Genomic DNA, 144,179 nt, shown 5'->3' on the forward strand with positions numbered 1-144,179 from the left:
ATTTGGTGATATTAAAATGTGTCTTATAGAAGTCCTATAATAAGTCGCAGATTTGTGTTCTCAATGAAGTCTAGAAGCAATCCTTTTACAGTCTCTAAAACTGAGCCCTTTTATGTAAGACTAGATTTAGTCTCAAAGGAGTCCAATATGAAACCATTATATTTTTTAACAATTTTTGAGACAAGTTTGGTACCCAAATATCCTTGTTCCTTATTTTAGACTTACTTTATACTAAAATAAGACTCTCATTTTGGTAAGGGAAGCAAAGAAAAATTCTCAAGAATGGCTCCCGCAAATTTAAAAGGTCTATTTTCATTTAATCTGATTAGATTTAAAATATATATTTTTGAAATTTTTGGTCTGACTGTTATCTATACCTAGACGGTTTTCAGTGAAACAAACAAGGAGCATAAACACAAGAGTGGAAGCTTCAGTCTTATTTAAAACATGTAAAACAATTATCATCTCTGCAAATAGCTTACACATGTCTTTTTTACCAATGCCTAACCGTTTGGATTTTTCTAAAGCAATCTCAGTACCAAAAAATATTTTTTTATACAAATAAATGTTTTATATTCTTATTAAGAATAAAACAAGAGCATAAAAAAGGTCTGTCCTCTCGTAATTTTTTAAGCTTTTATCGTAATTACTCTATACAACAGTAACAAGGAGTATAAACCCATTAGTGGAAGCAGTATTTTTTTTTTCGAAACAATCTCGCTTATGTTTATCCTCTCTAGACTTCGCTAAAAACGTATTACTTCTACGTAAAATATTAATAGACAGGCAAGGATTCATACCATTAAAGAAGGAGCACAATATTATCCATATTTTCATTTCATATACAGAGAAAAGAAATTATTATGTTTCTGAGATGAGCTTCCCATTTTTGTTGTTGTTTTGAAAAATATATCGCAATGCACGGGCCTTGATAGATATAGGAGACAATTAATGAAATATATCACAACGCACGGGCCTTGATAGATATAGGAGGCAATGAAGGGAATATATCGCATGCACGGGCCTTGGTAGATATAGGAGGCAATGATAATCTCTCTCTTTGCACGAGAGGTTTATCATTAATATTTAAATAAATATAATTTAGTTATTTTAATCTTCAATAATTGACATTAATGATAGTTAAATCGTTTAAAATAGAGTTATACCTATTATCATCTCAAACTTTGCTAATATTGACGTTTAAAGTGAAGGGTACCCCTCTTGCTCGCTTTCTTCAAATTTTGGGGTATATATACGATTCGTTTCCATTAAAATAGTAAGGAAAAAGCGCAATTGCGAAAACCTTTGGTGGCCGATCCCACCTTAGGGAGACTAGACTTTTCTCGTAACCCTAGCTGATCGCCGCGTATATCCTAAAACCAAACGATGATAATGGAGTAGAAGCCAATGGTACAGATTGGTGTCTATGTGGAATAGACGGAAGACCAGTGGATGGTGGTGTTAGAAGCCAATGATACAGATTGGTGTCTATGTGGAATAGACGGAAGACCAGTGGATGGTGGTGTTAGAAGCCAGTGTAAGTGCAGACTGGTGTCAATGTGGGATTGACAAAGAACAGAAGATGGTGGTGTTGGAAGCCAGAAAAGTACCAGACTGGTATTCATGTGGATTGGACGAAGACCAAACATGGTGGTGTGAGAACTCAAGTATAGAGTAGCCAAAGGAGAGAAATACAATTTTCCAAATTTCTGTGAACTGTCAATGCGGTCCGAAAATTGGGAACACGTTTGCTCCGATACGCAAACTGCGAACGCGGTCACGTGGGTGTAACCACGGACAGACAGACACACACACACGGCCGTTACAGAACCTCTCTTGGACTACGTCACACGGAGAGGTAAAAACAACAGCTGAACATATTTACAAGAGTTTATTTTATCAGAAATAGATGTAATTTTAGAAGTAGGAGTAGGGAACGGTTCGTATTTACTTCAATCCGACTCATAGACCACCCAGTATAGTGACCCTCCCTCCAACACGTAATGAAAGTTTTAAATTATTTTATTGGCTAACTTAAACTACGTTTTGATGACGTTGCTTACGGGTACGGCGGCGAAAAATTCGTAATTCCTTTTTAGCTCTGTCGCTATGACCCGCCTATTCTTTCATGCCTCCCCCCCGTCCCGTGGAAGGGGTTCCGGGACTTTGACGCGCGCCCAGATTTCTCCATTCCTGCTTCTAAAATTACATCTATCCTTGATTTTATCCAAATTTCGAAATCTTTGTTTGTTTATCATTCATATTAATTTAGGTTTGATAAATGCTTAATTATTCTGTTTATAATCTGCAAGCATAGTATTAAGTAAAGGGACATGGCATTGCTTTTCAGGACATTTTTAGTTACTTTACTAGCCGCCATTTTTAAAATATTGAAGCGGAGGTTGTGTTAATTTACCTCAGAAGTTAATTTACTTTATTATTATGAAGTCGAGCTGACAGACTGATAATCATGGCCTTGCCCAAACCAAAGAGAATAGAAAGAGGGGGAGTAGAAGGCTTGGCTTAAGTGTTCTCGCTTTGAAAGTTTTCCCTCTACGCTTCCGGTGTGCGCACGCATCTTTCTCTGCCCTCATATTGGTCAAAATACGGTGAACTGACGAAAATATAACAAATAAATAAAAAAGAAAAGCGAGAACTCAAAAAAAAAATGCCTTGCCAAGCTACAGTGCTAGCTTCCACTCCCCCACTTCATACCCTCTTTGGCTGAACCTATTTTTGCAAGGACGCCATTACTCTAAATAAATTTTAATTTAGACAATCAAACAAATTTTAAATTCAATTTTATTAATGAGATTAACAATCCATTTAATTATCTTTAATTATTAATGGGAATTAGATTTCTTCTGCCCTTCTTTGTCACTATTATCCGGTGTGGGTGGGTTAGGAGCTTTAACGTGTTGCTGCAAAATTACATCATTAATTTTTTAGTAATACCATCTTCATTTAGATATTTAATTCAACCAGGATTCAGGAATACATACAGCAAATTAGAATCATTGTGTAACCAGCCATTTTCACTCAACGTATCTAGGTAGCTTTTTTTGTGGGAGGAGTTAGCTAGACTAATCATTATCTATGACGAATCTTACCAGGCGAATTTATAATCAATCTCGCTGCCTGTTGCACCTTGCGCATACGCCCCTTGGAACTCGCGTTGCTACCCAACCAACCAATGAAAATATCACAGTAAAAAGACGCCATCAGAATTATGAGAGACGGAGGTGATACTTAGTTCTCAAGCCCGGTATACCCACAAAACCCGAATTCATAGAAATTAACAAGGGATATATTTATGGGAGAACACAATGGTTGCTATTTTGCTTTATGTGTTCCTGGTTTAATAACTTTAAAAAAGTAAAATAAAAGTAATTGCGTTAGTTTTTAAGTATATACTTTAATTATATTTAATAAATTATAATTATAATAATTAATTAAATAATTAATTAATTTTAATTAAAAGTGCTATTCATACCGGCCCTTGAAGAGGTCCTCCTTTTAGTAGAATTTTAACTAAAATAAATGAAATTCATGTAAAATTATTAATCCACTGTCGAAATTAACTGACCAAATTAATTTAGTAATATAAATTGAATTTGTTGACCATGGTGGGAGTAAATTTACAAATGTTTAATAACGTGACCATGAAGTATCCGTCACGTTAATAAACATTTGTAAACCAAATTAATTTACCTTCAGGTTTGCGGTCCATCGCGCTTTGTTTCGATTGCTATACTTAGTTCGAGTGTAAGACAGAGTCTAGACGTTTACCATATACCAATACCCACGACCAGACAGACAGACGCTCTTGGCAAGTTTGTTAACTTGAAAATGTACCACCCTTTTTTTTCACGCCAAAATGAAAGCTCATAATGGTTGCTTTTTTAGGGGGGGGGGGTGGGAGCAATCAACCAGTTTACCTTTAAAGGGACTGTAAAGTTGTTGACTTTTTTTTTGGAAAAAGGTGCTCCCCCCATTATTGACGTCAGCAGCTGATGTAAAACGCGTCAAAGAGGAAATATTTCGTGGTTGTAAAGCGGTTCCTCCGTCAGGGTTAATATCTCTTGTGATTGGCTGTGAGCCGCCCCGCTCCGGTGTTTCCCTAGTCACCACTCCCGAGGGTCCGAGACCCCGCTGCTTTTGCTAGAACCGTTGACCGTAGCAATAGCAAAGGCGCTTTGATTGGTCCTATTAAAATAAATCAACTTTCCGCCGAGACTTTACAGACACTTTTAAAGTATTATTTCCTCTTGCGCAATATCTACGCAATATCGGATAAGTTCCTGGTTTTATCCTCAGGGTTTCGAGACTAACTGAAGTTACCAATATAAAGGATGACTTGCTTTTCTCCAGTTCAACTATAGAACCTATTTTAGTTTACTTATACCGTTAACTTTTATCTCTTTTTATATAATAATTAATAACTAAATACCCTCGAACGGCGGACGGCGACACAGTAGTCCTCGATCGGTTTTAATACTAATTAAATGTTCTAATTTGTAATAACAGATAATTTATTTTTGCTCTTATATTTAGAAAAAGGCGTTCTTTTAATGTTATGTTACCTGAGTTTTCCTTTAACGTTATGTATAATTAGTGACGTCATGTTGATACCTCGTTCTCAATTAATAGAAATTAACTACATTAATTGCGGATGAAGAATTTGGATTGAAAGTGCCAAGTCACGTGAGCGATAACTTTTCTTTACTAACTACGAAATTCTATGATCTTTTAATTTTATTCAAAGTTTAGTTTTCAATGTAAATTGCATATATTTTTTGTAGTGTAAATTTATTACATAATCTCGATCTGGTTGAATTTCGAGTTTATGAGTAAAACTAAGTAGTAATTCTACAATGGCAGGGCCAGGTAGGATTGTCTTATAATAAGCTTCGAATTTAGTTTCATAGTCCTTTAAGCTAGACGGTCATCATCAGAAACAGAGAGGGCGTTGTTATTTTTTTATTTCACGTTGCTTAAAATATTAAAAAGTATTTTCCCGCCAAAAAGTAATATTCCAATAGCTCAAAAATATTGAACATTTACTGGAAAAATTCTCAATTTTACCCAAATTTGGTTAAAAAAACATTGGTCGGACTTCTTAGCAAAAAGCATTTGTTGCAACCCTCGGTTGCAACTTAAGTTAAATTGTCATATCAGTATTTTTTCCGAATTTCTAGACAGGATCCAATTTGCAAAATATGACATTGTAAGGAGTTGTCTATCCTCTAGCTTGAAAACAAATTTCCTCACGCGTTACGATTGCAAAGATCGGAAAATACAAAGCACCGTATAAAAGCACACTATGCATGGATCCGCGGGAAACTGACAATTACCAGAGACAATTATAATAATTCTCCAAGTATTTAATTGTTATAATCTTACTTTAGGCAAGGCATAAATTGGGCTCAAAAGGTTTTTTTGGAAAATCAGGAGACCCTAATTTGAGAACCGAAATGGTGAAATGGAGCACCAAGTTCGAATTGAAAATCTTAATTAAATTAAAAAGTAAATATTGCGAAGACTTTACAAATTTGTCAATTTAAATCCACGCTATGAGAATTGAGTTACTATAACTTTTGAGCCTTTACTAGTGCTATGAAGTTAGTGTGTCGGAAAATATTTGGTCTAGCTAGCAAAAAAAAAAAAACAAAAAACAATGACCTCCGTAGATTTAGATGAAATTTCGAACTAAGTATAAACAAGAAGGAATGTACTAAAGAAGGCCTAAAAAGGCGTCCGGTGCGCGCTGTGATAGTCGACAATCCCCCCTGGACTGGAAACCAAGGCGGGACTTAATATTTTTTCTTACTCTATGTTTGTTTTCCACCATCTATCGTTAGGCCTTGGTTTGGTTTTTGGAACTCGCGAAATCATAAGTATAGTACACTTGATTCGTTTTAGAAACAATTATAGAACGAACGATTTTCACGAAGAGACACGTATTCTAAATCCATTAAGTTAGGTTCAAAACCTTTAACTAACTTGTTAATGGCAATTAAAAACCATTTCCTAACCGTTTCAGCACCGCTGGCAGCCTCCATTTTCCGTTTACTTTACTCGAGGTTTTTTTTCTCTATTCAGAATACGTCAATCGCGACTGTATGACCTATCCCCACGGTATCCAATAGGAAAGCGCAGAGCCATGACGGACATGAAAGGGGTGGGGCTTATTTGTCCACTAATACCGGCGTAAGAGTAGAAGCGTAAAATCTAGTGACTTAGGCATTCTTATAGTAAATTAATTCTTGGTATAAATTGAAAAGTTTCTTAGAAGGCCAAGTCTAATCTCTAAAATTTCGAGCTACCGGAAGTTCACGTTAGTTCCCTCCTGTTGGCGTAGAAAGTGAAATGTATAGAAGAAGTAAGGCTTAGGCCTAATATTATTCGTAATGTTATTGCTAAGCCTAGTTTAAACTGCGTAATTATGACGCGCAAGAGGAAAGGCAACAATAAAATTATTTCAAAAATTTGTATCCCGGTGAAATAGTTACCGATTTTAAGGAAACTTGTCTTATTTTAAAGAGAAAAATCCACCTGTCTTATTTTAAAGAGAAAAATCCACCTACCTTATTAAATTGGATTTAGAAACTACATTTTAAATAACACTTGCACTTTAAACAAAATGAGACACCCCCCGTCTGTGGATCATATCAAAGAGGGAATAAACATGTAAGTAGAAAGCTAGGCTAGAAAGTTCTCGTTTTGCATGTTTTCAATTTAAGCTTCCGGTAAGCGTGCATTCCTACGAAGTCTAATTCGTTCGAATAATGGTGAATCGGATATTTGGAAGAAAATTATAGAAATAAAAGAAAAATAATAGCAAGAACTCCTAAAATATTTTACCAAACCCCTTCTTCGGTTACAGCTGACCCCTCCGCTGTGGTAGCTAATATTTGGGGTTGACTTGCCCCTTTCTAAAATCTTCGCGGCCTTGTCTCAGGGTCGAAAATAAGCGCAGGACACTGGACATTGTCCAACTTTTAAGATGCCCCATAATTGTTTTTGAAAACAAAGGGGGTAACTGGACAATTTGACCAATAGATTTTTCCGAAGACTTGATAGCGCGACTATGAAGTTGCGAAAATATTTTTGCACACTCGAGTGGACAATGTCCTATAAATGTTCCAGTTAAGGGGGATATTTAACTGGACACATGTCCTATAAGAATTTTTTCTTATTTCCGGCCCTGAACGGTCATCTTTCCTTCAAGACGTAAAATAGGGGGCAATTTCATTTTCATATTAATAAAAACCATCAGATTCTGGAACCAAATTAGAGTGTATTCTTCACTACGAAAGAGGGAATTGCATTTTCATCGAATTTTTCCCTGTTGATTCTTCTTGCTATGACCGTCTAGATTAAATGACCTTGGTTTTATTTTAATACATTGAATATTGAATCTGGTTTCTATAACAGGGACAGTTTCAAACGCGGAAAGTGCAATTGAAAATTTAAGATTTAAAGAGGACTCGGACAAATTAACTGTCGAGGATAGCTTAGAATTCAGCAACAAAAATTTTCTGAACGACCTCAAAACTAAAACGCCAAAAGAAACAAGGACCAAAGAAGAACAGCTGGAGACCGTATTGCCTTTCTTGGATCGTTGTACGCTTGGACAATTCGCCAATAGTGCTTACAAAGACCGAAGGAAAGAGGATACTGATGAGGACTACGAGAAAAGTTTGCAACTACATCAAGGTTGGGAACTTCTTACAACCGCTAGAAGTCGAGCTTTCTGGGATTTAAGATGGGGATATTTTGGTGCTGCATTTTGGCATCCAGAGCATCGCAGAATTGTCATAGCGCATAGAGGAACCAAATTCACCAACTTAGACGCGCTAAGAGCCGATATTAATGGAATCGTTAGGAATCAGTATGTTAGACAGATGAACGCCGCTTGCACGTTTACGCACAAAGTTTACGAAGCTGTCAATTCAGTTGAGGAAGGATACAACGTCCAATTCGAAATATATTTCACAGGACATTCCTTGGGTGGTTGGGTAGCCCAAGTTACTACATTTTCTCTCAGGTACTTGAAGTTGCAAAATGGAATTTTCATCAACATTCGAAACCAAGAGGATGCGGGCGCGACTTACAAAGGTTACCACGCGCACACTGAAGTTTTTGATAGCCCAGGTTGCAAGAATATGCTGGCAAAGATGGAAGACGATTTTGACGTTCGATATGCTGATAGAAAGATCCAACTGCATCGCCTGGACGTAACCAATCATATCTCCTCACCGAATATCGTCAACTGTTGCAATAAACATGTTGGAAAATTGTACCGAATTTTTCCAGAAATTAATATCGCCGAAGATGTTATTGAATACACAAAACAGTCTCACGCACTCGAAGGTCTTTTAGCAAAATTGAAAACTCCATCATCGGCTGAGATTGAAGTAGTCGACTGGCCCGAAATTGAACCCACTTTGTGGACTGGTATGAAAGTTATTGGAAGAAAAGTACTGGGGACAAGGCAAAACAAATCTTTCGGTAAAGAATTTTCCAATTTTTGGCAATTTGCCGAAGCAGTGAATAAAATTGAACCGCAAGATACGACGGCATATTTAACATACACCGATGGACCTAACTCAAAAGCGCAAAAAGATTTGAAAGTTCGGTATCAAGCGAAACTCGTTCGGAAAGATCAATGCCACGTCAGCGTTTTCACCGATTCGCAATTAAAGTTTTTGCAACTTTTCCAGTAATTGAAAATAGTCCCGAATAGAATTTTTGACTACAATCAAACTTTTTATCGATTACAAGAGGTGATAAAACGAAAATTGCTACAAATATGCCCTCGAGGTGATATCGTTACCTGCGACTTTGATTCGGATATCCGACAGCTTGTGCCATACGTTAAATGCTTGCTTCGACTTTATCCTGAATTAAACAAGAAAACCGAAGATGCCTTAACCGATTTTGAAGTCAGGAAAACGATTTACAACGACATCTCACAAACATACCGAAAACAAATCAACGATTTAATCAAATTAAATGTCGAAGACTCCAAAGATCCTTGGCGTGCTTTGATAAACTTTCTCGAAAATAAGCCTGATAAAGTTTGTGAAATTCAGGCTCAGTATGGAACCGATATCGCTATGGCAAAGGCTCTGACGACAATTCCAAGTTCACAGGGAAATAATTTAGTTTTGGCCTTTGAATTGCAAAGTTTATTAACAACGGAAACTTTCTTCACTTTGAAGGAATTTTTAAAGCACGAAAATTTGGGAGAAATGATAATATTAATCGAATGCGCTGGCGAACTCGGCTCGAATACCGAACGTAGGAAATTTCTTCAAGATTTGCGAGACGAAATTAAATCTACTAAAACTAATATCAAACTAGTTTTAATAACGGATGGGAATAACCAGGATTTAAAGATAGAGCACGTGATAAAACATGACGGAATCACTTGGGACGAGTTGACCATTGAAGCTCAAGAAGATCTTATGAAGAGAAAAATAATCAAATTTCAAGGAAATGAAAACTCGAGTTTAAAAGATCACTTTTTCGAAGAGGATTTTATTCAATTTGAAGAAGTTCTGAAAGAGGAAATTCTAGTTAATTTGATTAAAAATAAAGTCATAACTGTCGGAAAGGAGCTCGAGAGTCTGGGTGACGTCGAGGATTATTATATTCCACGAGAATTCCAACTGAAAGAAGTTTTTGATGTAAAATGTTTAAACAAAATAGAATCTTCCGAATTAATAGCTATAAACGATCCGCGTTTCTCAAATCAAGAAAACTGCGTTCAAATAACGAAAGATGAGGATTTTCAACTGTTATGCGAACAAAATCCAAAGAAGAACATTCATTGGTTAAAGTATGACTCGAATTCAAAGTTAATTTGGTACAAGTCACGTGGAAAACTCGATTACTTACGAAAGTTCTTGGTCGAAGATCAGAGCATTTTAGATTCTTTAGAAATCCGTTATTACAAGTTTTTGAGAAGAATATTTTTCCAAAATAGCTCTTTCTATTCTGAAAAAACCTTGATTGAAAAATCTGGCAAATCATTGATTATTTCCGACACTCCTGGGATGGGAAAATCAACCGTGCTTTCTGTATTGGGACAAAAAATCAAAAATATATATCCGGATTATTGGGTAATTAGAGTCAACTTAAACGAGTGCACCAAGACTTTAAAAACGCTATTAGAAGAGGAAATTTCCAACGAAAATCCAAAAGAGTTATCGGATTTTATGGTGAAATATATCTTACCTTGCAGCGAAAACACGAAATTGAAAAATACATTTGAAGAAAAGTTGTTTCAAAATTCGTTAACCAGTTACGGGAGATTGGTGTTACTTTTCGACGGATTTGACGAAATTAGTCCAACTTATGATAGCCAAGTCATAAAAATTCTAGACGCGTTGATGAAAACTCGTGTCGAGAAAATTATAATATCAACTAGGCCATACACCATGCAACAGTTAGAAAATTGTTTCAGCTGGTGGGCCCTTACTATGGTACCATTTTCGAAAAAAGATCAAGTGGAGTTCATTGTTAAATATTTGCAAAAACAATTTAATATTGTGAATATAAAATTCCCGGGAACGCTTGAAGATTTGAACAAATACGTCTCGACATCAATTGACAATTTAGCGAACTCTATAAAAGATAACGAAAGACAGTTCATGGGAATCCCATTACAATGCAGATTATTGGCGTCATATATGCTTCGTAACATTTCAAATGGACAATTCGCAATGATTGACAACGTATCGTTAATGGATTTATACGAAGATTTTATCAAAAGTAAAATAGAAATTTACTATACCGAAAAAGGATCCTCGACGGAGGGTAACATACCTTTGACCAATGCACTAAAAATTGTAGAAAAACTTATATTTCAGAAACACAGACAATACGCTCTTCAACTTTTACTCTCTGAAAGCGTATACGAAGAATTGAAGTACCCCGAACCTGAGGACGAAGAAGATCTACTTGAGGATTCACTTTTAAAGGCGGGAGTTTATATCGGAAATCTGACGTTTATACATCGTACCTTTGCTGAATATTTCGTTGTGGATTACCTTTTGAACCTAGCTAAAAATACGAAAAGAAACGCTGGCGCCTGGAATAAATTGTCAATTTTGACTCGAGAAATAATGTTAAAAGCGGGATTTACAGTGATTCGAACCTTCCTCGATGTACTCATTCGAAATGGCAAAAATTCTGAGGGAACTGAGAAGATTTTACGAAGTTACGTCAAGTTCTTACACAAGAATTATCCCCAAAAAGAGTGCTACAATGCCTCGGAAGAAACCGTTCTACACTTACTAATCCGCGAAGGTCAACTTGATACACTGAGCAAATTGATCGACATTTTATCCAAAGATAACCAAAGTCTGTTAGAGTCTTTAGTTCAGTATCGGGAAAGACAAAACGAAAAAGTTAAACGGTGGAATTCTGATGGCTCCGCTGGATTCTTTTCGCCTTTGAACTTGGCTTGCCGGTTTGGTTATACCGAAATCGTCGAGAAGCTATTAAAAGCCGGAAGTGACGTAAATCCACTAAAGTGTGACAGATTTAGTCCATTGTATGTAGCTTGCAAATTTAGTCTTATGCAGAATGGTGCAGATGTTGAAACAAGTCTTGATATAGGTAAGTTCCAATGTTTTTATATGATTCTGCATTCATTAAAATGCATTGTTTTTTTTCATCGGTAATTTTTTTCTTGCCAAAATTAATAATACAGAAATTCTCTCTTACATAGTTGGTCATAAGACTAAACTATTCTATCTACTGATTGTTTTTACTGAATTTTATATCCTTATATTTAAAGACACTAATATTTTATTAGGCATATCAAAAACAGCCTGATTTAACCGAAATCTGTTTGTCAAATCTGGAGCACCGCCTTTTTCGACTTTTAATTCTTTGATTAAAATCGAATCGGTTTTTTTTTTGAGTTTATAAAATTGAAAAAAGCCCGTTTTCCGTTGTTCTCTAGCATCACTATTCACGTTTCAGTCACTTGAATTTTATGCCCAGCACTTTGTAGTGACGCAGTGAGTAAGCGCCGTCAGTTTATTTGCATGATTTCTGAACGGTAAAAAAAGCTGCAGTGTTTCGTTACTCCTCACACTGCTAAGTGCTTCTGTTTTTGTCAATTTATTTCTTTTTTTTTTGGATCGTGTAAACCGGCCTTTTTAGCCACATCGTTTGATGTAAATCTAACGATAGGGGTATTAGTTTGACTTAGTCTGAAGAAGATGTAGATGTAAAAGAAGAAGAAGAAGAAGAAGTAGTATCGTTCGTCCTTTTAAAGGGAGAATGGAAAGAGGGATTGGTGATTTTAAAAGGGAGAGGATTATTATTTGTCTATAACAGAGCATTGCGAACGTACTCTGCACATAAAAATTAACACGCTTAGAGTGAAAAGGGACAAATTGTGTTCAGGTGATATTTTTCATTCATTGGTGATTTTAAAGGAGAAAGGATTATGATTTATCTATGACAGTACAATACGGATGCTCTGTGAGAATATAAATGAACAAACACTTGTATCTGTATGTCTTTTGTGAACACACAAATTTGTCATATTGTCCTACATAAAATATCAGATTTCATACTCTCTTTAAAATTTCTCAACTTTTAAGTCATAAATATTATAATAACCCGAACAACTTTCTATAAAATAAAAACTTTGGAATTTACACAAAGAAAGAACTCAAGTTGGGTGTTTTACCGAATTTTTTCTCTTTCAAACGCTCCTGGACATAAGTCAATGTTAAACATTTATAAATATGCGTGGGTATAAGTCTATGTTGCAAACTTAAACTTTCAAAGCGTGTATTAATTGAGCGTTTTTGGAGATAATCACTGAAACTTTGTTCTTCTATTAAGGTTCACTTAGATGTAGGGCTCGGGGATCGGTTAACTATTATTCAAATAAATTAACATAGCAAAATTTGTTGAACGAAGATTATATAAAAGTATTTCCTCTCGATTTGTTTTGAAAAAAGGTAGAGTGATGCAATTATTAATCGTAAGTATTTTTTCCGAAAAACTAAAATTTACAACATAATCAGCACAATTTTGCTTAAAAACGTTTTTTGCAATACGTTTTATTCGATTTCGAATAAAAAATTATGATCCATACGTCTCTTGATACAAATATGGTTTTGGTTTCTTTTATCGATTAGTATTTGGACGAGTAACCGGCACCATTACTTTTTTACGATAAACTTTGATCTTTTTTAAAATTTTTTAGGTCTATATTAACGAAAAAACGCAAAGTTTTAATCATTGACAAATAATTGTATTTAAAAATCTGATAATGGTATGAACTATCAATAAAAACATTGTGATTGTCAATACTATCAGAAGTATATAATACTTCTCTTTGAGAGAAATGTACCACAAAGCGTGATAACGTGAGAACATGAAAAACAAACTAAACCGAATCACATACGCGATAAATAGTACCCTCATCACTTCTCTATTAGCACTTGACTATTTCCTAATGCGTATCACTGTTAAAAAATATTGTCCAAAATAGGATGTAAATGGATCCAAACGGCTAACTCTGAGACAGCACAGTTTTTTATCTATTTTTGGATTACGTAACTAGTGTCCAAAAAAGAGAGGGTCGAACGATAAGCCAGATTTGAAGTCTCATTCAAACTTGGATCCAAAATCATCTATTAAGGGATCTATTATTACCCACAAATGGCCAGGATATTATCCACACATCAATCAAACCCACATTGGACAAATTTCTAACCAATATAGGACTAAAATCAAACCCTCATTACACAATTTCTTACCGATATTGGACTGATATCGAGTCCATATTGGTGTAATATCTAACCGACATTGGACAAATGTCGAACAATTTTGGACTCATATGAAGCTAATGTAGAGGCTAGATTTTTTATTTCACCGAGTGATGATTGTTTTGGAAACGTTCTGTTCTCGACGTATTCATCTGTCTGTGTGTTTGTTGGTCTGTCTGCCTGTTTTTACACCCCATCTGAAAAACTGTACTGACCACTATTCTATTAACTGTCATCAAAATCAAACTACAGCATTTTAAGGTCATTATAAAAAAAAATCCGGGCGCTGTCTCTCTGTAGTGAACTTTAACACCGGGCGCTCGTTTGGCACCACAAAGCCACGTGTACTTAATTACCTCGAATTTGTCGGGAGTGTTACGCGCTCCTGTAAGCCAAACTTCTGAGCGACAAAGTTTGGAGGGAATACGACACATGGTGGCAGTGTCTGTCCCTCCTGGTGGTGACTTGACCCCATACAACCCCCCTCTGTCACCACCCAAGTAATCCTCCTTTTTCCTTCAATGACTAGTTACGCTTAATTGCACAACAATGTCAGTTGGCATTTAGTGCACTTAAAGAATAAAGAATAAAGAATATCTTGAAGATAAACTTGCAGCCGCTCTCGGTATAATTAATTTTTACGATGTGGGTAATAGTTTGAACTGCCCTGTTGTTGGCGTCGCCGTGAAAGAGTGACGCCTTTGGCAGTATGAAATTTTTCGTTCGTCATTGAAGGGACAGTGAATGGGAGAGGATTGTGGCGAGGTGGTGATATTTTTCGTTCGTGTATTTTAAAAGGATATGGATTATAATAGAAAGATTAAGCATTGCATTTAATTGTACTAGTAAGGTTAAGCATTGTGAATTGTGTTTTACTTTTGCTGGATGTATTTCATTATTAACGTTAGAATTAAACGCGGGAAATCCCATCCCATTCCACCACCCTAAAATGACAGGTTAATTTTAGACAAAGTCTTAGTGTTAAGAAACTTCGTTTTTCTCGAAAACCTTAAATCTCGAAGGATTAAAGAATAATAATAATAATAATAATAATAATAAATGGCTTTTATTGAGGAGAACCTTTCAGCAAAGCTGATTTACAAAGGCATCCCGAATACATAATAAATTATCTAAACAGATTCTATATATTTTTTGGTTTCAACTTTAAATGTTTTGTAGCTATTTGCAGTCTTTATGTGGGACGGAAGCTCATTCCATAAGGAGGTACCACGATGCTTGACGCTTTTGATTCTTAGTGAAGTTTGCAAAGTTTCAACGAAGAAATTGTGGCAACTGCCTCGAGTCGAGTGTTTGTGCTGCTCGGATGACTTTGTAAAAAAAGGCATTAAGTATTCTGGGCCTGAATTTCGGGATATTTTGTACATTAGATTCAGTAAGCTACACTTGTACAATTGGGTCAAGCGAAGCCAACCAAGTTGCTTGAGAGTTCCTTTGGCTGATGTGCGTTTACTCTTTTTTGCGACAAATCTGCTGCCGTTGTTGTGTGCCACCTGCAATCTTTATAGATATTTTGCGCTGGAGCTATTGTAGAAAATGTCGCCGTATCGGAAGATGGGCTGGATTAGTGCTTCATATAGTAGACTCAGAACGTCCGTGTCCAAAGAGTCGTAGAGAGGTCTTAGTACCCCCATTCGAGCATTTTTTTTCTTTATCAGATGATCGATATGAATCCTCCACGATAAGGTATCATCTAGAAGGACTCCAAGGTACTTAAACGATGAAACTCTTTTGATAGAGGTATTAGGCAGGTAAGTAAAAGACTCAGGATCCAAGGATTTTCCGTTATGGCAGAAGATCATAAATTCTGTCTTATCTTCGTTGAGAATTAATTTCCTGGCATTGATAGTGCTTCTCAGAATAGTTGCTTCCGAACTCATGATTGCCATGAGGTCAGCAAGATTAGCAGAAGAGTTTATGAGAGCAACATCATCAGCGTACTCTTTAGAAATGCTTGTTAACAGGAATTCGTGTACGTCACTTGTATACGTATTAAAGAACGTTGGACCAAGGATGCTCCCTTGGGGGACACCCTTGACCACTTTTAGAGGTGGGGATGTTATACCATTAATAGCAGATACTTGTGTCCTATTTGATAGATAAGAGCGAAACCAGCCCAGTGATGCTGTGGTTAGGTTTTTTGTTTGTAGAATACTTAATAAGATCTCGTGGTCAACGGTGTCGAAAGCCTTGCTGAGATCTGCAAAAAGAACGCCGACATAGCGTCCTTGGCTCAGACGAGTAATAATAGTTTCAAGTAGGAAGAAAATGCTTGTCGTTGTTGAATGGCCAGTACGAAAACCTGACTGCAGTTTATGTAGATGATCATTTTTGGCATAAAACTCATTTAGTTGACTCAGTGCAAAGTGTTCCAGTGGTTTAGAAAGGCCAGGGAGAATCGACACTGGTCTGTAGTTGGCCATGACCGTTTTGTCGCCTTTCTTGTAGATTGGAACCACCTTGGCTTCCTTCCATGCAGCTGGGTATCGACTTGTTAAGAAGGAGATGTTTATGATTTTTGCTACAAAAGGCGAGATTAGGCCTGCCAGAGGCTTAATGAGCTTTATCGGTATAAAGTCTAGACCGGTGGCTTTATTCGAGGATAAATTTTTCAGATACCGGAAAACACTGATCTCGTCAACTTCCTGGAAGTTGAACATGGCATTATCCGTAGCTTGCTTTGATTATCGAGGGTTGAAGGTGTTCGAAAACAGCGTTTCAGAAGCGGTATAAAATTCGTTGAAATTTGAGGCTATTTCCAGGCTATCGATGACGGTTTTTCCTTTAGATTTGATAGCATTGATGGATTTCTTCTTGGAATTCAGGAATGGCTTGAGGACGCGCCAAGCCTGGCTGGTTCTTTTCGTCCCTAATTTTATATTTTTATGAAAATAGTTCCGTCTTTCGGACCTTAACATGTCGGTCGCTGTGTTTCTATACTTTCTATAGAGATCATTGAAGAATCTAAAGCCGAATTTCCGACTTTTCCGATGGTATACGTCACGAAGGTGCATGGTATGCTTTACCTCTTGGGTAAGCCTCGGAGGATCGTTAGTACTGATTCTTCTAGTGACCAGAGGAGCGTGTTTATTTAGAGTGCTAATTATAGTGGAGCGAAGAATCTCAACTCCGGTATCAACATCGTTAAAAGTGGTTAGTTCAATATCAAGTCTATTTTTGACATCTTTGATAAATAAGTCCGAATTCATCAGCCTGTAGCTTCTAACCTTTGTAAGTGTTTTCTGGACCTTTAGTCATTTTCGTTTGTGGACACATAGAATCATGTCATGGTCTGAGATTCCAAGAGGGATGTTTGTTGCCAAGGAGATACGGGTCACGTCGTTTGAATAGATATGGTCTATTAAGGTACTTGAGGTTAGCGTTACTCTCGTTGGTTTCTTAATCATTTGCTCAAAGCCGAAGGTAGCCGATTTTAGACTCTGGATATTGGCATTAGCAGAGGCAAGCAGGTTTGTATTGAAGTCGCCCAGAATTATTATTTCGCGATTGTGCTCGTCAGCATTCAGAGATTCCACTTGGGCTTTAAGATCTTCGAAGCAGTTGCCATAATTCCCGTTAGGGGGGAGGTAGCATATACCGATTATATAAAAAGGACTTGGTTTGCCCAAGCCTAAAAAACAAAACGATAAGAGTTTTTTCCAGTTGACTGAAGCGCGGATATTTTATTTTTCTATATAATTTTAAAGACAATCCGTATTTTACTACTCTTTAGAATTTAATTCAATCTCCTGATTTTACTGGTAATGGATTTATTTCCTATAAATTAATTGAAATAAAAAATTTCTTATCTCAGATTTTTCATGATAAAATTTTACGAAAATTGAATTGTTGTTGAAAAATCTGAGATAAGTAATTTTTTATTTCAATTAATTTATAGGAAATAAATCCATTACCAGTAAAATCAGGAGATTGAATTAAATTCTAAAGAGTAGTAAAATACGATTGTCTACCATTGGGTCGAATCCCATTGGATCGAATGTCTCGTTCGACCGAATCCCATTAGACCGAATACCGCAATTTGGGCGGTTTTCCAATCATGAATTTTCCTTTCAATCCTATTTTTCTATTGATTTTCCTATTAAACTTCTTGTTATTGCAGAAAATACTAAACCAAACGTAACCTAATATAACAGTAATGTTTTGGAAAAGGCATATTTTTGGAGAAGTCAATGAAGCTAAATTTCAATATTTTGGAAAAGACGTAACATTGTTAAATGATTTATAAATTATTACTAACCTAATTTAACCAAACCTAACCTAACATAGAAGTAATGTTTTGGAAAAGGCATATTATTTGAGAAGTCAATCAAGCTAAACATCAATCTTTTGGAAAAGGCGTAACATTGTTAAATGAATTATAAAATATTACTAGCCTAACCTAACCTAACCAAACCAAACCAAACCTAACCTAACATAACAGTAATGTTTTGGAAAAGGCATATTATTTGAGAAGTCAATGAAGCTAAATTTCAATATTTTGGAAAAGGCGTAACATTGTTAAATGATTTATAAAATATTACTAACCTATCCTAACCAAACCTAACCAAACCTAACCTAACCTAACCAAACCTAACCTAACCTAACCTAACCTAACCTAACCTAACCTAACCAAACCTAACCTAACCTAACCAAACCAACCTAACCAAACCAAACCAAACCAAACCAAACCTGACCTAACCTAACCAAACCTAACCTAACCTAACCAAACCTAACCTAACCTAACCTAACCAAACCTAACCTAACCAAACCAAACCTAACCTAACCTAACCTAACCTAACCTAACCTAACCTAACCTAACCTAACCTAACCAAACCTAACCAAACCTAACCTAACCTAACCTAACCAAACCTAACCTAACCTAAACTAAACTAACCTAACCTAACCTAACCTAACCTAACCTAACCTGACCAAACCTAACCTAACCTAAAAATAAAATTGATTTTCTTATTAAACTTCTTGATACTGCAGCAAATAATATGTGTTCACCAATAACATTCTTCAATAAATTTCAGAAAATAACTTCCATCTTTGGAAATTGTCTAACCCTAACCTAACCATACCTAACGTAATCTAACCTTACCATTAAGAGATCTCCCTCCCAAGTACTGACGGCGCTCGATGCTGCTTAACTTCTTCGATCATCCAAATCACTATATCCATTGCGCTACTGGAGCCCGGCAACTCAAGGAAAACGCTATGATTTTATATGTGTAAACCCATCCCATTCAGTCGAAAGCTCTTCCATTTAAATATTCCCATTCAGTAGAAAATCGCTCTTTGGGCTATAAATTGTTTTAAATTTGGCTACAATTTTAGAAATTTGAATTCGATCCAACGGGATTCTATCCAATAGGATATTACCGTAAAATACGGATTGTCTTTAAAATTATATAGAAAAATAAAATATCCGCGCTTCAGTCAACTGGAAAAAACTCTTATCGTTTTGTTTTTTAGGCTTGGGCAAACCAAGTCCTTTTTATATAATATATGTTCCTTCAGTCTGCATTTGTATTAATCTATTTTAAAACAATTTTTTGCCTGAAATGCGAAATTTTTCACTTCTAGGACGAGGTTAAAAATGGTTCTACACTTCTACTAATTCTTATAAGATACGGCTCACAATTCGTTTTAGAACCCGACCTTTATAGTCAACTTCAAAACCAACATCCTGCCACGATTTTTAAACTACCAAAGCCGTATCTTTTACAGTCCACTTTACGATTGCAATTATCCATGACATTGCGTTCACTGCTCTTGTACGTTTACAGTGAGTGGCACCGTGGCCAGTTATTTTAATTAAAATACCTAGGCCACAGGTCCAGTTTTAAAAAAATCCTTATTTCCAACACTGATCCATCTATCCTTCAAGCTTTTACAATCACCCATTGCATAGACTCACTCAAGTCTGCCTAAGCATGGATTTATAATAGAAGCTTACGCTTCCTTGATATTTCACTCACCTTAAAACGCGCACAACATTTATTCCTCGTCTGAAATAGTACCAGCCTGGCACGCGCGTTTGTGACGTAGAATTTGAGGCAAATTCAGAGGGGGGTTGAAGTTTTTCACGTGATCGAGTTCTAATTTTTAATAGCGCGCGCGAAATAATTTTTAAAAAAGCGCGCGCGCACGTCATCAGCCCCCCCCCAGTACCCACCCGCGCGAATTTTTATGACCTAAATGTGATTAAAATCAAAATGCCTTACTGAAGGCTACAGTGAAATATCCATGAAGCGTAAGCTTCCATTATAAATCCATGGCCTAAGTAAGGCAACTTAAGCCTTGGTCGAAACTAACATCTAAAATATAAATTAAAAAGGTATCTTAAGTATAGAATTTCAACCGAGACACATAATTAAACGAAAATTAGACCCGCCAGAGAAATTTTTAATAAATATAGTGTTATATTTATTGAAAAATATCAAGTTAAAGTTTCAAGGCGGTGAAATGGCAAATTAGCGTCGTCTACTGTAGAGTAATGAACAATTTGCGTCGTCTGCTGTAGAATAATCTTTTGAGGTACTTATATTTTTAATTAAATTAACATACTTAGACTTAATTAATTTTGATGAAACTTGAAAAAGGCACACCTTGAATAGTTACTTGTTAATTTGAAAGTATTCCGAAACGTAACTTCGCTTTAGTTTTTAAATGATTCGATGTGCAGGAGCACCAAAAACCCCATGTTATTCCTATGGGAAAATCGGCGAAAATCTGTGAATTTTCATTTAACATTACGGGAGGGTGTGGGATCTTATCTAGAAGGGCCTACCGGCCCTCTAGAATAACTAAGCGTTTACAATTCTTCTCAGGAATAGCAAACCATACGGATTCTAGGTGGGAATCGACCGTATCCGATCCTGTATTCGTGGTTAACGGGATGGTTATTATTTCTTCCCGAGTGTATACACAAATACCGCCCCCCCTGTTTTTGTCGTTTTCTGTCCAGCCTTTGTAAGGTATATCCAGGAATTTCTATAGTGGAGTCTGTCAACCATGTCTCTGTAAGGCCGAGAATGTCTATCGAGTATTTCCCTAGGATGTACTGAACATCGGTAATGTGGCGAGGAAGGCTCCGAATGTTTAAATGAGCCACCTTAAGGCCTTTTGGGAAGATAGGTTCCAGGCTGTTCGTTAGTCAAGCCGAATGATTTTGAGTCGTTTGGAATCTTCCACCAGTATTTTTCCCTGCGGCTTTATGTAAACGGGAAATGAACCTTGCTACTCCAATTGGCTTTGGCCAGTTTAATAGGTCCAAGATTATATGATCGTATTTCCTATTGCTTTCAAAGTTGAAGGTGCTATACCTTGATGGGTTTGTTTCGTTGAGCGGTTTTATGTCAAGACCCTCCACTCCGAGATCCGTTAAATGGTTCCTTAGGTCGTCCTCTGTCTGGGATTTGTGACATCTAGATATAACAAATTTCGAATTTGGCGCGAAAGAAAGTTCAATGGCAGAAGGGTGGTCATTCGTACCCCAGGTCTTCTTTTTGTCGGTAGACCCTAGCCTCATACACGATACACCATGTAGCGTCTTTTCGGATACGATGGTTAGGTCGGGGTGAAGAATTAAGTCGAGAACTTATGTTTAATTTAATTGCCGTGATAGCATTTATTAATGTTAGAAAATCAACTTAAAACTCATTAAGAGTCGCGTACATTCCTTAAAACTAAGTAACATTTAAATGATAAAAGGCTAAGAGCGCGAGACCTGAGACTACAACTGTTTCATTATCTGACTGACTGGATCTACTGAAATTTACAACTTTACACTGGTTTTTATACAAAATTCTAGAAGCTAAAAAACATTATCATTAGGTCAAAATAATACTTTAAAGTCTAATATTCGTCTACAGTTTTTTAGCTGCAACATCCTCCGCCCGATGAACAGGAAAACTGTTCATCCCTTGTCGACTTCCAGGTTGTATAGTGATTGAACCGCTCTTCTGACTTCTACGCCTCCAGGTAGTCTTAGGCTGCAGGCTCTTATTTTACCGTCCCGGCCGGGATACGTCTGGGTGATTCGTCCCATCCGCCAGATTTGTCGTGGTAGCTTTGAATCGTCGAGGAGTACGATGTCGTTGACTTTGAATGTAGTTGGATTGGGCACTGCTCTGCTGCTGTGAGCTGATCGTAGTTCTAGCAAGTAGTGGTTCCGCCATCGCTTCCAAAACTGATTGATGACGACTTGTCGATTTCTGAGTCTTCTTGTCAGCTGGTCCTTTTTGGCATCTGAGGGAGTGCCTTGGAAGATCTGATCCGGAACTGTGGTAACTCGTTGACCAATTAGGAAGTGTGATGGGGTCAGTGGTGATAACTCCTCTGGATCAGTCTCGTTGTTCGTCAAGGGCCTTGAATTAATCACGGCTTCGATCTCCGTCAAACTCGTCGTGAGTTCCTCATAGGATAGGCTATTTTTACCCAAGGTTTTCTTAAGGCACATCTTTACGGAACGGACTAGTCTTTCCCAAAATCCGCCCCACCAGGCGGCTCGTTCTACGATGTATTTCCATCGTATTTGTTGATTTCCCAGGTACTCCTGGAAGGGCTTGTCTTCTATATTTTGATATAGTCTTTTGAGGTCTTGATCTGTTCGCTTGAAAGTCTTCGCGTTGTCGGAATATATCGTGCAGCAGACTCCCCTTCGAGCCACGAATCTTCGGAATGCCAGCATGAATTTTTCTGCGCTGAGGTCGGTGACTAACTCTAGGTGGATGGCTCTTGTAACTCCACACGTAAAAAGTGCTATATACACCTTCGTGGTACCCTTTCCTACTCGTGCGTATAAAGGCCCGGCAAAGTCGATCCCTGTCACGGTGAATGGAGGCGATTCTCTGATTCGGTCCAGTGGCAAGGGTGCGGTGACTTGGTCCCCTTTTTTGACTTTGAAACGCCGACAAACGATACATTTGCCAATGACTCTTTTCACCATTTGGCGTCCTTGCAGTACCCAAACTTCCTCCCTGAGTTGAGTTAGCGTGTTGTTTAGGCCTCCATGCATCGTGGTGTAGTGACTTTCCATCGCCATTAGTTCCGCCAACTTGTGCTTCGATGGTAGAAGATAAGGGTGTTTGACTTGAAACTCGAACGTTGAGTTTTGAAGCCGACCTCCCACTCGGAGGAGTCCTTCTTGCAGGAAAGGATTGTATTGAAGAATCTTCGATGTCCTTGATAATGGAAGCTTTTCGGTTAATCGTGCGATTTCTTCCGGAAAGGATTGACTCTGGACTTGGCGAATCCATAATTTTCGAGCGTGGTCCATCTCTTGGGCGTTCAATGGTCCTTCGAAAGACGGGGCATGTTTTCTGATATTATTCGTGAAACGAACAACCCAAGCGGTCACTCGAAGAACTCTTCTTAGTGAACTGTAGTCTTCAAGCTTAATGATTGGCTCCATCTCTTGGACGTGACTTGCTAATTGACAAGTGGTCCGTCTCTCAACGTCTGCTTCTTGGGTGTCAGCGGCTGTTTTCATCCATCCTCTTGGCCATGAGGATTTATCTTGTGTCAACCAAGGCGAACCTTGCCACCAAACCTTATTGACTAGTAGATCTTCGATGGTAGTTCCACGTGAGGGATAGTCAGCAGGGTTGGTTTTTCCTGCGCAGTGACCCCACGATGACGGCTCCGTTAGTTTGTGGATCTCTGCCACCCGGTTGGCTACGAACGGTTTCCATTCTCGCGCTATTGTTTGAATCCATTGTATGACTATAGTGGAGTCAGACCAGCAATAATACGTGGTGATCTCTCCTTCGAATACGTCCAAGGTATACTTTAGCAGGCGGGATCCTATGACTGCGGCCATGAGTTCAAGACGTGGTATCTTCACCTCTTTAATTGGCGAAACTCTAGTCTTTGAGGTTATTAGGCTGACTCCAACTTCTCCATTTTTTGTCTGGTATCTCAGGTAAGTGACTGCTCCATAGGCATGTTTACTGGCATCGCAGAAGACGTGTATCTCCTTCGAGGTGATTTCTTCTCCTGACGCTTCGTAGTACCAACGGGGAATTGCGACATTTCTTAGGTTCGACAGCTCCGAACACCATTGCCTCCATTCTTGACTAAGGCTCAATGGTAACTCTGTGTCCCAGTCTACGCCTTCAATCCATAGCTTCTGGAAAAGACACTTGGCTCGTATCAGAAACGGTGATAAGAAACCGATGGGATCAAATATCCTTGCGGTCGCTTGTAGCACACTTCTTTTTGTATTCTTTCTTGTCTCCAAGAATTCCAGCAAGGGCGACACGTTGAAGGTCAGCTGATCGGTATGTGGGTTCCAAGAGATTCCCAAGACCCTCAATGATAATGGTGAGGTTTCCGCCGTTAACGATAGAGATTTCTCTTCAGGGATGGCTTGATTATTCCAATACTCTGACAGTTCCTTAGAATTGGATATCCACTTGCGTAGGTTCATACCGGCTTTGTTGAGTAGTTCGGTTGATTGAGAATAGAGTGTTTTAGCTTCCTCTATGCTTGTTACGCTGCATACGAGATCATCGACGTAGAGACTCTTAGTTAGTTCTAAGCAGGCTTCTGGGTACTGATCTTGATATAAGGCAAAGTGGTATTTCAAGGTGGCTGCCAACAAGAACGGACTTGAACTGACGCCGAATAATACTCTGGCCATCCTGAAGTGGACATATTCGACAGGTTCGGCTCCATTCGGCATCGATTTTATCCATAGGAATCTACAGAATTCTCGGTCCTCTGACGCCAAGGATATCATCAGGAAGGCTTTTTCTATATCGGCCATGACAGCGATTTGTCCCATACGGAATCTCATCAGTATGAGAAGCAGGTCTGGATTCAGGTTGGGGCCCGGACTTAGTAGCGAGTTCAGTGAAGGCTGACCCTTTTCATGAGCTGCAGCATCGTAGACGATTCTGAATTTCGTCGTCTTCTTATCTTCTCTAATCACCGGAAAATGAGGAATGTAGTACTTCGGTCCGTCCGAATGGATCAGCTCTGGAGCTACTTCTTCGATAATGCCTTGTCGTAAATACTCTTCAAACGTATCTTGATACCTCTGGTACAGAGCCGGACTTCGTTGAAACTTCTTGACCAATCCTTGCATCCTTCTGCTGGATAATGCGAAATTGCTCCTCAACATATCCGGACGTTCGTTCCATGGCAGCTGGACTTCATAGCGCCCTTCTCTGAATTGGATAGTTGAATTGTGCTTGGCTATGATCTCTTCGTCGCTTCTTGACATGGATTTTTCTTCTAGGATTCCCAAGGCTTCGAGCTCCCAGAACGCCTTTAAGTTCTTATTGACTTCTTCAACTTCAATAGCTGCATGCATTACAACTACGGCTTGAGCGAAGACATTCGAAGACATCGGTGCTGGTCCTTGTACGGCCCATCCTAACTTGCTCTCCAATGCAACGAATGAGTCGTTTAGTCGATGGATGAGGCCTGTGACAATGGTCCAATAATAATCCGCAGCAATCAGCATGGATATCTCCTTATTCACCGGCTGGCCTTGAATTTCTCCTACATCGGCTAGTTGAACACCTCTTTGGGACATCATCTTCCGTATATCTTCTCCAGGTATACTGATTGCGGTTCCTATTATCTTTGGGCTTTCGAGGACTGTCAATTCAATTTGATATGCCGGATTGTTCACAGAGCTCAGCGTGACCTTGACTTTTCTTCGGACAGATGTGCTGGATTTCTCGCTTTCAAAACTCCCAACGGCGATGGTTCCTTGACCTACGATCGGCAAGTTCAGTTGCTCTACTACATCTCGAGTTATGAACGATTTATGAGCTCCATTATCCAGTAAACATCTGATAGGTTGCCTTTTGCCTTTCTCTTCCGCATACACAACTATGGTTTGCAGCAGGACTTGTCCTTCGTTAGAGCACCTCTTTGGACAGACTGCCGTCATGGATACTGTTGTTGTGTTTCCTTCAGGCTGTACTTCGGCGTCTGATTTCCTTGTCGTTTCTTCGTGAATCTCCCGACAAATTGATACGTGGTGTCGCCTCTGGCATTGACTGCATTTCTTCTTTGATTTGCAGCGACGAGCGGTATGTCTAGGCTTTAGACATAAAAAACATCTTTCTTGGCGACCTAGCAGCTCCATTTTTCTTGGCAATGTTACTGCTGTGCAGTCTTCTGGCTTGTGGGTGGCGCTGTTGCAATAGCAGCATTCTTCAGGGTTCGCTATTCCCACGTTCAGGACTGCCGTTGATGGAACTCTGCTCTTGTATGGAAACCCACTGGGTCTTGAGTTGTTGGTCTCCGATTTATAATAACTTCTTGACTTGGAGGTTTGGTTATGAGTCTGCTCTTCCTGTACGTCTCTGGTTGGCCTGTTCAGGATTACTGCTCTTTCTCGGCACTCGACTTCCTTTTCCAAGTGATCTAGTAGGATGTTAACATCGTACTCGTCGAGGCTCTCCAGCTTTCGTGAATATTCCAAAGCTATGTCCGGTGGTAAGAGCTTGATTACCATGTGACAGAACATGTAGCCATAATTCTCCTTGGGGACTCCTAATACTTCCAGACATTTAACTTGTACATCGCAAGTATCATAGAGATGTCTTAATGCTGCGATGTCCGACGATCTTTTAACTGGGTTTAAGCTGGATATCTTGCTGAGATGGCTATTGATGGCAACTCCCTTTCGTCCAAATTTCTTTCTTAGTTTTTCCACGGCCTTCTCGTAATTTTCCTCCGTAAGCGTGAAACCGGATAAGGTATTTAGAGCTGCTCCTTCCATGTAGGACTTTAAGTAGACGAATTTGTTGACTTTACTGATGGTCGTATTTTCGTGAACCGCTACTCGAAATTGATCCCAAAAACTTCTCCATTGGGTCGGCTCACCATTAAACTTTGGAATGGTGACACGAGGTAACTTGACCATGATTTCATCTGCTCGGCTGCCAATTAAACTTTGGCTTTGATCCTGTCTTTCTCTTGCAATACGTAGCCATTCCTCAATTTTGGCTTTTCTGTCCAGGATCTTCTCTCGGAATTCCTCAACTTCATCAGTTTCTCCTTGGATTTGGTCGATCGGTATGAGTTCCTCCAGCTTTTCGTCTTTGGCCAGTAGTTTGGTTTCTTTCTCTGCCAGCTGCTTAAGTAGCCCTAACAGTTTCTCTTGGTCCATAAGGGTTCTCAGTCCTTCCGCGTCAATGCTGTCCATGATCGCACATGTTCTCGTTCTTAAAGCCTCTCTCTGCTTTTGTATTCTCTCCATATTTACCCAACTGTCGTATCAACTTCACTTTGGCTTGATGACTATAAGCGTCTTCTTTGTAGCTTGCCGTCGTACTTGTTGAAATGACGTTACCCTTCTTATTTGAGCTTGTTAACTTTGGTTTTGCTCCTCCCGGGTTTCGGCACCAATAACGTGTAGCGTCTTTTCGGATACGATGGTTAGGTCGGGGTGAAGAATTAAGTCGAGAACTTATGTTTAATTTAATTGCCGTGATAGCATTTATTAATGTTAGAAAATCAACTTAAAACTCATTAAGAGTCGCGTACATTCCTTAAAACTAAGTAACATTTAAATGATAAAAGGCTAAGAGCGCGAGACCTGAGACTACAACTGTTTCATTATCTGACTGACTGGATCTACTGAAATTTACAACTTTACACTGGTTTTTATACAAAATTCTAGAAGCTAAAAAACATTATCATTAGGTCAAAATAATACTTTAAAGTCTAATATTCGTCTACAGTTTTTTAGCTGCAACACACCAGCAGGCCATAGTTGGGGATCACTTATGGTCGGGGTGCTAGATGGGTAGCTAAGTATAAAGGCCTTCCTGTTGGGGTCGAAGCTTCTCGCTTGTCGAATGGACTCTGGTTCTTTCTTGAGTTCTTGTAAGTAGTCCTTTAAATTATCTTCAGTAGCTTTAGTGGATAGCTTTGCGATAAGATATTCATCAAGTTGTTCGACTGGTCTCAGTCTACACCCTTGGGCCACCGCATCAGGCATCTGTCCGTGAGGACCGCTCTTTTTCGTTGATGGCTGGTTCAGTTTTTCCTTCCTACGATTACGAGTGTTGCGGTTTCGTTGGTGGTTTCTTCGAGGGGTTAGTCATTCTCCAAAATTTTGTACACCCGATTTCTGATTTCTGAATTTTTATGTGAATTCCGTTGATTACTGAATGAATTTCTTGATTTCCGTGATTACGATTATTTTAGGTGATTTCCATAATCTTTACAATGATTTCCCGTTATTGCCGCAGATTACTCGAGATTACTACTTGAATTCCACTGATTACTCGTGATTACTTTTTGAATTCCACTGATTACTCGTGATTACTATTTGAATTCCACTGATTACTCGTGATTACTATTTGAATTCCACTGATTACTCGTGATTACTATTTGAATTCCACTGATTACTCGTGATTACTATTTGAATTCCACTGATTACTCGTGATTACTATTTGAATTCCACTGATTACTCGTGATTACTATTTGAATTCCACTGATTACTCGTGATTACTATTTGAATTCCACTGATTACTCCATTTCAACTGATTACGATTTTTATTTTGGATTTTCGAATTCCTCGATTGATTATGCGTGATTATTTGACGAAATATGTGATTACCGAGATGATTACAAAAGATTACTAGGAAATCATGTGATTATTTCTGATTCTCTCAATATTCCATGTGATTTCCAGTGATTATCGGAGATTTCTGATTACTCACAAAATTGATTATGATTACTTATGATTTTCTTAGAATTCTAGAAATCAAGTAATCGATTTCGGCGGTTTTGTACACCTGATTACTCAAGTGACTAGCCCCTCGGGTTTCTTCTAACTTCAGTCCAAGCATTATTTTTGGGGATTGGGTTCTCGTTTATAGTTAATGGGATTATGGATGCGTACGATTCAGAAAGTTCTTCATCGTTGGTGCCTCTGTCAGGGTTGATCGATGGTATGGGCAAAGAGTTAGTTTCTGCTTGGTTGTCTAAATCCGAAGGCTTGTTGTGATAGTTTAGCTTGTCCTCAAGTATCACAATACTTTCCTTAAAGGCTGATTGCACTGCTTCAACCTTGCTGTTTAATTCATCAATTAGATTTTGTTTCACTTTCTCAATACAGTCACCCAGTGTGGTTTTCTTGAAGAGCGTTGAGTTTGTTTGCCACATATTTAAAATCCGGAACTAATTTTAGATCTTGTAGAATGTTAGAGATATCATTTTTGGTTTCCTGTCGAAGGGTTTTTAATTCCTCCGATATTGAGGCGATCGCTTGATCTAGTTCTCCTAGTTTATCTGCTAGGCCTTTGCACTGGCAAGACGTAGGGTTATTTACTCTATAACGGCAGCTTTTGCATAGAAAGAACCGCTTCGCTTCCGCCGCCTTGATTTCGATACAGGACACATGGAAACATCGTGAACAGTGGTCACAGGTTACCAGAGATATCCGGTTTGATTTTTCCTCCCTTCTGTCGTATTTACAGCCAGGGCCGGAAATAAGCACAGGACACTGGACAATGTCCAATAAAATTTTGAAATGTCCCATAATTTTTTAAAAAAATAAGGGGGTAACTGGACAGTTTGACCAATAAATTTTGTGAAGTTTTGATAGCTTGACTATGCAGGTGCGACACTATTTTGCACACTCCAGTGGACCATGTCCTATAAATTTTCCAGTCAAATAGGGGGTCACTGGACATATGTCCTATAAGAAATTTTTCTTATTTCCGGCCCTGTTTACAGCCAGATGTCAAGCAAATTTTTGCTTCACTTGGAGTAGTCGACCGTCGTCCGCTCGAAGTACTGCTTTCATTCATAGTTAGTCGTAACGGCTTTAAATGTTAAACATTTACGCGTCATCAGAATTAAAATTTTAGTAAAATAAAAGGTTTAAACTACGTTAAAATTTAAAATGTTTAGACTTCGTTAAAATTCAAAAATTAAAACTGCGTTGAAAAAGAAATAAAATACCTAATCTATGACTAAGGCTTAACACGGAGTAAAAATCAATGCGACTTGATTCAGCGAAAGGCAAACTATGGTTATTCAAGGAATAACGTAGAACAGTTGGACAATGGACTGGATGCGTACACACTCGTGCAACTCGCTGAAAAGGTTTTGGAAGACGAGGAACTCAACTGAATTAGAATACCAAGAACCATTGCAAGTCTTATAAAACCGCCAGAAACAGGGCCTTAATAAATACAACGTGGCAACCTGTGGATATTTTGGCGCAAAATCGTCATATCCCATAAGGGAATTTCAATATAACCAACTTTACCGTACTACCATCCGATTTAAAGGGCATCGCCGCCAATATGTCAAATTGGAATAAGTTGTTTATTTCTATAATAAACTATCTCTTTATACGACGTATCTTTTACTACATCCATGCCACTCTACTCTTAATTATCCTTCATTTTATGTTTCATGATATCTTATTCCCGCTCCATACTTAACCATCCTTGTATCTGTTCAACGGGGTAGCATTAACGATCCATTGTACTACATTTAAATTGTAAATAAATAATATTGATTGTCTACCATTGGGTCGAATCCCATTGGATCGAATGTCTTGTTCGACCGAATCCCATTAGACCGAGTTATCCAATCATGAATTTTCCTTTCATTCCTATTTTTCTATTGATTTTCTTATTGCAGCAAATAATATTTATGTTCACCAATAACATTCTTCAATAAATTTCAGTAAACAATTTTTATTGTTGGAAATTGTCTAACCTAACCAAACCTAACCTAACCTAACCTAACCTAACCTAACCTAACCAAACCTAACCTAACCTAACCTAACCTAACCTAACCTAACCTAACCTTACCTAACCTAACCTAACCTAACCTAACCTAACCTAACCTAACCTAACCTAACCTAACCTAACCTGACCTAACCTAACCTGACCTAATCTAACCTTACCTAACCTAACCTGACCTAATCTAACCTTACCTTACCTTACCTTACCTAATCTAACCTTACCTAACCTAACCTAACCTAACCTAACCTAACCTAACCTGACCTAATCTAACCTTACCTTACCTTACCTTACCTAATTTAACCTTACCTAACCTAACCTAACCTAACCTGAGCTGAGCTAACCTTACCTGACCTAAGCTAACCTTACCTGACCTAAGCTAACCTTACCTGACCTAACCTTACCTAACCAAACCAAACCTAACCTAACCAAACCAAACCTAACCTAACCCAAAAGTAAAATTCATTTTCTTATTAACCTTCTTGATATTGCAGCAAATAATATGTTCACCAATAACATTCCTCAATAAATTTCAGAAAAAAGCTTTAATTTTAGGAAATTGTCTAACCCTAACCTAACCTTACCTTTAAGAGATCTCCCTCCCAAGTACTGACGGCGCTCGATGCTGCTTAACTTCTTCGATCATCCAAATCACTTCATCCATTGCGCTACTGGATCTCGGCAATTGAAGGAAAACGCTATGATTATGTATGTGTAAACCCATCCATTCAGTCGAAAGCTCTTCCATATAATATTCCCATTCAGCAGAAAATCGCTCTTTGGGCTATAAATTGTTTTAAATTTGGCTACAATTGTAGAAATCTGAATTCAGTCCAACTGGATTCTATCCAATAGGAGTATACCTAGGGTTCTAAATCGGTAAATTACCATGGTAATTTACACGGTAATTTACCAGGGTAACTGTAATTTACGGTTTTCTCGGGTAAATTACGAAAACGGTAATTACCCTGGTAATTACCGTGGTAATTTACGCTGGTAAATTACCACGATGGTAATTTACCACCGAATTTTCATTTCCTTCACTTGGAAAATGGTCTAAAAGCTCCATATTTTGCTCTACCCGTGCATGCACACTTATTTCTTCCCATGAGACATGAGTTAGTCATAAAAGGTCGAACGGCAAGAGTGGGAAAAATTTGATTAAGGAAATGAAATTTGATTTTCTCGTCTATTCTTGTTGTCAAGTTCGATGCTTCAGCTGGAAAGCTGTAGTTGTTAGAAATTTCTAGAGACGGGCCCATACCGATACCAATATCGGCAACGAAATTTGACTAAACCGATATATCGGTGTCGGTTTAAACTGGTATCGGCCCTCCTCTAGAATTTGGTTCTAAAAACGTGAAATAGCAATAATTCGCAAAATTGGTAAGAAGAAGAAAGTGGATGTTGCTGTTCAAAAGTATTTTGAGCTGCAAACAGCTGCAAACATCAAAACTCGGTGTTTAAATAATGTAAGATACTATGCTATAAAAAGAATAGCTGTGTTCAAGTGATATTTTTCATTATTTAGCTTAAAAACTATCAATATAATTAATTTTCGAATTTTCGTAAATTACCATGAACGGTAATTTACGCGGTAAATTACGGCGTAATTTACCATTTTCCAAAATTACCGTAATTTTCGAACCCTAAGTATACCATAATGATTAATACTATATTTATTGCAATATTTTTATTATTATAAGAAACATGACAACAATAAGTGTAACACTGAAGTTTGCGTTCTTTTGCTTTTCTTGTGAATTGCTAGCATCTTGAGTCTTAATTCTTTTTCAAATCTCAAAGACAATTCTTTTATTTTGCCTTAGTAACAAGAAATTTCTCGTTGAAACTCTTTTTAGCCATATCGTAGTATACGATAGGCTCTTAGTTTGACCCGAGCCGTAATAGTAGTAGTAGTAGTAGTAGTTGTTGTAGTTGTGGCCGGAGTTTTCGCTTCGTTATCGTCAGATTTTAGCTTAAAAGGAACTTTATATTATCACGACCCACCCATAGGGGTTACTGGGCTCGGTTAGAGATTTAATTTAAATTAAAATTTTTTCAGGTCAGATCCGGGAATCGAACCCGGGTCGCTGGAGCAATGGGCAGATATTCTACCAACTGAACCATAGAGACTTGATAGAAACTCCGAGTTTTTTATTATTTATTCTTATCTCTAAAATGTCGGGGTGATGTGGGGTGGGGTACCTCTTAATCTGTGGGGTCGGATACTTTTGAATTTTTATCTGTGGGGTCGGATACTTATGAATTTGTATGTTTGGGGTTTTTATATTTATTTTCTTTTTATGTATGTGATAATTAAATAGATAACGATTTTCCCCGTTTCGTTCTCGTTCGGTAGCTATCGTCATTTATGTTATGTTTGACTAGAACGTTTTGGCGGTTAATTCAAATGTGGGTTTAGATAGAGCTAACATAGTGTTAAATGAGCGTTATGCGTTTGATCATTTTAGCATTGCTAAAGGTAATTCGAGGGGATAATCACTAAAATGCGTAATCACTATAACTAAACTTTCTCTTTCAAAAGTTTCTGGGCATAAGTCCTTGTTAGAAATTTATAAGATGCGATAAGTTTGCATCGGCATAAGTCTATGTTGTAAACTCATCGAGGGGATTATCACTAAAAACTATCTGTTCTTCGATTCGCCGGAATATTAGAATTACAGCATAAGTAAATTTATACGGTTATAATTTAATCACTGTTTAAAGTACTGAATCGAGGGGCTTTTCACTCTGATTTTATGCACGGTAAATCATTTAAGCATTGAAAAAGATAGCGCTGTTCACTCATTAGGGTAAGGTATAGAGGGGTTATCCACTCATTAGGGTAGGGTATTGAGGGGCTATTCACTCGTACGATATGGCTACTATTACGAGCCCTTGGGCCGTCTTGTTTTAATTGGATTATGCCGTTGAAATCTCACTATGATAAAACCAAGCTCTGCGTTTTATAGTCTTATCTTATTTTAATCAGTTTTAAGGTAAGTTTCACCGCGTTATTAATCTCGGCTGATGTTATTACACAATGAAGTGAAATTTTGCAAGCTGATAAGGACTTTGAAAGATTAAATTACTTCAGTCGTTTCCATAGCCTTATTAACGGAAATTAACGCTAAATTCGGAATATTTAGTTTAATTGCTTAAAATTAGTTGAAATAGATGTAGATCGTTCAGTAAGAATATTGTAATGATAGTTAAAATAAAAATGGAATCTACCACAAAAAAAATGTTTTTAAAAAATGCCAAAACCCATCATTTGTGTGGTTAGAGAAACAAGCTACTGGCATCTAAGGTTCATTTAGGTATTGGTTTAGTAGTTAATTTAAATGAAGTAGGGTATTATTAGAGTTAATATTTATTAATTTAAACTAAAGTTCTTGTTAAAATGCGGCTAACAGTTCCTAAACAAGCCTTTTCAACAGTCGAGGGTAAAATAATTTGTCGTGTTGAGCACCTTTTTTTGCAAATAGAGATATTGCTTCACAAACAACAAGGACTATACTTTGGTGCAGGACTGGTAACCTTCAATCTTTATCTAATAGAGAGTTTTTAGTTAGCTGAGTAATACGTCACAGCTTTGTAAGTCTTACCACAGTTCTGGCGGCCATATTAGTGGTGAATTTCGGCTTTCCTCCTCCATTCAACCCACCAATATGGTCGTTAAAATCATAGCTCTCCCCCAACAGTAAGCTCTCTATTAATGTGCTTCTTGTCTACATACCGTCATCTTAACCCCTATATTCATTAAACATGAATATGAATGATAAGCTAAAAAAACCCTTCTTCTAAAGGCATCGCCTGTCGTCGCGCCTAGCGGTCAAGTCCTGAAACCTTTCGACTCATAGATCATATTATGGCTATGGTTTGAGTCGTAATAGTTTCAATATTGGTCTCCAATCATTAAAGTCCATCTGTGTTTAATGGTCTCAGAACAACCATACATCTCCAACAATGGTTTCAATTAACCCTGCAATTTCAGAATGTAAGAGTCGTGTATTGATTAGTCAGGATCATTAGTGTAATAAAAGAGTTTCATCAATGAAATAAAACAAAGTAAATCAGGTACGTTACATAGCGTTAATACTACCGTCCTCTCTCTACGAGAGCCGCGCGTTAAGAGACCGTATTCCTCCTCTTTCCTACCTAAGCGTGTGAGAGGCGAGGGAATAGGGTTATTGATCGAGTATTGGCAGGACTCTGGCGCCATCTATTCGTAAGGGGGTTTGGGCGCTAACAAGAAGTTGTCTATGGCTACGTTCAGTAACTGCTAGCGTACGCAGCGCTGCGCGCATCGGAGACCGATTTTTTTACTGTACGGTTTTTCGCACTTCCGTTTTCTACGTCACGCTACGCATCGATGGGACACCGATCGTAGCGGCTGGAAGAGCAGGTTTTTTCGATGCGAATCGTATTTATGACGTCATTAATTGAAGTTCGCCATGGCGAACAATCCAGTCCAAAGCCACTAGCGAAACAATAACACATTTTTCTTTTTAGATCTTTTCAAATCAACTGGAATTAAAGTTAATTCCGTTTCATCGTCGTTAGATAGTTCGTTTAATAACAAAAATAACAGTTAAGTTTTCGTTTTCGACTCAATCCAAGATCAGTAGCAGACGCCATCATGGAAACTATCATCAAACGCAACAGAGAGAGGAAAAACGTTCAGTGACGTCTGACGTCACTCTGACGTAGCGCTCGGATAAAATCACATCGGTAGCGGTAACGGCTTTTTCCGATTTCCAGTTACTGAACGTAGCCTATATCACTGAGAGAAATGCTTTTTTCGCACGCGCCATTAAAAGGCGCGAAACTCCCGGACGTCTTAGGTCTAGTCTCGTTCCCGTCAGTATAGTTTCCATGCCAACCGTAAACGGCGCAATAATAAGAGGGCCCCTGGCTTGATTTCTGATCTACAACATACACACACACACACCCACACAGACAGACACACACGATCGTTACAGAACCTCTCCGTGACATACGTCAATCGGAGAGGTAAAAACAAGATTTTTTTAATTCAAAATATAATTTTTTTAAAAGTAGGAACTAGATTTCATTTATTTTTCCCTTTTCTCTTTTTGTTAACTCTGTTCAATTTTACGCAGTCTGGGCAATACCATTTGCCTCGTGGTATTTTGTCAATTTTAAGGCAATCAATATGAAACCACTGGAAGCGACAGTTTTCCCCATCACACCCAATCATTGATCCTTCGTCTGGCCCCTTGCAGTAGCACCAAGTTTGTACTTTTTTCTTTGACTTTCTATTTGTAATTGAAGAGACTACCATTTTAGTACCAGAAAAGCTGGGTTTTGTGGTCGATGGAATGCACAAGTCGGGAATACTATTTTCATCTCTTGTTCCCTTATCATCACCAGTAACTATGTCGATATAATCACATGTAGCTTTGACACTAACATCACAATTAGCTTTTACTTTATTATCACAAGTAGCTTTGGCGATATATTCTCTGCAGTAGCTTTGGCGTTATCATCTGCAGTAGCTTTGGCGTTATCATCTGCAGTAGCTTTGGCGTTATCATCTGCAGTAGTTTTGGCGTTTTCATCTGCAGTAGCTTTGGCGTTTTCATCTGCAGTAGCTTTGGCGTTTTCATCTGCAGTAAATTTAGCGTTATCATCTGCAGTAGCTTTGGCGTTATCATCTGCAGTAGCTTTGACGTTATCATCTGCAGTAGCTTTGGCGTTATCATCTGCAGTAGTTTTGGCGTTTTCATCTGCAGTAGCTTTGGCGTTTTCATCTGCAGTAGCTTTGGCGTTTTCATCTGCAGTAAATTTAGCGTTATCATCTGCAGTAGCTTTGGCGTTATCATCTGCAGTAGCTTTGGCGTTATCATCTGCAGTAGCTTTGGCGTTATCATCTGCAGTAGCTTTGGCGTTATCATCTGCAGTGGCTTTGGCGTTATCATCTGCAGTGGCTTTGGCGTTATCATCTGCAGTGGCTTTGGCGTTATCATCTGCAGTGGCTTTGGCGTTAACATCTGCAAAAGCTTTGGCGTTTTCATCTGCAGTAGCTTTGGCGTTATCATCTGCAGTAGCTTTGGCGTTATCATCTGCAGTAGCTTTAGCGTTATCACATGTGGCTTATCCTTGTCTAGTGTAGGTTCATCCACTCCTTTACTATACAATTTTCCAACAAGTTCAGGTAAAATTGCACACCTAAATATTTTTTTAGCTTTTTCTACATTCTTCTTCCAAAACTCCATATCAGGTTTAATTCGTTATACATGCATATCTACATTGGTCCAAATGCAAAAGTCATCATAACGCGACTCTGTTACAAATAGCTGAACTTGTATTTGATAGTAGTAAGCTGGGTTTTGTGGTCGATGGAATGCACAAGTCGGGAATACCATTTTCATCTCTTGTTCCCTTATCATCACCAGTAACTATGTCGATATAATCACATGTAGCTTTGACACTAACATCACAATTAGCTTTTACTTTATTATCACAAGTAGCTTTGGCGATATATTCTCTGCAGTAGCTTTGGCGTTATCATCTGCAGTAGCTTTGGCGTTATCATCTGCAGTAGTTTTGGCGTTTTCATCTGCAGTAGCTTTGGCGTTTTCATCTGCAGTAGCTTTGGCGTTTTCATCTGCAGTAAATTTAGCGTTATCATCTGCAGTAGCTTTAGCGTTATCATCTGCAGTAGCTTTGGCGTTTTCATCTGCAGTAAATTTAGCGTTATCATCTGCAGTAGCTTTGGCGTTATCATCTGCAGTAGCTTTGGCGTTATCATCTGCAGTAGCTTTGGCGTTATCATCTGCAGTAGCTTTGGCGTTATCATCTGCAGTAGCTTTGGCGTTATCATCTGCAGTAGCTTTGGCGTTATCATCTGCAGTAGCTTTGGCGTTATCATCTGCAGTGGCTTTGGCGTTATCATCTGCAGTGGCTTTGGCGTTAACATCTGCAGTAGCTTTGGCGTTAACATCTGCAGTAGCTTTGGCGTTTTCATCTGCAGTAGCTTTGGCGTTATCATCTGCAGTAGCTTTGGCGTTATCATCTGCAGTAGCTTTAGCGTTATCACATGTGGCTTATCCTTGTCTAGTGTAGGTTCATCCACTCCTTTACTATACAATTTTCCAACAAGTTCAGGTAAAATTGCACACCTAAATATTTTTTTCTACATTCTTCTTCCAAAACTTCATATCAGGTTTAATTCGTTATACATGCATATCTACATTGGTCCAAATGCAAAAGTCATCATAACGCGACTCTGTTACAAATAGCTGAACTTGTATTTGATAGTAGTAAGAGTGCTTTTTATCTAGAACGTAACCAGACTCGCTGTTTCTTAGACAGGAATTTCTATGTTCCTCATGTGCAGATTTGTCTTTCATAGTAAAGGGGCATTTTATTTCCAGTATCCCTTTACCACAGCAGGTGCAATCCAGCAAACCATCAGAGAAAGCTCCCAGAAAGGGATAGGCGCTCTTTAATCATAATCCTGAATTTGTAGCTCTAAAGTTCTGCTGTTTACCCATCATATAATCTTTGTAATTAATTCTAGCAGTGTTTTCCATATTTGATCCCCATTTTGTAGCTTCAGTTCGAAAATTGTGAGAGTTAGGGTAACAAATTAAGTTGACAAGCGATATGGAAGGCATTGCAGGATCTGTACTTACAGCATTCTTGAACGTTGAAGCAGTTATTCTACCGGCCCTGAGCTGCTGCCATAGCTTGTTCTTTGACTGAAGCTTTGTATCTTTCTCTGCTACATTCACTTGATCTTGTGAAAAGTCAAAATTTATAGTTTGGCAGTAAGCGAGAAGATCATTAAATGCAAAGTTCAATTTTTCTTCCTCAAATAACTCAGACAACACTGGAGGATATTTTGAATTTAAACACTTCGGGATAAATCCACTTTGAAAGTAATATACTAAAAAGACCACTCTCTGGGCTGGCTTCAAAAACTTCTGCGCACCAAACTTCAAATTCATCATCAGTAATAGAAGGTACATCTTTTTGCTTTCGAATATCTGATTTTAAGTTTTTTGGTGGTATCGTTTCATCTTTAAGACTTTCATTCAACTGTTTCTTTTTAGTTTCTGCTGTTGAAATGTCAGCTTGCCAATCAGGATAGTATGAAACTGTCTTTGTAATGGGTACAACCCATTTTGCTTTAACGCCAGTACAACCAACGGTTTCTCTAAACCTCACAGCATATTCAATATAAATAAAAGGGCCCCAACATGTGTACAACACTCGTTAAGGCCAGCGATGCATGTGCAATGACCACAAAGTACGGTGCCACCCTTATCTGCGATGATCAAGTACGGGCTGAATAATATACAACGTTAAATACCGAAATGTACATTTAAACTTGACCTTCACCGCTTAACCGATGACTTAAAAAAAACCGTTGTTATTTCCTAATTAATATAAACATTTCGATTCAGTTGATGTGATGCACTATAATAACAATTAAGTTTCTCGCCAATTATTTTATAGTGGGAAAAACACTAAATGATAGTAGAATAATACTACAAGCCCCTTGCACTGCGTAAACTGATGTATATAATAATGGGCATTATGCATTTTCTTAATTATAATAATATTGTTTATATCTTTGTAAATTCATGTATCTTCCTAAGTAATAAACTGTAACTTGGTAAAAATCATGCTTTAAATTTTTTTCTGGTAAACAATGCCATTCAAGTAGTATAATGTATTGAAATACAATGCCTTAAAGATGACGTCATTCGTGGTTGTGCTAGGAGTCCGAGTCGGGTTGGTACGTGGCTCACTACAAATGTAGTTATTAGTCGAAATTAAGGACAAACCGAGCTTGGTCGCTTGAGTGATATAACCGAAGTACGCGCGGAATAATGCGCAATGTTAAATTGTCCTTTGGATGGTCAGCCTCAATATTGGACACTCCCAGATCAGACAAAAAGCACTCAATCTTCTAGACATTAAAACTTGTGCCACGTCGTCGCATTCGCAAAAAAGATTCGAATTATTTTACAAAAACAACCTCGTAAAATATAATGGAAGAATAATATAATATTTCAAATAATTCTTTATGATCTGTCTACACTTAATAGTTATTGAAGTTCACGCCAAAGGCATATACTTACAAGAGTCGTTCAAGTGATGGTGAAAGAGTTTCGAGTTATTTATCGACAAGAGATTTTAGGAGATATTACGTGTTTAAGTATGGAGTTTCCAAGATTAAATTTAATTAAATTATTGTTCCGAAGAAAGCCAATTTAAAATGACTGTGCTAAATATAGTTAGACTTAGAGATCACTTTCATTAATAGTTAAGGGCAGGCAAGTGAATATGTACTTAATCCAATATCCCTTTACATTTAACTGCACTGTCTTGTCATCTTGTCAAATATATTCTCTGGCCTCGTTATTTAAATCAAAAAGTATCATATAAATTCTTATGTCGGCAGAGCCATTGCCAACTGTACAAGTTCTTCGTCAACTGACCAACGACAAACTCTCGCCGAAACTGTTCATCGTCATCGCTTCTCTTTACGGGTAAGGGGAACTCATATCTTAAAAGTGGGTTGGAAAAATATTTGCAAATATCTTTTTAACTTCAATGTCTCGAGAGCTATTACTGAATTGTCTCTAAAACTTCGCAATACGATCGCTTTTAAGAAAATCAGGGCTACAAGCTCGTGATGTTTCGCTAACTTTTCTTTTCGAGACATCGTTGAACAATGGGGATGTAGTAGTCGGTTGTCCGATTAAGCTGGGAAAGAAAAATAAATGGGGATTGAAGTGGATTTTAATCTTCAAATAGACTACATTGTTTTATACCTCTTGAGCGTTTGGGCAATTATTTTTTTGTTTTTGATTATTGGTTTTAGTTTGCAGACTTACAATTATTCAATCTTTTACACAAGATACAAAATGCTGTTCAAGTGGGCAAGCTTAGCTACTGCTATGATGGCTATATGGCCTATCCAAACGGTAAGTATATATAACCATAATTCGTTTAATGATCACTCATTTTGGCAAAACATTAGGTTTTTGTACTCGAATTTAAAATTTACAATTATTGAAAAAGCAGGCTTAACTAACTTTCTCCTAGTAGTACAGGCACTTTAGAGTTTAATCCCAACAATTTTAGGTACAAGCTGAAATTTGGCACACAAGTAGTATTTGACGTAACAAAAAATATATTAAAAGTCCCCAAGTCTAGGATGCTTGCGTCGTCGCCATTTTCTAAAATGGCCGCCAAAAAGGAAAAAAATCCAAAAATTAAAAAAAAAATTATTTTTAAAACGGAAGTACCTGAAAATAAATTTCCAGAGGCAAATTTATTAATGATTTCGACGTCTAAAATATTATGAACGAAAAACAAATATAGGACACCATCTTGAAATATGGCTGGCAATTCACAAAAAGTCTTACAACTACTCTTATCATCGGTTTAGAGTTTAAAATACATTACAGCTATATAAAGCATATCAAAATAAGGTTTAATGGGCATTTAAGTAAAATTTTGTGAAAATGATTTACAGAAAATTTTAAGTACTAAAAATTTGCTTCGATATACAGTATATAAAATAAAACAAATCCACCTAAAAACTTTAAAACCATCTCTTCATCCTCTTCATTTAAAGTGATTGAATCACCGTTATCACAACTGTTTCCCCGACAGTGTGCGCACATGGCTGAACACACAAGTCCCGCCTTTTTGCATCACATTTCCTTTTGCAAGATACTTTGCACGCACAAGTTACCAGTTTTAAGAGATTATCTGGAGCTGGTGGAAGTGTTGATACAATTGGTCTTAAACCACCATTTGAGTTTCGTTGCCACCCCATTCTTCGGGATTTAAATCAATTCCTAACCATTGCTGTACTTGTAAGTACACCCTGTAGGAATGCTGTCTTGCTGCCGCACATGTTGGGGGTAATTTTGCCAACTCGAACGCTGATTTGACTGATAGACGTGCCACAAACCGATTATACATATAATATCGGCACTGGTCGAGCGTGTCTGACTTTTTACCGCCGTAAAATGTAACCAAAAATCTTTCTCCGGCTTTTGCTACTTCTTCGTGTGACTGACTAGCATGATTAAATACAGACATAAGATTTCTTAATTCTGCATTTACTTCCAGAAGTTTCATCGCAGCTTTCTTGCCCTTTCCATAAAGTGCTGATGGGGTATCACAACCAGTTACGGCGTGAGCAAAAAGAATATGATCTTTAAGTTCTCCCAATCGTTTCTGAAGGCAAGGCAGTTACACCAATGTAGAGGAAGTGTTTTTAGATCCCGGCTTCAAGAAAAACACTCAAATCTGTACTAGCGAGTGATATGAAAAGTACAAGCACATCAGTATCTTCTGCAGCAACGGTGATAGGAATACTAAGTGTTTGTGCTTCTGTAATTGCAGTTGTGGCAATTAGTCTATCAGCGTCCGCTTCTGCTTGATAGCTTTTAATTCCTGATTTAGATAGTTTTCCACGCGACAGTACTATTAATTGACCATTATTGTGCGAATTGCTTAAAAAAGCGGCTTGCGTAGTGGATACAAAAGTTGTTTCTTTTACTTCTAAGTTTGCTGAAATATTTTTGGAAGTTCTTCTCATCTGTTCTACTTCTTTGGTAGAATTACTGCTACTATAACCATCAAATACTACTACAACTTGGGAGCCGTAGTGAGAAAGCAAGTAAGATTTGAATATGTCAAGGACATCCTTGTATGTGGCTGGCTTTGGCCAAACCACCTTATGCAGTAGGTGGCCACCATCAACTATGTAAAGAGTCCCTTCATTTCTTGCTGGAGAATCTTTATTCGCAACATCCAACAAAAGCTTTTCCAGAGAAGCCTTGTTTCCTTTCCTCAAAGAAACATCGCCAAACAGAGACGGTGCTCGAGGAGCGAGCTCATAAGTCAAATAATCTTTGATTTCATCACTAGAGTCAATCACACACGTAATTCTATTAAAAAGCAGTTGAGAATTTACATCCTTAATCTCGTCCCTTATTTTAACTCCATTCATCATAGAAGCTAAAGTCTTTACTTTGTTGGTGCGTTTCAACTTTAGCTCCGCAAAGTTAACTCCAACCATGAAAGTCATTGCTCTCATTCCAACCTGCTTAGCATGATGGCAGTTTATAGTTTCATCAGCCACCATTCCACTGAATAAAGACACAAGATTTTTAGACTGCTTGAAAGGATCGTGATCTTTTAGCCAATTCTTAAGCCTTTTGGTGTCAGCTTTGTCACGTGACTGTCTACTGTCACGAAGCTCGACGTGTTGCTCAGAGGTGTTACTTGAAACCCCACTTAAATCCTCAACCGCATCAGTAATTTGAATACAAGCTGGCATGGCCTGTACCCATGTTGCTAATGTACTTTCTGTTAAACCTCTTCCTTGAGTAAGGCCGCCCGTGACTTTCATGGATCGCATTAAAACCTGCTCTATGGTCATATCTGTCCAAACACCACTCCAAAAGCGATTCGAGCGCCGAACAGTGAAGAAACCGTCTCTAGTGAAGTTTTGAAATTCAGGAGAAGGCATGATGGCTTTTTGGTTTTCCATCTGCTGAAGATATATTTGAGCAGCTTTGGCGTATGGTAAATGAGCTGCTGCATGAAAAAAGGGTAGCATTTGACGTACAGAATGAAGGTGAAGCTCCCAATCTCCAGTTCTTTCGGCTCGCACAAACATTCTCATCAATAAAACTTGTTCGTAATACTGAAGCCAGAGCATAGGCGTTTCGCTTTTTCTTTTAAGCACCGTAATCAAGTTCGCTAGCTGATCTTGAATGTGGCAAAATGAGGTTGAATTTTCAACATTCACAACTAACTCATCATTTTGAAGAACCTATCTGTATAGTTCACAAACGTCTTTAAGCTCATCTTCACTATTTTCAATATCCTCTAAAAGGATCGATGTGAGTGCAAGTTGGGGGAGGTAGTGTGCTCGCAGGGCCCGAGCATAAGCGTGTCCTGTAAGCATACGTTCCACGGAAGACTTGGAATAAATTATGGACCATAGTTCTAGTAAGCCACTACCGGCCATGATGTTTCCTACAGCTCCCATGAAAGACATCAGCAAATGAAATCCTCCCAGTCGTGGAATAATCACGGAGAGTGGGCTCTCTTTTTCCGCTGCCATAACGATCTCTACTAATTTCATGTATAATGGCTGATCGAATGCGACGAGACAACACGTTTGACCACGACTTCGCGCTACTTTAGCAGCAAACATTAGAGCAGTGTAAATGGTCGTTGGATTGCTAGGATCCATCGTAATGAATGGTACAGGAATGACCTTCGATATCCTGTAAGGTGTTTCATTTGTTGAAAACGACTTTTGCATATATCCATTCCAGCCTGGAGTGTTATTTTCTTCCTGCGTGGATCCGATAGCCCATAAAATATCAAGTAGAGTTTTAGAAGTAACAACTTCTGCACTTGGTTCCTCATCAGTGAATTGGGCTTTCGCTACAATCTTCGTTAGACCTTTGACTTTCGGGGGCTTGTAGGCTATGGGAGTTATCTTTTCTGCCTCGTTCAACATTATGTCTGTGGTTTCTGTCAGAATTCTTGGTACTGGTGTAGAAACACTGACAGCAGTTGAAGGTGTAACACACTTGATCCCGAACATGCAATGAAAAGTACCATGTCCATCGAGTGTACGAATGTTAAAATCCGCGTTGTCAAATACGAATTGCAAGTAGGCATTTTCGTCAACTATTGTGGAACCAGGGTTTCGTACCACTGCCCTTTCAAATCGAAGAACCTCTTTGTAGGATGAGCACAATCCAAGATTTGATGAAATATCTATGACATGTCTAGATCCATAATTGCGGTGAAGGTGAACCCCCAGACCAATTTGTACAGAAGAAACAAATTCTTTTCAGCAATTTTTGTGTAAAGTCACTTTTTCCAAATTAGCTATCTTCTGGTCGAGTCCATCTTGTCTTTTAACGCTGGCTTCTATGATCGTACTTAAGCCTCGAGTGACGCAAACTGTTTCGCCGATATCCAAGCTTGAGCCACAAATTAGGCAGTCCATTGCAGCTGGGCGGACTAGCCAAGTTAGTAGGTTGGCAAAATCCCCGGGGCCGTTAGCAAATCAAACTTTCGGGGTCGCAAGCCACGGAGAAAGTGACCGGTCGCAAAATATTTCTTAAAAATAGATCTGAGACACTAAAGTGGTGAAACTAGTACATAGCAATAAAACTAGGCATAAACGTTGAATTTCGGGCTTTATATTTCTTCTCTAGTGCTTAACAAAACCGTTTGTTCCCACGCTATGCAATAAACCCATTATTAAATTCCTCCAGGGAAGCAAACGCAGGAAGGGAAGGTTTTTTATCTCGTTCCAAGAGGCAACGCCAGACGGAACCCAAGTTCACTACATGCGGGAGGCTATAGCCAACTCGCACTGCCTCTAACGGTGTAGTAATAAAAACGGTTTATAGGCACAATAAATCAATTCAAACTAAAATCCTAATACAAAGAATACAAAGAAACGTCGAACACGCATGCATTGAAGTTTCGATGCCAATTTGCAAATGGAATCTGTAGCTTCATTTAATTTTTTACACGTCAAAATCATTAATAAATTGTATTTGCCTCTGGAAATTTATTTTTAGGAACTTCCGTTTTAAAAATATATATTTTTAAAATTTTTGGATTTTTTTACCTTTTGACAGCCATTTTAGAAAATGGTGACGACGCAAGTATCCTAGAGGTGGTGACTTTTAATATATTTTTGGTTACGTCAAATACTACCTGTGTGCCAAATTTCAGCTTGTACCTAAAATTGTTGGGGTTCGGGCCATTTTTGATTTATCGGTCCTGAGCTATAGTGAGGTGTGTGAGGGAGAGATATACTAATCTGGACGTTTTTGATCATGTGTCCGTTAGTCATCGCCAACCCGCTTTAAAATTAAATTCCCGGCTTGAGAACTTTATCTATTATTATTATTATTTATTTATTTATTTTGAGGACTTAAGTCTCAGAAATTTCGAAAGCTGTTTCCATAAAAATCCCTGATTTTTCTTATTAAAGTCTCAACAACTTAGGAAGCTGTTTATCACGCTTTGTGCAATCAAATTTAATCGAAAAAAGTGGTTAGGTTAAGAGATTCTGCGCTATTAATTTTAAATTTGAAACTCTCGGCCCGCGACGTAGTTCGAATGGCCCTTTAGACCAAAAGAGTGGCCACTCCTGTGTTACGACTTTTAAGTCAGTCGTCCAGAGTCGGAGAAGTATTTTTTGGCTTTCCCAACTTGTTTCGTTTGTGATTTACGCTAATGCAGTTTGTAAGGACGGGTCGAAGAGATGTAAAGAGACAATGAAATGCCCGAAGGACACGACGTTTTATTGCGAAGAGGAAGAACCATATCGTAGAGTTAATTACCGTCCAAAAAAAGAGGAACTAAAAAAAACCCGGTGAGGATCAATTGTTATTGTAGATGCACAGCAGGTGATCAGTGCAAAGGGATGCCTTGCCCCAAGGAGCTTGATTATACCTACTGCGCTTTTGGTGACCAATGCGGGTGTAGAAATAGACCATATTAGCCAAAAACCCTTTCTCTACCTTCCGAAACCTGTATTTAATCTTGACCTTTCCCGATTAACCGATTATTTAAATAAAACGTTTTCTTGAAAAAAAAAATCCAAAATAAAATTTATTCATATTTAATATTAATCTTTTGATTTTGTTAATTTAATACACTATAATAACAATTATGTTTCTCCCTAATTATTTTATAGTGGGAAAAACACTAAATGATAGTAGGATAATACTGCAAGCCCCTTACACTGTGTAAATTGAAGTATATAATAATATTAATTATGCATTTTCTTAATTATAATAATATGTATTATCTCTTTGTAAATTCATGTATCCATCTATATAATAAACTGTCACTTGGTAAAAATCATGCTTTTATTTTTGTTGTAGATAATGCCGTTCAAGTAGTATAATGTGTTGAAAGTTAATGCCTTAAAGATAACGTCATTCGTGGTTGTGCTAGGAGTCGGGTTGGTACGTTGCTCACTACAAATGTAGGGGACACTCAAATAACCTTATTGGTCCAGTGCAGAGTTGCCATGGAAGAGACAAATGGTGCCCACTAAAGCACCAGGGTGTTAATGATTTCAATAGAATATTCCTATAATTAGTAAATTATAGAAGAGTAGTAAACACCTACTAGCCGAATTCCTGGGTTATTTTCCTGGCGCTAAGAAGCACCACTAGAGACATGTCAGAACATTTGATTAGGCGCTGCACCTAGCTGGGGGGCCCCCAATTTTCGTTAATCATATTCCCAATGATACCTGCGGAACCCACCGTCAAGGCACACAGGTTCGGCCAGCGGGCCCGACAAAACCCCTTGAGCAGGTGACTGAAGCGGGACACCGTCAGCGGTGAGCCCAGCCAGGAGGTGGTCGCTGACAGGGACGGACTAAGGCAGCAGAAGGCTCAAGGGACGGAGGACTTCCCTCAGAGCACAGCAGTGCCATACGGTCCAGACGTGTATCCGTTAACCCCAGAGAGTTGCCAAGAGCAACATACGGGGAAAACGTTCGCGGAACGCGGCAGGGAAAGGCCTGAACCAAGGGCGAACCCAAGGAACTCCCTAACCGGCACACCGAACTCGGGCCCCCTCCGCAACCACAAGGTCTTTTGCACTGCTCCACCAGGGTGACCACCCAATGGAGCGGAGAGTCATCTGCGTGCAGTGAACTCGGGCTCCGTCTGACGTTACCTCTTGACGACAGGAAAATAACCCACGATGGCGACCTCCCTCCAGTGTGTTGGTTTCTCAGTAAACTTAATTTCAAGAATGATTAGGACTGGAGTCTGATTGGTCAAGGGAACTTATTAAAGATTGCAAAAAAAACCATGACTTACAAGAGTCGTTCAAGTGATGGTGAAAGAGTTTCGAGTTTTTTATCGACAAAAGATGTCAGGAGATATTACGTGTTTCCCAGGTTATATTTAATTCATTTATAGTTCCGAAGAAAGCCAATTTAAGATGACAGTGCTAAATATAGTTAGACTTGGAGATCACTTTCATTAATAGTTAAGGCAAGTGAATATGCACTTAACCCAATATCCCTTTAAACTTAACTGCACTGTCTTGTCATCTTGTCAAATATATACACTGACCTCGTTATTTAAATCAGAAAGGATCCTATAAATTCTTATGACGGCGGAGCCATTGCCAACTGTACAAGTTCCTCGTCATCTAACCAACGACAAACGTTCGCAGAAACTGTTCATCGTCATCGCTTCTCTAGGCTGGTAAGTACAACCATAAGACTCGGCTTGAAGCGGAATTCTTATTTTAAAGGAATATGCCCAAAACCATGTAATTATCTTCGATGTCTCGAGAATTAATACTGAATTGCCTGTAAAACTTCACAAGCCGATAGCTTTAAAAACATTCAGAGCTATAGGCTCGTGACGTCTCGCTAACATTTCTTTTCGAGACATTGTTGAACAATGGGGATTTAGTCGGTAGTCCGATTCAGATGGGAAAATAAACGGGGTTCGATGTGGATGCCCATCTTTTAATAGCCAGCATTTTTCAGAACCTCTAAAACGTTCGTGCAATTAAGATTTTGTTTCTGAAACGCTTTACGAGTCCTTGATTATTTTATTTAGTTTGCAGACTTATAATTAAAACCTTTCAATCAGATAGAGACTATTAGAGACGTTACAAAATATTATGAAAGAACATGATGTTTAATTGTGAAGTTTAACATTTGCAGGATTAAATTAGTTTCAATTATAGTTCCGTTGTAATTTTAAAATGGCGGGTGTTAAAATATAGACTTTCATTAGTAGTTAAGAAAAGTCAATAAGTACTTAGTTCAATATCCCTTTAAACTTGACTGCAATATCTTGTCATATATATTTCCTATCGCCGTTATTTAAATCAAAAAGTATCCTTTATAAACGCATGTCGGTGGCGCTATTGCCACCTTCATTGTCAACTAACCAACGACAAACTCGCCGAAATTGTTCATCGTCATTGTTTCTCTATTCTGGTAAGTAAATTAGTAAAACCATAAGACTCGGCTTGAAGCGCAATTCGTATTTTAAAAGTGTATTGCAAAACACTTTTTAAATATCTTTTTAACTTCGATTTCTCGAGAGTTGAAACTAAAGGATCTGTAAACGTTTTGGAAAAGGGTTACGTGATTTAGAAATCCAACTTGATTTCTTCGGATTTCGTTTGATTTCGTCGGATTTCATCGGATTTGGTTTGATTTCGTTGCATTTTGTTTGATTTCAGAATTCCATAAAATTTCGTCGAATTTTGAGATTTTCCCCGTGATTCCGTCGGATTTTGAGATTTTCCCCGTGATTCCGTCGGATTTTGCTATTTTTACCGTGATTTCGACGGATTTTGCGATATTTCACTTTATTTCGTTGGATTTTGAGGTTTTTCGCGTGATTTCCTCGGATTTTGAGATTTTCCCCGTGATTTCGTCGGATTTTGTTATTTCTTTGGATTTCGTGAATTTTGTAATGGATATCATGATTTCTTTACTTATTTTGTGATTTCGCTTCTGATTTCGTGATTTCTTTGTTGATTTCGTGATTTCTTTCTTGATTTTGTGATTTTTTAGTGATTTTTTGATTTCTTTACTGATTTTGTGATTTCGGATTTTTTATTTGATTTCGAAATCAGCCTTGATTTCGGATTTCTTAAGTTGGATTTCACGGGTAGCGTACGGGATTTCATGAATGACCGACCCCTCGTATTCAGGGCTACAAGCTCTGGACGTTCCTCTAGCCTTTTGTTTTCGGGACATCGTTGAACAATGGGGATGTAGTTGTCGGTGGTCCGTTTAAGTTTGGAAAGAGAAACAAATGGGGATCGAAGTGCCCCCAGTAGCACATGGGCTCCACAGTACAATCTTTTAACAGTCCGTGTGTTCGCTAGGTGTCCTAAAAACTCGGGACTGATAATACATGTAAGCAAAAGCCGAAAAGCAATAATGTAAAGTCCATTATTATTACTAATTTTATAGGTCGGTTAACAGTCTTCCGAATGCTCTAAACTTAGCCTGTTTTTCTTGCTCTAGATTATATTAAATCAGGCGCGACCAAGTTTTAGTCTTGTTTTGAAACATTCCGCCCGTTTGACTATATTTAGCCTCGGATTTTCAGTTTTAGTCTGGTTATGAGACAGTCCGCTGGCTTCTCCATTTTAACTCTAGCACGATCAAGTTATAATCTTGTTATGGGACAATCCGCCGGTTTGACTATATTAAGTCTCGCATTTTCAGGTTTCGATTCACGGGGTGCACAGCACCCCGTGTTAATCACGTAAGGTGCACACCCCGACGGCTTTTTCAGGAGCATTTTATGCCGCGAGTCGGAGGTCTAAGTACGGGTAGGGGTATATTGTCTTCCGTCGAATTTCGATAGATGGGGTGAACGGGGTATAGAAATCCCTTAGAAATAATGGACTTTTTACGGCGATACTCTCGAACCCCAAACCGTGCTTTTATATATGGAAAATCAAAAATTTCAACGCCGTGATAATTCTTCGCAAATACCGATAGCATTTTATCAGTCAACAACATAAAATCACCCCAATTCGAACGAGGAACCCATGAGAGCGAAAATTTTCCCGGGAATTTGGTGTATCCATAGGCGGTAGCGTGAAAAGTTTATTTCTCGAGATTATTTATAAATCGATTGTTTATCTATTGAAATGGAACAAATACAGTAAAGGGTGGAAGTATGGTTTTCAGATATTGCGATGGGGCTCTGTAAAATTGCAGACTTATGCGAAAAATCTTATTGACCCTTTTGGGTGTAAAGTAAACAAACGGGCTTATAAAAGAGAAGAGAAATGCGGTAGGACGGTATCAGGGATCAAGTTGGTCTGCCGATGTAAGTAACATCTTTGAAACATTCCGCCCGTTTGACTATATTTAGCCTCGGATTTTCAGTTTTAGTCTGGTTATGAGACAGTCCGCTGGCTTCTCCATTTTAACTCTAGCACGATCAAGTTACAATCTTGTTATGGGACAATCCGCCGGTTTGACTATATTAAGTCTCGCATTTTCAGGTTTCCATTCACGAGGTGCACAGCACCCCGTGTTAATCACGTAAGGTGCACACTCCGACGGCTTTTTCAGGAGCATTTTATGCCGCGAGTCGGAGGTCTAAGTACGGGTAGGGGTATATTGTCTTCCGTCGAATTTCGATAGATGGGGTGAACGGGGTATAGAAATCCCTTAGAAATAATGGACTTTTTACGGCGATACTCTCGAACCCCAAACCGTGCTTTTATATATGGAAAATCAAAAATTTCAACGCCGTGATAATTCTTCGCAAATACCGATAGCATTTTATCAGTCAACAACATAAAATCACCCCCAATTCGAACGAGGAACCCAAGAGAGCGAAAATTTTCCCGGGATTTTGGTGTATCCATAGGCGGTAGCGTGAAAAGTTTATTTCTCGAGATTATTTATAAATCGATTGTTTATCTATTGAAATGGAACAAATACAGTAAAGGGTGGAAGTATGGTTTTCAGATATTGCGATGGGGCTCTGTAAAATTGCAGACTTATGCGAAAAATCTTATTGACCCCTTTGGGTGTAAAGTAAACAAACGGGCTTATAAAAGAGAAGAGAAATGCGGTAGGACGGTATCAGGGATCAAGTTGGCCTGCCGATGTAAGTAACATCTTATAACAGCAAAATCATTAGAACTGTTATTGATACTTTACACTAATAGAACTTAAAATGATGAACTGTACGGAAAAGACATGCATTCTTGAGGTCAGCTTCCTACGGGCAAAGAACGGATATATCATAAAGGAATTGGCGTACTACGTCGATGGAACTAATGAAAATGGGGTGTTCGTTTTTAAACCGCCGTTTCCATACAACCAACTGACTCCCCGAGAAAAACGGACAAATTCCTGGATTTCTAGGAATATTTGCGCCCTGGAGTGGGATGACGGAGACTATGAGTATAGCGACATTCCCCATATTTTTAAGGAGATTAAGGGTCTAGCCAGCGTTTATTGGACGAAGGGACTTGAAAAGTCGACTATACTCTCGAAATACCTCGGGGTTGACGTGGAAAACGCCGAGTCTTTGCTTTGTCCCAAATTAAATAATTGCACAAAAAGCCCCAATTTAAATTGTAAATACCACGGAGATCACGTCCATTGTTGTTTATTTAAAGCATATAAGTTACACTTATGGATAAAAAATAATTGAAGTGTTTGTACACCAATTGAAAATAAAATTCATATCTGGAAGTAATTCCCTTAAGTTCACTATTATTTGGTATAAATAGCTGTTTCAAATTTCTTAAAAGCACCATTCCTTCTAACAACTACGTAAAGTAAAAGAAAAACTAAAATGGAGACCAAACCAATCCGCCCTACTTTATGTAGTATCGTATATACGGCAACGTTCGGTTTAATAGCTCCGAACCTTTTATTCACTTTTCAAGTTTTAAAAGTAATTGTTTCCAAGTACCACGGGACGTGGCATAACGGTATTTTCCCCGATGAAAGCAAGCGTCAAATTCGGGTAAATCTCCCGTATCACGCCAACTTGGAGAATATAAGGACGAACGGACTTAAAAAAAGTCAGCAGTTTATAAAGGTATGTTATTATTATCAATATTATATTTAGACTGTCTTTATAATTTGATTTTCTAAACTAGATGGAGAAAGTCCATCTTCCTGTAGACGGAGAATCTGAGGTGGTGGATGTCCTTAGGTTCTTTGACATCGATGTTGCCACAATTATACCCGTCATCAACCAAGATGTTCCTACTAACCCCCAGCTGGATGAAGCATCACCCCTGTCTCTACCAGTACCCGAACCCATCCTGTCCCGAATTGAAGCTCCACCATCATCATCGACACCACCGCCTACCCCAGAGGGTAGTTCCACCACACCTGCTCGTAAAAGAACCAAAGCCTCAAACCCCACTGACGGAGAACCAAAAAAGCGAGTGAGGAGAATGAAGCCAGTCATTGAAACCGATGAACTCCAACGTCAAATCGACCTTCAGCAAATCATGCAGCAAATCCTGGATGACCCCGAAGACGATTTGGATGTAAAAAATCAATAACATAAATATAATAATAAAAACATTTGAATTTAAATAAAACAAGAGTGTGTGAATCCATGCTTACTTTACTGGCAGTCATAAATTTCCCCATATAGATAACAAAATTTCGAGTGTTGTTCGGTGGGGTATAAAAGGCTCGATAAATTTTATTTCATTTTATTTCAATTCCAAAGTATTCCGAAAAATCTTTCCTAGAATCGAGTTTCTGTGAACTGATGATAAGTAATATTGTTTGTACAGCGAAGAAAATGCTATTAGGAAAATAAATATAACTTGACACGTTTGAAATGTTTCATTCTTGAAATGAAATCTACGCAACAAAACACAACTAAATTACAACAAAATACAATTAAACTACAATGAAGCACACTAAAATACACTAAAACTACAATAAAACACACTAAAACTGCAATAAAACACACTAACACTACAATAAAACAGGTAGAACATCGCGATAAGTCATCTTAAAAAACGTCGTGTTAACGTGATTTGAATCCGATCGTCTCGCGATAAGATCCTATAAAAGACGAGGTAGTTTAAAAGATAAGTCATTTTACGACTCTTCAAGCTTTTCACCCCAGCTAACGATATCCACGTGTCATCACTTCGAAATGGACTCAGTCAAATTGTAAGTATACTCTTAACAATACAGTTAACCTTGCATATGCATTTGTATCCAGACTTATAATCAGAGTATCCGGTTAATTTTTTACACCAACAGGAACGAATCAATAGCGTTCTCCGAAACTGACAATACGTCGGACACGCCTTCCTGCCCAATCTGCTGTAGTGAGGGTGGTAGATTGAATTCACCCATTACTTTAGAAGCCGTCGTTAGACGAAACAACTTAAGACGAATTGAAAAATTTGCTGCTATCGGATGGGATAAAGATTACGGAAAATCTGAAAGGACTACAGATCCCGAAACGGGGGATTTACTAATAAACCCCACACCAAATGAAGTCTATAATGTAGCCGATGGTGAAGGCTATATATGGAAATACGTTAATGGCCCTAATATAAATTTTGGTTTGAAACACTTAGCAATGTACAGATTACTAACTTCTACAGTGCAATTACCCGCAGGACCATTAATTGACATGTTTGCTAGACACTTTCCATGTATCATAAATAAGAAGGTTCATCAATTCAAATTGGAAGAATTTGCGGGGGATACTATCCTCGTATTTCCCGTACACCTCACACCACACAAAATGTACGGAATGCCAACCCCAAATATTTGTCAGTTAGGGAGTTGCCATCCTCGCAATGAGGAGGATAGATGTAAATTTCGTACCTTTTATTACGGAGGATACGAATGCCATTGTCCATACCAGTACTTAAGAGTTCTGAACTTAGCTCTTCATATGTGTATGTTTATGGTATATAAAACTAACAAAACCGTAACGAAAAATTATAGTGATGAAAACGACACAGCTACGCATTATATATTCAAGGCCCTACAGATTTGCAGGTTAGCCGAGTTTCTGTGTGATAACACTCACAGTTTAATGTTTCACGAAGTTCATTATCACATGAGATCCAATGACGCGAATAATTATTTCGCGAATAAGTATTTCGCAGACTTTCTTTAATTAATAAAACGTTTGTAAGTTCTACTTTTTGTATGTGAGGGATAGTGTTAAATGCTAAACAATATTTGTAGAGTCTCGAATAGAAAGAAAATGTTTAAATGATATGTGTTTCTAATTATTTTTCGGTTTAATGTAATTAATATTTTAAACCCATTTTAAAACCTTATCTTTTGACCATTTAAACAACCACCTTATCTGCAAGTTCATATCTATATATAAATAACTATTTTGTTATAGATTTATGTGGATGTTGATCTGGAGGTTCATATCTATATATAAATATTTTGTTATAGATTTATATGGTTTTGGAAACCCCGCCAATTACGTCAATAAATCTAATATATATATAAATTAGCCATATTTAAAGGAGGTAGGAGATGGAATATATGTAAATAATGAATCTAGTTTCTCTCTTTAAATAATTTTTTATTTCATTTTATTTATTTACATAAACTTTTTACTATCTTTTTAACAATTTTTGGGATACCAATCCCCGGCACCAGAGCACATGAAAACTACATCATTTTTGATGTAGTAAATGCTACCCCGATAGTAATAACATCTACTATTCATAGAGTAGAAAACTATCGAGGTAACATCACACGTGCTCTGGTACCCTCGACTCCGTAAAGCGTTACCCTCGCAATACAGGCAGTGTGGGGCGCAGTATGCCTCTGGGAGCTGGGCATATCCCTCAACCCAAAGTTGGTCGATATCCCATCCCCTAGGAGTAGAGAAAAATAAAAAATAAGTAACCAAAATTCAAAAAGTTTTAGAAGGCAGGTGATGATAATAAAATTAATATTAAATATTACCTCGTCTTTTATAGGATCTTATCGCGAGACGATCGGATTCAAATCACGTTAACACGACGTTTTTTAAGATGACTTATCGCGATGTTCTACCTGTTTTATTGTAGTGTTAGTGTGTTTTATTGCAGTTTTAGTGTGTTTTATTGTAGTTTTAGTGTATTTTAGTGTGCTTCATTGTAGTTTAATTGTATTTTGTTGTATTTTAGTTGTGTTTTGTTGCGTAGATTTCATTTCAAGAATGAAACATTTCAAACGGGTCAAGTTATATTTATTTTCCTAATAGCATTTTCTTCGCTGTACAAACAATATTACTTATCATCAGTTCACAGAAACTCAATTCTAGGAAAGAGTTTTCGGAATACTTTGGATTTGAAATAAAATGAAATAAAATTTATCGAGCCTTTTATACCCCACCGAACAACACTCGAAATTTTGTTATCTATATGGGGAAATTTATGACTGCCAGTAAAGTAAGCATGGATTCACACACTCTTGTTTTATTTAAATTCAAATGTTTTTATTATTATATTTATGTTATTGATTTTGTACATCCAAATCGTCTTCGGGGTCATCCAGGATTTGCTGCATGATTTGCTGAAGGTCGATTTGACGTTGGAGTTCATCGGTTTCTATGACTGGCTTCATTCTCCTCACTCGCTTTTTTGGTTCTCCGTCAGTGGGGTTTGAGGCCTTGGTTCTTTTACGTGCAGGTGTGGTGGAACTACCCTCGGGGGTAGGCGGTGGTGTCGATGATGATGGTGGAGCTTCAATTCGGGACAGGATGGGTTCGGGTACTGGTAGAGACAGGGGTGATGCTTCATCCAGCTGGGGGTTAGTAGGAACATCTTGGTTGATGACGGGTATAATTGTGGCAACATCGATGTCAAAGAACCTAAGGACATCCTCCACCTCAGATTCTCCGTCTACAGGAAGATGGACTTTCTCCATCTAGTTTAGAAAATCAAATTATAAAGACAGTCTAAATATAATATTGATAATAACATACCTTTATAAACTGCTGACTTTTTTTAAGTCCGTTCGTCCTTATATTCTCCAAGTTGGCGTGATACGGGAGATTTACCCGAATTTGACGCTTGCTTTCATCGGGGAAAATACCGTTATGCCACGTCCCGTGGTACTTGGAAACAATTACTTTTAAAACTTGAAAAGTGAATAAAAGGTTCGGAGCTATTAAACCGAACGTTGCCGTATATACGATACTACATAAAGTAGGGCGGATTGGTTTGGTCTCCATTTTAGTTTTTCTTTTACTTTACGTAGTTGTTAGAAGGAATGGTGCTTTTAAGAAATTTGAAACAGCTATTTATACTAGGGTTGTAAGTCGGAAAATTTTCCGCGGAAAATTTTCCGCTCGGAAAATTTTCCGGAAAATGACCGAGCTATATTTTTCCGGAAAATTTTCCGTATTTTTCCGCTACCGGTTTTTCAATTAAAAAGTTAAAACTTTAAAATTTTTCAATTGCCTTTCTTTTCAAAACATTCATTATTTGGTTTTAGGTGAATTCGGAGGGGTAAAAAATTGTCCAAGGGAACAGAGTCTAGTGACCCCTATTCTCTATAGGAAAAGCTCACTCATATGCTATCGCTTGCATGCATTGGGTTACTTTTTGCTCTAATGACGGTATAAGGCGTTAGAGAGTCGAGACCTAACCGTTAAAAGACCTAAGTGAAACTAAAATTATCAGGCGTAAAGGATAGTGATGGTCTGCGTCATTGTAAGGGAAACGAGGTGTTATGTTGTTAATGAAGTTTGTTAACCCTGTTTAAAGTCACAAATTATGGGAAAATCAACCACTAATATTTGGTGACACTTTAATAAATCTACTAAAGATGGCAAAATAACTGGAGAATGTTTTAAATCTTTAAAAGTTGGATAAATTGACTCAAAGCTCACATAATTGCTAGTTTTATATTTTTCCGATTAGCGGAAAATTTTCCTCTTCGCGGAAAATTTTCCGTAAAAGTTTCCGGAAAATTTTCCGCGTTTTATTTTTCCGGAAAATTTACAACCCTAATTTATACCAAATAATAGTGAACTTAAGGGAATTACTTCCAGATATGAATTTTATTTTCAATTGGTGTACAAACACTTCAATTATTTTTTATCCATAAGTGTAACTTATATGCTTTAAATAAACAACAATGGACGTGATCTCCGTGGTATTTACAATTTAAATTGGGGCTTTTTGTGCAATTCTTTAATTTGGGACAAAGCAAAGACTCGGCGTTTTCCACGTCAACCCCGAGGTATTTCGAGAGTATAGTCGACTTTTTAAGTCCCTTCGTCCAATAAACGTTGGCTAGACCCTTAATCTCCTTAAAAATATGGGGAATGTCGCTATACTCATAGTCTCCGTCATCCCACTCCAGGGCGCAAATATTCCTAGAAATCCAGGAATTTGTCCGTTTTTCTCGGGGAGTCAGTTGGTTGTATGGAAACGGCGGTTTAAAAACGAACACCCCATTTTCATTAGTTCCATCGACGTAGTACGCCAATTCCTTTATGATATATCCGTTCTTTGCCCGTAGGAAGCTGACCTCAAGAATGCATGTCTTTTCCGTACAGTTCATCATTTTAAGTTCTATTAGTGTAAAGTATCAATAACAGTTCTAATGATTTTGCTGTTATAAGATGTTACTTACATCGGCAGGCCAACTTGATCCCTGATACCGTCCTACCGCATTTCTCTTCTCTTTTATAAGCCCGTTTGTTTACTTTACACCCAAAGGGGTCAATAAGATTTTTCGCATAAGTCTGCAATTTTACAGAGCCCCATCGCAATATCTGAAAACCATACTTCCACCCTTTACTGTATTTGTTCCATTTCAATAGATAAACAATCGATTTATAAATAATCTCGAGAAATAAACTTTTCACGCTACCGCCTATGGATACACCAAATTCCCGGGAAAATTTTCGCTCTCTTGGGTTCCTCGTTCGAATTGGGGGTGATTTTATGTTGTTGACTGATAAAATGCTATCGGTATTTGCGAAGAATTATCACGGCGTTGAAATTTTTGATTTTCCATATATAAAGCACGGTTTGGGGTTCGAGAGTATCGCCGTAAAAAGTCCATTATTTCTAAGGGATTTCTACACCCCGTTCACCCCATCTATCGAAATTCGACGGAAGACAATATACCCCTACCCGTACTTAGACCTCCGACTCGCGGCATAAAATGCTCCTGAAAAAGCCGTCGGGGTGTGCACCTTACGTGATTAACACGGGGTGCTGTGCACCCCGTGAATCGAAACTGTCATTATTACATTACTGGCGCTGTGCTAAAAATCCTTCGAAATTGTTTTACTCTTTTGTCAAATTGGAAACCTTGAAAGTTAGTCAATCTATACATGTTAGCATGAGGAAAACTAAAAGAACAGATGGGTCGAATTATACTGCTGGACTTTTAGCCTCTACAGGTTCTCTTGATGCTTTAATTAAGCAGGATGATGGTTTTAGGGTTCTAGAAAGACTACAGAGCTCGCCTTCTTATTGGCAACACAGACAAAAGGAATTGATGGGTTTGATTAGACAGCTTGGTACGGCTGCCTTTTTCATAATGTTTTCGGCTGCCGAAAGTAAATGGCCTGAGCTACTGAATATTTTGAGACTAACCTCTGGGCAGGAGAGTTTACCTAACGATGATATTAACAATTTAAGTTTTTCTGAAAGGGCAAAACTGATTCAGGATGATCCTGTTACTTGTGCTAGATATTTTGACCACCGTTTTCGGGCTTTGCTTAAGACTCTACAGAAATTAAGCTAGATTCCCACTCGACGGAAAACACGACGGAAACCCGGCAGAAAAGGGCTCGACCGAAAAATCTTTAAGCTAGATTCCCACTCGACTGAAAAAACCCGGCGGAAATCACGCAGCCGACGGAAGAAATTTTAACTTACGCCGGAATCCGGCAGTAGACCGTTCACACTACGACTGAATTTTGAGTTTGGCGGTATATATTTTTGGGTCACGTGATAGATTTGAGTGCTTTCCACAACATCTCTTTCGCACTCTAAATTGATATATTTGCCCCCTTGTCGCTTAGATCATAGTACAAGAAGGGATATTTTCTAACCTCCTCAATAAAGTCTTCCTTATTAACATCAAATCTCTTTTTACTTCCATTAGTTTCATTTTTCTTTCTTGGTGGCATGTTTCCGATAAGCCTTGGTCAGATACTAAAAAAATGGGGGCCATCAATCTATCTCGCGTATGCGTGCGCTCTTAAAATTTATGACGTAGTCAGTATGATAATTTCATTGGCTGAGACACCGGCGTAACGCCGAACACGACCGAAAAAATAGAACACAACTTACGCCCGGCCGAACGGTAATTCCGTCGGGCTCAGCGTAAAGCTAGATTCCCACTCGACGGAAAACACGACGGAAACCCGGCAGAAAGGGGCTCGACTTAAAAATGATCTCTCAAATGTTAAGGAAGTAGAGGAATTTATTGATAATGTTATTTCTTGTGCTGCTGAGCACAATGACGAATATTTAGATTTGTTAACACGATTACATATTCACAAACACACAACGACTTGTAGCAAGAAGGTCGATAATAATTCCGTTTGTCGTTTTGGAATCCCGTTTCCACCTATGCCCAGAACCATAATTTACGACCCTGGTTTAAGAGAGCCTGGTAGCGTACAGGAAGAACTCAGATGTAAGGAAAGGTCAAAGAGATTTTATGAGATGTTGCAATCGAATGAAAAAGAGTTTTTGGGTAGATAGTTTTGAGGAGTTGCTAGCTAAGTTGGGTTGGTCAGAAGTGGAATATATTTCTGCCGTTACTTATGACCTTAAAAGGAAAACAGTTTTGTTGAAAAGACACCCTAAAGATACTAGAGTTAATCCTTACAATCCGTGCGCTTTGCGTTTTTGGCAGGCGAATATGGACATTCAATTCGTTCTTGATGCTTACGCACTGGTTATGTATATTGTATCATATATAGGAAAGTCTCAGAGAGGGATGTCTTTGCTTCTGCGCGAAGCTTCTAAACAGGCAAAAAATGATAAATGTACAGTAAAACAGAAGTTGAAACTAATTGTTAATCAGTTCTTGAATGCCCACGAGGTAAGCGCTCAGGAAGCGGCTTACTGTGGTTTACAAATTCCTGTGTCCAGGTGCAGTCGCGCCTGTGTTTTTATAAACACTATTGCCCCTGAAAATCGTGTACACATTCTTAAGAGTCAATCTGAACTTGAAGAACTACCAGCAGACAGTAATGATGTTTTTGCCTCTGGGATGCTAGAACATTATGTTCAAAGGCCAGAGGAACTAGAGGCAATAACATTAGCTCAATTTGGTGCCTGGTACGAATATTCCAAAGCCCGTAGAGTGACTAAAGCCGCCCACGATCATGTTGATGAGGGAGAGAGCAATGAAGTTGAAGCTTGTGGTAAATGGCTGAAACTTAAAGATGAATCAGGGTTTATTAGGAAACGTGGCCATGCTAAAATTATTAGGTACAGAAGATTCAATTTAGAAAAAGATCCCGATAACTTTTATCGTGAACAATTAATGTTGTTTAAGCCTTGGCGCGATTAAAGTAATGATATTTTGACAAAGGATATGAAATTAGAATATGAGCTTTGTCGCGAAACTATTAATGAAGTTAGGAAAGAATTTCACAATGAAATTGACGAAGAAGCCGCGGAACAGGCTGTAGCAGATTTTGAAAATGGAGAAATTCAAGTGGATGTTACTAATATCCAGCCTGAATTAGAACATAGAAATGAAGTTGATAGATCTTTGGCTATGGATGATTCCGATTTTTTAATTAATACGGTTCAAGAACCCGTAGGAAATATTAATAGAGAAATTATTGATGGCCATGCTGAAAATACTGTTGCTCCGTCAATTACCTTAATTAATGACTCGGAGTACAACGCCCTTCTTAGAAAATTGAATTCAAAACAAAGAGAGATATATTACCATGTTTTGTATCATGTAAAAAGCAAAGAAACTCCGTTGCGCCTCTTTGTTACAGGGGGCGCTGGTGTGGGGAAAAGTCTTTTGATTAGTGCTATATTTGAATCTGTGTCAAGGTTTTACAACAAACAACCTGGGAGTAATCCATCGGAAGCGAAAGTAATCCGTTGCGCACCTACTGGCAAGGCTGCCTTTAACATAGGTGGGGCAACTTTGCACAGTACTTTTAGTTTACCCTTTAGCCAATTTGGTGGAAATATATCGAGATTGGAAAGTGAAACACTTCATAAATGCAGGTTACTCTATGGTCAAGTAAAACTAGTAATAACTGACGAAATTTCAATGGTTGGAGCGAAAGTGTTTAATCGGGTAAACGCTAGGTTACAAGAGATTATGGGTTGTTCTGATTATTTTGGTGGTGTCTGTCGTTCTAGTTGGAGACTTTAACCAATTGAGACTAGTTTGCGATTATTTCGCATTTCAAGGTCAAAGTGAGAAAGATAATCCTTAAGCTAGATTCCCACTCGACCGAAAAAACCCGGCGGAAATCACCCAGCCAACGGTAGAAATTTTAACTTACGCCGGCGTCCGGCGGTAGACCGTTCACACTACGACTGAATTTTCAGTTTGGCGGTAGATATTTTTGGGTCACGTGACAGATTTGAGTTGTTTCCACAACATCTATTTCACACTCTGAATTGGTATCTTTGTCCCCTTGTAGCTTAGATCGTACAAGAAGGGATATTTTCTATTTCTCAGTAATGTCTTCCTTATTAAAATCTTATCTCTTTTTTCTTCCGTTAGTTTAATTTTTCTTTCTTGGTGGTATGTTTCCAATAAGCCTTGGTCAACCACAAAAAAATGGCGGCTATCAATCGATCTCGCGTGTGCCTGCGCTCTCGAAATTTATGACGTTGTCAGTGGGATAATTTCATTGGCTGAGACACCGGCGTAACGCCGAACACGACCGAAAAAATAGAACACAACTTACGCCCGACAGAACGGTAATTCCGTCGGACTCGGCGTAAAGATTTTTCGGTCTAACCCCTTTCTGCCGGGTTTCCGTCGTGTTTTCCGTCGAGTGGGAATCTATCTTTACGCGTCGTTAATTGGTAACCCAATATGGGAGCAATTTGAATTTGCCGAACTTGAGGAAATTATGAGACAGAGAGATGATAAAATATTTGCTGAAGCTTTAAATAGAATGGCTGTGGGAAGTATGACTCAAAATGATATTGATTTCTTTTGTAGTCTGGAGGTAACGCCAGAGCGTGTACCCCCAAAAGAAGCGATACATCTTTTCGCCACTAAAGCTAGATTCCCACTCGACCGAAAAAACCCGGCGGAAATCACACAGCCAACGGTAGAAATTTTAACTTACGCCGGCGTCCGGCGGTAGACCGTTCACACTACGACTGAATTTTCAGTTTGGCGGTAGATATTTTTGGGTCACGTGACAGATTTGAGTTGTTTCCACAACATCTATTTCACACTCTGAATTGCTATCTTTGTCCCCTTGTCGCTTAGATCGTAAAATAAGGGATATTTTCTAACCTCCTCAGTAAAGTCTTCCTTATCTTATCTCTTTTTACTTTCGTAAGTTTAATTTTTCTTTCTTGGTGGTATGTTTCCAATAAGCCTTGGTCAACCACAAAAAAATGGCGGCTAACAATCGATCTCGCGTGTGCGTGCGGTCTTGAAATTTATGACGTTGTCAGTGGGATAATTTCATTGGCTGACACACCGGCGTAACGCCGAACACGACCGAAAAAATAGAACACAACTTACGCCCGACAGAACGGTAATTCCGTCGGACTCGGCGTAAAGATTTTTCGGTCGAACCCCTTTCTGCCGGGTTTCCGTCGTGTTTTCCGTCGAGTGGGAATCTAGCTTAACGCGGAAGTAAACCAATTCAATCAAAATAAGCTTTTAAACATGAATACGGAAAAGGCTGTTTCGGTTTCAGTAGATGTTGTCAATGGTGATCTTAGTAGTGAAGTTAAAAATAACATACTTTCCCAAGTTGAAAAGTTAGCAACGTCTGATACGTATGGTCTGCCCAAACAATTGACTCTTGCGTGTGGCGCGAGATATATGATGACCAACAATGTTGACACCTCTGACGGACTAACTAATGGCGCGACCGGTTGGTTAAGAAAGATAGAGTACGGCACAAATAGGCTCGGGGATAAAACCCCGTTCAGGGTATGGATGGAGTTTGACGATCCCAAAGTTGGGAAAATGTTGAGGCAAAAATGTCATGGTTTATATTTGAATAGTAATATTAACGCCTCGTGGACGCCTGTTGAAAAGGTCATCAAGTCGTTTAATAGAAAATGGAGACAAAATAATGCCTCAGTTTCTAGGAAACTGTTGTAACAACGTAATTACGCCTACAGATTACGCCTACAGATTACACCTACTACTGATAAGACTTAGTTCACGAGTTGACCGATAGGGGCGTGTTAGGGATCTCTAGAAAGAACCGTTAGAGATCACTCTGGAAAATGACGCGGAACTAGTTAGTTCTATTGTAATGCTTTAATGGATTTTAGCTAATAAAATAATTTATAATATTGGTATAACTTGAATACATATGTTCTATTATTCAACCGACATACACAATAGAAACAATTGCCTTTGGTTGTTTCTGAGGCCATTACGATACATAAAAGTCAGGGTGATACTTACTCGTCGGTAGTGGTTCATTGTAAGGCTACAAAAAATTTGAAAGAGCGCATTTATATGTGGCTTGTAGTAGAGCAAAAACCGCTTCCGGTTTATATATTGATGGAAAATTTAAAGTTCCTAATTCACCCAAAAACAACCTAGTAGAATTGGAACTTAAGAGGTTGCGAGACACAAAAAGCATCGAACTACCTTTCTTGCATGATCCCGTTTACATTTATGTACATAACGTGCAGTCTTTAAATGCTCATTTAGAAGATGTTTTAGCAGACAATGTAATAATGAAAAGTCAAATGTTATGTTTTGTTGAAACGTGGAAAAAAGAGACGGACGATTTTAGAGTGCCATCTTTTAAGGAAGTAGGTGGTATTTACTTGCCAAGTACGGCACGCAGGGTTGCTTTTGGTTCGTCCATATATTTAAGAGAGACGCCTGAAAACGAAGTTAAAGAGATAGATACTAGAGTTTTACGAAGCGACAGTCCTGTTAGAAATTCTCACGTGGAACGTTGCTGGTTAGATGTTTACATAGAAGGAGAACTTATATCTGTGGTATTGTTGTACAAATCTCCCTTAGCAAGTTTGAGAACTGTGTTTGAGGACTTTAACCCTTTGTTTGACATGAAATATGATTCTTCTATTCCAACCGTTGTGGTTGGAGATTTCAATATTAACTTTTTAAAGAGCCAAACGGCAGTGAGAATGTTCTTTGATTCATCTGGAATATCTCTTTTGCCGGGTCTAGAACAAAAGTATTCCACTGACTATCATTGTCAATTGGATTTGGCGTTTGGTAACCAACTTTTTCGAGACCGATACGAAGCATGTTATAGAGAGTCTTATTATTCTTACCACAAGGGTATTTGCATTTTTAAAAGAACATAGTTTGAAATGGAAAAATTTATTTAAAGCAAGGTGGAGCTCCAGTGCGCCCCTTATTGACGACCTTTCTATTGTACATTGGGTTTAGCTTGTTAGGGTAATTTTCAGATCCTCCCTAATGCATTAAGTCTCATTGTTACCTACCTACGGCAAGGTAAAATGATTATGTATATACAAGGTTAGGCATCATGGTAGGGGCGCCAATGGAGCCGCCTGTTGCTCTAAAGGGACACTATTGGCAAAAATTAAGTATTTTTATTCTGATTCCTTATGTTAAAATATGCCGCCTTGAATTTTTTCTGATTTTTGGAAGCGCTATTTATAGTATTATACAATATTTGAAGTTTTGTATCCAAAACATGCATTTGAATTCTGATAAAGCGACCTACACGCCAATCAGCGCCCGCGATTTATAAGAGTCAACCCCCAAACGTTTTCTCGGGCGAGTCTCATTTGCGTCGTCTGCATTAGGTTCAGAAATATGTATTCTACTTTTTGCACTCGAAAGAAAGACTCGTTTTCGATCGTCTAACGATAAGCGGATTAGGAACTTTAGTAATTAGCAGGTTTATGCTTTTATACGTTTCACTTAAACTCAAATTACTCTCCTAATCTTATTATATTAAAAATGTGGCGGGTCGTGTTTTGTTGTATATCTTGGAATGGGAAGATCTGTGTTCTTAGGTTATTGTTACTATTATTTTTTGTGATCTTCGAGATGGAAAAAATTAAAAACCCATCTTTTACACCTCAGCAGAGTCAAGCTGCAACACAATTACTGTCCTCCTCAAACTCTAGCAGACTACGGGCACCGCGGAGTCACTGGTAACGAGCCCACTCTAAAAAATACTTATTTCCCGCCCTTGGGAACTCAGCTTTTCCTGTTTGAAGCAGACAACATACCACTTAATATTTTCTAACCCTCACGGGATTGGCTGATTTGGCTCTATCCCTAAAGAGGTTTTTATTGGCCGGTAGGTAAGTGCGCTAAAATCGAGACCCATTGCTAAGCCTAACAAATTTTAAAAAATTTAATTTTCATTGAAAAAATTGTTTGAAAAATCAGAAAAAATTTGAGACTTCATATTTAATTAAAACGAACCAGGAAAAAATAAAACATGGCACTAAGATTTTCAGCTGAGAGTCTCCCTTTAAGGGTCTAAACTACGAGAAATAGGCTTGGGACCCTTGGCTAAGAAACCCACATATGGCTTGGGATCCTGTACTAAGAAACCTAGTTAAGGCTTGGGATCCTGTACTAAGAAACCTACTTAAGGCTTGGGATCCTGTACTAAGAGACCCACTTAAGGCTTGGGATCCTTGACTAAGAGACCCACTTAAGGCTTGGGATCCTTGACTATGAGACCCACTTAAGGCTTAGGATCCTTGACTAAAGAACCCACATCTGACTTCAAGATTTGAAAAAATAATGGTAAGTATCATTATTGGAATTGATGGTCATATAAGTTTGGTATTAATCCATTTAAAAATATGGTATATTTTATGAGCAACCTGGAGGATTGGCGTAGTTCATGAGTAGCCTAGAGGATTTGTGTAGTTAATGAATACCCTAGAGGTTATGCGTAGTTCATGAATACCCTAGAGGATATGCGTAGTTCATGAATACCCTAGAGGATTGGAGTGATTCATGAGTAACCCTACAGCATTGGTTTAGTTCATGGGTAACCATGGAGGACAAGGTCAACGAAATTCTAAACAAGGTATGTAATAGTGATAATTAGTTAATGAGGAGAATCGTTGAGGTGATTTATTGTGGTTTTTCAGAAAATACGTCGGCAAATATATCTCAAGGCTTATCCTTAGGCATAATAAAGGTGAAATACAACTCTGAAAACGTTAAAATGGTTGCGTGAGATGACTGAGATCTGGAGCGGCAACTGTGGGTTCATGTAAAGGCGAACCACTGAACAAAGTGTAAGTGTTGCATCAAGTTTCATAGGTTTGGTGAAGAATGGAGCAATTTTGTATAGCGTACTTTAAAAATGTTTTAGGTATGGCGAAGCGGAAATGGCTGAATAATCGGCGACAATTCAATAGTCCTAGTCGAAAATCCCCTCTTTTCGGCAAAACGCCGCCGAGGTGATTTTGAAAATGTTCCTGGCCGCGTTATCTGTCGTTGGTAACACTGCAGCGTCCTCAAAAGTTGGCCAACGCTCAAATCGGAAGTTGGAATTCACCGCAATTTATCGACTAGAACTATAGTTCTAGCACGTTCAATGTTATGGGAGCGGCAAGTAGAGCAATACAAGGGCGGGCTGCATAGCGGTCTAGCAGTGGAAATACAGAAAGGAGAAAAACTTCACGCCAAGAGGCAGAGTTTTCCTATTTTGTGGAACTGGAGTCGTCTTGGTCTGAAACGTACAGCGCCAATACACTTATGTAATAGTTTCGAAAAAACGAAACTTTATGAACTACGCCTCATCTACTAGGTTATTGCTTTCTTTCGGACGCTATCCACCAAACATTCATCCTTAAACAGTCTGAAGAAGTTTTTAATATTAATAGTCCTAATTTGATTGTGGTTTTTGCCCAAATGGGTTTTCCCAGATCCTTTTTTCCCACATGCGCTGTGGGTTTTTATGGTTCGAATTAGCTTGTATTATGACATGAATATTTGACATCCATTGCATCGTTCGATAATGCTATTAATAAATTTATTCGTGGATAGTTCAGACGTCCGAGTGAAAAATCAACTAATAATTTAAAAATACGTGTTTTAATATTAATAATTCAACTGTGATTATGGTTTTTTCCCAAATGGGTTTTCCCAGAACCTTTTTTCCCATATGCGCTGTGGGTTTTTATGGTTCGAACTAGCTTGTATTATGAAATGAATATTTGACATCCATTGCATCGATTGTTAATGCTATTAATAAATTTATTCGTGGATTCGTGGATAGCTCAGACGTCAGAGTGGAAAATCAATAATTTAAAAATAAGTGTTTTAATATTAATAATTCAACTGTGATTATGGTTTTTTCCCAAATGGGTTTTCCCAGAGCCTTTTTTCCCATATGCGCTGTGGGGTTTTATGGTTCGAATTTGCTTAATGTTAAATTATACTGAATGTTCCAATATATAATGTTAAATAACTATTCAATGTTGTATATAGATAGAAACGATGAAGTATTATAAATACTGTTCTGTTAATGGTTTTTCAAGAACCTTTTGTTCCCATATGTATTGTGGGTTTTATGGTTTTAATTAGGTTATATTTAACTTTTACTGTACAGTTTAATGTATTATGTTATTTATTGCTTTGTATATATTGAAGTATTGTTGAAGTGTTATAAATACTGTCTTCTGAGCCTAATGTAATATAATAAATACCGTCTTCTGAGCCTAATGTACTTTCAGAATGTTATGGTCTTGAATTAAATGAAAAGTAAATATAGTGAACGTTAAAATATATGACATCGTCCCTATATTATGTAAGATGAACCTCGTTCAGCCGTCGAAGGTAATTTAAGACAAGTAATGATGATAATATACATGTATGAAGTCGATAAGTTTTATAATAAAGGGATAATTAAGATGTTATCCCAATACATAGCAAATTCTGGAATTATTCGGCATTACGATTCTTTCAGTAGTTGTGTAGCTATAAAGCTCTGTTTCATATCAATATTCCAAGAAGATCTTTTGATATTAATATTTCAAATTTGGTGTTTACTTTTTAATTCAGCTTTACTTCATTTATATATAGTGTAAACGTAACTTTTAGCTTCGTTAGATAATATGGATGTTAATACTTCATCTCTCCATAAGGGTTGAAACGATTGGGTCTATGAGATAAGGTACCCTAGATTGTAACCAGAATTGACCTTGTTTCGTGTCCTCTTATAGGCGGTCTTAACGGTTCAATGTGAGCCGAAAGTTAAATACACATTTAAGTGATAGATATTAGGTCCTGATTAGAATAGACCTGTTCACATTAAGGGCCGCACATGAGAAGTTGCAATGTTTGGGGGCATGAGTTATAGCGCTTCTATGGAGTTAAACGTGTAAACTAAACTACGATGGACGTATGGGAGACCTTTTGAAATTTAATATTAAAATAAAATGCCTAGTATTTAAAACCGAGATAGTACAATTAAAATCATGTTAAGAAATAAAGTGTTTAAGTTCTAATGGAAACGGTGCATTGATATTAGTAGGCCGCTATAACTCACTAAGCCTTGGCGACGGTACGGGATCATCGCTTCATCGGCGGACATCGCCAATGCCGTGCCGTGCCCGGCCCCGAAAGCGCCGCGTATAACGCGCTCGTAAGCCTAAGCGCCCAATTTGGTCTGTAGAATATTATAAACTACCCCAATTTTACGTCTATCAATTGAATTCGATAAAATTTCACCTCGGAAGTTCAATTAATACTATTACAACAAGTAATACAACACTGTTTTATAAAAATAAACTCGAATGCGTAGCAAATAAGGCAAAAGGAATGGTTAAAAGTACTGCACTGCCCCCAAACATTCTTTCTACGCATGCTCACCTCTCGAAATTTTTCCCCCCTTTTCACCCCCGCTCTACCGGTGAAAAGGTCTATTATTGAGGATACGCAGGAAATTATTAAACCTTTACAAATGACCTTGGCAATTTCTCGCCAATTTGAACTATGTATTTCCGGTTTTTCTCATTGGCTGGTTGACCCATGGACGAAGTAATACTGGAGGACCAATGGCAGCCCAGTACTGCCCCATACAAAGCGACTTAACAACCAATGTTAAGCTTATTTCCCCCTTTCAGCCCCAAAATGGAGGGGGTTATGAAAAATACCGAGTCAAATCCCGGAAAAGGCTAGTGCCATCTAGACAAAATAAGACGTAAGATGCTTCCCTCTTTAGAACGTTGATTCCCCCACTATCCGGTTTGCTACTATCTGCCGGTAGAAGGCGAATTAACAAGTATTTTTCAACTTTCTCCCTCTGCCATCCGTTCTTCATTATTGGTTCGTCCATGGTGGACCTGTGTTTGGAAAGTAAATTCGTCTCGACTCGGAGAGGTTTATTTTGGTTTCCCAACTTGTAACTCTAGCACGATTGTTATGGGACAATCCGCCGGCTTGACTATATTAAGTCTCGCATTTTCAGGTTTATTCTAGTTATGAGACAGTCCGCTGGCTTCTCTGTATTAAGTGTCGCATTTTCAGTTTTAGTCTGGTTATGAGACAGTCCGCTGGTTTTACTATATCAAATCTCGCCTTTTCAGTTTGAGTTTGGTTATGAGACAGTCCGCCGGCTTGACTATATTAAGCCTCGCATTTTCAGTTTTAGTCTGTTTATGAGACTCCGCTGGTTTTACTATATCAAGTCTCGCATTTTCAGTTTTAGTATGATTATGAGACAGTCCGCTGGCTTCACTGTATTAAGTGTGGCGCGTTCAAGTTATACTCATGTTTTGAGACAGTGCGCCAGCTTTTCTATATTAAGTGTCGCTCATTCAAGTATTAGTCTTGTTATGAGTCAGTCCGCCGGCTTCTCTAAGTCTCGCACGTTTAACTAAACAAGAGTATAACTTGAACGCGCCACACTTAATACAAAGTAGCCGGCGGACTGTCTCAAAACCAGACTATAAGTGAAAATGCGAGACTTAATATAGTCAAGCCGGCGGACTGTCTCATAACCAGACAGAAACTGAAAATACGAGACTTAAAATAGAGAAACCGGCGGACTGTCTCATAACCAGACAGAAACTGAAAATACGAGACTTAAAATAGAGAAACCGGCGGACTGTCTCATAACCAGACTGAAACTGAAAATGCGAGACTTAATATAGAGAAGCCGGCGGACTGTCTCATAACCAGACTGAAACTGAAAATACGAGACTTAAAATAGAGAAACCGGCGGACTGTCTCATAACCAGACTGAAACTGAAAATGCGAGACTTAATATAGAGAAGCCGGCGGACTGTCTCATAACCAGACTGAAACTGAAAATACGAGACTTAAAATAGAGAAACCGGCGGACTGTCTCATAACCAGACTGAAACTGAAAATGCGAGACTTAATATAGAGAGGCCGGCGGACTGTCTCATAACCAGACAGAAACTGAAAATACGAGACTTAAAATAGAGAAACCGGCGGACTGTCTCATAACCAGACTGAAACTGAAAATGCGAGATTTAATATATCGTCATGAGACAGTCCGCCGGCTTCTCTACATTTCAGTATCTGATATCCATTATTAGTATTGTTATTAGATGTTGGTGTCATTTGTTTTTATTTTATTCCTTACTAGCTGTTGCCCGCGGCGTCGCTCGCGTGTAATAAGAACTTCCATCAAAATTACATAAAGAATGGGTAGATTTTACTGATGAGTAATATTTTTGTAGCACCCTAGGAGCGAAGGCACTCGGCCTTGCCCGTCAGCCCGTCGGGACATTTTTTATTACTTTTCACGCGGGCATTATTCCATAAAAAAAGGTTTTTTGTTAATTTCTGGCCGCCATTTAAAAAGATGGCAACAAAAAGAACCCGAAAGACCATTCAGCCCGTCTATAGGTTAAAGGAAACCTGTACTAAAATTTGCGAAATCGGTTGAAACGCGCGGACTTTGCTGCATAGAGAAGATTTTTTACATTTTTGGGCGCCATTTTTAAGATGGCGGCGGATTGGAAAAATCTTTCTTAGTACGCGCCTACTACTTATGAGTAACGTTCCTGCAAATTTTCAGCCTTCTAGGGCAAGCGGTCAGTCTGTCAGTCAGTCAGGACTTTGATTTATATAGATATAGATCTTAGTCCCTGACTTCCTTGGTTTTATATTGTAATGAGACATTCCCCTGGCTCTCCCAAAATAAGTCTATGACTTCCTTATTTCAGAACTATAATCAGACAGTCCAATAGTTATAATATATAAAGCTTCGCGCGTGCTAAATTTAGTCTTGTAATGGAACAATCTGTCGGCTGCTCTATTTTTGAGTTCCCAACGTCGTCGAGCTTGTTGGAATTTATCTGAATTTTATCTATATCATGTCAACGTTTGACTTCTTCAATTTGTCCCGTTTTTCATTCTAAATTTCTGTTATTTTATTTTAATGATAAAATTTTATGGAAATTTGTGGTTTCCTTTAATTCTCCATGGTGACAGATTACTAGCAGTCGATGGATAGCGCCATGCTCGTAAAGTGATCACGACTCCCACACTCTTCGTGAACGGCCCAAAGTGTAGGATTTCGGATGAAATAAAGGTTAAGAAAATCCAAATAATAACGAAAGTTATTCTCCACTAAAGTTCCACGATTCTGCTGATGTAAATTTGAACTACAAGCAAAACTTTCTTTAAAAATCCATTATATCTCAACAACTAACTGTAACATGTTAGTTTACCCAGATTTAAATATAAATTTAACTTTATAAGCATGATTTTACAATAATATCAAAGAAAATGTTAGGGATTATGGCTAATTTCATCTTTCCCTTATATTTAGATAAGCCTTCAAATCGTTTGAAAATATAACTCTTTGCATAGATAATAAACACAAGGATCGGAAGGTATGCCTTCCGTAGTGTATCTCTCTTTGCCGCGCTTGTGCGGGGGGGGGGGGTCGCACGCCAAACTTCTGCAGTTGACTTCCGCTTCTGCGCAGACGAGGTATGCCTGCTCGTTTTTCGCTCCGCCCCGTGGCACCCGTGTGGCCCTTAATCTAAACCGAGGCTTAGGAAGTTTTTCAATAATTACTGAAAACACAACATTATAAATTAACCTGACCTTTAAGGGGTATCCTTCTTTTGTTTCTAGTAAGTAGTTTATAGTCAGTTAAAGCCATAGTGCCAAGATATGCTCATATGATACTATAAGATGATAACCGATAGGCCTAAAAACTTTAAAGAATGCACGTGGGGAAATTTGTTTTTCAACACGTGCATTATTTATCCATGATTCTACGCTGTACGCATGCGCTGGTTTCCGGAAGTAGAACCTACCCAGTTTGTACAAAGCGCGGCAAGCTCTGCCCCGACCTTCTGATCCTGGTGTTTATTATCTATGCTCTTTGCTAGTGCTACTCTATATTATCGGAGATTAAATAGCAATAAACACTTTCGCTAAGTGCAGTCATTTGAAGCTATTTACCACTTTTCGAAAGTCGCCAAAAGTGCGGGAGTTCGGTCGAATGGGGCCTCAGAATTAACTTTTCGATCGAATGGTTTGGAACCAACCATTTACCAGTCACTATCGTGTCTATTCGACAGCCGATATCGTGTCCATTCCCCAGCCGATATCGTGTCCGTTCCCCAGCCGAGCGATATCATGTCCATTTCGCCAGCCAATATCGTGTCCATTCGCCAGCCGATATCGTGCCCATTTTCCCAGCCGATATCGTGTCCATTTTCCCAGCCAATATCGTGTCCATTTTCCCAGCCAATATCGTGTCCGTTCCCCAGCCGATATCGTTTCCGTTCCCCAGCCAATATCGTGTCCATTTTGTCAGCCGATATCGTGCCCATTTAGCCAGCTGATATCGTGTCCATTTTGCCAGCCGATATCGTGTCCATTCGCCAGCCGATATCCTGTCCATTTTGCCAGCCGATATCGTGTCCATTTCGCCAGCCAATATCGTGTCCATTCGCAAGCCGATTTTGCGTCTATTCACCTTGCGATTTCATAACCGTTTACCAGTTGATTTCGTGTCCATCCGATTGCCGATTTTCTGACCGTTTGCTTGCAAATTTCGTGTCCTCTAGACTACCAATTTCGTGTCCACTAGACTATCAATTTTGAGTCCATTCGCCTGCTGATTTTCTGACCGTTTGATTGAAAATTTCTTATCCATTCGCTTACCGATTTTGTATCCATTAAGTGTATTTTGCAATCAACCGTAGTAAACGTTGGGATAGCAAGACACTTATCTGGGCGGACATTTCGCACTGTAGGGTAGGGTCTAAAGTCACAAATCAGGCGATCCAAAAAACCGTTCAGCTAGTTAAAATTCGTACTGTCCCCGCGGTTGATTTTTGTTGCAGGGGAGGGGGTTCATCTTTTAATAGCCAGCATTGCTTTATAATCTCTAAAGCGTTAATTTTTTTATCTTAAATGCTTCAACTGTCTTTGATTATTAACTTTAGCTTGCAGACTTATAATTATTCAATCTTTTACATCAGATAGAAAATGCTGTTCAATTGGGCCTTTCTCATTCTGATGCTGGTCATGCTTAGCTACTGCGATGCAAAGGAGTACAGTAAGAAAATCGAACTAGAACTCGTTAGACAATCATTGATTTTGGCAAAACATAAATTTTTGTAGTCGATTACCATTAATTTCACAAGCAGGATTAATAAACTCTCCGAGTGATCTACGTTGTTCTGAACGTTTCTGTCCATGTGTCTGTCTGTTTTAACAATAGTCACAGTTTTCGTATTAATCTAACTAGTACGACTCGGCATAAACTCTCCTCAAACCAGTGATTAGCCGATTATTTATAGAAAAAAGTTGTGGGTACAATAAATTTTAGCACATAACTTCAGTGGATAATTCTGGAATACATATAAAGATAAAATAACGTGGATAATACCGATCTTTACTTGCTAGCAATAGTTTTTTTAAGTTCCAACGTTCTGACAGGATAGGGTAGGTCTTTGGAGACCTAAATGCAAACTCTCGACTCGGAGAGGTATTATTTTGGCTTACTCAACTTGTTTTTCTATTATTTTATCTAACGCAGAGTGTGAAGAAGACGAGAATAAACTCTGTAAACAGAAGATGAAATGTCCGGGGGTAACTAAGCCGGATTGCATCAATAATGTCTTTGGGAAGCCCAAGTGCATTTGTGTGTGCTTAGAACGTGATGAATGCTAGGGGTTCAAGTGCAGAAAGAAAGGTCTAATTTACCCCTATTGTTTTAAATGGCCCTCGAGTGATGTGAAATTTATAGGTTACTCTTCATCTCATGGAAATTGCTTATGTATAGACCACAAAATAACTTATGGGAAATAACTAAATGATAACTCTTGCACTGTATGATACGAATTATATGCTAACAGACAGAGTGCACATTATTTGTAATAATAATATTGTTTTTGACTTGATTGAAGTTTGGTTAACTCGCACTCTTTGTATAATTCATGTATCTTCCTATATAATAAAATGTCACCTGGTTAAAATCATCCACTGAATCTTCTAGAAATTATAACTTGCGCCACGTCGTCGCATTCGTATAAACCTCGAAATTCGAATTGTTTTACAAAAATAGTCTCGTAAAAAATAATGGAAGAATAATATAATATTTCAAATAATTCTTTATGATCTGTTAACATTTAAGAGCTATTGCAGTCGACGAATCAAAGACATAAACTTTAAAAAAACCCATGACTTACAAGAGTCGTTAAAGGGATGGTGAAACAGTATCTAATTATTTATCAAGAAGACATTTTAGAAGATATTATCAAAATATCATAATGTTTAATTATGTAGTTTCCAAGATTAAATTCGTTTCAATTACTGTTCCGAAGAAAGCCATTTTAAGATGACAGTGTTAAATAGAGTTTAGATCACTTTCATTGATAGTTAAGGCAAAATAATAATTACTTTCTTCAATATCCTTTTAAACTTGACAGTCTTGACTGCACTGTCTTGTCATCTTGTCAAATATATTTTCTCTGGCCCCGGTATTTAAATCAAAAAGGATCCTTTAAAAACGTACGTCGACATAAACATTGCCAACACTATAAGTTCCTCCTACTAACCAACGACAAACTCTCGCCGAAACTGTTCATTGTCATCGCTTCTCTTGGCTGGTAAGTACAACCACAAGACTCGGCTTGAGGCGCAATTCGTATTTTAAAAGTGTATTGCAAAAATCTCTGTTTATATCATTTTAACTTCGATGTCTGAGAGTTATAACTTATTTCTCTACAAGTCATAAAACTTTGATTATTGGCTTTAGTTTGTAAACTTACAATTATTCAATTTCTTACATCAGTGGTGGTAAAAATCATGACTTCAATCTTGTTTTTGTAAATAACGCTTTTCAACTTGACAATAAAAGGCCGAGAAGCGATAAATACATGATATATGCTTTGCAAACCATTGCCTTTATGATGACGTCATTATTGGTGGGTAACTGGTTCACTACAAACAGCAGAGAGATTTAACAGCCTCATTGGTACCTTACATTACACCCTGAGTAACCATGGAATTGACAAATGGCGCAATGTTCACCAGGCTGTTTATGATTTCGATACACTATTCCATCAACTTCAGATGAGAGTTTGACTCCGTTTTTCTGTTGGCCTATTTTTGATCTACTGTAACACACTACAGAGCGAGGGGAAGATGCCAGACATTGGTTATTTCTGGACAAATCTCGACCCTATTTGATATTATTTTATTTTCAACATCTCAATCACCTCCATAACGAACACAAATCTAGATTAGATTAAAATTAATAATTAAATATGATTTTTCCACCGCCGAAGAGAAAAGCTCATCGAGTTTAGTGACTCCAGAGTCTGATTGGTCTAAAGAAGTTATTCAAGAGTGTCCCAAAAATCAAGAACAAATCTCACTTGGGCTCTTATAAGAAATAACTGGCGAAATAATATACCAACACTACACCCCTCATTGTCTGGACAACTACAGTCTAAGGGGAGTATAGTTCACGTACTGAAAGTGATTGATGTTCCAGACGGAGCCTCCGAAATGAACTAGGCCCATGCATGTCAAATTTTATGTGGGAATAAATATCCAGTTTGTTAAGGAAAATATTTTCACCATATATGTGTACGAGATGGCGCTTATACTACCGTTGTGACAGGGGTCTTCCTTAAATTATCGTTGATATTTTAGGGGTCAGTCATAAAATTTTCGCAATATAGAAAAGTTTCATCCTAAAATTGCTTGTGTCCCATTCGATCGAATCCCAATCGACCGAACGCGTTTCACATTCAACCGAAAACAGCCCAAATGTGCGGTTTGGGGAAAATATATATCAAAATTTAAAAAGCAAACGTTTTCACTTTTTTTAAGTCTTTTTTTTTTCCCTACAGTTTTCGTTGTATATATATATTGATGTTTGAAATGTAAAATTTAACTTTAAGAGTGACTGATAACTGAGAGAATTGCTAATAAAGGCGGCTTTCTTTATATTAATAATGGCTACTTGTTTCAATTGAATAAGAAAAAGGATAAAACTAGTTACTATAATTGTAGAAATCCCTCCTGTAAGGTTCGAATAATAGAAGTAACCTAACCTAACCAAACCTAACCTAAACCTAAACCTAAACCTAACCCTAACCTAACCTAACCAAACCTGACCAAACCAAACCAAACCTAACCTAACCTAACCTAACCAAACCTGATCAAACCAAACCAAAACCTAACCAAACCTAACCTAACCAAACCTGACCAAACCAAACCTAACCTAATCTAACCTGACCAAACCAAACCTAAACCTAACCAAACCAAACCAAACCAAACCTAACCTAACCTAACCTAACCTAACCTATCCTAACCTAACCTAACCTAACATAACCAAACCTGACCAAACCAAACCTAACCTAAACCTAACCTAACCTAACCAATCCTAACCAAACCTAACCTAACCTAAACTTAATCTAACCTAACCAAACCTGACCAAACCAAACCTAACCTAACCTAACCTAACCTAACCTAAACCTAACCTAACCTAACCAAACCTGACCAAACCAAACCTAACCTAAACCTAACCAAACCTAACCTAACCTAACCTAACCTAACCTAATCAAACCTAACCTAACCTAACCAAACCTAACCTAACCTAACCTAACCTAACCTAACCTAACCTAACCTAACCTACCCTAACCTAACCTAACCTGACCAAACCAAACCAAACCTAACCTAAACCTAACCAAACCTAACCAAACCTGACCAAACCAAACCTAAACCTAACCAAACCAAACCAAACCTAACCTAACCTAACCTAACCTAAACCTAACCTTACCTAACCAAACCTGACCAAACCTGACCAAACCAAACCTAACCTAACCTAAACCTAACCTAACCAAACCTGACCAAACCAAACCAAACCAAACCTAACCTAACCAAACCTAACATAACAGTAATGTTTTGGAAAAGGCATATTATTTGAGAAGTCAATGAAGCTAAACATGAACATTTCGGAAAAGACGTACCATAGTAAAATGATTTGTAAAATATTACTAACCTAACATAACGAACCCAAACCTAACCTAACATAACAGTAAAGTTTTGAAAAAGGCATAATATTTGAGAAGTCAATGAAGGTATAAAACATCAATATTTTGAAAAAGGCGTAACATTGTTAAATGATTTATAAAATATTACTAACCTAACTTAACCAAACCAAACCTAACCAAATATAACAGTAATGTTTTGGAAAAGGCATATTATTTGAGAAGTCAATGAAGCTAAACATAAATATTTTAGAAAAGGCGTAGAATAGTTAAATGATTTATAAAATATTATTAGCCTAACCTAACCTAACCTAACTTACAATTTCCTTCTCTGGGTTTGAACCCGAGCCTCTGAATTAAAAGCCTGATATTCTACCATGCTGCTGCGGTGATTCGAAATCCTCACAGACATTTAATTAACTAATTCTTTCAAATAAATTCCCATTCAGCAGAAACCCGCCATTGGGCTGGAAATTTAAATATATTCTCCATAAAAAACCAAAAAGCGGTTTCGGTCGAATGGGATTCGGTCCAATGGGATAATACCCTAAAATTAACGTAAATTTCTTTGGGGACTATTCACTTTTTATTGAATCTTTCGGTTAGATTGTATTGATGACAACAAAATAAATTATTTCAATTAAAATATAATTCAGTAAGAGTAATAAAAACGCATACTTACAATCCGCGACCTTGGCTCAAATACCCAAGCAGTCGACAGGGTCACGGGGTTGAACTTTGTTTATTTTACGGTAATATAAGCGCCCCCAAGCGTAAAACCACGGCGAACTAAATTGGTTAAAAAAATATTCTCGCTACGCGACACGCATGGGCCTAGTTCATCTCGGAGGCTCCGTTCCAAACATTTCCATAAATTTCGTATAAATTCAAAAAATTCATCTCGTAAACAATACATCAAGAATGAAATAAAATGAAATATCAGGTATTATGTTTTGATGTTCACTTGACATTTCTTTTCGATCTACCTAGGTTTTACGTACAAACAAAAACCAGAACTCACTTCCTACAAGACTCCTTAAAGGTACCGTGAATGACTTTTAAATTATTATTCAATGCTGTTCCATCATTCCGTGAAAAAACTAATTGTGTGGGAAAACTGGGTGATTCTTGCGTTTTCGTTTTTATTCAAAATGACCGCAGTCTTAAAAATGAAGTTATTCCTAGCCATGACTTGGAATCATAAACGTGTGGAGAAATTTCAGGTCAGTTCTGAATTTAGTTTTCGAATATTTAAATTCGTCACTGTTCCTTTAAACCGTACTTCTCACTGTCTAGTGATGTCTATCCCCTCCCCCTTTTTTAATTGAAAATGAATCACGTAAAAACGCGAGACGGCGAAGCCATTGCCAACTGTACAAGATCCTCAACTGATTAACGATAAATTTTCTTGTCATTGTCTAGTGATGTATACAAAAGTAGTAGGGACTATCCAAATACGCATGGATCCAAGATGGCCGCCACCCCAAGATGGCTGCCCTCTCCCCATCCACCAAACTTCCACCCAAAGATTAAGCTAAACTCCTACCTGACCAGCCCTACCTTCCAGCATGCTATGACTCTTTAGAGGGGTTTTACCCATTTTTCCCCCAAAACAAGCTCGGCTTAACCCTCGGAGGCTGTAGTTCTTTAAATAAACCGGTCTAGTTATTTTGTAAGATTCTTGTTTGAATTTCCCGCCATAAACCTTTAAAGTATGTCTGAGAAACAAAGACAAATATATAAATAAAGATTTTTTAATAACAAATACCAAATAATATATACAATAAAATAGAGAATAACAAGAATATAAATAGAGAATAACAAGAATATAAATAGAGAATAACAAGAATATTAATATAAACAAAGATTAAATTAAAACCAGAAATATTTACCGCCACTTTTACCGCTAATAAAAACCACTCTTTAAATCGTAATTTTGAAGGTAGTTGTTTTTATCTCTGACGTAAAAAGCATCTTGTTCAAAGGGACATTTTGATTTTCAAAACTTAATATTTTGGTCGAAATCTTAACGGGTCGACCATCTTTGTAATCGCCACGGAGAAGACACAAAAAAAACACGAACTTCTTGCTGGATGTGTTACATACTGAATTCTAAATTAAAAAACAAAAATATTTACCGCCACTTTTACCGCTAATGAAAGCCACTCTTTAAATCGTAATTTTGAAGGTAATTGTTCTTGTCTCTAGCGTAATGTTGATTTTCAAAACTTGATATTTTAGTTGAAATCTTAATTAGCGCCGCGTTTTATTAACAATTTCGCGACATCAACGCGGCCTTCACTCCAGCGGGGCGTCGGCTATCAGCTTGATTTAGGAAGATCTTGGGCATTTCGGCTCCGAATCGTATCCACGTTGATCGAGCGAACAGCTGTTAAGTTTGAGAAGGACATCGAAGTCAAGGCCTCACTGAAAAGAACGTGCTCCATTTGGTGCAGGGTACGCAGAACCTTATGCGCTGGCAGGGCTTGTCGGGTTGTACGGGCCGATAAAATTCTTCGTTGACCCTTTACCTCCCGAAGGAAGTTACATCCGAGCCACTGCGAGGCCTGGTCTTCTTGTTCTGGTCTGGTTGTTTGGGCCAGAACTTCTCCTTCATTGCAGCGTCAGCCCGACATTGCGAATGAAATCGAACCACAACCAAAAGGCTTTGCTCGTGCATCCTGATGGCTGAGGCGACTTTACACAAATTTTACGCAACTTTCAAGAGACCAATGGAAAACACGTCAAATTAAGTCTTGCCGCGGAAGAAGTAGCAGGACTTAACTTAAATTAGATTTTCCTTCATTGCAATAGTCCGTTGTATGGACGCAAATGACGCTGCAATGAAGGTCGATTCATGAACTTCCTCAACATTATTCCACCTGGTTTCTTAGTCCGTGACCAAATTCTCTGGATTTTTGACATTAATCTCCTGCATTTGGTCACGAACTATGGTCGATGTTGAGTGGTGGGCCAAAAAAATGCGACTTTACACAAATTTACGCAGCTTTTCGGTGCGACCAAATGATTGTACTGAAAAGCTACGTAAATCTAGCCCATGAATCGAAATTGGTCCCTTTTCAGGCGATGCCCGAGAAGAGACAGCTAGAGAAATCGAAATTGGTCCCTTTTCCGTTGGAAAATTGAGTTTGGTCTTTACTCACCCAGCAAAACCGGCACGAGTTAAAGCAAGACATCGTTAGCTGGACTTTTAAGAGCATAGCTGAGCAACTGATAACTTTCTTTACGAAACACGGAGCTTATATCCGAAAATACGAAGGGCAAATTTAATATTAAAAGAGGTTTAGAGTAAGGTTTCCCACAGTTCAGTTCAAACAGTTCAGTTTTCGGTTCAGTTCAGTTATTTTCGGTTTCAGTTTAGGGACTAAACTGATTTGATTGCTTCAGTTCAGTTTCAGTTTGCACATCTCCAAACTGATCAGTTTTCAGTTCGGTTCGGTTTATTTCTTAAACTGAACTGATAAAAACTGAACTGAAGAGATAGTTAAGTACTCTTTCGATCTATCGCGAGAAACGATATCAATACGTTCCCGCAAACATTAGTAGAACAATAGAAAACTGGCGTCGTTTAGTATTGCATGCTGTATGATATTTTGGGGGATGTGTCGCGTAAAGTTACCTTATTAGAGTCGCGTATATTTCATCATTTATGTCGCGTATATTTAATTATGCATAAAAATAAGCTATTAATTTAAGTCCCGTGATTAGCTGGGACCCTCTGCAGAGAGACACAGGCTAAAAGAATACCAATAATTAGTAACTAAAAAGGGTATCATATCGTAGATATTGAATTTCTGATCCATGGTATTTTAATATTTCTAATGTTGTTAATCTCAATAAGAACTGCTACGCAGTTCTTATTTAAATTAGCAACATTAGAAAAAGGGTATCATAATTAGTTATATAGTCAAAGTTAAATTGTTCAATGTTAATAATTAGTAGTTTGTGAAATAAACATAACTCATAAGGTATGGCTTTTAACGATTCCAAAATATTTAGTAGTAGTAGAAAAAGTTAGCGGTTAATAGTCACAATCTGGGGTTTTCGGTTCAGTTCAGTTATAACTGAAAACTGAACTGATCAGTTCGGTTTCTTGGCTCAACCGAACTGATAATTTCAGTTCAGTTTCAGTTCTTGAAAATCCTAACTGAAAAGTTTCAGTTCAGTTTCAGTTTTACTCCAAAACCGATTTGAACCGAACTGTGGGAAACCTTAGTTTAGAGGCAATGCTTTCAAGAAATTTATTTTTTTATTGGCCACACCCTGAAACGTACTATTAAAGCCGCGTGTCTTATATAATAACCGCTTAAAAACAGGTTGAAACCGGCTCAATCTAACCAGGGCGTTGTCTTTTTTATCGGAATCGGGTAAGGTCAATTACCTAGCTACGTAGATTTTTCAAGGGTAACGACTTTAAAAGTTTAAGAATTTTTAAAGTTTTTTGATGAAGATAAACGGCGTGTATTTTAAGATCGTCCATAGCTCAGTGGTTAAAGGCAGGGTCTACTAATGTAATACCCAAAAAGGTGGCGAGTTCAAATCCCGGCCAGTCTACCGAGCTATGGCCGATCTTTTTATGAAATTTATGTATAAAATAAGGTTTGTTTAAGAAGTTGGGGTTAGTTGATAAACAGGCGTTAGTCATGAATGACGACATTTTTTTAACTTTAGCGTCTAATACGTGTTTAGATATATACCCAAACAATACCCAATCAAGTTTTAAAAATTATTTGCATCAACCTCTTAACTTGAGTAGCGATTATGAAGTTGGGCTGGCAGAAATCATATTTCCAAATCATTGGGTGAATATAAGCGAAGAGTTTAACAAGTTTGAAATTCAGGTTGTAAGTGACCCAAACCATGGCAACTATGCAGCTGTTAGAGAGCCTGTTGAATATCAAAAAATAGAGATACCTGTCAATCGTTATACCAAGACCAAAGAGTACGAACTGCCCCAAAATTTTGTCGAGCTGTTAAATGATGATGTAAACAGTCATCCGTATTTAAAAGGCAAATTATCTTTTAAATTAGTGAATAATTATAAGGACGGGGCCCTAGGCAAACAGTTAGATACAAACTTTCCCGTTTACCTGCAAGTTTTAGGAGAGGAAAACATACGGTTCAAAATACCAGCTGATTCCCCCTTGGCCACGCTATATGAATTTAAAGAGAATAATTACGAGGATGTTCCATATATATCAAAATATCCTGTATCAAAGCATGCTAAAAATATAAGTTTAAATTACACTAATAATTACGTGGAAATCGAAATTGATAATGTTGGAGATAGTTTTAAAAAAAAATTTGATTACAAGTACATTCCCAAAGCCGCCATTAAACGTAAAACAAGCCACGAAGTTCCGTCGATAAGAAAAAAACCTCAACCGGAATATAAGCCTGTAGCCCCATCTATGCCTATTTTACCGCGAACTACTCCCTTTCTTCCAATTCCTATTACTGCAGCTAAGCCCGTAGTACCTGTACAACCACAGCCACCCAAAATAACCCCTCCTCCAAAACGAAAACCTTCACCACCACCCAAAATAACCCCTCCTCCACCACCCCCGAGACGCTCCTCTCCTCCACCACCCCCGAAACCTCCCTCTCCTCCACCGGCACCAGCACCACCAGCCCCGAAACAAACCCTACCACCGCCCCCGAAAACCTCTTCTCCGCCACCACCCCCAAAACCTCCCTCTCCTCCACCGGCACCAGCACCACCAGCCCCGAAACAAACCCTACCACCGCCCCCGAAAACCTCTTCTCCGCCACCACCCCCAAAACCTCCCTCTCCTCCACCGGCACCAGCACCACCAGCCCCGAAACAAACCCTACCACCGCCCCCGAAAACCTCTTCTCCGCCACCACCCCCGAAACCTCCCTCTCCTCCACCGGCACCAGCACCACCAGCCCCGAAACAAACCCTACCACCGCCCCCGAAAACCTCTTCTCCGCCACCACCCCCAAAACCTCCCTCTCCTCCACCGGCACCAGCACCACCAGCCCCGAAACAAACCCTACCACCGCCCCCGAAAACCTCTTCTCCGCCACCACCCCCGAAACCTCCCTCTCCTCCACCGGCACCAGCACCACCAGCCCCGAAAGCCTCTTCTCCGCCACCACCCCCAAAACCCTCCACTCCACCACCGCCCCCACGGTCAAGACCCCTCGCCCCCTTTGAACCATTAACACCCACACCTTCGCCCACACCCCCCTCATCTCCAGAGCTACCCGTATTACCGACCCCCTCCCCACCAGCGATTGATGAAAAACCCTTGTTTCCGCAGCCGGTTGATCCGCCAAAGAAAAAACCCGAGCCAACTATTTCTGAAAAGCCTAAGCAAATTAACCCCGAAGATTATGATAACTATAAGATATTGTTCTTACCGCAAACTTTTAGAGCCAGTAAAACGCCAGAGAAAAACGCCGAAGGGCTTTATCGAGCTGTAACGCGTACTTTAGAAAAATTAGTATTTAAAAAAATTGAAGTAACATATCACATTATAGATAATCGGGGTGATGCTATCATGTATAATTTTAAAACACCGGAATGGGTGGAAATTAAATTTTCTCCCCAACTAGCTAAATTGCTCGATCTTGACCCAAATAAATACTACACAGGACGCAATCAATCTGGTCCTTTGAGGATGACGGTACAAGAATATACCATAAACGAAAACAATGCGTATCTAGAATATCGAGTTAATAGAACCATAAAGCGCTATACCCCTTGGGAAGAACCCTGGCTTTATTTCTTTTTTAAAGTGTCAGGCGAGTTTAGATCGACAGATGATTATAAGATTTACGAAGATATTGCCGAAAACCTCCAAATAACGGCGCGCAATTTTGACCCTTTAAGATTGCACAATGCTGAATTTAGCGTTATTAAGCAAGGAGCGGAGCATTATTTTAGAGTCCATTGTCCGGCAAAAATTGAAATGCTCTTGCCAAAAGAATTGCGTGATATATTAAATTTAGAAGCTGAATACGTTGGTGGGACGTTTTTATCCACTAAACCTTTAGAGCGTAATTTTACGCATTTCAAAACAACTAATGACACATTTATCAATTATCGCGTTCATGACTCGCTAATGTATGTATTTACTAGGACTAATTTTACAAAAATTAAAATACCCGCGGGCGAATATACCTGCGATTTGACGGCGACCGGGGCCGTAATTCCCTTCTCTTTACATTTAAAAATTATAAATCAGTTATTGGGTGTTCAAGAATATATGCCTCGCCAGTATTTTAAAATGTACATTCTCAAAACGGAAACGGAAAATAGATACTATGTTCGTCTCGAAATAGAGCCAGGTGTTCGCGTGTCGGTAGCTGGACCAATGGCCAAGTTATTTAACATTCCCGAAGAGGGGGAATTTTTTAAACACAGTCACTCGGGAGTAGCTTTGGTAAATCCCCGATTAAGATCAATGACATTGACGGATAATAATAATTTTTGGACTAGCGAATACGATGTGGATAGATTTCCAGAAGATCCCGACTATGCTGACCAACCGTATTTACCCGGGTCTCAAGCCAGACGAGTTGATAATTTCGCGTGCGAGATACCTCCCGGGGTTTATTATCATATTAGCGATGTTTTAAGTGCTATGAGCGAAGCCATGTCGCCGATGCATAGAAAAAGTCTAAAATTTACGCAGAATGTAGACGGAACCGTGACGGTTTCAAAACTGAACGATACGGTCTCAATTTTGTTTCCCAAAACAACACCCGGGAGGGGGCTGGGGAGACTGCTAGGCTTTAGTGCCAATCAATTAGATCGGTATCTTAATAACGAGACTTCGGATTACCCCGCGGATATCATGAGAGGCGTCGATGCCATGTTTGTCTATACCAATATTATTCGGCAACAGGTAGTAGGTGGTGGTCAAGCCCCTCTGCTACGTTTCATAAAAATGCCGGCTTTTTCGCTGCTAGACGAGGAGAACCAGGAAATATTTAATAATATCGACTTTTATCCAATTTCAACCAGCGATATACAAGAAATTGAAATTGAATTGAAATCCGATTACGGGGAAAATATTCCGTTTAATTTGGGCAAAGTATATATTAAACTGTTTTTTAGGCGTCGACGTCAATAGCCCAGAAGCAATGGTACCTAATAGATACACTCTGTATTTCCAAAGAGGATCCTCCCTTCCGGCTTTACACGCAAACGTTTTCCAATCCGGAGGTCGCTTCAGTGTGGGCGGTATCTTTAATTCTTTATTGCGCAAAATTACGCCCTTTATTAGGCCGGCCATTAGTACTTTAGCGTCCGAAGCTGTTGGGTTAACGAGTAGAGTAATTAGCGATGCCCAAAACCCCGGAATATCACCTCGAGAATCGATTAAAAGAAATGTCAAACAATCTATAAATTCCCTACTACATAAAGGCGTGGACCGGTTCGTCAACACTCAAAGCGGGACGGGCCGAAAACGAAAGAGGACTGCTAAAACAAGCCGGAGCAAACGTGTTAAGCAACGCACTAAACGCGATTTTCTAGACTAATCATGTCGACCTACGAAAGTGTTCTTTCCGACTTTGAAGTATTTGAAAAGCCAGTGGTGAATAATAATATTGTGGGGACTAAAATGACTGCTCATTATCCCATTGCTCCCCTAACTAATGCTAAATATGTAGAATTTATCATTCCTCCCTCTAACAATTATCATGATTTGACTAAAACTCTTTTGAGATTAAAATTTCGCGTTTTGCACGAGGACGGCACGGTCGTTCCAGATGCGGAAAAGAAAGTCTCGGTGACAAATTTAATAATTGCCTCGCTATTTTGTCAAGTAGAATTATTTCTTAATGGCGTCGCTGTCCAGCAACCAAATAATATGTACCCATACATGGCCTATTTTAAAATACTTTTAAATTATGGACAAACGGCGGCCAATTCCTGGTTAACTTCTATGTTATATTATTTGGATACCATTATTGATCCGGCGACGGCTTTAGGATATTTACGCTTATTTTGTCAACAGTTTTGCCGATTTAAAGAATGCCTTGATTTATGGCTATTAAGATAAATGTATTGATATATCGTATTTGTTTAACTGATATTGTTTTTATAAAATACCTTTGCGTGTATTAAATAAAGTTGTTTATTGGGAAACCATTTAGTCGTTATTTATACTTGTCAAGACATGGATGCTAAAATTAGAAAAATTTATTACGACGTGGCAAATCCGGCCGCTTATGGGTCGCTAGCCAGATTACAAAAGGCCTTACCGGACGTGCCAAAAGCAAAATTAATCGCCTTTCTCGAGAAACAGCCCGCCTATACGAAACATCGATTTCGACGTTTCCGATTCAAAACTAACCAAGTGTACGCCTCGACTATCGATGACGTTTTTCAAGCTGATTTGTTGGATCTACCGAAATTAAAACGTTTTAATAAAAATGTTCGCTATGTTTTGTGCGTCATTGACGTCTTAAGCCGCTACGGATGGACAGTACCTCTTAGAAACAAAACATCTGGCGAGGTTATCGAAGCTTTTAAAAAAATATTTCGAGAGAGGATCCCTTTAAAAATATACACGGACTACGGTGGGGAATTTAGTTCGCGCAACTTTGCCTCCTTCTTGAAACGAAACAATGTGCAAATACATTTTGCCAGGAGTCAGCATAAGGCTAGTTTAGCGGAACGCTTTATTAGAACAATTAAGGAACAAATTGCCCGGGTTATTACGGCCACGGGGAATAAAAATTACGTTAAATATTTACCTTTAATTACTCAAGCCTATAATGAACGGGTTCATTCAACTACTGGAATTGCACCGGTTCATGTTAATATAGATAACGAATCAATCATTTGGAATAAACTGTACGGGAAATCAAACGGAATTAATCGATACGCACCGAGGCTTAAAGTTGGCGATCACGTGCGTCTTTCTATAGCTAGTAGAGTATTTAGAAAAACCAGCTCGGGAGGCACCTTTACTGACGAAATATTTCGAGTTGTTGACGTCATACCCAGGTCACCGCCCGTCTATCGCGTAGCGGATTTAAAGGGGGAGCAAATTTTGGGTGTTTTTTACGGCGCCGAACTACAAAAAGTCTCGTTATCCGAGACTAAATTATGAACACTTCGCAAATAAACGCTCTCTTAACTTGCGACAAAAGAACGCGACCCTACTATTTAGGATGCTTCCCAGTAAACAGACTCCCAGAACGGCCAAAAAGGTCCAAATTTTGCTTTATATTCAATAATGAAGCAGCTGGAGAGGCTGGAGAACATTGGATAGCGTGCTTTTCTAACAATGACACGGTGGAAATGTTTTGCACTTACGGAAATTCGCCGCGATACTATAAAGTTAATTTAAAACGATACGGGAAACGAGTTGTTTACAATAAACAACAAATTCAACATCCATTTTTTCAACTGTGTGGCGTCCATTGTTGTCTGTACCTATCACTCCGCTGTAAGGGCGTAGCTAGAAAGACGATATTAGACGCCATCTATGACCAGAATCTTAAACTTAACGACTATGTCGCTTTATTATATTTATCTTTACATTTAAAAAAACATGTACACAGATATTGTTCGCAATAAAACAATTTTTTATTTGTCTAAATATTACATTTTTTTTTTATTAATCAATATCGCGCCATTTATTATGCCTCTTTCTCCTCTCGTTAGATGGAACCAGCGGTCCTAAGTTTTGGAGTTCGTCTTTCTTCTTCCGAGGTTTTTTCTTTTTTTTCTTGTTTTTCTGTTTAGCGGAGGCCGTCTCAAACAAGTTTTCCAAGTCCGTTAAATTGTCCCCGTTTTCCTCCGCTAAATTCTCTTGTTCATCGACAATTTCCTCTTGTAAATCGTCGTCACGATTTGCATAACCGACAGCTCCTTCTTCTAGCTCTCTTTTTGGCGTGAAAAATGTGTTTTGGAAATGATTTGCAAGAACTTCGGCTTGCCGTTTCACCATATCTCCAACATAGGTCGGCCCAAATTGTTGGTAAAAATCTTCGGGCGTTGGTGTCCCCGCAGCCGTTTCGCTTTTGAAAACCTTTTGCCGAGGCTCGGTTCGTTTAGGCGTAGTAAAAGAACTGCCCGAAGCGCTTGTTGTCGGTGATGACGTGGCATAGCTCGGCCATGACAATTGTTTTTTTCGCGCGGGCATTTTAGGGGTGACCGGTAATGGCGGCGTGGGGACATTAGACATTGCCTGTGTTACGACCTCAAATTTAGGTAAAGGAATTTGTTTCTCGATACTTAAATATTTCTTAAAAGCGTCTAAATATTTATATAATTTATCGTAGGCATTCAATGGCGATTTTAAAATATCCTCAATCTCTCGGTCCAAAGCAGAGTGCTCTTGGGCAGCTGTTGAAGTTACTGCGCTAGCGGGCACGAGAACCATTTGTTTCATAGTTTAGCAGCTATGGCTTGGACAATCGAAGGCAAGATTGCGGCAAGCAACGTCGTAAGAAAACCACCTGATTGCTGCAACAACAGCTTTTTTTTGCTTTTCTGCGACAAGGTACTTGATCCGAGTTGTCTAATAATTTTCTTGTACTTTGCTAGCTTTTTCTTACGGTCTTTACTCAAATAAATACCCCCGCCCTTTAAATTCTTACAAATTGTCTGAATGCTCTTTAATTGAGGCGCGCTACTATTGTTTAAGAGGGTTCGCCGTTGTTTACAGCTAGTTTGACGCAAACTCTGTAAATAAGGGACAAATTTGGCAAACTTGGTCGAGGGACGCGCTACGACGAGCCGGGAGCGTTTTGCTGATCGACGTTTAACGCGTGGGGCCATTATTCAAATGACAATTAAATTTAATCGACATAGACATACATAGGTGATTCGTGAGGTAGAACACGCGACCTTAATCGTAAATTTTCCGGAGTTTCTTGTTTTAAATCAATTAACAAGTAGCTATAGGGTTCTTTAGTGGCTAGTCTGTACGCCTCCGTAATACGCTTCGGGTTATCTGGACTTATTTGTTGCGCTAAATATCTAATAGAGGCGACATCTCGAGGATTTTTCATTATTATAAAATAGGAAGAGTTTTGAGAAATTATCCGCGATTGGCTACCCTTGGGAAACAGTTGTTGAGTAATAATAATAACCGTATACCCTAAATGATGCGACGTCACGCACACTAAATCGGCAATATGAGCTTGTTTAAATAATTGGCTAGCTAAGTCGTCTAGTATCAAGTAGGAGTCGCGATGAGTCTCCCAAAAATCCGGATCCGCCGTTGGCAAGCCTTGAATAAATTGAATTCCCGGAATCAATTGTTTCAATTTTTCATAGTTTGGCTGCCAGGCGGCGTAGCAATAAATAACCTTTTTATGCGGCGGGTCAAACATAAGCTGATGATTTTGCAATAAGTTACTTAAAAGAAAACTCTTCCCCGCTTGCGTTGGCCCCACGATTAGAAACTGAGCGGGTGTTTGGAACTTTAAAGAATGCGAGACTGACTCGGTTGGATTCATCTTGATTAATAAACATTTTTATTTTAATTGACAGTTTATATATATATATAATCAAAAATACAATTAACCCAAAACCCAAAGACCCTTAATAAACACAAATTAAAAAATATTTAAACAATATAAACGAAACCTTTTTACCCAAAAAAAAAAAAAAAATCCCCTATGAAGTAATTGTTTTTTTAAAAAGTTTCTCTTCTAATTCCAGACAACGCTGGCGGAAGCGTTGCACGTTGAGGAGGTTAAAGTTGACGCGAGACTCGGAGGGTAGTTGGTACACACGCACTACAGAAGAAAACACGACGGATTTATGCGCACGCGCACTTTTTCGTTTCCCGACCGCTCGTTGTTGGTGGCTGGGCATGTTTGGATTAGAGGCTCGCAAACATCCTCGCCCTCGCTGGTCGGGAAGTCGGGAAACCCCTGACGCAGTGGTTTGTTGTTGCACGGTTTTTTGGAAACCATCGGACACGATGGGCTGTGTTTCCGATGTTCCCTCGATGGATGGTCCGTGCAACGCCACTGGTACAAGGCGATGCCGCAAAAGGCGCAGCGCGTCGTCTGTGTTTCTACATCTGCAAGATAGAAACCGTCTTTGGCCAGGGCTTCGATGGGAACGCAAGATTCCCACAAGCCCTCAAAAGTATGTCTTCGCCTAGCCTCGTAATTCATGCGAGAGAGATGTTGAAGCGGGTGTTGCCTCTTTGAAACCGTAGGGTCGACTGGTTGTCAAATCGGCGTTCAACAATCTCTTATTCGAGGTTTGGCGAAATCTTTTGGTGATTTTAACGGCCTCTAGCTGCAGCTTGTATTTATCCCGTTTAAAATTAAAAGGGACATTGACTGTAACTTCCTTTTCCGGATTCATCGCTACACTTTCAAAGGTTTCAAAGTCAAGTTTTTCAAGATTTTCTCGATTTAACGTTAACCCTTTAATTTTCTTGACTTCTTTTCCTTTGCTAGTGCGAAACGAGTAACTTTTGGCACCGGTACTACAAAAGGAAGTTATATAATCACCGCCGAGTTCGTCCGCCCAGCAACCAATATGATTGCCAGTTGGAATGTCAAACTTTCCCGGTAGATGGCGGTAGATTATCGAGTCGGTGTCACAATACAAGGCTGCGCGGTCTAATCGAAGCAGCATCTTGTTCAATTCGAGTCGCCCGTAGCAAGAAACAAAGCTCCCCACAATGGCCGACCCCAGTTTGTAGTCCGAAACGTAATCGCTTTTGGCTTTGTACGATAAAAGAGCGATCGACTCCGTAACTGGCCGTAAGTCGACTAATTCCAGAGTGTAATCGCTCGCGTATCGTATCAATTCGTAATAATTGTTGATAAAGATGCTGCGAATCTTTCCCGTATTCAGAGCCATGCGACCCCAAAGAGAATTTAAATTAATTTTAGCGATATTACGCAGTGAAGGATTTGATTGAATATCCGCCACGGTCAGAGAAAGCTTTTCATTCTTGTTTATATCAGCGATATACGCCTCTTTTTGCAGAGGCGTTTGCGCGTGAGCGGGAAATCCGGAATTCTTCACTTTTAGGGCGATAAAATCAGTCATGTACTGGGCAAAGAAATATTCCGTTTTTGGATAATGGTACACCTCGAATATATCGAGGAGTTTATATCCATGCTCCATAGCGGCATAGACTTCAACCGTTGGCCAGACTGATTCGAAAGCCCTTTCGTTGACAGTGTGATCGCAGATTTCCGCTCGCAATTCTAGACACGTGCGACAGAGGGCGTAGGCTAATTTACCACCGCTGCGGAAGGGAATTAAGGGGATGTGGAGATCTTGAGGGGGAAGCAGACGACAACTCATAACGCCAAAATACCACCCTGGCGATTTGTCAAAATCTCTGCTATAGATTATGGGGTGGCCGCTAGGGTACGGACAATCGCGACAAACTTTCGGGTACAAAGAAATAATATCCTTGTAGAAAATTTTCTCCTCACCTTGCACGTGGCAGTTAAGAACAAAATTTTCCGTCCGTCCCCCATAGAGAGCGCTACGGGCTGATATTTGAGGTCGAAAAGTTAAACTTTTGCAGAAAGCCTTTGCTTCGGCGTTTTCTTTTAAAAGCTTAGCAAATTGACACTCAAAGATCGAGGTATATTCATACCCGACCATCTTCTCTTTAATAAACAGCTCTCTATCTAGGGTCCGCTCGTACAGAAATCTGTTGCTGGCTTTGAGTTGGGTATTGTAGGCATTAAGTTTTTGGCATGGACAACCGTGAAAGTAGCAACCGTGGAAATCGTAGATTTTGGGAGGAGTTTCGCTATAGCCGTCGACTAAATAGCGACCCACGCGGTACTCGCCCCCGTAGCTTAAAGCAGTGCGCAATTTTATATTTTCAGTTTTCTCCACCCAAGCGAGATATTTTAAGCTAATTTGACTGTGATTAAATTTTGCGTTATAGCCGTTAGAAGGAACAATACCCATGCTGTAAGGTTTATAGTAATTGTTAAGATAAATAGTGGTTAGAGCACCCGCCAAAGTAATATTTTTTAAGCAGAAAGGGTCTAATTTGGTTAGATCTACGTAAATTTTTCTAAAAGCTTCGACGCCTTGTCTCAGGACTTTGACGTCTTGAATGCAATATTTAATAAGCTCCTCTTTGATGTTGTAAATAGATCCTTCCATTGACGCGTACCAAGTTTGAAAATCTCGATAATCATTGGCTTTCATTTGAGCTACGTTAAAGTACGAAGCTTCAGGGATGACGCCAATGTAATTAAGATTTTCTTCGGTATGAAAATCAAATGGAAAGAATCCTTTCGCCACATCGCCGAGGCTAAACATGCTGGTGAAATTACGCAGAGGTTGACTAATGTAATTAAAGCTATCGAGGAATCTAATTTGCGGTCCCTCGAGATGAATCATGAGAATTTTACTGCCGTCAAAAATAACGGCAGGGGTGACGTGTCTATGGACTAAAGCGTTAAGAATTAAGAAGTTATCAAAAGCTTTCGCGTAATGAGCTACGACTTGAGTGTTAGTAAAGCGCGGTTGGTACGTTTTACGCTTCTGTCCAGTCAAAACTACCTGCTCGACGCTAAATAAATAATTTAAAAATTGCTCGACGCAATTGGCGCCGTAAAAAATTTTAGTTTCAAAGCCAGCTTCAGTCTCTACGTCGCAAACTAGTAAAATGGGGACGTGGATATTATTTCTAAGAATAGTCTCAATGTCGTAATAAATAAACCGCGAGGCTTTCATTTTGGTTTCCAAAGGCATAACAAAATGTTCACCTGGCGGATGAACTATTTTACACTGAGAGCATTCGGGATTGCAGTCGTGATCGTCACCCATCAGTCGCCCACACTCTAAACATCGTTTTTGGCTCGCGCAGGTGCCATTAAGTAAATGAGTTTCGTAGCACGGGCCCGGGAAAAAGTAGCGGTGGCATTCGTCGCAACGTTTTAAAACATCCTCGTTGGTTAAATGAAAAGCTTCTCCTTGACACCGAAAACATATATAGGGTTTTGTATCCTCGGGGCATTTATGCTCTTTTAACAATTCACGTTTGTAAAACGATTTCAAGCATAAATCGCAAGAGGTACAACCGCCCATCATACCGTGCCAAGTTTTTGCGGGGTGGATATGGTCGCCAATTTTTAATAAATAAATAAATTTAGGAGCTTGGGGGCCTTTGAAAAATATGGTAAAATTATTCGCAGCATCAACGATTACGATTCGATAATGGGGAGCTAAATAATTTTGAAATTTTTGAATATCTTCTAGAGTAACGAAACCCTCGGGGACGCCGGCTTTCCTGTGCAAGATTTTCGCAATATTACCTTGAAGGTCGCTATTGCGTCTCAGTTTGTCAAAATTGTTTCGGTTAAATGGCTGACCTTGCTTTTTTTGACGATAAAAATTGCGATCGGCCAGCTCTTTACCCAAAACTAAACTTCGAGCAAAGCAGAGGTTATCATTGTTCTCCATAAAAATAAATTGGTTATTTTGTTTAACGAAATAATCCAAATTAACCAAAGTTCTATTTTTTATGGACTTATAATAAACTCCTATATTTGCATCGAGGTTTAAAAAAATAATGTCAAACTGAAAATCTTCCCCATTAAAGACAAAGTCCCGACTAGATTGCGTTACTCTATAGATGGTTCGCATGATTCGCTTACTGGTGAATTTGTCAATTTTTATAAATTTAATATTAACAGGGGTCGTCAATCCGGGGGAGCTTAAAACAAATCGAACCCGATTATACCCGGGATTCTCGGTTACTAATTTGCGTATAACTTCGTCGAGAATTTTTCGAAAAATTCGAAAAAAATCTCGCGTTGGAATGTCATTCAAATTTTTAAAAGCTATACGCAAATCGATTTGTTTACAATGCCACTTGCGACTCGTTTTGTCAATCTGTCGCTCAATTGTGTAGTACCGGTTTACCTGTGCGTGTTCCTCTCCGCCACTACCCTCCGAGTCACTCCCGCTGCTGCCGCTGCTCGAACTCATTTTTTGAATCTCTATCAGAAATAATAAAAATTGGAACAAAATTTTTGGTTTGTAAATTTATTGTTAATAAGATACTTACTTTGCTTGGCGGCTGCTGAGCGGCTTCTGCGTCGTTCTTCACGTCGTCCACCAAGCGATGGAAAGCGTTTAGAAGTTTGATGGCGTCTTTGTTTTTAGCGTCAACGACTCTTTTTAGCCGCTTATGTCTACACTCCCACAGTTTGTCCGCCTGGGCGTCTTTTATATCTTTAAATTTATATATACTGATATCTATGTAGAAATCCCCCTTTCGCGGGGGGATTTTAGTTTCAAAATATTGCCCGTCGCTTCTCAAGCGATAGGACCCCTCAACCCCGTTGACGCCGACAACGTGTTTCTGCAACACGTCCTGGACAAACTCCTCGTCGTCAGAATCGAGGAGGATCTCAACGGGGTCGGGTTTTACAAATTGACTCAGCGTTCGTTGACCGTTGCTGGATCCTTGTCGATTATTAGGAGAAGACGGTGGAGATTCAAACATAGATTGAGACTCTTGGTACTTGTTCATGGCTGGATCGATTGTGAGAATCCAATACCCATGCTCAAGCTTTTATACCCAAAATCTCAGGGCCATTTTTTTTAGAATACAGGCTTAGACATGGTTTTTTTTATTAAGAATTTAAAAAATATAATTATGTCTGATACGCTATTTTTAATTTGACCTAAAAAACATTTTTTTATTGTGGAGTTGGTACTAAAGATTATAGAAGACATTAGGATATCTATCTATATAAAAAATAACCTCTATAGTTTAATATTAATATACATTTATTTAGATTTAAATCATGTCAAAAAAACAATTTCCGTCCCTCCCAAAGTAATTAGTTTTAACCTTCACTAATAAATTGTTTTTCTTATATAAAGCGATCTCGTGAGAATTATTCAAATTATTCGAAACACGCCTAAACAAGCTTTTGCATACGAATAATATTTGTCCCCTTAGGCATTTATCAAAGTAACTTCTTTTTAACCTTCGCTAAAGGGTTTTTTATATAACACGATCTCGTTTGAATTATTTAAAACACACCTAGACAACTTTTTTGCATACGAAAAAAAAACTTAGACCTCGGAGAGATTTTGTAATTTTATACCTATATATCTAATTAACTTTTTGGCTATTTATTGAATTTTAAGAATCTTGAAAGTATTGCCTAGACACTATTAGATTTGACCTCGCTAATTTTGTATATAAGCCCCGTGTTTCAAAATGAAAGTTATCAGTTGTTTAACTTCTGTTTCTGAAACACCAGTCCCAAAAACTTTAAGATGTCTTTCTCTACTGCTCCTCGTTTGCCCTGCCTGCCCGTGATTAAAATCCATCCGGCAGCGCTTACTCCCCGTCGCGCCACCCCCCAGTCGGCCGGACTGGACTTATATTGTCCAGTGGATACCGTAATCGACCCTCACGGTATCAAAATCGTGTCGACTGGGTTAGGCGTGATGCTGCCCGAGAACAGCTACGGCCGCCTTGTTGGCCGTAGCAGCTTAACAGCCCAAGGGCTGTTTGTCGCCGAGGGGACGATAGGTATGTTTATTAGTTATTTTATAATGCTTAAAAGTATAATAATTCTTAACAATAATAGACGCCGACTATCGGGGACCCATAAAAGTCGTCATAGCCAACGTCGGGGACACCGCCTACAATATTCGGCGGGGCAATAGGCTTGCCCAATTGATAGTGACCCCGGTTATATTGCTAAGACCGGTGGAAACGGCGGTAAATATTTTCAAGTTTTTTTAATTTAGGTTTCAGCACGTAACACATTTTTATGTTGTTTCTAGACTTTGACCCCGACGGCACGCGGCAGTGGGGGGTTTGGGTCGACCGGTGTTTAATCTTTTTAAATGGTGGTGGGTTTTTCATATAAATATTTGTTATTGTATATATTATATTGTTTGTTATTAAAAAATCTTTATTTCTATATTTGTTATTCTTGTCAGACTTATAATTATAGGCTTATTTTCTAACTCCACCTTAATTAACCTATCCAATGATATTATCTCTTTACTTACGCTCCGCCTAATGTGACAAATAGGATCCAATTAAAACTGCCGCTTAACTCTCTAGTATGTTACATATAGCATGTACTAGCTATTTAAATATCATTTGCTATCATAGCCCTCGCAATATGTTGTGCCTCATTTTCTTTTTTGTTTACGGGTTAATAGTCAACGTTTTGTTAACTCTTTACGAAATTGAACGGCGAAGCAGAAAACAATTAGAAAATAAACCCAAACGTCCCTCCGCCGATTGCACTTCCGAGTCAAATAACGATACAGGGTCAACGTGAAAAATGAACTCTTTAAAACATGTTTGTTTATCCTTGTTGGTTGTTGATTATTTTGTAATATATATTCTGTATTTATTTATCACCCATATCTGTACATCTTATAAAAAGTAAATATTTGATGTCTTAAAATCTGTGTTTTTATTAACTTTAGGCTTACAGAAAGCTGGAGTGGTTAAAGGGCAACACCCAATGTTAGCAAGCCAGGGAATGACGTCAAGGTTGACTATAGGTTTAGTTTTGGTTTAAGTTAAGAAGATGATGTCATGGGGGTTGAAACTAACAGCTCGGGCTAGTCCAGACTTGTCTGAAAAGTTTTGGTTTGAGTCTGGTGGATGGGGAGAGGGCGGCCATCTTGGGGTGGCGGCCATCTTGGATCCATGCGTATTTGGATAGTCCCTACTACTTACAAATACCCCGTGTTTTAATTCAAAACGAATCATATAAAAACGCAAGACGGCGGAGCCATTGCCAACTGTACAAGTTCCTCGTCAACTAACCAACGACAAACATTCGCCAAAACTGTTCATCGCCATCGCTTCTCTTGGCTGGTAAGTACAACCATAAGACTCGTCGGCTTAAAGCGGAATTCTGATTTTAAAAGAGCATAGCCAAAAACTTTGTAATTATCTTCGATGTCTCGAAAGTTATTACTAAAGGATCTCTAAAACTTTACAAGCCGATGGCTTTTAAGAAAATCAGGGCTGCAAGCTGTAGACGTTTAGCAAATGTTTCTATTAGAGACATCGTTGAACAATGGGGATGTAGTCGGTGGTCCGTTTAAGCTGGGAAAGAAAGTGAATGTCTATCATTTAATAGACAGCATTTTTAAGAACCTCTAAAACGTTCGCGCAATTTGATTTTGTTTTTCTTAAACGTCTTAAGTGTCTCTGATTATTTACTTTAAACATATAATTATAACTATTCAATCAGATAGAAATGTTGTTCAAGTGGGTCTTTGCCATTCTGATGCTGGTAAAACTTAGCTACTGCGATGGTAATCCGTACAGTAAGTACATCTAACTGGAATTCGTTAGATAATAATTCATTTTGGCTAGCATTTTTTAAGTTAAACTAAGTATTTACACTTACTGCACAAGCAGGCTCAATTAACTCTCCGGATGACCTACGTCACGGAGAGGTATTGTTCTGGACGTTTCTGTCCATGTGTCTGTCTGTTTTTACAATGGTCGTAGATTGGTATTAATTTTACAAGTAGAGCTCGGCATTATGTTCAAATAAGTGATTAACCGATTATTGATAAAAAGAAGTTGTGAGTGCAATAAATTTTCACGTACAACTTCAGTGGATAATGCTAGAGTACGGATAAATGTAAAATGACGCAGATAATATCGAACTCTACTTGTTAGTAACAGTTTTTAGCCACATCGTTTGATGTACATCTAACGATGGGGGTATTAGTTTGGCTTGGTCTGAAGAAGAAGTATAGTTCGTCTTTTTAAAGGGAGAGTGAAAAGAGGGATTTTTGATTTTCAAAGATATTAATGAACAAACAGTAATATCAGTAGTCTTTTATGAACACACAAATTTATCTAATTGCCTTATCTAAAACGAGAGAAATTTCAATCTCTCTTTAAAATTTCTCAAACTTCAAGCCATTACTTTTCTAAGAATCCGAACTTGAAAGAACTCAAGTAGGGTGTTTTACCGAATTCTTTCTCTTTCAAACGCTTCTGGGCATACGTTCATGTTAAAAATTTAAGAGATGCGATATGTACGCGTCGGCATAAGTCTATGTCTAGACTAATCGAGGGGGTAATCACTAAAACTATCAAATTAATAAGACGCGATAAGTATGCGTTGGCATAAGTTTATGTTGTAAAGTTAAATGACCGTTACGCGTTTGATCATTTTAGCATTGCTAAGGGTAACTCGTCGAGAGGATAATCACTAAAATATTACAATTACAGCAGAAGTAAATTTATACGGGTAATAATTTTACCACTGTTTAGGGTAGAGCATCGGGGGGCTATTCACTCTGATTTTACGCATTGTACTCATAAGGGTAAGGTACAGAAGGGTTATTCACTCATTAGGGTAAGGTATAGAAGGGTTATCCATTCATTAGTGTAGTGTATAGAGGGGTTATCCACTCATTAGGATAGGATATAGAAGGGCTATTCACTCGTACGATGAAGCTACTATTACGAGCCCTTGGGTCGTCTTGTCATGTTAAGAAAGGGTAGGTCTTTGGCGACAGTCATTTCGGCTCGGAGATTTAGTCCTTTGGCTTACCCAACATGTTTAATTTATGTTTTCTTTAATGCAGAATGTTCCGAGGAGAGGTACAAACAGTGTAATCAAACAATGAAATGCCCGGGGGTGACGAAGTTGGAATGCATCGTGCACGTCCCATTTAGGTGGGAAGGAATGACTGATGAGGAAAAAATTAAAAACCTTACATTGGAGCACAGCTGTCTTTGTATATGCCATGACGTATATGAGTGCACCGGGTTCGACTGCTCCCGCGACAGTTATGGCGTTCACCCCTATTGTTTTTATCCGATAGATAATTTTCAGCAACATATAGGTTACAATAGAAATGAAGGACTTTGTAATTGTAGGGATCGCAGGGCGTATGGGTAAATATAGAGGGAAAAACACTAAATGATAGTAGAATAATACTACATTCCCCTTGCACTGTGTGAGTTGAATTATATACTAATGGACAAGGTGCACATTCTTTATAATCATTATATTGTTTTTGATTTGATTGAATTCTGGCTAACTCGCGCTCTTCTTAAACACGTGTATCTTCTTATATAATAAATTGTCACGTGGTAAAAAATAGTGCTTTCAATTTTTATTTGGGAAATAACGCTTTTCAAGTTGACAAGGCCGAAAAGAGGTAAATACGTGCAAAACATTGCCTCAATGATGACGTCATATTGGTTGTGCTATAGACGTCGGGTTGGTACGTGGTTCACTACAAATGGCGGGGAGATTGAAGCAACCTCATTGGTCCCGTACAATACACCCTGAGTAACCATGGAAGTGACAAATGGCGCAATGTTAGCGCCACCTAAAGCACCAGGCTGTTTATGATTTCGATACACTATTCCATCAATTTCAGATGATAGTTTGACTCCGTTTTCCTCTTGGCCTATTTTTGATCAACTAACTCACTACAGAGCGAGGGGAAGATGCCAGACATAATAATTCGGGTTATTTCTGGACAAATCTCGACCCTATTTGATATTATTTTATTTTGACAGGGTTCGTACAAAATTTTAACATTGAAAATCCTTGACATTTCTAGGTTATCCCTGACCAAATTTTCCCAATATCCCTGACCATTTTAAGGTATTTACCAGAGCCCACTTTTCACAACTGGCTCATATTTAGCATTGCTCGAAGCCTGGTTTGATATACCAAACAAAATCCCTGACATATCCCTGACTTTTTAGGAATTTTTTTAAATCCCTGACTTATCCCTGACTTTTTCCCCTATTTTTCATATCCCTGACTTATCCAGGTTATCCAGGTTCCGTACGAACCCTGAGCATCATGGTAGCAATTAGATCAGTGAATGGGCTAATCGTTATCGGGTTACAGCTTTGAAGTTTTCATTCTTGTTATGGTGCGCATTGACTTTCAGTGCGTTCAAAGAGGGTAGAAGAGGGGGAGTAGAAGGCTTGGCGGGAGTGTTCTCGCTTCGAAAGTTTACCTCTAAGCTTCCGGTGTGCGCGCGCGCATCTTTCTTTGCCCTCTTACTGGTTGAAATACAGTGAACCGGATATTAGGAGGGAAATAAAATACATAAAGAAGAAAAGCGAGAACACACAAAATGCTTTGCCAAAGCCGCTAGCTTCAACTCCCCATCTTTCTACCCTCTCTGGTGCGTCTAACCACAAGTCATTTTTGGTATATTTAACGTTAACACTCATGTTGGCACACTAAGAATATCGTTGAGGTGAAACGAGACAGTAGTCTTTATACTGAAAACCAGATGTGAATGTAGCTATGAGAATATAGGGTTAACAGTTGAGGCGTAGACAATTGGGCCTTTTCAAAGTCATAAATGTTATATCTCTCCAAAATTTATACACTTCTTTTCCTGCTCTTTCCTATCTACTGATTTCCATGTGTCCAAGACATATCTTTATTGGATGTAAATGTCGTCAGCTTTACTGTATATTCGCTATTCTTGGAATACTGCTTTAATAATTCGTAAATTTTTACTTCAAAAAAGAGAAATAATTCTATATCTAGGTTAATAAGTTTGTAAAAGTAGTCCTCCACTAGACTCGGAGAGGTAATATTTTGGTTTTTCCAACTTGTTTTTTAAATACGAAAAAACCTTTTTTTATCGTTTAAGTTAAGATCAAAAATTTTTATGAAGAATATTATATAACTTAGTTAATTTAGTCTTCTGAATATGAGCAATATATTAAAAAATAGAGAAGTAACAATAACCGAAAACTTATAAAAAATCCAAAATTTAAGATTATACGTACGTGAAAAAAAATAGCACTGGTGGAACTCTCCCGCCAAGCCTTATTCTACTCCCCCCCTATACCATTTTTTGTGGTAGGGACTAGTGGCAAGAGGAAACGATAGAGAAGGGAACGTTTCGATTGGACAATACTACCCAACGTCACCCCGTTCGTGAAAAAATACCCTCTCAGAAATATTTTTGGCGCCAAGCCCGGCTTGAAAGGGGGGGGAGAATATTTCCCCTAAACTAGTCTTAAAACGGGGGGGTTGGAACAAAATTTCCACACTGAAGACGACCGTTACATCTCATTACTTCGAGTGGGGTTATGGACTTCTGTAACTCTAAATTTCATTTGAAGCTAGGGCGCAATAATACTAAACTTTAAACTCATTTAGTTCAACAACAGCGTCCCGGTCACTTACCCCAATACGGGAAAGAATTAATCTCTCAGACATTACAACCTGTTGCGTTAAAACTAAAATTAGTAAACAATACTAGAAAATAAAAAATAAATCATAACTTATTTTAAAACACATCTGGCTTTTATTGAGATTGGCGGCACGCTAAAAATTAAAAACACACCTGACACGTAAGAGATAATGAAGATTGGCCCTAATTTTTAATTGATTATTGCTGTTAAAACATTATTTTAAAAATCATGGTGACTTATTATCAAGTCGAACTTCAACAACTGCACGATTAAAAACGTTGAACGGAAATAGGAATAAAGAAAGTCGTCTTGAAGAATGTTCTGCCTTTTTCTTAAAGACGAAGTTTTCAAGATGTTGGGTCACAAGAACCTGGAATACATAGAACTAATAGGAATACTTGCGCCCCCGTGTCTCAAATGTAAATTTCTATGCGGGTTTTGGTTGACGGCTGTGACGGCTGGTGTCGCAAGTTTATCACCGAAAAATGGCGGTTGGGAGATGAGTGAGAGCTTGTGCTACGCATATCCATTTTCTAACGCGCGTTTAACGCGGCTTTGCCTGCCCACGGTTTGGTGGTCTAAAGTTGAGTGAAAATTACTAAACAATGATTCTTATTAGACGGTCATGTGTTCCTGCTAGAACTAATTGTAAAATGAAGAGAATCTTAATGTCAGTTTTGTTAACAATACAAAATATTTCCTATCTTCATTATCCCTTTGAAGTGCACTCTATTATACTGTCACGTCCGTCCCCCCTTCCCCTGTTTAACTCGAAAAGGATCCTTTATAAACGCATGACGCGGATCCTTAGTCAAACCACATCCCTCCAAGTACCTCGACTACCGTGCACCCGCTGTAAGGACAAATTGTTCACTGTCGCCACTTCTCTATTGAAGTAAGTACAACTCTAACTCGCAACGTAAAACAGAGACCGTTTTGTTAAACTTACGTTTCAGTTTAATACTAACTGTTACCCGTGGCGTCGCTCGCGTGTAATAAGAACTTCCATCAAATGGATATAAAGAATGAGTAGATTTTACTGATGACTAATATTTTTGCAGCACCCTAGGAGCGAATTAGGCACTCGGCGTTGCCCGTCAGCCTGTCGGGACATCTTTTATTACTTTTCAAGCGGACATCAGTTGCAAAATCCAAAATATTTTGATAGGTAAAAAATTGATAGGTGCGAAATCCAAAATATTTTGATAGGTAAAAAATTGATAGGTGCGAAATCCAAAATATTTTGATAGGTAAAAAATTGATAGGTGCGAAATCCAAAATATTTTGATAGGTAAAAAATTGATAGGTGCGAAATCCAAAATATTTTGATAGGTAAAAAATTGATAGGTGCGAAATCCAAAATATTTTGATAGGTAAAAAATTGATAGGTGCAAAATCCAAAATATTTTGATCGGTAAAAAATTGATAGGTGCGAAATCCAAAATATTTTGATAGGTAAAAAATTGATAGGTGCGAAATCCAAAATATTTTGATAGGTAAAAAATTGATAGGTGCGAAATCCAAAATATTTTGATAGGTAAAAAATTAATAGGTGCGAAATCCAAAATATTTTGATAGGTAAAAAATTGATAGGTGCGAAATCCAAAATATTTTGATAGGTAAAAAATTGATAGGTGCGAAATCCAAAATATTTTGATAGGTAAAAAATTGATAGGTGCGAAATCCAAAATATTTTGATAGGTAAAAAATTGATAGGTGCGAAATCCAAAATATTTTGATAGGTAAAAAATTGATAGGTGCGAAATCCAAAATATTTTGATAGGTAAAAAATTGATAGGTGCGAAATCCAAAATATTTTGATAGGTAAAAAATTGATAGGTGCGAAATCCAAAATATTTTGATAGGTAAAAAATTGATAGGTGCGAAATCCAAAATATTTTGATAGGTAAAAAATTGATAGGTGCAAAATCCAAAATATTTTGATCGGTAAAAAATTGATAGGTGCGAAATCCAAAATATTTTGATAGGTAAAAAATTGATAGGTGCGAAATCCAAAATATTTTGATAGGTAAAAAATTGATAGGTGCGAAATCCAAAATATTTTGATAGGTAAAAAATTGATAGGTGCGAAATCCAAAATATTTTGATAGGTAAAAAATTGATAGGTGCGAAATCCAAAATATTTTGATAGGTAAAAAATTGATAGGTGCGAAATCCAAAATATTTTGATAGGTAAAAAATTGATAGGTGCGAAATCCAAAATATTTTGATGGGTAAAAAATTGATAGGTGCGAAATCCAAAATATTTTGATAGGTAAAAAATTGATAGGTGCGAAATCCAAAATATTTTGATAGGTAAAAAATTGATAGGTGCGAAATCCAAAATATTTTGATAGGTAAAAAATTGATAGGTGCGAAATCCAAAATATTTTGATAGGTAAAAAATTGATAGGTGCGAAATCCAAAATATTTTGATAGGTAAAAAAATTGATAGGTGCGAAATCCAAAATATTTTGATAGGTAAAAAATTGATAGGTGCGAAATCAAAAATATTTTGATAGGTAAAAAATTGATAGGTGCGAAATCCAAAATATTTTGATAGGTAAAAAATTGATAGGTGCGAAATCCAAAATACTTTGATAGGTAAAAAATTGATAGGTGCGAAATCCAAAATATTTTGATAGGTAAAAAATTGATAGGTGCAAAATCCAAAATATTTTGATCGGTAAAAAATTGATAGGTGCGAAATCCAAAATATTTTGATAGGTAAAAAATTTATAGGTGCGAAATCCAAAATATTTTGATAGGTAAAAAATTGATAGGTGCGAAATCCAAAATATTTTGATAGGTAAAAAATTGATAGGTGCGAAATCCAAAATATTTTGATAGGTAAAAAATTGATAGGTGCGAAATCCAAAATATTTTGATAGGTAAAAAATTGATAGGTGCGAAATCCAAAATATTTTGATAGGTAAAAAATTGATAGGTGCGAAATCCAAAATATTTTGATAGGTAAAAAATTGATAGGTGCGAAATCCAAAATATTTTGATAGGTAAAAAATTGATAGGTGCGAAATCCAAAATATTTTGATCGGTAAAAAATTGATAGGGGCGAAAACAAAAATATTTTTATAGGTAAAAAGATGTATCGAATAGACCAAGAGCCAGTAGCCTGGATCTTACCTCATAAACTACAAAAGGTCTGACTATTGGAATGAGTTCCGTTTTGATGCTCATTAATAGATTTGGCCGTCTTACGCGTCACAGCTGGGGCATTTGAGGGGGGCGGGGTCATGTTTGACCCTAATGAGGTATGATTTCTTACCTCATGAGGTACATGAATAAAGAAGGTGGCAAATGATAGAACTGGAAATGGCGATTCCAAATACATGAAATCTGACGTCATCAAAGGGGGCCATCAATAAATCAGACGGGGGTTAAAATGGTCGAATGAGGTATGAATTCTTACCTCATGAGGTACATGTATGAATCCGGTGTTGTTTGATAGATCTGGTCGTGCTAAATAACAGAATATAAAATCTGACTGGAAAATACGTGGCTTAGGTTTAATCTGACGGCCTGATTCTTGCGTCAGACTATGAAAACTTCGTGCCTCTAAAGCTAGATTTCCACTCGACCGAAAAAAACCCGGCGCAAATCACGCAGCAAACGGTAGAAATTTTACCTTACGCCGTCGTCCGGCTGTAGACTGTTCACACTACGACTGAATTTTGAGTTTGGCGGTAGATATTTTTGGGTCACGTCACAGATTAGAGTGGTTTCCATAACATTTATTTCGCACTCTGCATTGGTATCTCTGTCCCATTGTCGCTTAGATCGTACAAGAAAGTATATTTTCTAACCTCCTTTTTAAAGACTTCCTTATTAACATCTTACCTCTATATACTCCCATTAGATACATTTTTCTTTCTTCGTGGCATGTTTCCGACCAAAAAAATACATGGCGGCTATCAATCTATCTTGCGTATGCGTGCACTCTTGAAATTTATGACGTAGTCAGTGGGATAATTTCATTTACTGAGACACCGGCGTAACGCCGAACACTACCGAAAAATAGAACATAACTTGCGCCCGGCCGAGCGGAAATTCCGTCGGGCTCGGTGTAAAGATTTTTCGGTCGAACCTCTTTCTGTCGGGTCTCCGTCATGATTTCCGTCGAGTGCGAGTCTAGCTTAAATGTAGCAGGTGATATATTGTAAAACCAGCCCCACTGATGTCAAGTACATTAACTTGTTTGAGCGAGTTGGTTGCCTCTGTTTCTATCGAGGTAATGTGGTGAAATATTTTTGACTGTGAACAATGAGATGAACTTAAATTGGCATCATTTAATAATAGAGCTATTTTAATTCGGAGTTCTACAGTGGCCCGCACGTAGGGAGGGTGAAAACCGGCTCCGTTTATTGGCAGGCGCAACTGCCATGTTTCCCCCTTCAACTGATATAGCTCTATGCAGGCACATTTTATTTCAAACTCATTCAATGAAACCTTCTAACGTTAAATTATTATTTAATGCAAATAAAGATTATTAAAAAACGTCTTGGTTTGGACCAAGGCCGATAAAACAAACGATATGTGTGAGATTTATCATTTGACTGAAGTTCAGATTTTGCAATTTTTTTAGTTATTTTTATCCATTTAATCCTTAATCAATATTAAATTCAATCAACTGATTTTACTGTTAATCGATCTATTCCCTCTAAATTAATTGAAAAATTACATATCTACGCTTTTTCAAGAACAATTACATTTTCCGAAAACATTTTATCATGAAATTAGTTATTTTGAAGGGAGTACGTGTTGAGAGCTCAGCATTGAATATTTGAAACACTGTCTAAAAAGACCAAGCGAACTTTGACATAATTCGAAAGGAAAATGTAAATATTTAATAGTGGATGCCAAACCAGGGTGTTGCACGAATTCATACATTTAATTTCGTATATCGAAATGCTACATTTCAAATGTAGCGACTATGAAACAAAGGTTGCACTGCAATTTCCCTCTTCGTACTTTAGACTTTCTTGGGGGGGGGGGTTAAGTTAAGTGTGACCTTCTTCGTTTAACTGGTAATGAATGGAAATGAATATAACAAGCCATTGGTACTGAAACGTATTTCTTTTTATGTAATCTTTACCTATACCTTTGGTTATATTTATAGCAATATCATATATTTGCAGTGCTACAGATAGCTACCTACTAACAAAAACCACACAGGATAAACGATGTTGCTTTGTCTTAAGTATACGGCATTCGTTTATTAACTAGTCTGAACAAAATAAATTTCAATTATCATATTTTTTTTAACATCAGTCTTCTTAGCAACTTACCGATTTAAGTTTTTTTTTGATGCAAACTTGAAAATTTGTCAAGCCAGCAACAATTAAAACTATGTCCGTCTAGGTGCTTACACAAAATCCCTTCAAAATAATTAATTTCATGATAAAATGTTTTCGGAAAATGTAATTGTTCTTGAAAAAGCGTAGATATGTAATTTTTTCAATTAATTTAGAGGGAATAGATCGATTAACAGTAAAATCAGTTGATTGAATTTAATATTGATTAAAGATTAAATGGATAAAAATAACTAAAAAAATTGCAATATCGGAACTTCAGTCAAATGATAAACCTCACACATATCGTTTGTTTTTTCGGCCTTGGTCCAAACCAAAACGTTTTTTTATAATCTGTATTAATAAATAATAATTTAACGTTAGAAGGTTTCATTGAATGAGTTTGAAATAAAATGTGCCTGCATAGAGCTATATCAGTTGAAGGGGGAAACGTGGCAGTTGGGCCTGCCAATAAACGGAGCCGGTTTTCACCCTCCCTCCGTGCGGGCCACTGTAGAACTCCGCATTGAAGTAGCTCTATTATTAAATGATGCCAATTTAAGTTCATCTCATTTTTCACAGTCAAAAATATTTCACCACATTACCTCGATAGAAACAGAGGCAACTTGCTCAAACAAGCTAAGTTTAATGTACTTGACATCAGTGGGGCTGGTTTGACAATATATCACCTGCTACATTTAAGCTAGACTCGCACTCGACGGAAATCACGACGGAGACCCGGCAGAAAGGGGTTCGACCCAAAAATCTTTACGCCGAGCCCGACGGAATTTCCGCTCGGTCGGGCGTAAGTTGTGTTTTATTTTTCGGTCGTGTTCGGCGTTACGCCGGTGTCTCAACCAATGAAATTATCCCACTGACTACGTCATAAATTTCAAGAGTGCACGCTTATGCTAGATAGATTGATAGCCGCCATGTATTTTTTTGGTCGGAAACATGCCACGAAGAAAGAAAAATGTATCTAATGGAAGTATATAGAGGTAAGATGTTAATAAGGAAGTCTTTATTGAGGAGGTTAGAAAATATAATTTCTTGTACGATCTAAGCGACAATGGGACAGAGATACCAATTCAGAGTGCGAAATATATGTTATGGAAACCACTCTAATCTGTCACGTGACCCAAAAATATCTACCGCCAAACTCAAAATTCAGTCGTAGTGTGAACAGTCTACAGCCGGACGACGGCGTAAGGTAAAATTACTACCGTGTGCTGCGTGATTTGCGGCGGTTTTTTTCGGTCGAGTGGGAATCTAGCTTTATGAGGCACGAAGTTGTCATAGTCTGACGCTGGAATCAGGCCGTCAGATTAAACCTAAGCCGCGTATTTTCCAGTCAGATTTTATATTTTGTTATTTCGCACGACCAGATCTATCAAACAACATCGGATTCATACATGTACCTCATGAGGTAAGAATTCATACCTCATTCGACCATTTTAACCCCCGTCTGATTTATTGATGGCTCCATTTGGTGACGTAAGATTTCATATATTTGGAATCGCCGTTTCCAGTTCTATCATTTGCCACCTTTTTTTTTCATGTACCTTATGAGGTAAGAAATCATACCTCATTAGGGTCAAACATGACCCCGCCCCCCTCAAATGCCCCAGCTGTGACGCGTAAGACGGCCAAATCTATTAATGAGCATCAAAACTGAACTCATTCCAATGGTCAGACATTTTGTACTTTATGAGGTAAGATTCACGCCACTGGCTCTTGGTCTAGAAATAAATGTGCCCAACACTGCGCGTGAACAGAAGTTGGACAAGTTGATTCACCAAATTATAAATTGATCACTTACCAATTTTGGCTCAATCAACATATTTACCCATCTAGTTGAGTCTATATCGTCAGAAAACACCTTTAGAGTTGGACAATTACTAAGGGTTAGGCAAGCCAAATAACAATCTAGAAATTATATTTGAATATAAATTGATAATTAACAAACAAGGGTCATGCCGTCAGGGGAAACAACGGTGTCCCCCCATATCCGCCACTAATTCAGTCTCTAAAACAAATAAATGAATTAAAATAATTATAATTAAATAATAGTGTCTGAAAAATACAGGGTGTTTTCCTAAAAGGGTGAGTAATTGTAGGACCGAAGAACATGCAGAGGGATTGTTCTATGGGACATCAATTTTGAGTGGAAAATGTTCTATACTTCTTTGACCGATTTTGTCCTAGGTGCTACTGTTTACGAGTAACGATTGCGCTGCTTTACGCCCTTTACCGATGACCCCGACGGGTCCGACATTTACACGAAATCCCGTACGCTTCTCGCAAAATCTTTCACACAAAATCACGAAATCTTTGGAGAAATCGTTAAATCAAAGAAGAAATCCTGAAATCTTAGTCAAAATTACGAAATCAAAGAAGAAATCCCGAAATGTTTGTCAAAATCGCGTAATCAAGGAAGAATTCACAAAATCTTTGCGAAATCGTGAAATCACGAAATTTTTCGCGAAAGCATGAAACTTTCTTGAAATCCCGCACACTTTCTTGGAAATGTTGGACACCTCGGTTGACCCCTTAAATTTAATTATGAAACTGGAACCATTTCCGACTCAAATCTCAAATTTTAATTAAAACTCGCTTTACTCGTACCATCCTTTTCGGAACACCTCTTTTTACGGTTTTTCTTATTTAAATTTTTTTAAAACTATAATCACTTTCAATTTAGTTAATTAAAATTTTGACAAATTACTATTGAGACGCTTTCCAATTATATTTAAATAGCATTTATATCAAAGATAGGTTAATTTTGCTTAACTAATTCATAACGTTCGTAATTTTTATTAAATCAATTTTCATTTATGGAATATGTCACGTTTCAAAAAGCGCAACTACTTTATACTCCATTTAAAATTAGTTTAATCATTTTTGGAGAAGACAAAGGTGTTTTTCCAGAAGGAAGACCAAGCATAGAAAAGGTGTATTTTCTATCCATTTCGTGTAAAAATGTTTCACCCTATCCGCGTGTCCTTTCTGGGTCAAGAGTTTAAGACGTCCTTCTGGGGTTATGAGGTTTTTGGTTTTTTTAAGCCAAATATGAAACATTTTTCGAACTCACAATGTTTTTCTTATAAATGGATTTCAGGAAATGTTCATATTTTTCTGTATTTTTATTTATGTACAAAAATCGGTGAAAATTTGTTTGAGAAATTTGCATATAATGCCTAGTATATATATTTATCTCGAATTGCATAATCATAATGTTATAAAAGGAATGTTCATGGTGTACCATTCAATAGTGATCCCTTGGTGTTGCAGTGCGCTTGAAAATTCCTGTTACGAATTAGCCAATCTAGTCGTCTAAACGTACAAAATTGTTAGCGCAAGGAATAGGAGTAATGGAATTAATGTTTAAAAATTATCAAATCATGTCGCGCTATGTCCTGGACCCAACATTGAGTTTGCTATACACAGTGGCGTCACTACGTCATTTTTTTTGCCCCCCCCCCCCCCAAATTTTAAAATTAGTCCCCTCAAAATAATCCGTAAACCCTACCCTAGAGACGCTACTGGCTATACAGTTTCGAGTCGAAAAGGTTCTCACTTAACCCTTATTAAGATTGCCAGAATGTTTTACGGATGTTCCCTTAATTAAATTAGCACTTTCTTACTTTTATAAAAGGGTTCATCCGTAAAATACTACATGGTTCATAACATGAAAACGGTGTCCCTTAGGGCTAAATCACTCATATAAATTACATTTTCGACTTGAAATCGTCCAAAGAACACTGCCTAAATTTGAATTGCAAATGTGTCTCTTCAAGTTTTATCAATAGCAAACTTCAACGCTGAGGTACATACTGTACATATTTTTACAAAATAAACTTTCCTAACTCACCTTCACGAGAAAAGCGAATTCTTTTTACTTTAAGTTGGTTTAGATAATATCAAGGAAACACAGACTTAACATTATTTAACGTTTTTCACTTAAAATTTTACAATCTGCATGACTATTTTAAAATGAAATACTTACCATCGTTACCTGTTTTATGTCGTTTGTGTGAAAATGGGGAAATGTTATGTGGTTAGACAAAGACATTGTCGAAGCGTAGAAAAAAATAATGAAGATATTAGAATTAGTGAGAAAGGATATACCCCTTTCTCCTAGTTTAACTGGTCGCATAGCAAGTAATATCAAAACTGAATGAGTTGGCTTCTGAAGCATTGCAATTGATTCCTCATTTAATTTTTAAGCAGGAATACATACAGCTAATAGGAATCAAAGTTTCAAAGTTTATTTTTTGGCATAGTTTTTTTTTTCAATATCTCTTGAGGGGGGACTGTGTATAGCCATTTTCACTCAACATATCAAGGCGGATTTTGTGGGAGGAGCTAAACTAATAATAATGTATGACGAATTTTGCCTGCTGAATGATCTATCTCGCGCGTGCCTAGGAACTCGCGTAGCTACCAACCAATGAAACGACAGTTAGAGAGACGCCATCAGAGTTATGAGGCGTGACGGGAATCGTATGTTCTCAAGCCCGGCCCTAAATTGAAAATAACATGGAATTATTTTGGCACAATGATTCCTTTTCAAATGTATTTATTCATGCTTTTAGTGATAGCGTTTTTTTAAAGAATGCCTTTCGGCCAGGTTGCGTTTTATTTTGCTTAAAATCTGATAACTCACATAATGTATAAACAGCTTTATCGGTTTCAAAGACTTTACTTTTTGCCATCCTATAACCTTTAATTTAGATCAGGAAAAGTCAAGCGTATAAATAAAAGATATAGGCCAAGTTCATTTTATTTTTTAAGTTAAAAATCGACAACTTAACAGGATCGTTCAAACCATGGGGACCAACCATGTTATGTCCAACGGTATTACAGTGGCACTTTTAATTACGTTACCATAAGTTAAAAAATTAATGCTACTCACATAAGCTTTCTGAGGATAAGTAATTTTTACATGAAATGAGCGTGTAAAACCAAAATACAACATTTCTCAATTTTTAACAGAAATTGAATACAAGAATTTAGGCGCGTTAATAAACAAGCAATGACTCTACTTACGGGTGCGTACTGAAGCAGATTAATTGTTAATTGAAAGGAGAGTTTAAAACATGAAATTACAACAACATTTAATTAGAATGGGATAGTGGCACATTAACTGGTTCGAAGTCACGTTTCACACTCTTTTTCAAATATTAACAAGAAGTATAAGACTTTCTATTTTCCTAAGGCTATATTTCTTAAAGGGAAACCTTAATCTAGAATATTTTTCTTGTTAAATCGAATGAACGTATAAAATAATGAACATATCAACTGGAACCATGTTTCTATCTACAATATCAGAAGTGAGATAAGGGACTAGAAATATCGAGCTAACCAAATTGTTCACTTGGCGAAAGTGAATATTCTTGTTAAAACACCAACGGTTGGCCCTCTGGTAGCGGTTTCGGAATTTTCCCTCCAAAACGTGAGACGCTGGTAGTCGGTCGAACTAGATTCAAGCATCCGCGTCCGTGTTCCGCTGCTTTAGGTTGAGGGGAAGGGGGTAGGAAATGTTTTTGGAACTCGACCAATTTTTTTCTCTCTGTAGGAAGCGTCATAAAATCCCCAAATTTGTTCACAAGTGCCAGGATCTATTACCAATGCTAGAGCACTTCACTTCTAGTCCCTTATTTTACTTCTGACAATATTAAAGAAGATACAAGCAATTAAATTTCCATGAAGGACACTAGGCGTTTTTGCTTTCGGAGTAATTGTAACATGATTCTTCCCATCATCCCTTAACATTTGGAGCAAGGTTACTAAACCGAATTACGTACGCGAGTTCCCTCATCATTTACTCTTCTAAAGTCAAATATTTGCCAAGGCAATGCGCTTCGGGTTAATTGCAGGGATTTAGTACCAAACAGTTATGGAACTCTCCCCACGGTACGATGCGGTGCCCATCTGAAGTTTGATGAGCGGGAGAGCTAACAGAAATGGCTTTCTCGCATGGGAAGAATAATGTTACATAACTAAAGTATAAATAGGATACAGAGTGTCATCCTTCTCCTATTATCCCTTTCTGATAACAATAATTAACACGTGAGTTTTCAAAATGGTGTATAAAATTAGCTAATTTCGTTTACGGAATTAATATTTGGTCTAAAGGAATGTAAATTTCACTTACTAGTAACTGAATCGATATGCGCGTGTAACAAAGTGCATTTATACGTTAGATGTTTAAAAGTTTCGGGTTTCATTTAATAATAATAACCTAGCTTTATTTCGTGTCCATAACACCCTGTGGGCTTTATTTCAATGGACCACGATTTCAATGCGTAGACAGGTGCTGGCTAGCCCCTATGCCACAACTTACATATATCTACAATTACTATTAACCTCAGCAAGTTTTGATGGTAAGGAGAAAACCGGGTTAGACCGCGGATGAAAACTCATTTAACAAATGGGGAGTGAACTTGCAAACTCTACGCCGAAGGTTTTTTACCCAAGTTTTTCACCCGGTGCCACAGTCACCCGGGACCCTTTTGCTGCGATGCGAAAGTGCTAACCACTTCACCACCTCCACCCTCGCATAGTATTTGTAAATAGGGAGGGGGTCATATTGCGCTAAAACAGTTGTCGAGATCGGACCAACGCCCTCTTTTGTGAACAACCCCCAAAAACAGCCAACGGATGACGTCACTATACTAAATTATACAGATGGTAAATAAATGTTTGGAATACATGCTTTGTTGTGTGCAAGAGACAACGAGTGACAAGGCACAAAAAAAAATACTGAAGAACATGCCTGAACGCAACAGTCCAACGATAATTCTTAGAACTTGGGCCTCAAATTACAACCTCTAATCGTTTTGGTAAACACCTCAATTAACCTAAATATTCGATGTGACTACCAGTACCATTGTGGTGGAGGCACTCTTCAAGGCACCGAGGTAAAAACAATAATAATAATAATGAAATGAAATGAAATGAAATTGAAGTTTATTGTGTATAAAAAAAGTTGGTTCACAACTCACGAGATTATACACACTTAGTAGAATATTTCAAAGTATACAATAAACAAATTATACATAATTACACAAAATGTTACAGAATTAAACGAAATTACTTAGAATGATTCCAAAATATACAGAATTACACGAAATTATTTTGAATTATATAAAATAATACAATAGCCACGACAGTACATTGAGATTAGGAAGTTATATTGTGAGATGTCCTATTTAATAATTATTAAACAATTGAAGACGGATTAGCCGCTTGGCATCATGCAGAGTATCAGAAAAAATATCTACAATATTAGCAAATTTATTGCATGTAATTTGCATGCGAACCATCGGGTTTAAACTTTTACGATAAATATAGAAGGTGTCAGGGCAACGCAAATTTTTACGAGTTGAAAATTTTAGGTTCATTAAGAGATTTGAGAGGGGGATTTTGTAATTTATCAATTTAAATATAAAAGTAAAATCATTAATACTAACATAATCGTCAATTTTTAGGATATTAAGAATAGTTAACAGTAAGGTATAATTATATTTAGATCGTGGTATAAAGAATGTGTGGCAAAACTCAATAAATTTTCGTTGCACGCCTTCAATTTTATTTTTAAGATACTGGCTGCAGTTAGCCCAGGCAACCCAACCGAATATCAAACGTGAGCGAACGAGGCTCAAATATAGAAGCCGAAAATGACTTAGAGCGTAATTTGCGACAGATCTTTAGGGAAACGGCTAAGGTACGGCGGCATAAGCTAACTGTCTTTGTGATATGGTTTGAAAAGTGAAGTTTAGCATCAAATATCGTACCAAGATCTTTAGTCTCTGTTGCTGAGCGAATTAAAGTGGAGTCTATTTTATAGGAGTTCAGAATAGTACGACTGACTCTTCTTGTAAAGGTCACATCGACAGATTTAGCGGGGTTAACCGGAATATTATTTTTCCGGCACCAGTGCGAGACAGTGTCTATGTCCTCCTGCAGTAAGAAGCCATCGAGTTCATTGTTTATTACCATACTAAGTTTATTGTCATCAGCAAATTGGAGGAGAGTGGAATGACGGATAAGCAATTGTAGGTCGTAAATGTACATATTGAAGAGCAAAGGCCCTAAGGAAGAACCCTGAGGAACTCCACAACTTAAATGGTACTCGATGGAGGTAAGCTTCCCATTGCATTTGAGAACATAGGCTCTATCATTCAAATAATCACCAATCCAGTTGAGCAATATGCCGTTTACACCCAAGGCGCAAAGCTTGTACCTCAAGAAGTTATGCGAAACGCGATCAAAAGCCTTTGCAAGGTCCAAATATATTACGTCAACTTGGCCGCAGCTTTCCACCACCGGAGCTACGTGGTTCAGAAATGCAGCATGATTAGTCTCAACTGATTTTCCTGGTGTGAAACCGTGCTGGCAATCGTTAGGGAATAAATTAAACCATTGTTGCAAATGCCTGTGTATGACCATATCAAATACTTTTGCAAAAACACAGAGAAGTGAAATAGGTCTGTAATTACCAGGATCGCAAGAAGCACCCGATTTGTACACTGGAGCAACAACGGCTTTTTTCCAAAGAGTAGGAAAGGTACTGGTCTTTATTGACAGATTGTAAATGTGGTCTAACAACGGAAGAAAGATGGCCTCGCAGCCCTTTAAGATAAGGGCTGGGATACCATCCACACCAGTAGAGAACTTGTTAGGAAGCTTTTTAATAGCGTTATGGATATCCTGACGCGAGATAACTAGTGAGTGTAATGGCACAGATGTAATACTAGAACTATCAAAGTTATACGGCTCACTGGATTGAGTATTATCTACGGATACTCGAGAAAAATGCTCGGAAAACTTCGACGCCAGGCGATCGGGGTCTGAAACCATATCGGTACCAAGTTTAAGAGTTATTGTTCTGGAATCGTCTCGAATGTTACCATTGACAAGACTCCAGAACTTTTTAGGGTGAGAGTACGCATCTTGACAAACACCTGTGATATGAGCATTTCTGTCCCGAGAGATCAATTGTTTAACAATCGCACGTTGTCTGTTAAACTCAATGGCATCAGCCAGGGTGCCAGTACGCTTTTTTTTTCGAAACAAATACCGTTTGCGTTTTATAGCTTTGCGGAGAGCCTGAGAATACCAAAAAGGGAATCCAGGAGATCCGCGGCTCGTCTTACGAGGGATGGCTAACTCCATGGCCGCCCTAACTCGATCAGTGAGCAAATCAACACAATAACTAACATCCTGCGATTCCAGTAAAGCAGCCCAGTTAACATCCCTTAGTGTAGTATAAAGCAGATCATAGTCTCCTTTAGCGTAAATAAAACTTGAGTCAGGTGGAGGTGGTAAAGTGCAAGTTGTGTCGGGGAGAGTTATCAATAAAGGGGGGTGATATGAATCAATAGAAACTAACGGATCATCTAGTCCACCAATTTCTAAAAAATTAATATTGGTGAAACATAAATCTAGTAAATTACCGGTGGTCATAGGTGGAATAACTTGTTTAAGATTAAAATCATAACAAAGTTCAAATATAGGTGCGGCCTTGGAACGAGTGGGTGAATTTCAGCCAAGTGTGCTATAATTCAGCCAGTCGATCCCGGGCAGATTAAAATCACCAAGTAGAACAATGTCAGTGGTAGCACCATCCAATCCCCGCACTAAACGATTCATGTATAGCGTGTAGTCAACATCAGAGAGGGCTGGTCGAAAGTAAGCAGTTCCTAATATTAATGAACCAGTAGACGAGGTCCGAATTTCAATTATAACATAATAATAATAATAATAATAATAATGTTTATTTTTCAGTAAAAAAATAAATTCCACTGAAGGCAACCAGATTAAGGACAAGTCCCATTATCGCACTGGTTGCCAAGACAAGACATACAAAAATTAAATTAGAATAAATTAAATTAAAACAAAAAGAACAATTTTTAAACATGGTATCGCTTTTGTTTGAGATAACAATCAAGGTCATTTTTAAAAGTATAAATTGTCATAGAACATCTAATGTTAAAAGGAAGCGCATTCCATTGTCTAATAACACGATTAAAAAAAGAGTGTAAAAAAGCATGACATCTACATTTAGAAATATAAAAAGTTAAGCATTCATGCCTCTCGTTAATACTAATATAGTCTAAAAGGGGAAAATAATAGCATCCGTTAATGATTCTAAACAAAAAAATTAAACCAGCTTTTTGACTTAACAAATACATTGGCAAAAAATTCAATTGTTTCAAACGAGTACCATAATCCAATCTTACACGATTGCGATTCATGGGAAAATTTATATAAGGTTGACCAAGGTAAAAGGATGTAAAATAACGCAAAACCCTCTCGATAGAATCTATATCTTTCTTTAAATAAGCCCAGGTAGCAAAACCACGTGTGCTACACGTGATCTAGGGCTATTTGAAATAACGTGAACCAAAAACGTGATAATAACGTTTGCTATGTCACCTTTTTTTACGTGTTTAATAACGCCGTATAAACGTATTCTTCACGTGTCCTAACATCGGAAATTCACGTGTCCTATCATCGGAGTTTTACGTGTCCTAACATCGGACTTTCACGTGTCCTAACATCGGACTTTTACGTGTCCTAACATCGGACTTTTACGTGTCCTATCATCGGACGTTCACGTGTCCTATCATCGGACGATCACGTGTCCTATATCGGACTTTCACGTGTAATAACATCGGACTTTCACGTGTCCCATCATCGGACTTTCACGTGTCCAAACATCGTATATTTACGTGTAATAACATCGGACTTTCACGTGTCCCATCATCGGATTTTCACGTGTCCAAAAATCGTACCATCACGCGCCCAAACCTCGTACCATCACGCGCCCAAACCTCGTACCATCACGTGCCCAAACCTCGTACCATCACGTGCCCAATCCTCGTACCATCACGTGCCCAAACCGCGTACCATCACGTGCCCAAACCGCGTACCATCACGTGCCCAAACATCGTACCATCACGTGCCCAAACATCGTACCATCACGCGCCCAAACCTCGTACCATCACGCGCCCAAACCTCGTACCATCACGTGCCCAAACAGCGTCCTTATACTAGTTTAAATATTACATTTTAAATAATACTGGAGCCATAAATTGTTGTTTCAAAATTTATTTTGGAAGTCATTTCCATTTTAATTTTTATTATTGTTCTTGTTTGTTGAGCCTGTTACGTGCCTGTTTCAACCACTCCTTTATTACATTTTCGATTTCGTTCTCCTGTGCCTTCTTGAAATTGTAATTTGAACGAACAGCACCTTCAAGGTAAATTTATATGGATTAGATAAATAGCAGGTTGAAGATTTTTCGAGTTTGATCATTTTTAATTAAGCTAGCAGGCATACATTATATTATTGTAAGCTCATCTGGGATGGTTGGGCTTAACGATTGGAGGTTTTTTTAGTTAGGCTTAACGATTGGAGGTTTTTTTTCTAGTTAGGCTTAACGATTGGAGGTTTTTTTCTAGTTAGGCTTAACGATTGTAGGGTTTTTTTCTAGTTAGGCTTAACGATTGTAGGGTTTTTTTCTAGTTAGGCTTAACGATTGTAGGGTTTTTTTCTAGTTAGGCTTAACGATTGTAGGGTTTTTTCTAGTTAGGCTTAACGATTGGAGGGTTTTTTCTAGTTAGGCTTAACGATTGGAGGGTTTTTTCTAGTTAGGCTTAACGATTGGAGGGTTTTTTCTAGTTAGGCTTAACGATTGGAGGGTTTTTTCTAGTTAGGCTTAACGATTGTAGGGTTTTTTCTAGTTAGGCTTAACGATTGTAGGGTTTTTTCTAGTTAGGCTTAACGATTGTAGGGTTTTTTTCTAGTTAGGCTTAACGATTGTAGGGTTTTTTCTAGTTAGGCTTAACGATTGGAGGGTTTTTTCTAGTTAGGCTTAACGATTGTAGGGTTTTTTTCTAGTTAGGCTTAACGATTGTAGGGTTTTTTCTAGTTAGGCTTAACGATTGGAGGGTTTTTTCTAGTTAGGCTTAACGATTGAAGGGTTTTTTCTAGTTAGGCTTAACGATTGGAGGGTTTTTTCTAGTTAGGCTTAACGATTGGAGGGTTTTTTCTAGTTAGGCTTAACGATTGGAGGGTTTTTTCTAGTTAGGCTTAACGATTGGAGGGTTTTTCTAGTTAGAAAAATTGGGTCAAAGCAAAACCGAGCGACGCTATCCAATTCTTAAGCCGAACTGGTATACAATTGTACGCTAGCGCAGATGAAAATCTTTTACCACAGTGCTATTTTTGTCAAATAAATTTCATCACTTACTTTAACTTCACTCCTATCGTAAATTAAAGGATCCAAATCCAGAAGTTTGGTTTGTCGTTACCAATAAGATGGCTACGTTAAAGTTTGGTGCGAGCGGCTTGTTGTCTCGCTTTTGTTAATTTAAAAGCAGAATGCAGAATTTGAGAGTACTAAATACAAACGACCAGATTTAAATACAGGCAAAGAATTCCTATTTTAATTAGCTAGAAAACCAAAAATCTAATAACTGACCTCCGATATAAAGTTGTACAGTAGGCTTTTAGAAAAAATCCATCTCTTCGAAAAAATATTGCGCTATATGAGTAATGAAATGAATTAAATATTGTTTAAACCAAAATTGTTTATGCAATAAACAAGTCTTACTTTAATTCCCTTTGCTTCAATCAACCTTCTTGATATGTATGGGAAACGGCCAAGAAATTCAATTTAAAATTGGCTTGAAAATCTTTCTAGCCTTATAAGCCAAGGCCCGAAGCACGCGGACAATTTGCGACGAAATAATGAAGATCAAAGTGTATTGCGCTATAAGAATGAATATGAAACGATTTAAATATTGTTTAAACCAAAATTAGTTATGTAGTCAAAAAATTCTTACTTTAATTCGCTTTTCTTGAATCAACCTTCTTAAAATGTACGGGAAACGGCCAAGAAATTCAATTTAAAATTGGCTTGAAAATCTAGCCTTATAAGCCAAGGCCCGAAGCACGCGGACAATTTGCGACGAAATAATGACGATCAAAGTGTATTGCGCTATAAGAATGAATATGAAACGATTTAAATATTGTTTAAACCAAAATTAGTTATGTAGTCAAAAAATTCTTACTTTAATTCGCTTTTCTTGAATCAACCTTCTTAAAATGTACGGGAAACGGCCAAGAAATTCAATTTAAAATTGGCTTGAAAATCTAGCCTTATAAGCCAAGGCCCGAAGCACGCGGACAATTTGCGACGAAATAATGACGATCAAAGTGTATTGCGCTATAAGAATGAATATGAAACGATTTAAATATTGTTTAAACCAAAATTAGTTATGCAATCAAAAAATTCTTACTTTAATTCGCTTTGTTTTAGTCAACCTTCTTAATATGTTCGGGAAACGGCAAAGAAATTCAATTTGAAATAATTCTAGCCTAATAAGCCGAAGGCCCGATTTTATTTCGCTGAAGCACGCGGACAATTTGCGCCGAAAGAATGAAAATCGAAATGAAGTGAAAATGACGCCGCGGAGAATTCGAGAAACGACCCGACTTAACGCGGAGAACGTCTACCAGGGATGCCAGATTGAAAACCTTCAACCAGCCAAAATCAAATTGGAAACAAGCCCAAAAACCGCCAATCGGTATATCGAAAAAAGCCCAAAAACTGCCTAAGATCTAGGCTATCCAGCCCAAAAACAAGCCAAACATTTATCGTGAAACTTTGAAATTAGTTTTTCTTTTAGAAATTTCAATTCATATTCTATTCTGACACCATTTTTAAAACTCAAGACAAAATGAAACCATTTTATTTAATCATGAATTGACGAATTATAAGCCGCTCAAAACCCCGACAAGCCCAATTTCCAGCCAACAGCCAACCCTTTTATTTAAGCCAATATTTTTGAGAAGAAGCCCAATTGGCGGCTTTCCAGCCCAATATGGCAACCCTGACGTGATTGAATAGTATAAAAAACACCAGAAATATACCCAAGTGTTAGAGACACGAAAAAACCACGTAATTTACAAGATTACGCAACTTTTGTTGATATTAAGTGCTCTTAACACGTGATTGAATAGTATAAAAAACACCGGAAATATACCCTAGTGTTAGAAACACGCAAAAATCACGTAATTTACAAGATTACGCAACTTTTGTTGATATTAAGTGCTCTTAACACGTGATTGAATAGTATAAAAAAACACCGGAAATATACCCTAGTGTTAGAGACATGAAAAAACCACGTATATTACAAGATTACGCAACTTTTGTTGATATTAAGTGCTCTTAACACGTGATTGAATAGTATAAGAAAACACCGGAAATATACCCTAGTGTTAGAGACATGAAAAAACCACGTATATTACAAGATTACGCGACTTTTGTTGATATTAAGTGCTCTTAACACGTGATTGAATAGTATAAAAAACACCGGAAATATACCCAAGTGTTAGAGACACGAAAAAACCACGTATATTACAAGATTACGCAACTTTTGTTGTTATGAAGTGCTCTTAACACGTGATTGAATAGTATAAAAAACACCACAAATATACCCTAGTGTTAGAGACACGCAAAAATGACGTAATTTAATTTTTTTCGGAAGATTCGTAAATAAATAGTGTTCTATACACGTGTTTTATTAGTATTAATAGAACTATAAAAATTATTTGTAACGTTTGTTTATTTTTAGTGTAATAAACACGTGTTTGTGTAGTATAAGAAACACGAAATAAATATGGTGTTCCAATCTCGTGTAATATACTGGAAACACACGTGATTTTTATTCGTGTTTGTATAACCATAGAAACACCGAAATAAACACGTGTTTCGTTGGTGTGCCACGTGTTGAACACCACAGACACCAAATATCCACCTTATGTACACGTGTGACTGCTACCTGGGAGGTGACCAGACCTCCACACCATATTGTAGCAATGGAATAACCAGAGCATTAAAAGATATAAGCGACGCTTTCGAACGTCCAAACGTTCTACGAATCAAACCAGCTATGCGACGGGCCTTAGCGGTTATATAAATAACATGGTTAGACCACTTAAGGTCACTTGAGAATATTATACCAAGCAATTTACACTTGAAAACACGAGGCAAAGAAAAATCATTGATCTTATAATCATAATTTAGTACATTGCGACGCCTCGTAAAAATTATGAAAGAACACTTTTTAATATTTAAATTAAGCAAATTAAGCAAACCCCATTCAAAGATTGCGTCAATGTCACTCTGAAGAATTACGGAATCCTGCAGTGTCCTAATAGCACGAGATAAAATGGAATCATCTGCATATTGCCAGAGAGTGCTTTGTGCAGATATGCTCATCGGAAGATCATGAGCGTATAAGTTGAAAAGTAGTGGTCCCAAAATAGAGCCCTGAGGTACCCCAGAAGTAACAGGAAGAAAACTCGAGGATTGACCCTGATAGACAACCCTCTGCATTCTATCCCTCAAAAAATCCGAGACCCAGAGCAAGGAATTACCACCGATACCTAGAGCCTGTAACTTAGAGACGAGACGATCATGGGGTACAGAGTCAAAGGCTTTCTTCCAATCAAAAATTACTACGTGTACGTCAGGAGGATTAATGGTGTCAAGGGTGAGAGCCCAAGAGTGGAAAGCTTGTACAAGCTGAGTTGTACAGCTAAATCCTTTACGGAAACCAAACTGACGCTCGGGAAGAACATTATTTTTTGAGCAAAACACGAGGAGATTCTCACAAATAATAGATTCCATTACTTTACAAAAGACGGAAGAAAGTGATATTGGTCGATAAGATTCCAGCTCTGAACGACTCAAAGAACCACCTTTATAAAGGGGTACTACATTGACCTTCTTCCAGTCATCAGGTAGTTTACCTAATCTATAAGAGTAGTTAAAAAATTCTGACAAGGGTTTAGATATGCTCGTAGCGCACAGTTTAATCATTTTAGTAGAAACCCCATCGGGCCCAGACGAAGAACTGGACTTTAAGCGTGCTATAGCAGCAGCAACGGAACCGGGAGTAAAAACGAGATCTGGGTCCCTAGTCGGATTAGGCAATGAAGCAACATTAAGAGGGATTGAGTCAGACTTATTGAAGCAAGATTGAAAAAAAGAGTTAAACATTGTCGCAATCGAAGAAGCGTCAGTGACAGGGGTATTATCAATATTCATAAAGTTCGGTATAGGTATTCTAGTTTTGCGAGCGACAAACTTCCAAAACTTATCCGGTTTGTCCTTAATCTTAGAGGACAAGTCATTCACGTAATCATTAAACTTAGAGCGAGTTTTAGCTTTTATCAAATTACAGGACCGTCTGTATTTAGCTCTGTTAGCCTCAGTTGGCTTAGACTTAAAAAGTTTGTATAAAGTTCTTTTGACATTAGCAAGGTGAACAATATCACCAGAAATCCATGGCTGCCGAAATCTCTTTGAGTATACCGTCCTTGAAGGAACACTGTCCTTAAAACAAGACCAAAACAATTGTAACCAAAAGTCCCATGTTTGATTAATGTCCTCGCTAAACGCTAAATGCCACGGAGCATGCTCTATCAGGCCATTCAAGCCCTTCACATCAGCGCGACTCAACTGTAGAACTTCCGTGGATGAGCTTCTTGGCGTTGCACGTTCACAAGCGATTAGACCAGTCACCGCATCATGATCGCAACCAGGAAGATTATCGATTGTTTTAACTTCCTTAATGAAGCGACGTTCATTAATGTAAACCAAGTCAAGAGTATTGCCAAGTCTAGTGCTATCAGAGACAACTTGGGTTAGACCGAGATTGGATACGCATTCATAAAAGTCCAACGAAGGTAGACTATCTGGGACAGGTCTATTAACACCAAGGCATGCCATGTTGAAGTCACCGAACAAGACAAAGATATCATGACTGTTAATAATATCTGTTATCTCACTGAGTAGAGAACATAAACTCAATATGTAGTCTTGGGTAACCGGAGGGGGGACATAAACGCAACCAAAGAGAATTGATCTTGAGTCGCATTTAGCGGACGAAAAAACGACTTCAAGACGTTTGCCAGAGGCAGTCTTATATAGTTCATTACAGGGTTGGCAAAAATCCGGATAATTTGAATAAAATCCGGATAATTTGAATAAAATCCAGACCAGTGGTTTTTATTGGATTAAACCGGATTTTATTGGATTTATCCGGATTTTTTTTAAAAACAAGAGTTATTTTAGGTTTTTTTGAAGGCCAAGTACTTCTGTTGAGCTCTTATTTTAGTTTTGGGGCACTCCCCGACCCCTAGCCCCGATTCCAATATAAAATAGTCTGCTAATTTAACTGATAAAATGTTTTCATGAAATCAATTTCTTTCCTGAGTGCACGAGCCTAACACTAGCGCGGCTCCAGTGGATCCCTTACAAGGGGACTTTCCTTATAAACTCCGGGTTTGGCTTGGCAAAGGTTAGTGGGCGGGATTTATACATGCACGTATAAATTCCGCCCACAACTGCCTCTAGCTTTCCCAAGCCAAAACTGGAGTTCGTAAGGAAAGTCAACTTGTCCACTGGAACCAACGCTATGCTTTAAGTTCGAGTAATACTGGAAAAATATTGTAAGCTGTAACTGGACAGTAACCGGTAACATAACTATTAGTTTTATCATTCATAATAAATAATCTTTAGTTGTCGCTTCATATATTTTTGCCTTGTTTCTGGTTGTATTTTAATTATTTTTATGGCACAAAATTGAATTTTCCCCATTCATAATTAAGCCGGATATTTTAGATGGATTTTTTAAGTGGATTAATCCGGATTAAGCCAGGTGGTTTAAACCGGACTGGATAGGTAGTTGCCAACCCTGGTTCATTATCAATGACAGTCTCGACAGGCGAGAGATTTTGGCTAATAGCCAAAAGAACTCCACCACCCCTAGTTTCACGATCATTACGAAACACTACATAGTCTTCAGTAAAGAACTCAGTACTAGAAATATCCGCACTAAGCCATGTCTCAGTAAGTCCAATAACATCGGGTAAGTTCCGTTCCACAAAAACTGATAAGTCGAGAAATTTATTTTTTAAACTTCTTACATTCGCCACATGAAAAGAGATCAGCGATCTTGATCTCTTTGTACTTCTGTCAGCGTTAGTATTGAGAGACCTCTTATCTTTATCGCCAGAGGTAAATTCAGTGAAAAAAGAGTCATTCAAACTAGGTAAACCACAATTCAAACACACGAAGCCAGAGTCCTCAAGATGAAGAGATTTTTTTAAAACATTCGAATAAACACACTTGACGTGAAAGTCGAGATCACACACACTGCAGCGAAAACGTTTCTGAGGCTTACGAAAAGACTTGAGGCAGACTTTACAACGACTCTTAAGAGTAGGTCCCGGATTCACCTCAATATCGCCCGATAAAATCAGAATAATGGAGAAAAAAGTTAACTTACTGCACTGGCTGCATAGAGGCTTAATAGTCAAAGGTTTACTCTTAACAAATTGATGGCCATTGAAAGTAACGACATCAAAACAATGCGACGTAGCCGAAATGAGAAACGCAGGAATAGCACGTTCACACGCAAGAGAATTAACTGAGCCTTTGAGGCAAAAAAACGGTAAAATAAACATTAACGCAATACACACTCCGAAGAGACCGGTACCGCGTTTCGTCATATAACGGCGGTTGTGAAGAGTGCTCGTCTTTACGTAGCAGTTAAGATCGAATTACAGTAGTTAGTCTCGTGTCTTAGCAAAATACCAGCTTATTAAAACCAGGGCAAATTGAACATGATGTTCACGAGGATTACCCAAGCCAGCAAGACCTTTCCGTGAACTATTTGAAGCCGACACATTATATTTTAGAAAGGTACTGATCTCTGACAAGGCTAAAATTCACAGGGACGGTACGCGGTAAAGCAGCATAAATTACATTACTGGAATCCAACAAAATTCTCACTGGTTACGACATCAATTGCAATGGAAGGTAAAATTTTGGGTGGTCGTTCTTGGAAACCGAATTATCGGTTGACCCTTCTTCTTTATGAAAAAATCACTGAAGAATTCCTACGTCATGAGTTTAGTGCTTGTAAATGTATAGCAAGACAAAGACAGCCGTCTTGAAGAGTGTAGTGCCTCCACCCCAATTTTAGTTAGATAGAACATTTACGTTGCGGTGTTTACCAATAAGATTAGAAGTTGTAATTTGAGGCCCAAGTTCTAAGACTAATCGTAGAGCTGTGCTTTAAAATATTTTGTTGCATCCAGACATATTGTCCAATACTCCTTTTGTACCTTGTCACTTGCATAAAATAAAGCATAAATTCCAAAACATTTATTTATAACCTGTATAATTGCGTATAATGACGTCATCCGTTGGCAGTATTGGGGGTTGTCCACAAAGGAGGGTGTTGTAACTTGTTCTGATCTTTTCTACACTTTATATTTAAGTAACTTAATACCATATGTTTATAAGACATGTTCCATAAGTTTATCACTGGTTACTGAGAGCTTGTCATGAAGCGACGTTGGTGATATGTTATAGATTCTCGTAAAGCGACGTCTGGTGAGGCGCTGTCAAGGGTTAAGTACAGACTAAATAGGAAAGTGTACTGCAAAACCGCGTGTGGTCAATTGCGACTTCGTTCTCGAAGTAGCTCTCAGTAATCCTCTAGCATTACGAAGAATAGGTAGGGTCGTACTTATGAGAGATATCTTACTTATTCAAATCATTTCGAGATATCATACTAGTTATTATTATTATTCGACCTATATCTAATATCTGTTGCAAATGAATACTTACAAGAGCCTGTTGTTCGATGCAGTTGGTGAAAAAAGGAAAAATTAATTAGACTGTTCACACGTGGCAACGACTACGTTAAAAATTAGAGGGTTTAGTTTGAGATTTGTTTAATTTCGTCGCGGTCAGTGTCAAGATGGCACGACCTCATTAGCGCCTTTTCTTTGGCCATAGCTCACTCGATCATGCCTAACTGACGCGCGAGTCTTGGTTAAAAAATCACTATATATAGTGAATCTTGTATTGTAAGGTCGGATACTTCTGAATTTGTATCTTGTATTGTAAGGTCGGATACTTCTGAATTTGTATCTTGTATTGTAAGGTCGGATACTTCTGAATTTGTATCTTGTATTGTAAGGTCGGATACTTCTGAATTTGTATCTTGTATTGTAAGGTCGGATACTTCTGAATTTGTTACTTTAAGGTCGGATACTTCTGAATTTGTTACTTTAAGGTCGGATACTTCTGAATTTGTTACTTTAAGGTCGGATACTTCTGAATTTGTTACTTTAAGGTCGGATACTTCTGAATTTCTTACTTTAAGGTCGGATACTTCTGAACTTGTATCTTTGGGGTCGAATACTTCTGAACGTGTTACTATTTGACGTTACGTCTATTTCTCCACAAATCGAGAAGAATTTCAAAAGAAAGCACTAGCTCGTCTTCTCGAATATTGCAATTATAACCATAAGTCTATTATGTAAGGTCAAAACAAAGTCAATTTAAGTCATTAGCAAATGCCCCTAATGAAGGAAGCAGGTAAGGAAATTTCATCACCCCCTGTCGGACTCTGGCGGTACCACAAAGCGGAGCTGACGTAATCGAATTTCGTATTGCGCATGTTTTAGTCTTAAAGAATGAATCGTAGGCAGGTTTAAAAATGGCGGCGGCCAGGAATGGAGCTGGGAGGTATTAGCCTAAACTAAAGTAGTATTTAAATGAATAAAAGCATTTAATTAACACATAAAGAGGTATAATGTATTCAAGGTTAGTAGAAAACAATTTGCACGAAAAGTATCTAGTGTTACTATTAGATTATCTTCTTAACACCGTTAAAGATGTTCAATCTGAGGTTAAGCCTTGCCATTTAAAGTCTTATCAAGAAAAACTGCCAGATCCATTACTTCAGTCAGTTAACTGAAAGTGTAGCTTGTTTTCATCTTGTAGCTTAACTTAATTCTCCACGTAAACATGACAATGACGGCTTTTATTTTTCTCCGCCGTTATATTTAAAGTATGTGACATCATTTTACCAAATAAATAGCAATGTAAACGGTACCCGCCGCCATTCCCGGATTCCCCAATCGGTGAAAATTTGAAAGTCCTATCCTAACTTCCGGTATAAGCAAACAGCATAGGAATTATAGATGGCGCTTTTATCGTACCCGCCAAATTTTCAAAATGTTAATACGAGTACATGTACAATGCCGGTAGTATAGGACCTAATTGGGGACTCATACTTATGGTGACCTTACATAATAGACTAATGTTATAACGAAAGTAAATTTATTGAAGTAAGGATTAAGGGTTATAATTTTTGTTTAGGCATCGAGGGGCTAATCACTCGGATTTTCTGTACCTCTTTTAATGGGTATTTACGGGTATTTCGTTTTATGATTGTTAAAAGATGCTCATCGTGGGGTATTCGCTCATGTTTTCCGTTCGTGTCACACTATTAGTATTATAACAAAAGTAAAATGTTGAAGTAATCATTTTAAAACAGTTAAGGTGAGGGGATATTCACTCGAATTTTCTGTACGCCTGTAAAGTTCGGTACGATGTGGCTACTATTACGAGCCCAGCCCTTGGGTCGTCTTGTTTAAGTTCCAGTCTGGGAAAAACGGATATTTTTTGAACTAGTTCTTGGTGTCCGAAATAATAAACTGGTCTCCTGACTGGTCCCCGCCTTTGTTCTCCTATAGATTTTCAATTAATTAACTGGTCCTAAGAACCAGTAACCCCCACTTTTTGAGTTTAAAATCTAATTAATAAACTGGTTTTGGACCAGAGAAAGTGTGCTTTTTCCCAGACTTCTATATACGCTATTCGTTTTAAGTCGTCTGCTCTCATGTTTGAACGAGGAAATGAAAGTACCAATGCCAAGGATAAACGAGGCAAGGTGGGGTGAAATTTATGATCGGCGACCTATGGAACTGACACTCTCAGTTTAACGTAGTCTGAATGGGGCTTAAGTCTTCAAAAAGCTTATTGTCTATAAAAATTGGTTGTGTCAATTTTAAAAATAATGTAAACTTCGCTTACTTTCATTTCCTGAATTGGTGAGAAATTCATATTATTTATTAAAGTTTCAGTTTTTATTTAAAATTATTTGCAAATAGGATTCGTATTACCAAGAAGAGATTTATATAAGAAGACCTAAGCTACGGGATTTTACGCTTCTACTCTTACGCCGGTGTTAGTGGACAAGTAAGCCCCACCCACTTCATGCCCGTCATTGCTCTGCACTTTCCTATAGGGATTAGGGACTTGGCAGTACTACGTCATGCAACGTCAGGCTACCTTCCAGTAGTGCTAAAAAACATACCAAGAGGAGGGGCTAATATAGCTTTCATTCTGTTAAAAAAACATACCATAATGGCGCTGGGGGCGGAGTTAAGTCCCAATTGCCAAGTCCCTATTGGATCCCGTGGGGATAGGTCATACAGACGCAAATGACGTTTTCCGACTAGAGAAAAAGAAAAACCTCAGGCAATGAAAACAGAAAATAGAGGCTGCTCGCCTGCCCGCGGAACTTCTGAAACGGTACGACGGATGTTTTTAATTGCCATGAACAAGTTAGTTAAAGGTTTTGAACCTATCTTGATAGATATTGAATATGTGTCTCAAAATGTGAAAATCGTTTTTTCTATGATTACTTAATCACTTCTGAATCGAATCAAGTGTACTATACTTATGATTTCGAGAGTTTCAAAAAACCAAAACAAGGCTTCACCAAGGATGATAGGGGGTGGATACGAATTCTGAGAGAAATACGCGCCGTAACTCCGGACGCGATTGGGTCTGGTGGGACGCTAAAAATGGGGAAGGAATACTCGGGACGAAAGGCAGGTGGGCTACCTCAGAACTAGACCCTACTTAGCGCCATCGTCTTGGCCTAATTTTGCATGCATATTGCCAAAGTTATTTTAAACTTTTTTCTCATAAATAAAACTTGCAATTGAAACATTAAATTTTATAGACAGTTAATATTTAATAATTATTCTTTCGAAATTGTTCCTAAAATAATAGTGCACTTAGATGACGCTGCAATAGGGAAACGCCGGTAGGGATTTATTTGAACGCACTGGGCGTCACCTAGAGTTGTTACTTCCTATTTCAAGGACGATTGAAAAGATTAGTCATTTGATGAAAAATATGGAATTTAACTACTAACGCATTGTATTGAAACCAAACATGATTTTTCTATGTTTGAAAAAACTTACATTGATTATTAAACCTTTTCTTCTTTCGCGCATAAAAATGATCATTTTACACCATAGTTAGAAGTTAAAAACATTATTTAATGAAATATTTGATCTTATAATCCCTACAATCAAAAACGGATTTATGGGATAAGAACGTCGGATCGTAGCTTTAGCCTCTAGTACCATCCTCGCATACTTTATTGAGAAACTTCGTCTGCTTATATTTTGACTCCACCCACAAATTCGATCTCTAGAAGTAGCTATATACAGAATTTGTGGGTGGAGTCAAAATATAAGCAGACGAAGTTTCTCAATAAAGTATGCGAGGATGGGGGGTGAATTCGCTAACTCCGACGTTCTTATCCCATAAATCCGTTTTTGCTACAATTCAATCCCCCTTGAAAGCGGAAGAAAGAACTCTAGCTGACGCCCAGCGCGTTCAAATAAATCCCTACCGGCGTTTCCCTATTGCAGCGTCAACTACGTGCACTATTATTTTAGGAACAATTTCGAAACAATAATTATTAAATATTAACTGTCTTTAAAATTTAATGTTTCAATTGCAAGTTTTATTTATGAGAAAAAAGTTTAAAATAACTTTGGCAATATGCATGCAAAATTAGGCCAAGACGATGGCGCTAAGTAGGGTCTAGTTCTGAGGTAGCCCACCTGCCTTTCGTCCCGAGTATTCCTTCCCCATTTTTAGCGTCCCACCAGACCCAATCGCGTCCGGAGTTACGGCGCGTATTTCTCTCAGAATTCGTATCCACCCCCTATCATCCTTGGCTTAACGAAAAGGTAACATAGATGGTGAAAAACATAGAGTATTAAGTCTCGCCTCCGTTTCCACCCTCCCCCAACCTTGAAGGGGGGATTGTCGACTATCACGCCCGCACCGGACGTTATTTTAGGCCTTCTTATATAAATTCCTTCTTGGTATTACGCTAATACTTTTAAAAGAAAAGATCCAGTAACATAACATTATACCTTAAAGAACGGCCTATTTTTAATTAAAAAAGGAAAAATATAAAAAAAATAAACGATCTCTTGTTACAAATAACTAGCATTTAATTAGTCTGAAAAACGAGCAGTACTGCGCCGCCATTGGTTTAGTGGCGTCTGCTAGCTCGAACCTCTCACCAATACCCAACCTTTACCTCTCTTAGCCTGTGAGAATTCAACCATTCTCGTAGGGATATTAGGTTTTGGATAGCAGACGCCACTAAACCAATGGCGGCGCAGTACTCCAATATATGCTAATAATTTTGTAATAAGAGATAATTTATTTTAAAACATTTCCTTTTAAATGTAGAAAAAGGCCGTCCTTTTAAGGTATAACGTTACGATACCTGAAATTTTTAATTTAAGTAACCGATTAACTATAAGTATGGTGGTTAAAGAAACATGTGTGAAAATGCCTAGACGGGATGTTTAAAGATAAAGTTTAATATAACAATTATTAAACGCTCATACTTGTAGTTAATAGTACAATTCGAGCTATATTTTGCATGAAAGCACTTACTAGTGTTGCCTGTTTTGTGTAGTTAGTTTGAAAAGCGGAAAAAATTATGCGTTTAGACAAAAACGTGGTCGTTAAAGCATGGATAAAATACATAAATTTCAGACTAGTAGGATTATTACCCTTTTACCCAGGAGGCGAGGCTACTTGACCCTGCACTTTGACCGCCAAGTAGCCTGGCCTCCTGGTGTAAATAGAATCAATCCTCCAAACATAAATATTAAGTATATACTAATCATAGTTTATTCGGGAAGCCTTCACATGAGCAGTTCCCTTATGAGTGGATTTCATAATAGCATTCCTCATAACAACAGTTCTCTAAATAGCGGTTACCGAAATGGCAAATTACCCATTACAGCAATTACCGATACAGCGGTTCTCGTAAACGCGGCGTACCGTTACAGCAGTTCTCTAAAGAGCGGAAAAACCGATATGCGAAAAACCATAGTTGTTTATTATGGTGTAAGCTGGCCCAGCTAGATTATATGAACTCAAAAACAACTTGGTCAGATATGGATAATTTGGTTAGGTTAAAGTTGAATTTTTCAACTAAATAGTATTAGGTCAGGTTAGGTTAGGTTTTGTTTCGTTTGGTTAGACTTAGGTTAGTAATATTTTGGAAATAGTGTAACAATGTTACGCCTTTTCCAAAAAATTAATGTTTACAATTATCTACTTCCGAAATAAAATAACCTTTCTCGAATTATAATGTGCTTTTTCCAAGAAATTATGTTTACAATTATCTTCTTCCGAAATAAAATAACTTTTCTCGAATTATAATATGCCTTTTTCCAAAAAATTACTGTTTACAATTATCTTCTTCCAAAATAAATAACCTTTCTCGAATTTTAATATGCCGTTTCCAAATTATTGTTAACTGATGCAGCCTGAAGAATAGTACAACATTTAAATGTACTTTTAAAAAAATTCATGAACACGATCCGTTAATAATTCACATTACTGATTAAATGATCACAAAAAAGGTAGTTTTTGAAACCAACGAATACAACTGTATTGTTACGAAATGCTCAAAACTCAACACAAACACTGCTATTTCCCAAAACAGCAGCCGCTATTTCTAAAACAGCAGTTTTGAAAAACTCCGCTGTTTTTTTGGAATCGCGGTTGCTATTTCGAGAATAGAGCTCGTCATTTTCGATCAATTATCCACTTTATTTTATCTTTATCCATAACCGAAAATTATCCACAGAACTTACATGTTAAATCGTATTATAATCCACAAATTTGTTTATAAATTATCGGTTATCCACCAATTTGTGGATAATTGATCGAAAATGCCGAGCTCTATTCGAGAACTGCTCTACAGGGAACTGCTCATATGAGGTACACCCGTTTATTCGTGACCAAATAAATAAAATAATGTCGGTTATTTTTAGGGAAAGTAAAATTTTCACTCCCTTTAATTATCAAAACGATAATAAGCATAGAGGAGTAGACACTTCAGCCTTTACCAATACATAAGTTAATACATCGCCAAATTTTTACTATTCATTTGCGGTTTTTTTTCCTTTAGATGGTTGCCTTCTATACAAGACATATCATTATTCGTTGAAAATTGACGTATGTTTTATATTTAGACAAAGGTGACCACGTGTTTACCAAGAAAAACAATGCCGGAAGTAGCTCCATCAAATTTAACGAGAACTGAATAGAGCTATCTCATTTGTGACGTCAGTAGAGCTCGGCATTTTCGATCAATTATCCACAAATTGGTGGATAACCGATTATTTATAAACAAATTTGTGGATTATAATACGATTTAACATGTAAGTTCTGTGGATAATTTTCGGTTATGGATAAAGATAAAATAAAGTGGATAATTGATCGAAAATGCCGAGCTCTAGACGTCAGTGCCTAAGTATACCAAAAGCGGACTATGCTTCACACAAAGTTACAAGTCCAACTTTTCCATAGCTTTGGCCATGGATTTTATGACATTCTTGAAGTAAAAACTAAGCAGACGAACAAAAGTGATTCACCAATCATAAGCCCCTAACCGGAGATAACCTCTTTAATGTCAGACCAATCGACGACGGCTCCAGTACTATTTTCTTTCATCGGAACTCGACTCGACCTCGCCGTCGACCTAACAGGGAAGCTCGGAAGGCAAATTTGCGGTATCGTTCGGTAGTCGTTATAAAATATTCAACGTTTTAAAGCTCAAATTTCGAGTCATTTAATAAGTCTTCAACTAAATATTATACGAGTTTTTTAATTTCAACAAGAAATAGCTCTGCGAATAATATTAGACTCGAAAAGACGAAAACTACAGTAAGCCTTGGCTAGGTATCAACGGTATCCCGATTTCCGAGCCGCTGTCGGCAGGGACCTCCGCAGCCGCGAGAACAGAAAATATTCCTCGTAAAAAACAGAGACACGGCGACTTAAATAGTCCAGCAAAAGCTACCCAGATTGAAAAGATCTTCGTGCCTTACCCCCAAATAATCTTTGCTATTGTGAATAGCATTGTCTAAAGAATATCTCAGAGACCCAACTCGGTCTTTGTAGGATTTACTCCCATTTAACCCAAACCGTTTCTCCCAATTCCCATATCTCCCAATCCCATTTGACCCAACACTATGTCTTTTCCCCCAATTTCTTTTCTCCCAATTCAGCATAAAACATATGTTAATAAATTCAAAGATAATTTTTTTGTTTTATTAACAATGATATGTTTTACATATTCAGTTTAGTTTGAATTTCCATTTTATGATTTCTAGATATTCAAGTGGAGTTTTTCTCCCCGCATCCAGTTCCCTTTTTAGTTGTTTTATTCTTTCCTCCTGAATCTTGTATTTTCTGTTTGGTGGTCGAACAGGTTACCCCCATTTCACCCAATTTAAAACACCCAATTCCTATTTACCCAAACATCATTCAACCCAATTCCCAGTTCTTCTATTCCAATTAACCCAATATTGCATACCCAAAAAGACTCAAATAGAGTAGAAATTGATGGTTTTATTTATTTATTTTTTCATTTCATAAGGGTTACACTTACTTGAAGTGTATAACCGCTCCAAAGAGGAAGAGACGTCCTCCTAACCAAAACAAACCTAACCTAACATAACATAACAGTAATGTTTTGGAAAAGGCATATTATTTGAGAAGTCAATGAAGCTAAACGTCAATATTTTGGAAAAGGCGTAACATTGTTAAATGATTTATAAAATATTACTAAACTAACTTAACCAAACCAAACCTAACCTATCATAACAGTAATGTTTTGGAAAAGGCATATTATTTGAAAAGTCAATGAAGCTAAACATCAATATTTTAGAAAAAGCGTACCATAGCTAAATGATTTATAAAATATTATTAACCAAACCTAACCCAACATAACATAACAGTAATGTTTTGGAAAAGGCATATTATTTGAGAAGTCAATGAAGATACACATCAATATTTTGGAAAAGGCGTACCATAGTTAAATGATTTATAAAATATTACTAACCTAACCAACCCAAACCTAACCTAACATAACAGTAATGTTTTGGAAAAGGCATATTATTTGAGAGGTCAATGAAGTTAAACAATAATATTTTGGAAAAGGCGTACCATAGTTAAATGATTTACAAAACACGAACTTTCACGTGGATCTAGGAGAAAAATATAAAACATTTAGAATAACACTTCACATTAATTGGTAGGAAAATTATTTAACCTAACCAAACCTAACCTAACCTAACCAAACAAAACCTAACCAAACCTTAAATAACCTAACCTAACCAAACAAAACCTAACCAAACCTTAAATAACCTAACCTAACCAAACAAAACCTAACCAAACCTTAAATAACCTAACCTAACCAAACAAAACCTAACCAAACCTTAAATAACCTAACCTAACCAAACAAAACCTAACCAAACCTTAAATAACCTAACCTAACCTAACCTAACCTAACCAAACCAAACCAAACCTAACCTAACCTAACCTATTCGCATTAAAAATAATCAAAGTCGTTTTGAAAGCAACCCTTTGCAGCATAAAATATTAGACGAAACCATTCGATTGGGAGAAATGAGAATTGAATAGTTTGGGATAAAAATTCCGATTGGGAAATATAAGATTGGGAGAACTGGGAATCGGAAAGTTTGGGATAAAAATGTATTTTGGGAAACACAGAATTGGGAGAAATGGGACCATACCCTTTGTAGTAGTTCTCGAATTTATGTACCTGGTAAATCGGTTCTTAGGGTAGAGACGGCGGAAGAAGCCGCGTTACCGAATTATTTTCATCCGCGTGCGGGGAGGTTCTATCCTAGGAGCGTAGAGTATATCGTGTAGCTCGCCTAGGCACATGTTACGTACTTCATGTGAGAAGCCTAATCGGGTTCCGGTAATACGTCACGTGCTTACCTTTGGCAGTGGGCGGCCATGTTTGGTACTGTTCAAGTTACGTAGGTAAATAGCATGGGTGACGTCACGCTAAAGCTTCTAAGATAGCTCTATTCAACAACTGTCTACTCCTCTATTGTATATCCTCTTCGATGTAACTAAGTGGTAAAGACAAGGGGGTAAAATTCTGGCTTACATCTTGCTTTTCGACGCCTAAGCTCTAGGTGATTCGTATCATGGAGTGTGCGGTGACGGCCCTGGATAAACCCCCTTGTATATCTGAGGGTTGCCTAACATCGAAGAGGCTAATTGTGCTCAAACCAATGGGCAAACTTGTTTTTTTTTATTTATTTAAAACCTGAAAACTCACACAATTCTCTAAAGTTCTTGGAAACATCTTTGGCGCCTTTAATGAAATCAAAAAGGAAAGATTTTTAAAAAAAAGATACAGTTAGGTTTTTTGTATATTAAAACATAGTTTCTACACATTTATGCATAGATGGATAGGTTTCACGTGACATGCTGTCAGAGTCTTCGAAATTTTTACATGACACGCTCTTTAGACTCCATTTAAATATTCCGACGACACTGTTATTACGTAATTATGAGTTACAAAAGTAAATGCTACTCACATACTTGTTCTAAGGAAGTTTAATTGTTAATTGAAAGGAGCGTGTTAAACAAGCATTTCACATTTAATTTTTCAGGATTTTGTTGAATTTAAATGAAAGGTTTTAATAAAATAACATTATACCTTGAAAGAACGGTCTTGTTCAATATAAAAAAGGAAAAATGTTGAAAGGAAATGATCTTTTATTTCAAAATAATTAGCCTTTAATCAATCTTAAAACGAGGACTTCTGTGCGACCATTGGTTCAGTGGCGTCTGCAAAATCGAACCTCTTACCCCTACCTTCCCTGAAATCTATCTGTCTGTAAAAAGTCAACCAATCCCGTAGGAGTAAGAGGTTCGGTTTAGCAGAAGCCACAATACCAACGGCGGCGCAGTAGTTCTCGTTTTTAAAGCTAATTATATGCTTATGGTTTTGTATAAGAGATTGTTAATTTTTTTCTTATTATTTTTCCTTTTATATTTAGAAAAAGCCGTTCATTTAAGGTATACTGTTATGTTACCTAAACTTTTCATTTAATGGTATTCACAATCCCGAAATGACTCATCTACTTACCGTATATATCTGGTAGAAGCGTAATTTTAATTAAAAGGAGCGTGTAAAATATTAAATTTTATAAATTCAAACTCAAGTTAATTTTTATCCAAATTGTTGCAATCGAAAGGTTATTCAGTATAGGGACACATCATTACAAGCGAAACCCCTCCTATAAAAAGTCAGACCTTCGCTAACCCAATCAGATTTATTCCCCCACTAATCTTCTACTTCATGAAATTCTCCCCATGTGTATGTGAAAGGGAAGGAGCCTTCGTGAAGCCCATCCCTTTTGCTGTTTCCCTATATTCTGTAAATCTACCATATTCATTCCTTCATGGAAAATTCGAGAAATATAAAGAACTAGCGGTTACCCGCGGCGTCGCTCGCGTAAAATTAGAACTTCCATAAAAATGATGTGAAGAATGTATAGATTTTACTCATGACTTATATTTTTGTGGTACCCTAGGAGCGAAGGCACTTGGCGTTGCCCGTCAGCCTGTCGAGACATTTTTTATTACTTTTCATGTGGACATTATTCCATAAAGAAGGATTTTTAAATTTCTGGCCGCCATTTAAAAAGATGGCAACAAATCGAACCCAAAAGACTAGGGATGAACCGGTACCGATACCATATCGGTATCGGCACCGATACTCGGGGTTTCCCGATAGTATCGGATCGGTTGGTTCGATACCGATACTAAACCGATACTCGTTTAAAATGCGTTATATGGCCCTACATGACAATTTTAGGTCTTTTAGTAACATATTGATGGTGATAATATCTCATTTCTACGAATTTCTATCGTGACGAGTTCTCATTTATAAAAAAGTACCTGAATTCAGTTTATCTAACAACTAATAAGCGAAAATCTTTCTTAGTACGCGTCTACTACTCTAGGGATGAACCGATACCATATCGGTAGCGGTTGAAATAGCGGGTTTTGTATCATAGTGAGTAAATATCGGTATCGATCGGTATCGGTTCATGTTTGTACCGGTATCGATCAGTATCGGGTTAAGCCTGGTATCAGCCATCTCTACAAAAGACTATTCAGCCCGTCCATAGGTTAAAGGAGACCAGTGTACTAAATACTTGTGAAATCGGTTGAACCGCGCGGACTTTGTTGCATAGAAAAGATTTTTAACATTTCTTGGCGCCATTTATTAAGAAGGCGGCGGATGGGAAAAATCTTTCTTAATAGGCGCCTACTATTATGAGTAACGTTTCTGCAAATTTTCAGCCTTCTAGGGCAAGCGGTTTGGGCTGGGCGTTGATGATCAGTCTTCTGTCAGTCAGGACTTAGATTTATATAGATAAAGATTTTGTCTCAGTCATCGACTTTAATGTCGGTAAATTTTACGGAACAACCTATCCCCACTGCCAAATATATATTACGCACGATTAAAGTAAAATAATAACACAAAGTTTCTGACTTTAGCACTTGTGTAAGTTGTTGTTATTATATATAAACGTAAATACTTACCCTCTATCGCTGTTAGTGAAAAAAGAGCACATATATTAACAGACGTATATAATGCATCTCTTCGAGAGAAGTGTACCACCACAAAGACTGGTAATTGTAACATGATTCTTTACCAACATCCCTTAACATTTGGAGCAAGGTTACTAAACCAAATCACATACGCGATAAATGGTTCCCTCATTAATCTATAAGCGCTTAACTATTTGCCAAGACGGGCTTGCGGATTTTTGTCCCACGTCAAGACGAGGTTTGTGGCTTGATTTCTGAGGATTTAGTACTAAACATTTACAGAAATCACCCTAGCACAGTGCGATGCCCATCTGAACTTTGATCAGCGGGCGGGAGCGCAAACAATAAGATCTCCCGCGTCTGGGAAGAATCATGTTACGTAACTGAAGTATAAAGAGGATACAGAGCGTCATCCTCCTTCTATTATCCCTTCTGATAATATTAATAATAATAATAATCTAGCTTTGTTTCGTGTCCATAATACCCAGTGGGCTATATTTCAATGGGGCGCGATTTCAATGCATAGAGGGGTGGTGGCTAGCCTCTATGCCACAGCTAACCGACAGCGCTCTATACTAACTATTACAATTAACCTCGGCCAGTTTTGATGGAAAGGAGTAACCGGGTTAGACCTCGGAGGAAAACTCCTTTAACAAGTGGGGAGAGAACTTGCAAACTCTTCGCTGAAGGGTTTGTTCCCAGGTTTTTCACCCGGTGCCACAGTCTTGCTGCGAGGCCAAAGGGCTAACCACTTCACCACCCCAATGTCTAATAAATAGACATAAGCGTGAATTTATAAACCAACAGAGGGACAGAGCTATCATGACTTTTGTTTTCGTCTTTTTAGGGGCTCATAGAATAAGTTGAGTTTTACTTACGTATGACATCTTGACATTAAAAGTTTCGTGTAAAACGTAATTGAAAGTTAGAATTTTCAAACCAAGTAATTCAGGGAGCCCAGCGGTCCTATAATACCTATAATAACCTGTATTTTCATGAAAGGTCCTATAATAACCTGTATTTTCATGAAAGGTCCTATAATATCCTGTATTTTCATGAAAGGTCCTATAATATCCTGGATTTTCATGAAAGGTCCTATAATAACCTGTATTTTCATGAAAGGTCCTATAATATCCTGTATTTTCATGAAAGGTCCTAAAATATCCTGTATTTTCATGAAAGGTCCTATAATATCCTGTATTTTCATGAAAGGTCCTATAATAACCTGTATTTTCATGAAAGGTCCTATAATATCCTGTATTTTCATGAAAGGTCCTATAATATCTTCTATTATTTAAATAGTCGAAGTTTTCGTATAGTTTAGCATCAAATTTATCAAAATTCAGCTCTTTTATAGAGATCACATTTGACTAGACACCAAAATTACGGAGTTTGCTCAGAATGGTTTATATATTTCATTTTAATTAAGCTCTTCCATAAGTTTATAAGCTATGATCCATAAGTGTGTCACTCGTTAATGAGAGCTTGTCATGAAGGCCAAACGTCATATATTCTCGTAAAGCGACGCCTGGTGAGGCGCTATCAAAGGCTTAGTATAGACCAAATAGGAGGATGGACTGCAAAACCGAGCGTAGTCAATTCTCGCGTCGTTCTTGAACTAGCTCTCATTAAACCTCTAGCATTACGAAGTAGAGGTAGTGACATACTTATGGAACACATCTTATAAACTTATGGTTCTTCTTTTCAAAGTAAAATCCAATTTGTTATTTTTTTAACATTTTTGCAAATAGTTTAAGAAAAAATGGTATTATCTATGAGCAATTTTGGTCCTATAGTTTTGTTTAAAATCACATTTTCTGCTATAAAATCCTTTTTTTTTTCCTATAAGGAAATAAAATTTTTGGCTGGGCTCCCTGCAAGTTGAAATTTATCAAAATTATTATTCAAATTTGTAATGATAAGCTGGTTCATTTTTGGCTTTTCATTTTGATGAAAATTGTTTGATAATAATGACCAAAAATTAGAGAGTTAATGAAAAACAAAACATTTTCGTTATTAGTCGAAGAGCAATTTTAGTAAAATAAAACTACCCCCGAATTTGGATGCGGAAAATAAACACAACTGGTATTTCGAAAAAAAGGCGATCTAAAATTCAAATTTGAGTTAAAGTCGTCACTAGTCCTGCCATCAAAATGATTACGAGATCAAGGAGGATGTATAAGAGGGGAGTCAGTCACACAAATTGCACGTTGCCCCCGTTAATAAAACAGTACTGTGCTGTTCCCCGGTTACCATGGTTTGCGCTACTTCTTCATGGCAAGAGAGCGTCTATTCTCGCGCATGCGTTCAAGCCTCATGAGCTTGTTTATAATTTTGAATACCTCTCGTTTTTAACAACGATCACGTGACGCGCGTTTTTACCAACTGCATGCTGTATCATCCTCGTTTTTTACCTTCCCTCTTTCCAGGACGAGTATCCCCTCTTACACATCCTCCTTGTCTAAACTAAATTCAGACTAAGGTAACGTTTATCGAGTATTGAATACCGGATTGTACTTTAAAACTAAGTTTCCTTCTTACCATATGAGTTGAGCAACTGCACAGTCACTAGGTTGGCAATAGTGAATACAGAAAAGAAGAGAAACAGCTTTGAAATATTTTCCATTACCGAGGTCGGCTGTAATAAGTGTATAATATCCCGTATTAATAGGATAGAGTGACGTTGTTATTTAGCACTTAAATTAAAGTGATATTTTCATGCCGGGTTTGATTTTAAAAAAACCAAGTCAGCCCATTTGGGATTTAAATATTTAGCAGTTGCATGGATTCTAGTGTTTGTCATCCAAACCGGTATCTTCCCATTGCGTAGAATTTCATTAAACCGAAACCCGCCAATGTTTTTAATGAATTTAGCCCAACGGCGGGTTTGGTATTTACAATTCAAACGACTCTATTTGTCGAAAACAGCGACACCGAAAATGCTTCTATTAATGTCGTTTTTTAATGAAAGCGTTTTAAATACATTTTTACTGACTTGGAAACGCCACTATTTGGTGAGTAATATTTTATAAATCACTTAAGAATGTTACCCCTTTTCCAAAATATTGATGTTTATCTTCATTGACTTCTCAAATAATATGCCTTTTCCAAAAAAATACTGTTAATTTAGGTTTGGTTAGGAGGACGTCTCTTCCTCTTTGGAGCGGTTATACATTTCAAGTATATTAAAACGGCTGGCTGAAAGTATTTTCATGATGAGTATAACATAAATAAATAAATACTAGCAATTGGTTTTATTATGTCATATTTTGCTGATTTATTACTATTTTGTTCTTACAATCCTTAGTTTTCAAATAATTATTTAGAAAATGTTTGGATCTAGTGTTCATTTTACGTAGGCCTTAAATTGTTTGAAGTTAATTTTATTTATTTAAATTCTATCGGGAAAAACCCGAAGTGCGGGGTTTTCGGTGCAATGGGGTTGTCCCATTGGACCGAATCATAAATCCACCAAAGTGCGGGTTTTTCGGTCTATTGGGATTGGGTTCGGTTGATTGGGATTTGGCGCAATGGAAGTGAACCATTCAAACCCACGGCTTAATAAAAAATCTTAAAATGTTTCATTCATTAAAAATAATAAATAGATAGTTAACATGGAGGATTCATACCTAAAATACCAGGTATGAATCCTGCGGGCTACTTGGAGGACAGAAACCCGTCAAATGTTTTCCTCCAGGTAGCCTTCTGGTGTAAATATTATGAGCGTTCCATGTGTGTAAACTATTTTTTATTAATTTTTAAAGAATACTTTTGAAGTTGAAACACGAAATATCTTAAACTATCTTTAAAAAAAAATTATCTAAGTATTTTAATTTTTCAAAACTAATGATTTTAGCGACGCGATTTTAATAAGTGGATTTTTTGGTTGGCCAAGGACAATAAAGCCCGATAGCTGGGTTTTTTTGATACCGTAGTATGTGTGATAAATTTTATTATGATGTTTTCTGATAAAACCAAATTCTTAATTCTTTCAAATAAACAAATTATTCTATTTTTCTTGCATTGAATACAAATTTTTGGCAGGGCTTTAAATCGCTAGTGAATATGATTGCCGATTTCGTCAATTAAATGATGTCGATACTGATTCTAACCGATTCTTTAAACTCGGCGAGATAACCGATTATTTAACCTAATGAAACCAATATCGATGGTTTTTTTCCCGATTATCAACCAATTTTTATAGATAATCGACCGATTTTTTACCGATTATCAAGCATTTGTACCGATTATTACCCGATTAATCTATAAAATTGGTAAATGAACCTCGATCCGATATCTCTAGAAATCAAGAACGAAAATGCTTCCAGCCCGGAACACTAATATTTGGACATACGAAAAAAAGTGTGAAGTTTTCTTACCGACAATAAGGTGAAGAGCGTAGGGTTTTGTGTTGAGGTTGAACGGTTCTCCGAAGATGGAATGATTTTTTATATCCAGGAAGTATGGCCTTTTATGCCACGTTGTTGTTGACGAGATATGATTAATTAATGTTTTTATTTAAAAATTTATTGCTTTGTTTTACAAGTTTTCTTCTCCATCTACAGATTTTAATTGGACTATTATTTGTTAGAGACGTGTGGGTTTGTTGGAGAAGAGACCAACGTACGCTTACGATAGTGCTTGCGGAAAAATTTGCTATTACATGGTCTAGTCTGCATAAACAACTCGTGAACAATTACAGTTACCTCTATAAACTGTTATCGTTAATTCAATAACAAACAAGTTGGGAAGCCAAAATAAACCTCTCCGAGTCCAGACCAGGTCTATCTACCCAATTAAGAGGTTTTTCTTACGTAATTAAATAAATAAAAGTGATATTAATTATTTTAATTGTTAGTAATTTACCTTAATTCTAGTTGTCGTTTTAAGAAAAGTTATTCCTAAAATAACTTTAAACATAGCTATTGTTGACGTTTGAATTCAAGCGTATGCCTCTTACACTTTTTTTGTAAATTTAGAGTATATAAGTTGGTTGATTCCCTATAAGAGATGCCGAAATAGAGAGGCTAGACGTTTCTCGTATCCCTAACGATGATAATGGAGTAGTAGTCAATATTCCTTACTGCGAACGCCGCACGCGGTTCGGATATTGTGAACACGTTTGCTTCGATTTGCTAACTGCGAACTCGGTGAATGACAGACACACAGACAGGTTTAGTGTAATAGCGCTCCTTGAGCTCATCGTCGCTCGGAGAAGTGAAAAACAAAACCGATCGTTTTTCACGTACAAGTTAGAATC

General features: G+C 37.9%; 5 protein-coding genes and 6 long non-coding RNA genes across 12 annotated transcripts in view; 3 read left to right on the top strand and 8 right to left on the bottom strand.

The window, feature by feature from the left end:
- Nucleotides 1-2,784: 2,784 nt before the first annotated feature.
- Nucleotides 2,785-3,851, bottom strand: LOC149707921 (uncharacterized). Its single transcript, XR_016379965.1, has 3 exons — nt 3,712-3,851; nt 3,494-3,531; nt 2,785-2,921 (listed from the first exon to the last, which is right to left on the bottom strand). It is a non-coding gene; the product is annotated as an uncharacterized LOC149707921 (long non-coding RNA).
- A 17,896-nt stretch (nt 3,852-21,747) lies between these two features.
- Nucleotides 21,748-27,000, bottom strand: LOC149707922 (uncharacterized). The gene is made up of 2 exons (XM_089864998.1): nt 24,264-27,000; nt 21,748-24,188 (listed from the first exon to the last, which is right to left on the bottom strand). Exons 1-2 carry the CDS (start codon nt 26,998-27,000, stop codon nt 21,748-21,750), a joined length of 5,178 nt encoding a protein of 1,725 aa, XP_089721124.1.
- Nucleotides 27,001-51,110: 24,110 nt separating this feature from the next.
- Nucleotides 51,111-52,781, top strand: LOC149707923 (uncharacterized). The gene is made up of 2 exons (XM_089862577.1): nt 51,111-51,255; nt 51,317-52,781. Exon 2 carries the CDS (start codon nt 52,262-52,264, stop codon nt 52,673-52,675), a length of 414 nt encoding a protein of 137 aa, XP_089718703.1. The 5' UTR covers nt 51,111-51,255; nt 51,317-52,261; the 3' UTR covers nt 52,676-52,781.
- A 343-nt stretch (nt 52,782-53,124) lies between these two features.
- On the top strand, nt 53,125-54,270 carry LOC149707924 (uncharacterized). The gene is made up of 2 exons (XM_089864999.1): nt 53,125-53,303; nt 53,397-54,270. The coding sequence occupies exons 1-2, from the start codon at nt 53,287-53,289 to the stop codon at nt 54,268-54,270; spliced, it is 891 nt and encodes a 296-aa protein (XP_089721125.1). The 5' UTR covers nt 53,125-53,286.
- Nucleotides 54,271-55,564: 1,294 nt separating this feature from the next.
- Nucleotides 55,565-56,362, bottom strand: LOC149707925 (uncharacterized). The gene is made up of 2 exons (XM_089862592.1): nt 56,089-56,362; nt 55,565-56,030 (listed from the first exon to the last, which is right to left on the bottom strand). The coding sequence occupies exons 1-2, from the start codon at nt 56,335-56,337 to the stop codon at nt 55,617-55,619; spliced, it is 663 nt and encodes a 220-aa protein (XP_089718718.1). The 5' UTR covers nt 56,338-56,362; the 3' UTR covers nt 55,565-55,616.
- A 9,450-nt stretch (nt 56,363-65,812) lies between these two features.
- On the top strand, nt 65,813-66,772 carry LOC149707926 (uncharacterized). Its single transcript, XR_016379967.1, has 4 exons — nt 65,813-66,041; nt 66,118-66,330; nt 66,395-66,544; nt 66,622-66,772. It is a non-coding gene; the product is annotated as an uncharacterized LOC149707926 (long non-coding RNA).
- A 12,724-nt stretch (nt 66,773-79,496) lies between these two features.
- On the bottom strand, nt 79,497-81,062 carry LOC149707927 (uncharacterized). The gene is made up of 2 exons (XR_016380695.1): nt 80,923-81,062; nt 79,497-80,863 (listed from the first exon to the last, which is right to left on the bottom strand). It is a non-coding gene; the product is annotated as an uncharacterized LOC149707927 (long non-coding RNA).
- Nucleotides 81,063-82,006: 944 nt separating this feature from the next.
- LOC149707928 (uncharacterized) lies at nt 82,007-83,418 on the bottom strand. Its single transcript, XR_016380697.1, has 2 exons — nt 82,870-83,418; nt 82,007-82,666 (listed from the first exon to the last, which is right to left on the bottom strand). It is a non-coding gene; the product is annotated as an uncharacterized LOC149707928 (long non-coding RNA).
- A 6,809-nt stretch (nt 83,419-90,227) lies between these two features.
- LOC149707929 (uncharacterized) lies at nt 90,228-95,259 on the bottom strand. The gene is made up of 3 exons (XM_089864173.1): nt 94,792-95,259; nt 94,647-94,723; nt 90,228-90,804 (listed from the first exon to the last, which is right to left on the bottom strand). Exons 1-2 carry the CDS (start codon nt 95,257-95,259, stop codon nt 94,709-94,711), a joined length of 483 nt encoding a protein of 160 aa, XP_089720299.1. The 3' UTR covers nt 90,228-90,804; nt 94,647-94,708.
- Nucleotides 95,260-118,339: 23,080 nt separating this feature from the next.
- Nucleotides 118,340-120,780, bottom strand: LOC149707930 (uncharacterized). The gene is made up of 7 exons (XR_016380703.1): nt 120,552-120,780; nt 120,324-120,478; nt 120,096-120,250; nt 119,864-120,022; nt 119,732-119,794; nt 119,501-119,649; nt 118,340-118,500 (listed from the first exon to the last, which is right to left on the bottom strand). It is a non-coding gene; the product is annotated as an uncharacterized LOC149707930 (long non-coding RNA).
- A 22,805-nt stretch (nt 120,781-143,585) lies between these two features.
- Nucleotides 143,586-144,179, bottom strand: part of LOC149707931 (uncharacterized) — a 4,480-nt gene continuing 3,886 nt past the window's right edge. For both annotated transcript variants that reach the window (XR_016379969.1, XR_016379968.1), the window contains 3 exons: nt 144,004-144,179; nt 143,786-143,920; nt 143,586-143,707 (listed from right to left, as the gene is read on the bottom strand). The exon at nt 144,004-144,179 is cut by the window's right edge. This is a non-coding gene — a long non-coding RNA (uncharacterized LOC149707931). The remainder of the gene's footprint in view (nt 143,708-143,785; nt 143,921-144,003) is intronic.

Source organism: Phalangium opilio, unplaced genomic scaffold (assembly GCF_054372755.1).
Source record: "Phalangium opilio isolate 3A_F unplaced genomic scaffold, DU_Popi_V2 ptg000013l_1, whole genome shotgun sequence".
NCBI lineage: Eukaryota > Metazoa > Arthropoda > Arachnida > Opiliones > Phalangiidae > Phalangium > Phalangium opilio.

What these genes read in the sequence shown, in the direction of transcription:
- LOC149707929 (XM_089864173.1), bottom strand. Translation starts at nt 95,259, where the DNA reads ATGAACAAGTACCAAGAGTCTCAATCTATGTTTGAATCTCCACCGTCT.
- LOC149707923 (XM_089862577.1), top strand. Translation starts at nt 52,262, where the DNA reads ATGGAGAAAGTCCATCTTCCTGTAGACGGAGAATCTGAGGTGGTGGAT.
- LOC149707922 (XM_089864998.1), bottom strand. Translation starts at nt 27,000, where the DNA reads ATGGACAGCATTGACGCGGAAGGACTGAGAACCCTTATGGACCAAGAG. An exon ending in CGAACTACTCAACAAAGCCG is followed by an intron (nt 24,189 to 24,263) that starts GTATGAACCTAC and finishes CCATCCCTGAAG; the next exon opens with AGAAATCTCTATCGTTAACG.
- LOC149707925 (XM_089862592.1), bottom strand. Translation starts at nt 56,337, where the DNA reads ATGGAGACCAAACCAATCCGCCCTACTTTATGTAGTATCGTATATACG. An exon ending in AAAGTCAGCAGTTTATAAAG is followed by an intron (nt 56,031 to 56,088) that starts GTATGTTATTAT and finishes TTTCTAAACTAG; the next exon opens with ATGGAGAAAGTCCATCTTCC.